At 34.5% G+C, this 116,399-nt stretch overlaps 3 protein-coding genes across 5 annotated transcripts; 2 read left to right on the top strand and 1 right to left on the bottom strand.

Annotated features, from left to right (window-relative positions):
* The first annotated feature begins 9,066 nt into the window (after positions 1–9,066).
* LOC102804986 (uncharacterized) lies at positions 9,067–63,657 on the top strand. Of its 3 annotated transcripts, XM_085508669.1 has the most exons (25): positions 9,067–9,185; positions 18,559–18,741; positions 19,112–19,273; positions 20,865–21,098; positions 22,853–22,885; positions 23,423–23,558; positions 23,686–23,786; positions 29,960–30,079; positions 30,634–30,735; positions 33,489–33,719; positions 34,338–34,430; positions 34,856–35,107; positions 36,778–36,847; positions 47,207–47,340; positions 48,386–48,538; positions 50,710–50,826; positions 51,250–51,333; positions 52,188–52,262; positions 52,422–52,579; positions 53,579–53,744; positions 56,536–56,708; positions 57,046–57,210; positions 57,876–58,056; positions 58,665–58,783; positions 59,452–63,657. In XM_085508669.1, exons 1-25 carry the CDS (start codon positions 9,120–9,122, stop codon positions 59,630–59,632), a joined length of 3,489 nt encoding a protein of 1,162 aa, XP_085364795.1. In that variant the 5' UTR covers positions 9,067–9,119; the 3' UTR covers positions 59,633–63,657. The 3 variants fall into 3 exon arrangements, with proteins under 3 accessions (XP_085364795.1, XP_085364796.1, XP_085364797.1); XM_085508670.1 differs by lacking the exon at positions 22,853–22,885; XM_085508671.1 differs by lacking the exon at positions 48,386–48,538.
* A 3,901-nt stretch (positions 63,658–67,558) lies between these two features.
* Positions 67,559–74,691, bottom strand: GABArap (GABA(A) receptor-associated protein). Its single transcript, NM_001171229.1, has 4 exons — positions 74,494–74,691; positions 70,515–70,593; positions 69,019–69,137; positions 67,559–68,615 (listed from the first exon to the last, which is right to left on the bottom strand). The coding sequence occupies exons 1-4, from the start codon at positions 74,581–74,583 to the stop codon at positions 68,550–68,552; spliced, it is 354 nt and encodes a 117-aa protein (NP_001164700.1). The 5' UTR covers positions 74,584–74,691; the 3' UTR covers positions 67,559–68,549.
* A 6,797-nt stretch (positions 74,692–81,488) lies between these two features.
* Positions 81,489–110,863, top strand: LOC100370046 (tRNA (cytidine(32)/guanosine(34)-2'-O)-methyltransferase-like). The gene is made up of 10 exons (XM_002731029.3): positions 81,489–81,651; positions 83,205–83,274; positions 87,208–87,307; positions 88,557–88,635; positions 88,863–88,915; positions 89,576–89,629; positions 89,878–89,980; positions 91,968–92,051; positions 109,388–109,491; positions 110,046–110,863. Exons 1-10 carry the CDS (start codon positions 81,531–81,533, stop codon positions 110,361–110,363), a joined length of 1,086 nt encoding a protein of 361 aa, XP_002731075.2. The 5' UTR covers positions 81,489–81,530; the 3' UTR covers positions 110,364–110,863.
* Positions 110,864–116,399: the final 5,536 nt, after the last annotated feature.

Here is a 116,399-nt window from a genome sequence, read left to right as displayed (position 1 = left end):
GCTATCGTGGAAGTCTTTAAGCGATGTCGCATTATAACTCGGTGCTGGATGAGACCACAATGATTCCATATATGCTTGTACAATTAATTGTGTATCACCGTAGCGTTTCTCTAATAGAGCGTAGGCTGACTTGTAGTTTGCTTCAGTAGTCTGATAACCATCGATTAGTCGTTTGGCTTCATCAGTGACGAGAGACCGTAGATAAGTGAATTTTTGTATTTCACTGATCTGTGGGTTAGAGTCAATTGTTGCCTTAAATCCGTCGTTAAACTCACTCCACTTGAGAGGATCGCCGTTGAACTCTTTCATTTCCAGGCGCGGAAGTTGTACCGTTTTTAGACGGGGTTGCGAAGTAGCGTCGGGTTGGCTAGTTTTCGTCCATGTCGCGACTGCCGAGTGTCGTTGTTTCATCTTGAAGTCTTCGATGAACCTCGCGATTCGTGCATATCTTTTGGCAATATCCGTTTGAAAATCTGTGATTTTGTTGAAAGCATCATCGGAAGGATCGATTACGTCGATGACGTTTTCATCGGCTGCTACGAGGAGGTCTAGGAGTCGTTTGATGTGAGCTTGAGAATCGGCGATTTCCCCGTAATCGAGTTGTGGATCTCGTTGTTGTCCATGTTCGTGAATCATCGCCTCCGTGGGTTCTATCGCCTTGAGTAGAATTATCTTTGCCTTGTTCCGTTTGTTCCGTAAACTTTGTAATTTAACCATAGTTGCTGAGTCGAAATGACGAGGTGGTGCAAACTGGTTGAAAACGCTGACTTGAGAAATTCTGGTCTATTTCGCGGAAACCGTTGAATTCAGGTTGAATCCTGGTCTCGGCACCAATTTTGTGGTTGAGAAAATATATAAGCTTGAGTGTGTCCCACAAAACACTTGATGGTTTCCCGAAATAGATAGGAAGCAGATCTATTATCAATGGATCTTTATTCAGCGGTTAAACGTACACGTCAAAATACACTGCTGCTAAGATGAGACAGAAAAAAGAGAGAGTGCCGCACGCGACCGGCACGCGACCAACTAGAAATTTTAAACAATGTAACAACGCTCAGGCGCCAACACGGACGCACGAAATATTAATGTACTCGTAAGCGAAGAGTCGCGTAACACGCAATAAATGTAACTAAAGCAATATTGAATGGAAATAAATGATCATTCGAACCCATCCCCGACACAAAACAACCTGAAAAGTACCGGTAGTTTATTCCTGTGGCAGAAACATTCCATCATCTCAAAAATTGTTTCAGTGATCTATGCTAAAAAATTATATGCATTTGTTTTGAGGGCTACTTATGACTGTCATAAAAAATTGGAGAATTTTAATTACCGGTATTAGTACAAGTTATCCATGGAGTGATGTATTTACATGATGGTTTTCTATGGAAATGTTCTAAAATTGGATTTTTTTTGCGCATGTTTTTTTTGAACACACATCCTTCTTTCTCCCTGAAAACTTTAACTGTGAACGACTGGCAAGTATACATGTACGAATCACCACACAACAATTATTGAATGATTTACGGTGATCAATGTGTTAGTGGTAGCAAACTACCTTAAATGCCAAAATTGTTCTCATCAAATTGTTGATGCAACTTTTTTTTTTTAAATTTATTGGTTAATTGTGATTAAAGGGATTCAATTATCCATTGTACAGATTTAAAGTAAGTAAAAAATTAAATTTGGCATTCTGAGGGTTTCATATACAAACTGTGTCAATGTGAAATAAAAACAAAATTTAGTTCTCAGTACACTGGCTTCAATATAATTACTGCTTCACTGTGAAAAAACACAATAATCATTGAGCAGCACTGAATGTATATTGTAAAACTTGAATGCCTGTATAACAGTGAGTAGAAAATATCCGTTGTTATAGTTGACCTTTGACCCAGTCTATTATTCCCCTTTTTAATGTGGACATGTCTAGTAAATGACCTGGGATTTCATGGTGGAGATCTAAATACAAAAGCCTGTAAAAATATATTACAAAAACCACAATAAGTGGGACATGAAATAAAACGAGTCATTCCAAAATACAAAGTAATTTAGATGTATGTGGGAGAGAGATGATTGGCTAGTACAACAATGCTCCATCACAGTTACATGTGTTGTATGCAACCTGGACTTGAATGTAGGGTGTTTTCAAAATCATACTTTTGAAAAGGGATTCTGTTGTGTGTGATTCATACTGGATCTGTGGTGTTTAATAGTTCGGTGGCATTAGATTCGTCATCCTATTGTTATCGTGTGAAGACCTGAGTTCTAGATGGGTATCTGTACTTGTAACTACTGATGACCGAAGGAAGCCATAAAATAGGTTTTTCAGAAGTATAATAGATGTTCACATGAACTATATATATTGAACATGAATGTGCAGTAAAAACCATTGATGTGATTCTGTCCAGTTTAGCTTCATTTATTTGTTCAGATGAAGCCTCATTTTCACCTTGAAAGCTGTGACTAAATCTGCAGAAACTAAAAAAAACTTATGAAAAAGCTGCTACGTGTGGTTCGGCCAATGCCGTTCTGTTTCTACGAACCAGGGAAAAGAAACACTATATATAGTCTGAACCCTGTGTTACTACAAAGGAAATTGTTATATTTATGTGTAAGTATAATTTATGACTCTTACTTCACAAACTTAATATAAACTTTCAACTACTGAATACTTAACATTTGTCATGATTGATATCGCCGTGGTTATTGATAACTTTTGTTTGCCTACTTCATAAACTTTAGGATTGACACTGATAACTACATTGTCGTAACACATTTGGAAATTAAAATATTTGTTGCACGAAAGTTCCATCTAACAAAATTGATTTTTCTGTAGCGTTTAACACTACTTTTAGATTTAAAATTAGGCAAAATACTTAGAATTTAAGATCAAAAACAAAAACTACCGAAAACAAGTTTGTTACCATGCAGACGACCGATTCTATCAAGTTAATGATAAAGTGAGGGGGTACCCAAAACAAACTTGTTACCATGCAGACGACTGATTCTATCAAGTTAATGATAAAGTGAGGGAGTACCCAAAACAAACTTGTTACCATGCAGACGACTGATTCTATCAAGTTAATGATAAAGTGAGGGAGTACCCAAAACAAACTTGTTACCATGCAGACGACTGATTCTATCAAGTTAATGATAAAGTGAGGGAGTACCCAAAACAAACTTGTTACCATGCAGACGACTGATTCTATCAAGTTAATGATAAAGTGAGGGGGTACCCAAAACAAACTTGTTACCATGCAGACGACTGATTCTATCAAGTTAATGATAAAGTGAGGGAGTACCCAAAACAAACTTGTTACCATGCAGACGACCGATTCTATCAATTAATGATAAAGTGAGGGGGTACCCAAAACAAACTTGTTACCATGCAGACGACCGATTCTATCAATTAATGATAAAGTGAGGGAGTACCCAAAACAAACTTGTTACCATGCAGACGACTGATTCTATCAATTAATGATAAAGTGAGGGAGTACCCAAAACAAGTTTGTTACCATGCAGACGACTGATTCTATCAAGTTAATGATAAAGTGAGGGAGTACCCAAAACAAACTTGTTACCATGCAGACGACCGATTCTATCAAGTTAATGATAAAGTGAGCGAGTACCCAAAACAAACTTGTTACCATGCAGACGACTGATTCTATCAAGTTAATGATAAAGTGAGGGGGTACCCAAAACAAACTTGTTACCATGCAGACGACTGATTCGATCAAGTTAATGATAAAGTGAGGGGGTACCCAAAACAAACTTGTTACCATGCAGACGACTGATTCTATCAATTAATGATAAAGTGAGGGAGTACCCAAAACAAACTTGTTACCATGCAGACGACCGATTCTATCAAGTTAATGATAACGTGAGGGGGTACCCAAAACAAACTTGTTACCATGCAGACGACTGATTCTATCAAGTTAATGATAAAGTGAGGGGGTACCCAAAACAAACTTGTTACCATGCAGACGACTGATTCTATCAAGTTAATGATAAAGTGAGGGGGTACCCAAAACAAACTTGTTACCATGCAGACGACTGATTCTATCAAGTTAATGATAAAGTGAGGGAGTACCCAAAACAAACTTGTTACCATGCAGACGACTGATTCTATCAAGTTAATGATAACGTGAGGGAGTACCCAAAACAAACTTGTTACCATGCAGACGACTGATTCTATCAAGTTAATGATAAAGTGAGGGGGTACCCAAAACAAACTTGTTACCATGCAGACGACTGATTCTATCAAGTTAATGATAAAGTGAGGGAGTACCCAAAACAAACTTGTTACCATGCAGACGACCGATTCTATCAAGTTAATGATAACGTGAGGGGGTACCCAAAACAAACTTGTTACCATGCAGACGACTGATTCTATCAAGTTAATGATAAAGTGAGGTGGTACCCAAAACAAACTTGTTACCATGCAGACGACTGATTCTATCAAGTTAATGATAAAGTGAAGGGGTACCCAAAACAAACTTGTTACCATGCAGACGACTGATTCTATCAAGTTAATGATGAAGTGAGGGAGTACCCAAAACAAACTTGTTACCATGCAGACGACTGATTCTATCAAGTTAATGATAACGTGAGGGAGTACCCAAAACAAACTTGTTACCATGCAGACGACTGATTCTATCAAGTTAATGATAAAGTGAGGGGGTACCCAAAACAAACTTGTTACCATGCAGACGACTGATTCTATCAAGTTAATGATAAAGTGAGGGAGTACCCAAAACAAACTTGTTACCATGCAGACGACCGATTCTATCAAGTTAATGATAAAGTGAGGGAGTACCCAAAACAAACTTGTTACCATGCAGATGACTGATTCTATCAATTATTGATAACGTGAGGGGGTACCCAAAACAAGTTTGTTACCATGCAGACGACTGATTCTATCAATTAATGATAACGTGAGGGGGTACCCAAAACAAACTTGTTACCATGCAGACGACTGATTCTATCAATTAATGATAACGTGAGGGGGTACCCAAAACAAACTTGTTACCATGCAGATGACTGATTCTATCAATTAATGATAAAGTGAGGGGGTACCCAAAACAAACTTGTTATCAATAATAATTGAAACAGATTTTTTTACCTCGGCGATAGCTACAAAATATTACTAAGCTAAATTGTTATCAGCAAAATTCCAGGGACGACAGAGACGACACCCAAAACACAATTTAAAGTACTGGTAAATAAACTTATAATAAATCATAGTTCAAAGTACAGGACTTAAATCATTGTTTACCCTTGAGGAGAACTCAAATTACTGTAAAATCTGTATTAGAAGCTACGGCTTCTATTAAAATGGTACAGTGCAACAGAGAGAATGTGGTTTCTATTAGAGCATCTACACATATGAGAAATGATGAATTTTTTATTCTCAATTATTCAAAAAGAATGGGTGTGACTTCTATTAGGGGTGTGGCTTCTAATACAGATTTTACGATACTCACTTTTGAGGGTGTCATAATAAGCGAGGGTCAAAAAGTGAAGACCTCTAACGTACTTTTGCATATTTGATTGCCCAACACCTTTAGGTCCATGTGCTGCAAGTTGAAGTGCACATAACTAAGTGGCCACTAAATGATTTACCCCAGGCATTTTCCATGTCTAAATTACAAAACACTTTTTGTTTTTACGCTATCTGGGAAGTCCGAATTACTATAAAACAAAGTACAGGACGACAAGGCTGAAAAATCAAATGAATATGAAAGAACAAACACATACCAAAATTATATCTCAAAAGTAAATATTTGTCATACTAGTATATTTTTAGTCTAACTGGTCTGGAAGTGAGAATTTGTTACTACTCTAATTATCCAAACATATTTTAGTATAAGGTAGTAAATACGGTATTCTTCCTGTTATGATGGGTTCTTTTACTGTGGAACTGTTCTTAAATCTAGGTACCACACATTGCCCCATGGCACTACACGTAATATTAAATCACAAACAGACTGGCATGCAAAGTAGTGCATTTAACAAGCAATAAATTAAACATGGTTCGTCCAATTTCCATGTTAGTTCCATACTCTTTCAACTGTGTTGCATTCATGGCATTCCGGCTGTTCTTATAAACTTTTTATCTTTCAGACTCAATTTTATTTCTCTAGCATTTGAATAATTTTAATGGCCTTTTTAAATATCGAGTAGTTCATCATAATGGTACATGCACTTGTTGCCATGCACAACAAATGTGAACACAAGTAAATACCGGTATATGTTATTGCTCAATCTGTGTTGAACACCCATAGCTTTGGACATCAGTTTATGTATAAAAGAATAAAGGTTATTTGTAGTATGTCAGTTAGGCTACAAATTATAACAGAAGAGTGTTTTATTATTGATAGTTCTATTGAATTTAACAATACAATAGTATATTAAACTTAATTGGTCATGTATGAGTAGGACCCTGGGCATATCCTCAAATAATTTCGGTATCTGCATAAGCATTGAATGAAGACTAAGAAAGAAATATTCATATTTTAATTATGTTTCTTGTCGTATTGTGTATGTCAGATAAAAAATGTGTGTGTCCATAGACCCTCCAGTAGAGGGATACAAAACTGCAGTATTTTCTGGAGGGTCTATGGTGTGTCTCAGCTTTTTTTTAGATTTCATGTTTGTTATTAAAAAACCCAAAATTTGGCAGAATTTTAATGGTAATTTTACAATATGATTTTGAAAAATAAGTCTAAATATGTTGTACTGCTATGGATTAAATACTGTAAAACCATTTATTTTCACTATTTTGATGTTTTGAGCTTATTCACTGTGTTTTTATTTCACCAATTTGTCAAAGAAACAATGAGTTTTATTGTTATTTTAAATGTTCATGTAGATTTAATTTAGCGATTTTTACTTATCAGCAAAAATAGCGAAATTAAAACCTAGTGAATCATTAATGCATTTACAGTACCTAATACATATACAGATGGTATTTACAACTTATCAAAAATATCACTGTGGGACAGTACATCTATCATTAACATATTACAAGCAAATGGTAATGATAATTAAAAATAATTTTTATTGAAATTGACGATTTTGAAATAAAGGACAACAAAAACATTTCAATCATGTCCATTTGTTGCCTTCACATTCACTTTGATTCTTATTACCAGAATACTTTGATTCAAACTAATAAATTTTCATTTAGTCAAAGCAACCAAATAAAAAAAAATTTAAAAAAAATATTGATTACATTACTGTGGACTCTTGCTGTTTGAAAAAAAAAGACTAAAGTTTATCTACAGTTTACTGAAAACCGACAGACAGTGAAAATCGTAAAATTTTGTAGCAGTGAAAATGTTTCCCTAATATATTTCATTTGGAATTTATTTACAATGAAGGGATGATTCAGTAAAATAAAATAAACAAATATATTCCTTTTTTTTTATATATTTCATTCAAAAATCAATAAAAATAAATTTCATACAAAACGCCCCAAAAGTCTCTAGCTAAAATAAAGTATTTTATAGTTAGGTCATTGATTGTGTCCAAATATTGAACGATGAAGTTTCTCTTATCAAAATGGCGGACATGCTATTAAAGATCTATCAATCATGCACATTTTATTGTGTTATCAGACGCACGTTTACGATCAAAGCAAGGTGAGTTTAACCGTGGTAAATTGATTTAATTTAACGTTATGGTTGAATCATTACAAGTCTAATACCTGCAGACAATTATTGTGGAACATGAATCAAACATTTAATTGTGGAAGGCAAACTCAAAATATACCACGTACTGTAAGCCATGATGACAGGTTGCAAAATCAATATACGAGAAAACGGGTCCAAACTTCAATAGCGGTAAACGAATCAAGTTATTTCTGTACTATTAATACAGCGTAATATTGATCGTTCAAAATTAGTTTATTTAGATTATTTAAATGTCAATAAAAAGTAAATTGGAACCTGAAATATAAGCATGCAAAAATAAAAGTTTCCTTTCTGAATTCAAAGGAACTATTGGTGTTCCTTTTCAGTTGTAATATTTTGTGTGGTCAGCCTGCATTTTTTTTACTGTTTAGCACCCTCTATAGTTGGTAATTTGAAATTCTTTCTTTTTACAGATCATTGTGCATACTTTGTCATTCCTCTTTATTTAAATGACAATAGGCATTGTTATCATGAGTACATGCATGTACTGTATGTTTTTTTTGCAGTCCCAAAAAGATAAGGACATACTTTTTGTGTGTGAGAAAATACCAAAGCTTTCAAAGGTTTATGAAAACAAAATATTATAGAATTTTTAAATTTATTTTATTAAAATCAGTATTTGGAGTATTGTGTGTAAAAATGTAATAGTGTAGGTAAAAGTGTGTTTCTACAAAAAAAATACAAATGAAAATAAAAAGAAATCTATAAAAGCTGTGCTGAAATCTGATGTTTTTCCTTTCAGTTTTGGTTTGCATGTTTTCTGTCCTTGTATGATACCAACCAGAATAGAAATGAGGTTTCCTTGGGCTGCCCAGACACGTGTATTGAATTACCTCATTGTTGTCACTCACCATGGCAATGACTTTTGACCTTCATCATTACCATAAGTAAACGGGATACCTTCAGCTGGGGGTTGAAGGTTGTTCTGGCAGGCAGCCAATACTGTGTGCAGTCTGAAATCTTGATACTATGCCAGAAAAGTGAGAACAGTACATAACAATAGAATTTGTATTGTTTTGATTGTAAGTGGTTATTCACAAGTCATTCCCCTACAACAGACACTATACTGGAAAGTCCCAACTGTCCAAGTACTGGTTATACCCAGCTCTGTACATTACTCCACCACTGTGGAATTTTGTAAAGTTCCACAGGTGTTTTTCTGTTCATTTTATTAACAATGAAGTCAACTTTAACACTTTAAGACCTACCCGTTTGAGTTAAATCTCTTCAGTTTTATGACCAAGCCTCGCATAAGAGCCTCCACCTATGATTACATCTTACACTTAAAACGTGTCAAGACAGGCCCTGTAATTGCATGAAACTACCTATTGACGGTTTAAATACTTCCCAAAGCTGGGGGGTGTTTGGTGGTTAAAATATTAACTGACTCATGTAGTCATTTTAAACACTCCCATAATAGTCAAGATGTCGTTGATGGTTTTATACCGAGACTTTGGCTCTCGTTACGAATCAGATGGCCCTGTCATATCGGTATGTATTTAATCGCCTGTGTTATCGTGTAATTCATGAGAGGGCTGGGGTTAATATTTAACTGTAATGGGGTTACTATAGTGGGACGATCTCACCATAATGGACTTCTTTCCAAGTGCTTACTCAGCTGAAGACTTTTGGGTAAGGGAAATGACTGAGACATTGCAATGTCAATGATTTTATCAGATTTACTATTTCAGAGTACTTTCACGGTTTTGTTGATATCTCTTCTATGCTCACTCCAACACACATGTTCTACCCAGAAGGCATATCAGCATACTCCATGCGACCATATGCTGTTGTATTATCAAAGCCGTAATAATTAAGTTCAGGCAAATTTAATATTTGTGCAATATAAATTCAGTTTGTAATTATTCTGATACTTATTAATAACCCAGATTTACTGTAAACCGCTTACTGTAAAATACTTTATTTTAGCTGAAATTAATTTTTGCTGAATAGAATATTTGGGTGTCTTGTATGGAATTTATTTTCACTGATATTTGACAAGTTGAAAGTAAAATATAGAAAAAAAGGTATATTCGCTGGATTTTATTTTTACTGAATCATTCCTTCAGCAAAAATAGTGAAAATTAATTCCAAGCGAAAAGTATTTTACAGTATGGCATTTCTCACATTTTCATTATTTTGTTGTTGCGACGTTCTGTCAGATTCAAAATGAAACTATCATTCTCTGACGGTGAATTGACAACAAATTTGTTAATCAGAAATTATTGTTCATGGTATTTTAGTGATTGTTTATTTTGTGATAACATAAAAAATAAGGCCAGACTTTTATTATTCCTTGTTTCGCGAACCCGCCGAATGAACAGGAGCCGAAAATGAAATAAAAATAAAAGTTTATTTCAGTGTAATTTCTCGTGCCCGCCAACTTGTAAGTGCAAAAAATTGCTAAAAAAATTATTTTTATCTTCATTTGTTTTCCCGCCCGCCGCCTAACAAATCCAAGTTGCATTTTCATGGGAGTATCATGATCAAAGTATACTTTATGTGCGTTGACTGACAGTGAATCTCTGGTATTGACCTCTCTGCGTGCTGCTTGAGATTACTACGCCATGAAACTCTGTCGTCAAAAAAATCCCTCATTAATGCTGAAAATTGTGCCACAATTGGTGACATTGCCAACTAGGTTATACATGGAATAAAATTTTATTCCATTTCTACTCTCCGATCAATGATCTCACTTACAATTCTTTGAGAATCACACAAATCTAATGGAAAAAAAGAATTAATTATATTTTTTTTCCACCATCCTCAAAAAAATTTACTTATAAAAACTCAAGAAACAAGGAATAAAAAAAGTCAGGCCTAAATAACATTAATCATTTTGATTTGTAGAGAACACTGATTAATGGTAAAATGGTATTTAAGCAGTCAAACCTGTGTTTGTGACCATTCTTATATAAAACCACCTGTTGATGGTTTTGATGCTGTTTATATGTAAAGTGACACCATCTTCAAATATATGTTGACAAATTACCATCATATTTAATTTTTATTGACAAATTAAACTGAATCGTCTATAACAAACAATTTCTGTAAATATTTTGGTGTATTGTCACTATACACAGGTATGACTGCTTATACATGTATTTGTATTTAAATATCATTAGTGAACACAATTTTTTTTCAAAGTGAATATTATTTATGACAAGTAAATTCAACCTGACCCATATTTTTATGTACCTGTGTTGCTGATGTATTGCTGTATGCATGACCTCAAAAGGTTACACATCCTGGTACTTCCTCACCCCCAAAAGTCACACATCCTGGCACTTTCTGGGGGTATTGTTTTGTTATAATAGCTGTAATATCAAATAATATGCATATAAATTATTATCAAGCTACCGGTAACTGTTTTTGAATTTCAATTCCAACTTCTTTGCATTTTCTTGGAAAAATAATTGAAAAGTGTTTATTGTTAATAAATTTGTACCTCAAAAAAACCAGGTTGTATTACGTTTGAAGGGGTCATGAATAAAGTCCATTAGTCAGATCACTCTTCTTGGCTCATATGATAAGAATTTCATTTGCAGTTTCTTTTTCCAAATCCCCATGAGAGTGTACAGACAGGAACAAATGACTACAAAGATCTTGTTGGGAGTAAGAAAGTCATCATGACTCGTGTGACTTTTTTTTTGCCACTATAATATTTTTTACTATCATCATCCACTGTCATGTTTACAAAAATGTAGATCAGGGGATGTGATCGACAGTAAGAAATAATAGAACATTATTAAAGGTCATGTGGTCAATGTCAATGGCAATGGCCATTTGTGTCAAAAGTCTATTAAAAGTGGCGACCCAATCTTGTCCAAATTTACATGTTTAATTTTTGCTATTAATGCTGATAAATCTTTTATTCTAAACTAAATCCATGTGAACGTGTAAAATCTGTGAATTGAAGTCCACTGAATTACTAGTACAGTGATAATTAATGTCTTTACAATTTATTGAGTCCGAAGTAAGATTTAGGGTTAGTGCTCTTTACAGATACACTGGTTTATCTTCTCATACTAGTATGTTTAAACAAATACAAAATAGTTTAAGCACCTTTGAATTACCACATTAAGTCACAGTGTTCTCCCAGACCTCATGCCAAGCATCGCGGGTAATTTGCATAATTTGTTTGCATAATAATTAGTTTCTCCAACAAACATTGTGATACAGTAACTACAATAAAGAAGAGATATTTTGATAGCTCATATATTTTATATCATTTTTATATCACTTCATTGTATTTTGTGTTTGCATCAAGTCAAATGACGTTTGAAATAGAACAGCAAAAAACATATTGAATATATTGTTATCCATGGAGGTAACTGGTTCATCATTATTTTGTGTACAAGTATAGTCAGTTTTAATGGCCATGTCACTGTCAGTTCATATGATGTGGGGAAAAACAGTTTTTGGTTAAATATTTAAAGTCTGCCAGATTGCGGGTTATCAAAATATGATATAGAAATTAATAAATCAATAATGACATTTTTTTACGATCACCATGGGTATTCTCTGCTGCTGTTGCGAACATCGGTCCCTGACTTTTTGATTTAAAAATACACAAATTTAGAATGTTTTGTTAATTAAAACGATTCATTGAGGATTATCTTAGCTATGACATCAAAATCGCCAACCAGATGTTGTTTTTAAACATCGCCATCTTTGTTACCTCGATCGGAATCCCCCTTGTAACCCAGCATGCATTGGTCGCGATGTTAAACCATGCGTTACGTCGCTTCAGTGGCGTTCCTCGGTAATGAGGCACTCTATGAATGAGGTATTTCTAGAGTCAGGGTTTGTTTTTTCTTCGGCCCTCTCGTCTGCAGTTGAATAATTTTTGCTTTGATTTATTTACGTTTTTTCCCAATCCGACTTAATTTCACTTGTTTTTTTTTAATTGTTGGTAATTAGTATCATCGGCGATGGAGTAGTAAAAACCGCAATTAACCACAGTGCAGCAAATCGGGATAGATATTCCCGACGCAATGGGCAAATTATTACTTTGCAGGCCCCTATCCCCTTAAAAGACTTTCATCACTGCTATTGTAAGGCTAACAAAGGCACGATTACCTTTCGATCAATACATGTTGTTGTTTTAAAGATGTGCAAGACGTGGCTGACACTTGTAAACAATACAACAACTTAAGCATCGCAGACAGGAATTCAAGAATCGCGGGTGAAACGAAAGTGACGCAGCTATTTGTCTAAGCGACCCAGGCCCGAGGTGTTTGAAAGGCCTGGGGAGGAGAACACAGAGTCAGTTAGTAAAAACTTTCATGCACTTTCTACTTTATTTTTCCCAGCTACATTCTGTCTGTCTGGGACAGGTGGTCAGGTCTCAATTTCGACCCCTAACTTATAAAATAATTTAATTTTTTATAGCCTACATGCAAACCAGTGAAAACAATTATTTCCGAGGATTATATTCATGCTGATGTACGTCTTTAGTGAAAATAGTTTGCAAGCGAAAATAAAGTATTCAACAGTACAGTGTATTTAATGTAGTTTATAAAAGCTATTTCAGCCGAAGAGCAAGCTAAATTTTAGATAACAGAAAAAAATTGCTAAATTCTGGCTGGAAGTTAGTTGAAAACTTGCTATGTTTTAGCTGAAAACCAGTCAAAATCTAGCTAACTTTTAAACGAAAGCAAGCTGAATTCTAGCTGAAACCCAGTAGAAAGCAAGCTGAATTCTAGCTGAAACCCAGTAGAAAGCAAGCTAAATTCTAGCTGAAACCCAGTAAAAAGCAAGCTAAATTCTAGCTGAAACCCAGTAGAAAGCAAGCTAAATTCTAGCTGAAAACCAGTAGAAAGCAAGCTAAACTCTAGCTGAAACCCAGTAGAAAGCAAGCTAAATTCTAGCTGAAACCCAGTAGAAAGCAAGCTAAATTCTAGCTGAAACCTAGTAGAAAGCAAGCTAAATTCTAGCTGAAAACCAGTAGAAAGCAAGCTAAATTCTAGCTTGAAACCCAGTAGAAAGCCAGCTAAATTCTAGCTGAAAACCAGTAGAAAGCAAGCTAAATTCTAGCTTGAAACCCAGTAGAAAGCAAGCTAAATTCTAGCTGAAACCTAGTAGAAAGCAAGCTAAATTCTAGCTGAAACCCAGTAAAAAGCAAGCTGAATTCTAGCTGAAACCCAGTAAAAAGCAAGCTAAATTCTAGCTGAAACCAAGTAGAAAGCAAGCTAAATTCTAGCTGAAACCCAGTAGAAAGCAAGCTAAATTCTAGCTGAACCCAGTAGAAAGCAAGCTAAATTCTAGCTGAACCCCAGTAGAAAGCAAGCTAAACTCTAGCTGAACCCCAGTAGAAAGCAAGCTAAACTCTAGCTGAAACCCAGTAGAAAGCAAACTAAATTCTAGCTGAAACCCAGTAGAAAGCAAGCTAAACTCTAGCTGAAACCCAGTAGAAAGCAAGCTAAATTCTAGCTGAAAACCAGTAGAAAGCAAGCTAAATTCTAGCTGAAACCCAGTAGAAAGCAAGCTAAATTCTAGCTGAAACCCAGTAAAAAGCAAGCTGAATTCTAGCTGAAACCCAGTAAAAAGCAAGCTAAATTCTAGCTGAAACCCAGTATAAAGCAAGCTAAATTCTAGCTGAAACCCAGTAGAAAGCAAGCTAAATTCTAGCTGAACCCCAGTAGAAAGCAAGCTAAATTCTAGCTGAAACCAAGTAGAAAGCAAGCTAAATTCTAGCTGAAACCCAGTAGAAAGCAAGCTAAATTCTAGCTGAAACCAAGTAGAAAGCCAGCTAAATTCTAGCTGAAAACCAGTAGAAAGCAAGCTAAATTCTAGCTGAAACCCAGTAGAAAGCAAGCTAAATTCTAGCTGAAACCCAGTAGAAAGCAAGCTAAATTCTAGCTGAAACCCAGTAGAAAGCAAGCTAAATTCTAGCTGAAACCCAGTAGAAAGCAAGCTAAATTCTAGCTGAAACCCAGTAGAAAGCAAGCTAAATTCTAGCTGAAACCCAGTAGAAAGCAAGCTAAATTCTAGCTGAAACCCAGTAGAAAGCAAGCTGAATTCTAGCTGAAACCCAGTAGAAAGCAAGCTAAATTCTAGCTGAAACCCAGTAGAAAGCAAGCTAAATTCTAGCTGAAACCCAGTAGAAAGCAAGCTAAATTCTAGCTGAAACCCAGTAGAAAGCAAGCTAAATTCTAGCTGAAACCCAGTAGAAAGCAAGCTAAATTCTAGCTGAAACCCAGTAAAAAGCAAGCTAAATTCTAGCTGAAACCCAGTAGAAAGCCAGCTAAACTCTAGCTGAAAACCAGTAGAAAGCAAGCTAAATTCTAGCTGAAACCCAGTAGAAAGCAAGCTAAATTCTAGCTGAAACCCAGTAGAAAGCAAGCTAAATTCTAGCTGAAACCCAGTAGAAAGCAAGCTAAATTCTAGCTGAAACCCAGTAAAAAGCAAGCTAAATTCTAGCTGAAACCCAGTAGAAAGCCAGCTAAACTCTAGCTGAAAACCAGTAGAAAGCAAGCTAAATTCTAGCTGAAACCCAGTAGAAAGCAAGCTGAATTCTAGCTGAAACCCAGTAGAAAGCAAGCTAAATTCTAGCTGAAACCCAGTAGAAAGCAAGCTAAACTCTAGCTGAAACCCAGTAGAAAGCAAGCTAAACTCTAGCTGAAATCCAGTAGAAAGCAAGCTAAATTCTAGCTGAAACCAAGTAGAAAGCCAGCTAAATTCTAGCTGAAACCCAGTAGAAAGCAAGCTGAATTCTAGCTGAACCCCAGTAGAAAGCAAGCTAAATTCTAGCTGAAACCCAGTAGAAAGCAAGCTAAATTCTAGCTAAAAGCTGCTTCTTGAAAACTAATGGGCCAATTACTTTAATCGTGGTACATACGTTTTAATGGGCTGCTCACACATTTCTCAGTGCAATTGAACTGCATTGAAAAAAAACACATAAAAACCTACCACATCACTTTTTCAAAAGAAAGAAACAGATCTATTTTTTGGGAGCCTAGAATAAAATGAGTTTAGTATATTAAACAGTCCATCTCTACTGTATGTGAGCTATTACTACTTCAATCAGTTGAATTATCAGCTGTCACCAAATATACCTAAAGACTGTTGATATAAACCAAAGTTCAACTATACATTACTCTGTAGTCTAGAATACTAGAATAATAATGCTATTTATTTTCGCTAAAATCAGCAATTTTATTTTATTTTATTTTTACATGAAATATTTTTTTCATTTGATTAAATACAAACATATGTATGATATACAACTATAAAATGCCTGTACAATATTTTGTTTTAATTCATGTCATTGAATTTACAATTTTGATAAAAAAAATGGTTTTGTATTATTATTATTATTATTAGTTGAATATTTTTAAAAAAAAATACAGAGTAGTTCTGTACCAGTAGTTATTTGTGGCTGTTAGTTAAGACAAAGAAACATGTTTTTCACCACAAATAAAAATTCTATGAAAATTATTTATATAATATTTTGTGTGTACTAATAAATCAAATTGATGTCAATGGCATATAATTCCAAATAAAATTTAAAAAAAAAATTGTCAGTACAAAAAACATAGAGTTATTGAACTTATTAATTATTATTTCACATTTAATTTGTTTTTTAGACAGAATTTTTCAAGGGCACATTCAATATAAAAATCAGTAACAAATATTGTTATGCCACTGTCTTTAATAACTAGTACATGTTACGGTTTCTTTACTTGTATTCAGTGTTACCATGATTGTTTATAGAATCTAGTGAGTGAAATTTAAATGGTGTGCAATGTGTTAACACTTTATTCCGGTTCACATACACCTGATACTAGAGAAGAACAGTAGTTTGGGAGAATAATGGCTCAAGACGGTTCACATACACCTGATACTAGAGAAGAACAGTAGTTTGGGAGAATAATGGCTCAAGAAAAAGATAAACAGAATACTTGTTTTTGCTACACACAAATAGCAATGTAATGCCTTACATGTATTGTACTTTAGAGGTACTGTAATCACTTGTCATGGTTGTGAACATTTTAAAAACAACATTCTTGAAATTCCAATATTAACTAACTACATGTACTTGCATTATACTGTCAGTTGTTGTTCCATCACTTCTAATTCCTTTATTTTCTATATAAAAAAAAAAACATGATATAGCAAAATTAACAGTGACAATAAGATGACAAGGCTTTCAATAATATACATTTTAAACTATGGCATAATTAGTATACTTGTGACTTTAAGGGAGATTGTGGAATCAACTCCCATGATTGGCAGCCCACACTGGAGGGGAGATGGTGGGATTGACTCCGATGGTTGGCATCCCACACTGGAGGAGAGATTGTGGGATCAACTCCCATGGTTGGCAGCCCACACTGGAGGGGAGATGGTGGGATTGACTCCCATGGTTGGCATCCCACACTGGAGGAGAGATGGTGGGATTGACTCCCATGGTTGGCATCCCACACTGGAGGGGAGATGGTGGGATTGACTCCCATGGTTGGCATCCCACACTGGAGGGGAGATGGTGGGATTGACTCCCATGGTTGGCAGCCCACACAGGAGGAGAGATGGTGGGATTGACTCCCATGGTTGGCATCCCACACTGGAGGGGAGATTGTGGGATTGACTCCCATGGTTAGCATCCCACACTGGAGGGGAGATGGTGGGATTGACTCCCATGGTTAGCATCCCACACTGGAGGGGAGATGGTGGGATTGACTCCCATGGTTGGCAGCCCACACTGGAGGAGAGATGGTGGGATTGACTCCCATGGTTGGCATCCCACACTGGAGGGGAGATTGTGGGATTGACTCCCATGGTTGGCAGCCACACTGGAGGAGAGATGGTGGGATTGACTCCCATGGTTGGCATCCCACACTGGAGGAGAGATGGTGGGATTGACTCCCATGGTTGGCATCCCACACTGGAGGGGAGATGGTGGGACTGACTCCCATGGTTGGCAGCCCACACTGGAGGAGAGATGGTGGGATTGACTCCCATGGTTGGCATCCCACACTGGAGGGGGAATGGTGGGATTGACTCCCATGGTTGGCAGCCCACACTGGAGGAGAGATGGTGGGATTGACTCCCATGGTTGGCATCCCACACTGGAGGAGAGATGGTGGGATTGACTCCCATGGTTGGCATCCCACACTGGAGGGGGGGTCACTCCCATGGGTTGGCAGCCCACACTGGAGGGGAGATGGTGGGATTCACTCTCATGCTTGGCAGCCCACACTGGAGGGGAGATTGTGGGTTTCACTCCCATTGTTGGCAGCCCACACTGGAGGGAAAATGGTGGGGTTGACTGCCCATTCAGCAGGAATGTTGTTGGAGCTACTCCCATGGTTTATTGTGGAGATTGTCTCCTACAGTCTGGAGACCGACTCCTACAGGTGGCTTCCCACTCAGCAAGATGAATATCGGATCAATCCCCCATGGTTGACAGCCCACACTGGAGGAGAGATGGTGGGATCATCTCCCATCGTTGGCTACCCACACTGCAGAGGTATTGTGGGATCAACTCCCATAGTTGGCTGATTGTGGAGATTGTGATACTGACTCCTACAGGTGGCTGCCCACTCAGCATGTTGACTACCGAATCGATCCCCCATGGTTGGCTACCCACACTGCAGAGGTATTGTCGAATCAACTCTCATGGTTGGATGATTGTGGAGACTGTGAGACTGACTCCTACAGGTGGCTGTACAATTCTTCCTGCTTGACAGGCACGCTGCAATCAGAGAATGGCATTCTGATGGATATGAATGTAAAGCTGTCAGTCACGTTTACAGTTTCTGCTCTCAGTACTCATACACAAGTCAGTGTCTTCATTGTGGTAATAAGTATCAGATTACCACATGATAACTGGAATCTAATGATTTCCATTTATTTTTAGGATATTAATGAGCTAGAAGAGATTAAACAGAAGCTTGCAGAAGATGGTTTAGATGGAAATGCTAGCAACGATGACAAATTGCGGCATATTTGGCGACTCTACACAAAAGCCGATAATGGTTTACAGACGTCACTCAAAGATGTGGAACAGTTGCGTATCCAACAAACGCAGGAAATGCAAGAAGTAAGTAAATGTAAATCATGCCAATTGTCTTCTGATGCTATTTCTTCCTGTATATCCAATTAGGCTTCCATATCAGGTGATGTGTTAACCTTTTCATCACCAGACTTAATTGCTCAAATTATTCTGCACGTTTTCTTTATATTCTTCAATGTTTTTAGAAATGGACCCTAATTTTTGAGCCAACAGAAGAAATTTGAGTCAAGTTTTGTGGCTATTTTTGTTTCAATCTTCTGAAAGAAAGTGCTGACTATATAAACAGGATTATTTGTGAATTTGTGATGAATCACTTGTACAAGTACAATTAGAAACTCACTCCCAAATTTTGGTTATAAGCTTTGTAAACACGTTTTCACATCAATTTTACTTACAGGTTGAGAACTATGTTGAACACATTAGAAGTTTATCTCATGAACGGGAACAGTTAACCGCAGAGTTTGAAGCTGAAAATGAGAAATTAAAATCTGAAAATGAACAACTTCGAAATGAATTAGTGGATGGTGCTAATAGTGAGATCACGCAGATGTTAATGCAGGTCAGTTATTGTTTGCTTGACACTAGATGGCGCTATGTTTTAAATAAAGTTGTGCGTTTATTGTACCATTTCAGTTTTGTTGACAATAATTTGACAGTTACATGTAATTGTTAAATTATACTGCAGTGCATTAATTATTCACTGGGTTTTAATATCGCTATTTTTGCTGATAAGTCAAATCTGCTATTAAAATTAAATCTACGCGAACATGTAAAATAACAATAAAACTCATTGTTTCCTTGACAAATTCATGAAAAAAACAGTGATTTTGCTCAAAACAAAAATAGTAAAAATAAATGGTTTTACAGTATTAATAGTTGACATAGCAGGGGTTTCATTAAGAGCTGGCCGCCGACCATATGGCCTGCTACAAGCCCACATTGGCCGCCTACTCTCCTGATTGCTTTGCACTGCCAAGAGTCTTTTTATTTATTTTTTGACCTGTTGTTACAGGATGATGGCCTGCTATTAAATACATTTGTGAAACCCCTGCATAGTTATAATAAAATTCATGGTCTTTGAAAAGTTGCTAAAATTAATATCTCACCTGACATGTTATTACATTTCTGAAACTCTCACTTGCCAAATGCAGCAGCTTATTTTACTCTTAACCTTTTTATTTTTATTTACTGGTAGTATTTTTTTTTCTTATTTTTGTTCGAAGTATTTCTTCATTACTTTTGTGCCTAAGATGAAGTTAACATTGTTATTTCATTATGGTGTTATAATATATTCAAATATTTTCAGATATTTTCAAATTACAACTATTTCTAGATATTTTCAAATCAAAATTATTTCCAGACATTTTCAAATCACACATATTTCCAGATATTTTTGAATCACAACTATTTCCAGATATTTTCAAATCAGAATTATTTCCAGTTATTTTCAAATCACAACTACTGGTAATTCCAGACATTTTAAAATCTCAACAACATGTATATCCAGATACATGTGTATGTTCATCACTACCTGTTCATCATCATGCACATCACTAGGAAACCCGGATTGCACACATTTGTTTGGTAATTTGACACACTTGTGAAGTACACCATTGTTTTACTAGAAAGTGTGGTAAAATTCAATACAGATAACGCTGTACATTACACAAACTCAACTGCAAAACCCAGGTAACAAGTTTGGAAACTCATTTATTGATTACATACCGCAGTAAATAAAAACACTGCCATATACTGTTTATTCAATAATAAAAATGAATAGTATTAGAGATTGATAATTATGATATTTATGTATTTAATAAATGTTACACATTGAACATGGATCTTGTTAGAAAATCTTACAAAAAACATTAAAGCAGGGGACTCGTCACATGCGAATGTATCAGATGGCCATAGTGTGTCATTGTTTATCCATGAGCCTTTGCATTTTTAGCATTCGTTGTTATCGTCAATTGGCGCTCAATTCTTGCATGTGCACCCTTCCGCTTTAACACATTGTCTGCTGGCTTTTCCCATTCATTTCAGCAGGTGATGAATTAAAACTATATAATTTTTTCACTTTTCCCCGGGACAAGCTACAAAATCTTCAATGATATATATATAACATAATTTATATGTCTGTCACACAACAGGAAGGACTTGAAGACGTAGCCAATGGAACAACGAGTGAACAAATAGCGTACTTATTAGTTGAACGGGCCAGATTGATGGACGAAGTTGATATAGAAAGAAAGCGTGTTGATGACATCGAAGCCAGTCAAGGTTTCCCAGATGATTATAGATTGCAAGAAACTATACGCAAAGAAAGAGAAGCATTTGAGGAGGAAAGACAAAATTTGAAAATGACAAAAGAAAGTTTACAAAGGGTAGGTTTAAAATACTACACAGGTGATCAGGTTTTAGAGGCAGCCATATTGGATTATTCCATTTCAAGTTGGGGTAGAAAGATGATTCTAATGCTTTATAGGGCTAAGAGCTGTGTTTTTGCCTTTCATTGAACAGTTTACTCAAAAATATGGAAGCAAGTGATAATCTTGTGGTCACAGCAAGCATTTGACTATTAGCAGCACCTGCATTATATTTTATCCCATTTATTTGTAAATTCTCACCAGTATTTTAACAGCAGTCTGAAATTGATTGCTACATGTACCGTAAATACTATAATTTAGACATCAGGAGAAAATGAAAGGCTTTATTTTGGTTCTAATATCATTTATGGAAATTGACAGTGAAAAAAAAAATGTATTTCCACATGATAACATGGTTTTAATTTTGCTGGTTACGAAAAGTATAGTCTAAAAGAAGTTTAAAATAAGAATAAACACAAATGCATTGCTTAATAATAAATAATCTAATCAGGTTGTGTTCAACTAATAAATAACTTATTACTCAGTAGTGATTATAATGTACAAAAACTCAATTCATTTGTTATATAATGCAAGTAAAATTTGACTTTGTTTTTATCGGTCACTCACAAATGCTTGATGAGGATTGATATCGGCCATGTTTTTTCCAGACAAAAGTTAACCAGAAACTGGGTTCTTTGATCTGATAGGTCAAGCTAATTTGTAACCAATCAGAATGCTGGATGGTGCCAACATGTGCCAACATGGCCATAGCTTATTTAAATATGTTAATGAAGTAACCTCACTGAATTGTGAACGCAACACGGGAAAGATTTACCAATGTAGTACTGAGAAATAAACTCTTTCCAGTGATAACCGCTCATTATCGTAACATTATCGAGTTTACTCATTCACGCTAGTAACAATAAACATCATACTCGTGAATAGACATCCATGACTAAAAAAAATACGTCAATTGAATTTAAATTCCAGGAAAAATTGAAATGTTCAAAAAAATTACACTTAAAAACTACACCTAAATTAGAATATTTATGGTACAAATTCTTGCTTGCTGGGACAACATCAAACGTTTAATGCAGAATGAAAAACTCACCCAAATAAATTATTACCATACGAAAAAGATTTTATTTTAGAGCATATAGATTGCCAATTTGCTAAATAATGACACTTTGTATAATTTGTGTCGTCATTTTATTTTGATGATACTGCACAAATTGAACATGCAAATTAAGTTTGAAGGGGGGGGGGTCCTTCATTTAAATGTTGATGTTGCTTCTTACTGCACGCTGTGTCTTATAGTGGTACTCTTCCTTTGTTGTATTCTTTGGGGGCTAGCTACTGACGTCGTACCACTGTATTGTGTATTTCTATGGGCTTTGCATTATCTGCTATGGGAACAGCTACAGTCAGTAAGCAGCACAAATTCAACTATAAAACAATCATGAACAACAAATTTGTAGAGATAATCTTGTTACCCTGTCCAAAGTAGATGTTTTGGTCTTGTTTTCACCGGATGTGATTGCTAGGACATAAAAAGTCTAGATGTTCTCACCCGAAAATAGAAGCTTATGTTGCATATATTGCTACAATGTTATGGTGAACAGTGATGAAATAGTTTTTTATTTTTGAAAGTATTGATGTCAACATTATTTTTTCTCAATTTTGCAATCGATTTCTCACCTATCATCTGTAGAGCTCTATTTCCTTGTATCATTTCGTCTCATTGACATTCTTTCTATTCTTCAACTACTAAGCTTCATGATGATGAACTCAACAGACTTAAAAAGGTAAGACTTCATCGTCACTTGATTGGAACACAATATAAAATATGTAACACTAGAGGGCGCTGCAACTATGACACATATCATGTTGCATACAAACACTTTGACTTTTATCACAAAATAATATTTGCAGCTGATAAGAAATTTTGTGAAGTACACAATTTTGGGTCATAACTGTAGCATAAAAATAAATGGTGCTCAAATGATTAATTAAAATATTCAAACATAAAATAGCATTTTGTTACAAATGATATCACTAAGCGTCATTACGTCGTGTGACAATTTCATATGCTGCATTTTCAAAATATATAAACATTGATCTAAATATCTGATTACCATATTTTTCTTGTTTCCTTGGTTCTTTATTCAGCTCCTACTCTTCTTTTGTTTCTTTACTTGTGTCACCAATTTTTCAGTTTCAGCCAGTATTTTTTTAGTGGACACTCTATCACACTAATATCTCAAATTGTTTACTGTATAACTGGTAAATTAATTGTTTCTCAATAAATAGCCAGTTTTATTTTGATTTTTGTTTGGCTGCAGGATCACCAAGACCAAGTACGCCAGAAAGACAAGCTGATAATGGAACTACAAAATGAAGTACAGAAAAACAATAATATGTTGGAGCGGGAAAGAAAAGCACGAAAAGTAGATGCAGAAGAAAAAATTGTGAAACAAGGTAACCAGGCATTTTTTTTTTATTGTTGGTGTGTGATTTATGGAGAAGGGTTGATCTGACTGTGCTTTCAAATTAATCCAAATTTTGTATTTGTATTATATACCTTTTTCTGTTTTTCTCTCTTTAGAAACGATTCTTACACAAACTGCTTCCAGGGACTATGAACTGCAGCATCTGAAAGACAAACAGATAATGATGGAAGAGGATAAAAATATTTTAAATGAAAAGGTAAGTAGAATTCACAGATCAAACATATTTTAATAACATCACATATGATAACTTATTATGATATATAATTCCTAAGAATCATAAAATATGGCAAACTTCTTTATAGATTTTCTTATAAGAAACATCACCATGAAAAAGTTTTTAAGATTTGCCAGATATCTTTCTTATAAATTTCTTATAAGAAAAAATTGGGAACTAAATAATAAAACAAAGTAAGAAATTCATGAGATTGTCTGAATAACTTTGAATAGACATTTCATGCACTACTTATAATGATAAAAACAAGTGAAAAATTACAGATATTTTGAATAATTTGTTTATAAGTTACTTAGATGAAAACTTTGTTATGATTAGAACCAAGTATAACATTAAAATATTTTTGGTATATCTGTGTAAACTTATAAGAATCTTGAACAAATATCTTATGGACTTATTATAAAGCTAAAACCAAGAATAAAACTAAATGCATAAAATATTATACTCTTACCCATGAAGCTTTGCAATTTAGTTTTTGCCTTGAATTGTTTTTTAGGAACAATTTTAATTAACTTGTTAAAAAATACATTGAAAGTCTTACAGCTAGTATTATTTAAAAAAACATAATTCAGTTTCCATGAAAGAAGTAATTATTTTTCCCAAATATCATCTCAAACAGAATATAATTAGGAAAACATTAGGAAAACTCTAACTACAGACGATTCCTTACCAGATCTTTGGAATACTTGTTCATTTGCATATTTTTTCTATAAAGGGAGGTTTAATTTGTTTTGCAATTTCTGACCATCTTGCAATTTGTGTGACTTTATATTGAGATCTTTGGTAATATTAGCTTTTAGGAACAAAATAATTAACTATGCGGGGAGGGTGATAATAAAAAAATAGACCATGGTGTGATGATTAGAGGCTATAATCTTTAGTTTAGTTATTTGCATAATGATATTGATATATTGTCATGGAACATCTTGTGAGTATTTAGACTCAGTTCAAGGCCTAGCAGTTGAGCAATAAACACCTTGGCTACAAGTGCTACTCTTCAGTGCATTATTCTTCTCCTGGATTTGGTGACCAATACCTGCTTGGTTCACTCTACTTTGAGAAGTCTGTTCTCAATTTGATATTGGGAGAATACTATAAAATGCTCTAATTTCATGAAAAACAAACTTTTGTGAATTAATGAAAATTACAAAATTTTGAAGCAGTCATCATGACTGCCATGAAGTCATAACAATTTCTTGCAATCAAAATTAAACAGTTTACAGTAACCTTATAAGAAGTCAATATCTGTGAATTATGTAAGTCATGGCAAAATTATGTTGAAAATTTTACACTGGTTTGGTGGTATTGATTTGAATTCGATCGAATCAAAAATGTTCCTGGTTGTAATATGTTTTGCAGTATACAAATTCTTAAAAGCCATGCTAGACAAAATTCAACAAAATTATATTTTGTGCAGTAGACCATCGTCCGCCTGCACGGTGTTGCTCCGTTCGGACATTCCTCCCTCTACAACACCGTGCGGTAATTCTATTCATAACCGTGTATGTCACGTGGTTGCGCGATAGAAAGTTTACCGACCAATAGAAAGCTTTGTTACAATGACTACCAGTAAGCCCTTGAAGCTTTGCGTACCCGATGTCTTTGGCTTCATTTCTGCCAATATATGTTGCAGTGACATCATTAGCTTTGAAATATAACACCTAGTCTTCTATAATACTCAGCAGTGACGACAACACTATTACCACACTCGATGGTCGAAAGACCGGTAAACCATAATAACATAAGGATTTACTATTTCCAGTGCGACAAAAAACGAACACATCAGACTCGGCACTAAGTATAGTTTGAATAGCTTTGGTCTGAATATCTGTAAGTTGCATGATGTATGGACGTCGTCGCTGTATTGCCTCGACATCCAAGCCAAAAAAGCTTCCACTGTGCGCAGCGACATTCATTCTCAGGTCAGGCATTTTCACCGCCTGGCAGAAAACGGTATTTTGGGACGGTTGTTGACACCCCCTGAGCAGTGTAACAAGATTATCCCTACATATGCAACATATTTAAATTTGGTTGTTTAGGATTTCTTCAAATTTATGTTTGTGCTGTTTCCTCGATTTTAGCTATTTTCACCGGCTCGCACAGAGCCCATAGAAATACACGGTAGAGTGGTGCGCGTCTCGTGACTTTGCTCCGCCTTGAAGATTTTGAGAGCTTTCCAAGCGCGTTGTAGAAAGGAGCAATATGATTGGCTGTTGGTAAACTGATTCTAAACTGTGAGGGCATTGTCACATACACATAGTTTTAATGAAATACTTCAAGGTGATAGTGGAGTGCTTCTCCGGAACATTCACCTTGAAAATTCAAGATGGCAGTAGACATTTGAAATTTTTTTATTGAGCCCTAATACAATTATTGAATGCTTTGGTATTTTTATTGATTTACTTTTTAACTCCGTCACAATAGACCTCGTAAAAATGTTTAAATAAGCATGAATAATTAATTAAGTATTCCTGGATTTCTTCACCACATGTCCGTAATTCTACTGTTGAAAGAAAATAATATTCATGATTACTTTTAAATTTCGATCCTATGAGGGTTTTCAGTTTTCTGGAGAGTTGTTTGGAATCACTAAATTACAATAAAGATTAGACTTTTAATTATATGCTGATGTGAAGGTAAAACCTGAAAGATTGTCAGTTATTGTAGTTTGTTGCTAAGTTACCCCCTCCAAGTGATAATGGAATCACCCACCTGCAGTAGATCTTTCACAACATTCTTTATGTGGCTTGAAGTACAGAGCCAGCACAGTGGCTGACATGAGTAATAATTATCAGAGGTGACATTTTATCCAATATTCAACCATGTCTGTCTTCAAGAGAAAGGTAACGAGTCAACATATCCTTTCATCCATACTCACTACATGTTCAAATGAGTTCATATGTCATGGTTCGAGTAATTTACTATATTTAGTTATTATAATGAATAATTTTTAAAGTCCTTTGGGTGTTGTTGATATAAATAATATTTCGTTGCAGAAATGTAATTAACATAATTGACATCGCACACATTTTGGTTTCTAATCATGTGGAGCATATTGAACCGGTTTTACGAAAACAAACTCGCTGAAATTTCTTGCATTTGCAGTGTTGAGTTGGTTTGATCTGAGGTAGAGTACATCACATAGGGTTGCATTTTTAATATCTGACGTCTGACATCTTTGGTACGGTTTCATTTTAATCTTGCAAGTCACTTAAAATTGGTTACGACTGAAAGTTGATATAGAAACTGGGTTATTACATTTCATGTTTTCATAATCATACAAAAACTATGGTATAATTTTCTCTTTGCATATTTAATATTTTATTTTCACCAAATCTTAAACTATTTGTGAACTCTCAATTGCAGAATAATGAGTGGAATTGATTGATTAGAAATAATATTACTTAATATGTTTATGGATTTATTATATATTTGTTATAGGACCAGGAGTTTTATTTGTTGGTTTAATTTTCTAATGTGTAAACGTTGGTACACAATTTGTGTTATCTAGCATATGCATTTATGCTAATATTGATAAGCACAGATCATAACTAACATGTTTGAATTTTTACCAACCTGTTATTCTATCAATGGATGCAAACAACCGGTTCTTTTGCCGACCAGTCATTGTGCATGCACTCAAAACATAATTCTGATGGCTCATAATTATAACAGTTGCCGAGAACTGTGCCATTTTATACCTTCAGTAAACCCTGACAGCGAGCAACGCTGTTATTTTATCTTTGGATGCAAATAACTTGATCTTTTGCCAACCAGTCACTGTGCATGTGTAAAAAACATGCATACAGGTTCCCAAAAAATGATTTCTTGTTAAGGACAAGCTGTCAAAGTGATATATCCTCTACATCCTGCTGTTTTTTACGTGTATATATGTTTGGTTACACAGAGAATAATGCATAACAAATTTCTGAAAAATAGTTTTAAAGTATTAATTTTTGTGGAAAATATTGAAATATGAAAGCTAGACATTTCTAAATACTATAATACAAATAACATGTTTTTTTATGCATTTTGTTTATCTGTTTATTAAATCTATATAGAGGTAATTAATGAGGTTGATATGAGAAAGATTCAGAATTTCACTCAAAATTAATGCTTTTGGAGTTATTATAATTATAATATAATGGCACATATTTTTAAATACAAAATTGTCGCTAGTTCACTATTATTGCCTAAATTAACGTGACCTACATACAATTCATAACAATAGCAAGTAAAACCAAAAATATAATCATATACGAAAAAAAAAAAATAAATAAATAAAAAGCTTACAAAAATAAAATTTAAAAAAAAAAGAAAATTGGGGCCCGTATATACCTTTTTCAAGACTTTAATCAAATTGTGTGTGAGAAATCATATTCATTGTCAGTCATTTTGTAAATTTAACTTTAATTTAATATTTCTATATGACTTGAATATATCTATAGTCTTTTAGTGCACATCACCTAATGCAGTCGTATTAAAATACTGAATTCACAGAAAGAGACAATGCAAAATTGTGATTTTCTATAAGCATTCAGACCCATCTTCTGTGAAATAGTCCAGCGACACCATTTTATTGAAAATATTAAAGAATAGATTTACTAATTAATTAATTACAGTTATTGGACTACATGTATATTAATATGTGGCCATGCCGAGATAAAGCACTGAATTGGGAATACAGATATTTCTAAAAGCTTTGAGATATAATATGGAAATAATTGAGCTAATTGTTGGTACATTAAACTGTTGTATTATTAAACTGTATGCTTAAATTTTGTCCAATTTCACAAAAGACAATTAAGTTAAAATCACTTCCGCTTTGTAGAAAAAAAATGTGTCTGAAAAAAAAAGGTCTAGCAATATAATCGTCTCAAGTTCTTTCAATATAAACCATTGATATATACATAAAGCTAAAATGAAGTGATCTAAGTTGCAATAGCTCTATAGAAATCCAGTTTTACAAACTAGACAATTTAAAAGCTTTTGAGAATCGATCAGTACAAATAAACATTCTCTGTCAATACTTTGTGAAGCTTGGAAATGTTTTATTGTTTTTACATGAGTTATGCTCATAAAAAATGATTGTTGAAAGTACCTTTTCATTGAATGATTTACAATCGATGAGTCATTTACTTTAAAAAATAAATGGCAGAATGGCAGAATTTTTATATTTTTTTCATTCATGCGTTTATTTATAGACTGCTCAGTGAGTCTGCAAATTATGCACTCAGATGGTATGGTATTTAAACAACCTTCACTACATATTTTGTGATACGATTTTCAATTCTTGTGAAATCATCAATTCTTGTGAGATCTTTATTTCTCGTGAAATCATCAATTCACGTGAGATTCTCATGAGATCTTCAATTCTTGTGAGATCTTTTTTTCTTGTGAAATCATCAATTCTTGTGAGATCTTTATTTCTCGTGAGATCATCAATTCTTGTAAGATCTTTATTTATTTTGAGATCATCTATTCTTGTGAAATCATCAATTTTTGTGAAATCATCAATTCTTGTGAGATCTTTATTTATTGTGAGATAATCAATTCTTGTGAGATCTTTATTTCTCGTGAGATCATCAATTCTCATGAAATCATCACTACGTATCACACCACTTGCATACCCGTGTATTGTAAATCCTTGTTAGAATTGTTTGCATCTTCACCAGCCAAGGATCATTTATACTTTGGCAGAAATCCAACTATAAAACTCAACTCAAATGAACTCAAATACAACGACACATGCTCTGATGGCTTCCATGTCAAAAATAACACAAAGTCGAGGGTTGTGATTGATTTCACGTGTTTCTGTCGGCACAATCTTATTGGTTAAAATTTGAAATTGATACAAGTTTTTGTTACAGGAACACTTATTGTTGGATCCAGCTCCTTAGCATGCCCAATCAAATCATTCAATTTAATTGAGGTCAGATACATCTTTTCCTAACACAATCATGCATGGGTTCGTGGGAACGATCATGGATGGCCGGATTGGCCAAAAACCATGCAAATCGAACGGTGCATATTTTGTGGATGGTTTATTGAGATTTTAGAATCATAATGGAAGATGGCATGTGTAGCCTTTCTTTTATCCACCCTTGTTTTAATTCTGTTTCAACTGTGGTTTTTAGATCAAAGAATTATCAGAAGAACTTCAAAAAGAAAAGACCTCACGAAGTAATCAAGAGGCAACATTGCATAAACTACGAGCTGTTATTGAGAGAAATAAGAAAGTCCTGGCAGAGTCTGAGGTATATTCTTATGTTCATAATTTTCACTTGGATTTTATTTTTGCTATCGTTGCCGAAGTTAAGAATCAGTGAAAATACAATCAAGTGAAAATACTTTTTTTTTCTTCTAAGTTTTACATTCAACTCATGAAAAATCAGGAAAAATAAATGTCATACAAAACCCAAAATGTTTTTTTGGCGAAAACTAATTCCAGCTAAAATAATGTGTATTAGTGTACCTTCAACATGCATTGAGGAAGGAAGAGAGAGAGGATACTTAGTTTTATTTTGTCTGAAATTAAAAAAAAGGAAGAAAATTCTATTTACATGGAAAACGCACTATTTTTATGACAATTATAATAATAAAAAAATGTGTGAATTCTCATTGATTTTATAAATTGACCAAAAACACTTTTTTCTAAGCCTCATAGTACACAATTGTGGTTAGGATGGTGAAATAATGGCTGGGTGTGATTGGAATAACATTACCTCATGTGTGTCAATTGAAACCATACTGACACACCAAAAATAAGATTGGAAACAAATTTGTAAACCAATTTTTATTTTTCCTAAAGGGGTCCAAGCAGATTCTAGCAGATGAGAAGAGGGCTCTAGAAATGAAACTAGCATTTCTACAAAAAGACATCGATGGAATGAAAGACAAAGAAAAAACAATGGTAAGAACATTTGTTTGTTTATAACTTTGAAATTCTGTATATGCAGCAAAAATAGAATTAGCGATTGTATGTTGAAATGACATTATATAAGTTGTCAATGGTATTTTAATTTCACTATTTTGATAGTTTTATGTTTACCAAATTTCTTGTGAAACTATGCATTTTATTGTAATTTTACATATTCATGTGGATTTAGTGAAATTATATTCCAGTGAATAATTAATGAATTTACAATAAATACCTTATCATCAAAAGGAATATTTGCCTGAATAAATCATTTTTTGCAGCAGACTATACAAAAAAATATTTGTTTTGAGTTTAATATAATCAAATTAGTTTGACTTAAATTAGAAATTGTTAATAAACAAAATGCTTATTATAGTTTTTGTCTCTAAACAAAGGTGATTCTACAATAATCTAAAAATGGTCACTAGGCAGTCTCTATATAGAGGTGGTCACTATAAACAGGTGGTCTTTATATAGAGCTGGTCACAATAGGCAGGTTGTTTTTATATAGAGCTGGTCATGATAGGCAGGTTGTCTTTATATAGAGCTGGTCATGATAGGCAGGTTGTCTTTATATAGACCTGGTCACTATAGGCAGGTGGTCTTTATATAGAGCTGGTCACGATAGGCAGGTTGTCTTTATATAGAGATAGCCATTCAATATAGACAAGTGGTCTTTATATAGAGGTGGTCACTATAAGCAGGTGGTCTTTATATAGACCTGGTCACTATAGGCAGGTGGTCTTTATATAGAGCTGGTCATGATAGGCAGGTTGTCTTTATATAGAGCTGGTCATGATAGGCAGGTGGTCTTTATATAGAGATAGCCATTCAATATAGACAAGTTGTCTTTATATAGAGGTGGTCACTATAAGCAGGTGGTTTTTATATAGACCTGGTCACTATAGACAGGTGGTCTTTATATAGAGCTGGTCACGATAGGCAGGTTGTCTTTATATAGAGATAGCCATTCAATATAGACAAGTGATCTTTATATAGAGGTGGTCACTATAAGCAGGTGGTCTTTATATAGACCTGGTCACTATAGGCAGGTGGTCTTTATATAGAGCTGGTCACGATAGGCAGGTGGTCTTTATATAGAGATAGCCATTCAATATAGACAAGTGGTCTTTATATAGAGGTGGTCACTATAAGCAGGTGGTTTTTATATAGACCTGGTCACTATAGACAGGTGGTCTTTATATAGAGCTGGTCACGATAGGCAGGTTGTCTTTATATAGAGATAGCCATTCAATATAGACAAGTGGTCTTTATATAGAGGTGGTCACTATAAGCAGGTGGTCTTTATATAGACCTGGTCACTATAGGCAGGTGGTCTTTATATAGAGCTGGTCACGATAGGCAGGTTGTCTTTATATTGAGATAGCCATTCAATATAGACAAGTGGTCTTTATATAGAGGTGGTCACTATAAGCAGATGGTCTTTATATAGACCTGGTCACTATAGACAGGTGGTCTTTATATAGAGCTGGTCATGATAGGCAGGTTGTCTTTATATAGAGATAGCCATTCAATATAGACAAGTGGTCTTTATATAGAGGTGGTCACTATAAGCAGGTGGTTTTTATATAGACCTGGTCACTATAGACAGGTGGTCTTTATATAGAGCTGGTCATGATAGGCAGGTTGTCTTTATATAGAGATAGCCATTCAATATAGACAAGTGGTCTTTATATAGAGGTGGTCACTATAAGCAGGTGGTCTTTATATAGACCTGGTCACTATAGGCAGGTGGTCTTTATATAGACCTGGTCACTATAGGCAGGTGGTCTTTATATAGACCTGGTCACTATAGGCAGTTAGTCAATACAAACAATAGGTCGTCTTTAACCCATTAAATTCTGAAGTCAATTTTTTTCACTGTTCACATTTACATTGTTTAATACAAATTATGTCTATTCCATTTCAAATTGACATAAAGTTTTTAAAAAATTACATGAAAATATAAATATTTTGGTGGAAAAAATATGACATTAAGTTGAATTTCTATCTGCTGAGAAAACAGGTGTCAGTTACGGTTGATTGGTTGCATGAAATATTAAATACCTTGATGTATTAAGGGGTTTCCAGTGTCCGTTTTAATTTCTTTTGATATCCGGATACCGTTCCTTAATATATATTGACCTACTTACAGTTTCCTTTGAATGAGAAAGTGATTACCTGTCAAAAACTACTTTTTAACAAATAAAAAATACATCAGAACCATTCTATATCTGCTAATGTGAATTGGGTTAATGTGATTTGGGCTGATTTAAGATTTACTTATATCAATATTTTTAAGATGAAGCATCACTGAACAGTTTCAGCTTGGCAAAGAAAGCAATTGCGTTGAAATACGAGTAGAATTACAAAAAAAAAAAAAACAAGTGTCAAGATTAACTGTAAATGCTATATTTATTCACTGGTTTTAATTTCTGTTTTTCCATTGATGAACAAGACACAACAGCATTCCATGGCTGACAGTAATGTACATGTGTGAGAATATTTGATAGCAAACATGGAATATATTGACATCTTCTGTGATGATTCACATGTTATTATTTGATAAGTATCACAAGATTCTGTACGATTAAAGCTTGTTTAGGTAAACAAGGCCAAATAAATTAAATAGGGGGTTTCTAGTAACATTAAAGAAAATACAATAGCGAAAGCGAAATATACAATATTTTTTTTATTCAGCCCAATTACTTTGCTCAAAATGCTTATATCTTGGTTCTCTTTGATAGGTTAATGTGCAGTCAAGTGAGAAAGATATCAATGACAGCCTGAAAAGAGAAATTGAAGACTTGAAAAGTAAAAATAGAAGTTTATCACTAGAATTAGAAAGTACCAATACAGCTCTTGATAGACAGAGGTCAAAGTGTAGAACTATGGAGGAAGAAACCGCAGAGGCAGAGAAAAAAATTGATGAGAAGAAAAAAGAATTTGAAAATAAAGAAAATGGTTTTTATCAAAAGGTGATGTTTTTATGATTAAACTTTTTACAACCAAACTTTCTTGTGCAAATTATTCTGCATTTTTTTTCTTATATTCTTCAATATTTCTGGAAATGAATTCTAATTTTGGAGTCAACAGACAAAATTTGGGTGAATTATCAGGTTTTTTTTATTTTTTGGCTATTTTTGTCCCAAACTTCCAAAGAAAAGTGCAGACTATAAACGTGACTGTTTTGTGATGAAAAGAGGGAACTGGTGGTTAAAAGGTTAAAGAACTACTTTTTTTGCTGTGTATGGATATGTTGCTACAAATGGTGAATCATTTGATTGGCAGATTGTAACATGTATAACAACTTTTCATCTGTTGGTTCTTCATGTGCTACGCCAGTTGAATAAACACATTTTTTTTCCCTGCTATTTGCATGATGTCAATAGCAGAAATATAGACTATGTGAGCTGAAGAAGTATTTTTCTGTCAAGAGTTTTCATTCACATTGCTCAAGTAATAATCTCATGCCACATGTTTTATTGCTCTTCAAATGGCATCATGTTACAAATTTAAAGTATGAAATGTGAGCCACTTGAGGGCGCTGTTTAAACACACCATGTGAAATGAATCTTCTTCCTGATCTATTGTAGTTGGAGAGTATGAGACTGCAGCTGGAAACTTCTAAAGATGAAGTAGCAGCAACTCAGAAAGAGATTGTCAGGATACAGAAACAACATAGAAAGGTGAGAATACTATTATTTTCAGCTTATGACTGTTAACCATCTTGTCATGCTTGCCAATTTTTCATTTTTAATATCTGTATGCGAGATCTGGTTTTTATGACAGTTTTCACAATTCAGTATTTTACATCTTCTGGGTTATTTCTGAGAGCAAACCAATCTGATATGCACTTGAATATGATTACAGATTAGGAACCTAAAAAAAAGGGTGAATTTGACAAAATGAAAACAATATTCACTTTTCATGAAAAGTCAACTTAAAGAAAAATTTTTATGACAATTGTAATATGGAAATAAAAAAATCATGCTTTATATCAATTTCAGAAAACAAATTATAATTATAATTATAATTATATATTTATTTATATGAATTACATACCATTCCAGAAGTGTGCTTTTTCTAATCCAATCCTATCACATATTATCAGGAACTCTCTGAAGCGAGGTCAGAGGCTGATAATATCCGAGATGAGCTGGCCAAGGAAATCCAATCCGGAAGGAGGTCTGTGGACAATACAGCCACTCTTTTAGAGATGGAGAATGCCTTGGATGAAGTGACACGTGACAGAGATACATTAGCAAGGGAACTACAAGCAATTATCAGCAAAGAGAATAAACATGAAGAATGGGCAAATAAGTGTAGACAACTAGAGGATGATAAGAAAGAGATAAGTTCACAGGTAAGGATGATGCTGATTGGTTAGATGTATCGACACCAGGCTTTTAACTAGCCACCTGTCTACTTGTCATTTAGACAGGAACCCCACATTTCACCCCACTTTTGCTTTTCTGAGAACATTCTTTGTTGTTGTTGGTAGCCATTGAGGGGGAAGTCACTTCTGACTCAGATGTGCTTTAATTGTCTGTTTTAACAGTGTATCTATATAAGGCCCAGAAAACAAACCTGTCCACTTTTGATCGCAAATTCCCCATAATTTACAAAATAACAATAAATGATCCCTCAAAATAGACCCACAGTATATGGCTACTGACTGTCCTTTATTTCGATATTGTTTCCAGACCAGCACTTTACTTTTCTGACAATATTCCTTGTTGTTGGTGGTGGTGGTAGCCATTGAGGGGGAAGTTACTTCTGACTCAGATGTGCTTTAATTTTCAGTTTTAACAGTGTATCTATATAATAAGACCCAGAAAAAAATAATGTGTCAGAGATTTTACAGCTAATGAAAAATAAAAGTGAAATTGTTAGGTAAAAATAAAATTGTATTATTTTGGAGTGCTAAACTCCTTCAAGGAATTCTATGAGCTCAAATTACGTAACTATATGCAAACACTTATTAGTTCATTTTTTTATTGAGAACATTAGGACATTGACTGGAAGACTTTCAGGGCATGCCCCATCATCAGTTTTTCACTGAACAATATTTCTTCATATGTCAGCCCCGTCCAATCAGATTATCATATCATCTACTGTTAATAAAACTTCACAAACTTCAACATTCTTCTGTTTTTCTAAACAAAAAATTCTGTCAGGAACAACATGGCAAGGTAATTAATAGTTGAACTGAACCAAAATGTGTGTGTTGGTAAACCCAGAAAATAACTTTTAATAAATTTTGCTTGTGTTTCATGTATGTATTTCAGTTTTTCTTGATTTAAATTTTGTGTGATCTGTAAAACACCATTGTTATCTGTTTTTTCATTGTCTGAGTGTTTCCCAGAGTGTATTTCATTTATTTTTTTTGTAAATAATAAATTTAAATGGATTTAAACATATTAGCATTCAAAAGAGTGTAGTTTTCTGGTTGAGAAAATTAACTCTTCGTCGACCATTTGTGATCTTTTCCTCCTGGCTACTCGCGGTTGATAAAATGTGTGGTAATTAAATAATACTTCAAATGGTGTTTTGATTTAAATACTATATACCGTAAAATTTTTACTGCTTGAAATTTTCACAATTTCCTAATTGCACAGAATTCATGAACACGACAATTTACAAAAGTCACTGATGCTACATGTCATAGGACCCCAGTGAAATTGTCATGAGTTTATAGCATTTGTGAAGACGAAAATTTACAAAAGTCACTGACAGTAATTGTTGTAGAACACCAGAAAAACTCTCACTGCTGCAAAGTTTTTGTGATTTTACTATTGAATATTTTATTTCAACAATCAAAGGAGAAACAGTCGCTAACATTCAAACATGCTGACAATTAATTATTAAAATTTGAAATTTTAGGTTGTATTTACTGCATTTTTGTGATTTATTAAATTTTTTTAAATGATTTCATTCTATTATTTTGGCATGGTGTCATATCTACATTGAATATCACAGAAGTTTTACTATGAAATGTGATTCTGACTTGGACGTATTATTGTTTGTTTACAGTTAGAAGAGACATCTAAAAAACAGGGTGAACTAGAACATGAAATCATGTTACAGAAGAGTCTGAATTCTGGTAAGATTTCACATTATATTTATTCTCACCACAGTCTTGTTAGTAAAGACTTGTATTAACATGTATAGTCCTACCCTGTTCACTAGTCTTGTGCTGACGTCATCAGCCATTATACAAAAATTCTTCTTTACATCTCTTCCAAAGGGGATTTTGATTATAACATGATCTAAATCTTACTTCAAGCTGATCTAATTTCTTTTGAGTTTAGTGCTGAGCTCCTTGTTAGGTACAAAGGCAAATATTCAAATATTTGAATATACAAATATTCACTCTGGTGTCCAGAGAAGAAGCAGCCAACACGCCCTCTTTCAGGAAAACATGTCACTCAATGAATTATTTATGTTATTACATGTAATAATAGATGCTGCTGAGTCCAGAAGTACACTAAATCAACCAAAAAACATAATTTTTGTCCTGATGACTTCAAATCTTATCTGGGGTCAATCAACAAAAAGGGGAAACCCTCAAACAGACTGAATGAAAGACTTCAATCAAACAAATGTGACTTTAGAGGGAAATTTTGTATATGTCCACTGGTGCATGTGATTGAATGGGCCTCAGATAATGCATTATATTGCTTGGCAAAAAAAAAAAAAAAAAAAATGAATTGGAAATATAAAAATTGAAGAAATGATCTTCTATATGTCACATTGTAGATCATTTACTGTTATTCACAAGATGGCCACTAGAGGGCGCTAACCTGCCACCTGTTAGAACATTGTAACTGATAGTACTAGTTCATGGTATAACTCAGCATTGTATTCAAATGATGTGTATTTGAATTGTTTATATATATTATTATATATAATTATTATTACAGTTCACTAATCACTGGTTTGTCAGGGTAATTTTTAAAATAAGTAATAATGACACTGATGGGTCATGTCATTCACTTTCATGTAAATCAATCTTGACAGCGCTGTTTAAGGCATGTAGTCAGTATGAATTTTGCCATTGTTAGTTTTTCCAACATTGACAGTAATATTATATTTTCTGTTACCTTATGAGGTTTAGCAGTGAATATAGTACTTTCTATTTTTGATTTAACCATGTGTGAATCAATCATTTTGTTTGTTTTTATTTTGTGTTCTTCAACTGGTAAATTCTACTTGATATCATGCAACTGCAATTTTTTTTTTTTAAATTCATCGTAAAACACTTCAAAAAGCAGGTCAGAAACAATTATAATGGCATTTGTTGCAATTAAAGTTCTTTGTGACGGTAAATAACATCAGACAGGTAATTGGATCGTCTTTTCTGCATTTTTTCCCTGTAATAGAATCCTGATACATTCAATCCCTACACTCTACATTTTAAGTCTTCTCATTGGCCACTGTGGTAATCAAGACCCTCTAAGTGCATTTAAATTGACCTATGTCATACATTTGTCATGGCCTGTGGTCATTTTAAAACTCCTTAAGCTATTGTTAATTAATGTTATTTTGTTAAAGTCAATAATACCCCTTAGGGCAGTTGTTAAACAAACTTTATTATGCTAGTTAAGCATACCTGTGGAATAGTGTATGGTAACCATGGAGGTGAGTCTATGACGGCAAGATAGTTCAAAAGGTCAGTTTGAATAACTTCTGTGCGTATGTCTCATTCATTAATCTAAAGTTTTATATAGAGTACTCTCCATTCACTGTACATGTATTTGTGACTAAAATTCCAATCTTGCTGGGTAGGTGACTTGTAAACCACATAGAGTTTGATATTAAGCATAGCTGGTGTCATTTTAAGATAATTATTCTCAAAAAAGGAAAGAAAGATGTTGTTTTTGTTATTTATTTATTGTGCAATGTTTGTGGAGCTGTTATTTCAAAACTTTTGATACTGTTTCAGAAAACTATGCACCCAGGACAATTGACAATAGTTATTGTTTGTTGGTTGCTTTGTCTGAATGGTGACAGGTATTATCTGTTCAATGTCAGATCACCATGTACTGGCTCTTTAATTGTCCATTTTAATTACAATTGTAATTACAACAATACCACTCATTCACAGTCAAGTTATGTCTAAGTGTTACTGAATTGAATTTCATTATAGGGGAATTTGGTTTGAAGCTTCACAGTAAATTAAATTTAACCAGTAACCTGAATTAATGTTATATATAGTTTATGTTATATCATGAAAATTGACTTTGTAATCTTTGTCTTGTAATCATTAATAGCTCACCATACCACAACATGTATCGGTAGTTTGGCATAATTCCAATTAATAATAATAATAATAATAATAATTAAGAGTTTGTAAAGCACCTAATATCCATCAAGATGATGCCCAATAACGCTGTCAGTTCACAGAAATGCTCTCTGAAACATGTAAGTTTTGAGTTTAGATTTGAAAATGTTTAAACTGGCTGCAGAACAAATGTCTGTTGGTATGACGGAAAAGCATGCGAGAATGAGCGATTGCCATATGTCTTGAGTCTTGAATTGACTGAGTGTACTTCATATAAAAGGCAGATGATAGGTTTGAAGTCTTACGCAGCAATGTATTATTATGAGAACATTAATTCTGTCAAATGCCCGGCATTTCTAATTGAAAAAAAGTTGTTCAGTCGAATATAGGCATTGAACTGTTTACTGTCAACTCATTTATTATTTTCTGGTTTTTAATGTTGCTATATTCACTGATATGTAAAACTTACTATTAAAATTAAATCCTTGTACAGTAATAATATAACTCATTGTTTTCCTGCTAAGTTCTTGAACTTAAAACCCAGTGATTTTCCTCAAAACATCAAAATAGTGAAATTAAATGCCAGTAATACATCACAGTTTCCTTGTTGTTAAATTGATATAGTAACCATATTTAAATATCATAAAAGACATAATAGGAATATCTTATGAACATTGAACAACAAAGTCATCTTTTGTCATGTTTAACCCTTTGAAACGCTAGAAATTTGCACATCTTTCTATAATTTTTGAAAAACAATTACATAATTTTTGAGTGATTACATTTCTTGATCAAAATTTCTGTAAAAGTTATTGATAATTTTGTACACATTTGTAGTTTTTTTTGTATAATGACAAAAGTTGACTTCGGCATTCTTCAAAGAGTTAACAAAATTAACTTTTGTCTGGATTTTTTTAAAACAAATTTTATTAGGACTGAAGGCAATTTCTGTCCATTTTATAATCTAAAATAAAAAATAAATTTACAAAATGTGCAAAATTAATCATGTAGTACCGGTAAATAAAATAATGAAAAAAATAAATTAATTAAAGCATTAATTTTTCACTTGGTTTCAATTTCGCTGAAAATTGAAATGGAATCTACGTGAGCATGTCAGATTACAATAGAAAGCATTGTTTCACTGTAAATCACTGAATTTATAAACCACTGATTATAAATGCTTAAATATTAAATACCAGTTAAAATTAATGCTTTCACAGTAATTACTCTAGCAATATTAATAAATATTAGTTACTGTATTAATTATTTTACAGTATGTACATGTAGAATTGAATACTATATGGCACAGTTTCAGTATGATATTGAGCTCTGCGTGTTCGGTTGTAATTTGATTCCAGAGACCTTAATAAGCTATATTTGGTTTTTCTGTCTGAATTGTTAGAATCACTGTGTTCTATGCACTTTGTATGTGTACATATCTACTGGATTTATGAATGACAGTCTTTACCCTCTGCGTTTGGTGAAGTTTCTTGAGTAGAGGGACAGTTGTCATGCAATATACAGCATAAGAAGCTTTCTAACAATAGTTATTGTTATGCTAATGAACTGATTCTTTGATTGCATTTACCATAGTACAGTTGTATAGGTTACGATGAACATCTCTATATTTTAAAAGGTATGCTTTGTTGTGAGTCGTTTACCTGGTGGATTGGACGTGCACTGCTAGGAACGGTCAGACAGGCAACACTGTCCATGAGGATTCAACTGGATGTCTGTTTTAATATGTGCTTTGTTCGCATGTTATGTATGGAGTATTTAACTCTGTGATTATTTCTGAAACTTGGTCATAAATACGTTGATCTAATTGTGAGATTATGGAAGAGGAAACTATATGTAAGGTGGTGCCACCCGGTTTTGAAGGTGAAATTAGCGAAACTACAGTAGTTGAGTTTAGAGCAGAGGAGCCCGAGGTAGACGGAGAAGTGGTTTCCTCTGAGGAGTTAAGCCAGGTTTCTGTGATCAAAGCAGATGAAATGCCATCTGTGAATAACAGTGTTGTCGATATGGCATCCCCAAAAGTGGATAAAGTTAATGAAAGTGCAGGTAAAATTGTTGAAGCAGATGCTGTGGCGGTTGACACAGGTAAAACATGTGAGAATGTACATGTACCTATGAATGGTGAACTGGATACAGGTAAAGAGAATATAGACTTTGATTTTATGTACAAAACATATATCTCCTGGGGATTGGTTTATGTGTGTCTGAATTATATAGTGTTCGTATTTTGCTGCTCTCTTGTTATCATGTTGTGTTTCAGCAAATTAGTATTACAATTCTGCACATCTGTCCATTGACCAATCACATGTGTTACTATTTTGCACATCTGGCTATTGACCAATCACATGTGTTACTATTTTGCACATCTGGCTATTAACCAATCACATGTGTTACTATTCTGCACATCTGTCTATTGACCAATCACATGTGTTACTATTCTGCACATCTGTCTATTGACCAATCACATGTGTTACTATTCTGCACATCTGGCTATTGACCAATCACATGTGTTACTATTCTGCACATCTGTCTATTGACCAATCACATGTGTTACTATTCTGCACATCTGTCTATTGACCAATCACATTTGTTACTGTTCTGCACATCTGGCTATTGACCAATCACATTTGTTACTGTTCTGCACAAGTGTCTATTGACCAATCACATGTGTTACTATTCTGCACATCTGGCTATTGACCAATCACATGTGTTACTATTCTGCACATCTGTCTATTGACCAATCACATGTGTTACTATTCTGCACATCTGTCTATTGACCAATCACATGTGTTACTATTCTGCACATCTGTCTATTGACCAATCACATGTGTTACTATTCTGCACATCTGGCTATTGACCAATCACATTTGTTACTGTTCTGCACAAGTGTCCATTGACCAATCATATTTGTATTAACTCCTGACAAATACTGTGTTTGCCTTATTTAAATACATCTCAAATAAATCACAAATTTACTATAATTTGCATATGTCGAACACTGAAAAATATGATTTATTTTTCCATGGGAACACTCATGTATGGTAATTTATTCAAGAAGCTGTGAATTTGTACTTTTAATATTTCATGTCAAATTGAAAAGCCAATTTCTATATTTTACTTTCAACTCATCAAATATTGTTGAAAATAAACTCCATACAAAATACCTAAAAAGACTTTTCATGAAAAATTAGTTCCAGCTAAAATAAAGTAATGTAGAGTATTCCAAATTGTGAGACCAACATTTGCAAGCAAAAGTTTATTGCCCATATGTTTTGGTTAAAATTTGTGGTTCCCACGATTCCAGTCTTTCACATGTATTAATATACAAAGCAAAGCATGGGGCATGCTGACAGTATTGTCATTTGTGAATGTTTGCCTGCCACTTGTTGTAATACATACAAGTACTTTTTTTGTACAATGTGGTACGCCGGCATGTATGTCATGTTACTTTCACCTACTAGGACAATGCAGATTAGAGTGTATGCTTAAAGTACATTTTTTTCAATTTCCACCACAAGAAAACTTATTAAATTAAAAAGAATACTATATTATCAACAAGGGGTGGACCCACTAATTCTCAGTAAGTGTGGTACAAACTTCATTGGAAGATCAATGCTACAGTCTGGAATTCATGTGTCTTCTGGAGACGCTTGGATACAAGTTGTTCAAATTGGTCTGATCAATTCCAAGATATAGCATATTATGAAAGACATGCCTTTGTAGACAAGAAGCATGATCTTGAGGTGGATAACAAAAAATGGATATTTATTTTAGTTGTATTTTATTCATGTATTGAAAATAAAATTCCTGATCCATGCATGGGTGCTTCAATCATCTTAATGAATAGAATATGGCTCCTTTGGCAAAATGAAATATATTATAATAAATATAAAAAAACACAGTACATTTGTAAAAATTTAATTTAACTAAAATAATAGAGAAAATAGAAACAAAAATTAGGGAAATGTGCAGCTAAATTACTCTCATTACTATGTATGTAAAGAGCATTAATATATATATTTATATATCATGGCTGGGAAAAATTTGGTCAAATTTGGACAAATATTTATGAATTTCATGATTCAGAGAAACTGTATCTTTTGTAGCAATGACAGTTTGTTTGTAGGGGCCTTAAAATAAGCATTTTTGATAGATGCACACATAATTGCATTCTTGGGTCATTATAATATAATTTATGGTCTTTTAGAATATATATCATGTATACACCATGATTTCAGTTGATTATAGTGCTGAAGTCACTGTACATTGTTTTGTAAGTCGTGAAAAACAACATAATTAACACAAGAATTCAGTAAAAAATGTTGTCCCAATGAGTGCCATTGAGTTATCAAAAATAACATATTTAAAATATTTTATTTTCTCTTTGAATTTATTTTCGCTGATAAGTAATGATTCGGTTAATATAAAATGCAGCAAATATACCTTTTTTCCTGTATTTTACATTCAACATGTCAAACTTAACGATAATTAAAATAAATTTCATACAAAACACCCAAAAAGTCTTTTCAGCGAAAATTATTTCCAGCAAAAAATAAAATATTTTACAGTAGTTCACAGTTGATGCCTTCAAAATAATTAAGTTCAAGGATTTTTGCAGCTACCATATTTACTCTATTAATAAAGCATTATGTAAATGATAGAGGTGTATCTATGGACAAAATGATTTAATGATTTAATACATTGGTTTAGCGTAATTTTGGTTTATGTGCACTTCTATAGAGTACTGTAGAATACTTTATTTTTGCTTGGAATTTATTTTCGCTGAAAAGATGCTTCAGTGAAAATAAAATCCAGCGAATATACTTTTTTTCCTATATTTCACATTCAACTTAACACCCAAAAAGCCTTTTCAGCGAAAATTAATTCCAGCAAAAATAATGTATTCTAAAGTATATGCACTTGTAATAGTACAAATATGGTTATCCTCAAAGTCAAAGATGTCTACAGTTATACTCAACCAGAGAGGAATCACAAAGGTGCTTTTTTATTATCTTTACATTTGACATTGTGTTTCTTTGATATTTTGCTTCACTGGTCATCCCCAGACAAGCCTATTAAATGTTAAGACTTGTACCATAATGGGCTAGCCTAGCCTACAGGTGTGTTTTTGTATTGTATTGGAATTGCATTTATGTTTCGGTACGGTTACTTTTATGCTTGTTGAATTGAGTTTAGTTCTGAACGCTATTGTGTGGAGTGCATCTTAAGACTGTTGCTTGGCTTCATATGCATTTGTCATAGCGATATCATTTGATTTCCGGCCACATTGTACTTTTTAAAAAACATTATTACTATGGAAACAGAATTATATTGTAAATTTTTTTTTCGTCCCTATCTCTTAAATATATTTTGTGCCAGGAGCAAGTTCTGAACACATATTGTCACTGTTGTCTTGTGACTTCTTTTTTTATTGCAAGTGCCATTACTCATATACATGTAGTACATTGCTACAGAAACCATGTCCTGACTCGGTCAAACACAAAATTGACACTGTCTTGAAAACTACACATATACATAAGGAGGACTCGCATAATTATTGATAGCAGCCAGTTTTTAAAAGATCTGCTAAAAGCCAGTTGTATATATACAGGCAACCTAGTGAACAGTTCTAAAATAGAAGCCACACCTAGATTTTTTTAATCAAACATTTCTCATTTCTCATATGTGTAAATGTTCTACTAGAAGCCACCTCTCTATTCTTGCATCATCCATTTTAAAAGAAGCCGTAGCACTAATACAGATTTTATAGCTGTAGTGAATTAATTATGGTCAGTGGATTTGGCACTCCCACTCAGGGTAAAGTGACTGTGGCTTTGATTCCTATTTAGCGTAGTCTTGTGGCATACTCACTCAGGTGAGGGGTTGACTACTGTAGAATACTTTATTTTCGCTTGGAATTTATTTTCGCTATTTTCACTGAAGGGATGATTCCGTGAAAATAAAATCCAGCGAATATACTTTTTTACCTATATTTCACATTAAACTTTTCAAAAATCAGTTAAAATAAATTCCATACAAAACGCACAAAAAGCCTTTTCAGCGAAAATTAATTCCAGCGAAAATAAAGTATTCCACAGTACTTTGAAAGATTTGAATCTGGGGTCCTGTCAATTAAGCACCATGTTGCTGGCAAGCACAGCAGTATTTACTTTATGTTTCCTTAGTTATATGTGGAACTGAAATATTTAATGCTGTATATATGTTTTAAATCTTTTAAAACCATTAAACTGGTATCACAACCAAGTTTCAGTGTTAGTACAAATAATAATGTGTGTTTCTGATGCAAACCACCCCACCCCCCCGTACTAGTATGTGCATTTTATTGCTCTTAAAATGTGTTTGTTTGTTTGTATACGACATACCTATCAAGCATTGTCATTGCAGCATCACGCTCGTCACACAGCGTGTGTTCAAATTTCATGTAAATAAACAATGTATTTTACTCATATTGTGTACATAGTATAGGACATATTTCAGAGTGACAAACCTTGCTTTGGAGATCATGTTGAAAGAAAAAAAACAATGTAATGCCAAGTGTATATAACTGTAATCCTTAAATTGACTTTGTCCAATATCAACATATTTTAAAACTGATCATGAATTGTTTGAATTCTTTAGTTTTGAAGGGCACTGCGTCAATGTCTGTATATGATATGTTTCAAGTGGTATACATATGTACATGTATGTAATAAACTATTTATTTACACAACTACAAATTATATTAAAATTGCTCCATATTCACCTGGTAATAATGAAAAATACATATGTTGTATATTTTGTTGTTATGTTTGTCTTTACACAAAACAAAGTGATTACAAAACAGTGAGGAACTCGTTATTTAAAGTTGACTCGTGTAATGTGTTTGATTTGTAATCTTGGATCATTGCCAAGTCAAAGTACAATACCCATTGTAGTGGAACAATTGAATGAACGCAAACAGTTTGCTCAGTGAATTCAGATTTTAATTCATGAGTCTTTAAATCAATGATTTTGTTGTGGTACATTTGTGTATGGTTGTGAAACCAGTATTTGTAAAGGAAATTGTTTTGTTTTTTTCTATATTTATTTATTTGTTCACTTAACGTGTTTTGGATAGATGATAATAAATACAATGAACAAAACACAGACAAGAAAAACAGTGGTACTTTAAAGGGGTTAATTATACACTAGGTTTTAATTTTGCTTTTTTTGTTGACTGGAAAATGCACTAAATTAAAACCCAGTGAGTAAGTAAAATTTAGCATAGAACACATTATCTAAATGATAAACCGTGAATTAAAAACCCACTGAATATGCCTGAAATGGTAAATCAGCGAAATTTAAACACAGTGAAAATTAGTCATTTTACAGCAGGTTAAAACTTAAAAAAAAACAAAAAAACAGTGGCATGTATACCAAATATGTTTCACTTACTGGTATATGCTTTCTCCCACAGAAAAATAAAGGTCTAACTGCATGAGATAACACTTAAATTTATATTGTGTTCTTTCTATCAAAATGATGTGTGACATAATCCTGACTACACCACAAATTGTTTTTGTTGCAAAACTGGTTGAAACAGTTTTGCTGATTTCTTACATTACAATTTGTTTGCCATCACTTCTTTATGGGATGGCTTCTGTATACATTTGTTAGAGCAGTGATGGATTGTAGAGTGCCCTCATTGTTGAATGGATGATTTGCTTTTGTTTTTGTGCAGACATGTTTTTGTTTCTAAATTGGTTTGATAAACCTTGTTGTACCTGCGTTGGATTTCTTGAAAGATTTTGTATTTTAACAGTATCTCTATTTATTAAAATAAAAAATGTTTTCTTGTGCTTTTGGTCAATTTTACACGATTATATACTGTACTTGAAACAACATAATAATCCGAACAAAGTTGTTACCATTGCTATTTCTATGAAAATTTGTGTACTACCGGTATAACCTAACATTAGTCTAATAAGTTCCATTATTCACAAAGCCAGCATCAAAATGTATTTTGGACATTAAATGTCTTGCAAGCCCACTATAGAAAATTACTAGTTATTTTATTTATTATGACCCCCTTGTTTAGTGATTAGTAATTTGGCAATCAGTAAAATATAGCTAAAACTAGATTGGAACTTTTTTTGTAATGTTTGTTTTTTCTATTTGTAGATTTGCAGACAAGACTTGAGTTAAGTATGAAAAAAGCAGAGACTGCCGAGGCAGAGTCTGACGCATTAAGGGATGAAGTGTCAAATCTCTCATCACAAATTATCACACAGTATGAGACATCAAAAGATGGACAAGTAAGACATGATCTATTTCTACTTTTCAGTAAATATGCTATTATATATTTAGATAATATTTTGTCTAGCCCTGCAGATGTTACTGTAAGCTGCTTTATTTTAGCCAAGAAATAAATAGTTGCAAACACACTTTTAAATGAAATTTACTTCTATTCATGAATTTGCAGAATAGTTAAAATTTCCAAAAATTAAACCTGACTTTTGCTGAAAAGTCTTTGCTCTAAATTCTGGATTTGAAGTTGTTTGTGTAATCTTTGGTGACAATGTCAAAATACTTCCCAAATTTAACAAAAAATGAAATACCCCCAGTACTGTCAGGTCAGATAAGTGCCATTAGAGGGTGTATACCTTTCATTGACATATGTGTTTTCACATCAGCTGACAATTATATTTTGAGGTTGAAAAACTGAAACATTTTGGCTATTGAATTAATTGAAAGTCACTTTAATTCTCTGTTTAGGATAGTGGTCATCAAGTCACATATGTGGCAGATACAGTTTTATATGAACATTTTTTTCAATCCAATGCATACACATCAACAGAAATAACTTCTAGTGGTGTGCAAACTATTCATAAAAACAGACAGTACCAAGGTTAATTTAGGTAGATTACAATCCACTGCCCAATCAAAACCTTCACACATACTTGTTGCCACATTAGTCGAGCACTGTGGGGTGTTGTAAAATCAATGTGTTTATCAGCACAAATCTCTCACTTGCATTGCGTGACAACCACCGTATTTTTAAGTGTAATTGTCACTAATTTTTTTTTTTTAACCATTGAAAAATAGAACCATATTTGCAAATTGTTGTTGAAATCTTGTTGAAAATGAGAGAGCCACTCAACTTGTTATTACCCCCAAATAGTGTTCCATACTTTACTCTCATCATGTCAACTGTTCCCTTTACCATATATTCAGGAATCACCCTGAATTGATATAAATAAAACTAGCTGAAAAAATCACACAATTTTAAATAAGCTTGTTTGTTTCTTATTTATCTCCAATTTCCCTCTCTCTCTTGAAATATTAATATTACATCTGCAGGGCAAATTAGATAAATTAGTGACACAGCTACACCAAGAACTGCAGGTGGAAAAAGAGGCTAACACCAAGCGTCAAGAGTCACTATCGCAGCAACTTGAGAGAGAACGCAAGCTGGTGAAAGAGCTGCAGAGACAAATCGCTGTTAGAAATGAAGTAGGCACCTTGCATGCTGTGTGGCTTAAGTTAAATAATCCTTACCTAGGGGGTCTCTTTTGTTCTTTACTTTCATATTGCATAAAAATTTTCTAGTTTCAAATTTCGGGGTTTATGATCAAAATACTGGTTGTTACCTTTAACAGTTGACAAAATAATGAATATTTTGGCAGAAAATTTGTTTCCGAGGAATTATTCAAATTACACTTAATTGGAAATGTGTGTATACAAAATGCCTCAACATCTTTGTGATTGGCTGAGAGTTGCAAAACTACTAGAACTATGTGATTGGAAGTAGAAGAACAGCGCCCTCTATCCCCAAAATTATTCACAGTTCTCCATCAATATCACTCTATTATTCTCTATGGTTAATTGGTTATTATTATTAACTGTTAAAATTGGTTGCACTTTATAATTTATGTATTCTTTTTGTTGCATGTGCTGTGTTTGACAGCTTTTTCGTTTTCTTCATTGTTCAGTGTGTCAACATTACGAGTTTTAATGATAATTTCAATCAATTGCACCCCTGGATTAAATCCATGGACATTCCCTGCTATTTTGTGTCCTATTACATAATATAACTGAGATAATATAATGTAATACATTGTGTACAATACATAATTACATTTACAGCTGAAAGGAAATAACATTTTAATAACAGATGATTTTTAATATAGTTTTAAAAGGATTAATTTCACTATTGTATTCGTCACATTAGAAGCGCTACACTTCATGTAAAAATCATGTTAAATCATCATTATTTTGTGATTTTTATTGTTAAAATATAAAAAAGGGTATTTTGGCTTTGCATGCATTTATTTTGGGTTGTGCTTCTAATATAGCAAATACAGTATGTAAGTTCTCATGTACTTCTAGTCAATGTACCATGGTACGAGTAATTTTGAATGTTTGCAATCAAAATTACATGATGACAAAATGACCAGTTAACACTACTGGTTTGAAGATGGTACAAAAACTTACATTCACTTAGTTTTACCTTTGTTTTCTTTTCTTTTCTCCAATCAAATGAGTGTTTTGTGTTTTTTTTGCATGATAAATACTTTTTTTTTCAGTCACTGTTCTTGCAAGATTTGTTTTCTTCTCTTTTGTTATTGTGTAGACTTATTTTTACTCTCAAACTGATTTCCTAAGCCATTACATAAACATTTATGGATGCACATACATGGTTTACCATCATAAGTAGCTTCTTTGTAAAAGGACATTCTAGCCGAGAATTCACAGAGTCAGCTATGCACTCAAACACCACCACAGACACTGCTACAATTAAATGGGAATAACACTTAGGATAGAATACCCATAAGGTGCATGTAAGAATTTGTCTTTGGCTCCTCTGTGTAATCAAAAACAGTGCAAATCAATTTGCTGTTCATCCACCTCATTTTGCCTAAAGTAGAATCCATGGCGGTAGCTGACACCTGAATGTAAATACCCCACCCCACCCCACCCCAGTAATATTTATTATTACCAACTGTTTCACAGCATCACTGGTATAGAAATTGGAGAGAAAATTTTATTAAATATGATTTTGAATGCACAGTAATTTTATTAAAATGTAATCCTTGGGGAAATAATAAAGGTTAAATTGAATGTGAGGGAAACTATATAAGCACTGTAATTGTTTGAGTTTGTATTTTGATGTGATTGGACTCTAAAATAGACTGAAGAAATTTATTGAAATGGTCTTTTAGTTCTTAAATTAACGCTATGCTAGAAGTGAAACCCTATGAATAATTCATCAAACATCAACTTCCAGTTTCTGAAGACAAAAATGTATGGTGACCTCAGTTGCACTTATTCACTTTTATGTTAAATGTGATATGAACCAACGTCAGTCTAGTTTTAGGGATCATAGTGGGACAATTTTCCCGATTTGTGATTATCTGATTTTTTAAACGTAGACTGTCGCAATTTGAAAAGTCTGTAACATTATCTATGCATGTTTTGTTAATTCATAGTGGTCTTTCTATATTTCCAATCATCTGACTCACAAACTGAGGCAATGACAATCAATACTTTCTTGTGAAAAAAACTAAGTTTCACTAAAATAACTCTCATAACAAGGCACAAAATAAATAAAATGTTTTCTAAATGTTTTTATCTAGTTTTAATGACTAATTTTTTTGTTTTTATTTATTTTATTTTTTTGTTAGGAAGCTGCAAATGAAAAGCTAGAGAATGGATTGAATTCAGCAGCACGTGAAGATGAATTGAAGAAGTTCAATGAATTAGAAGCACGGAATAAACATTTGGAGGAAGAGTTGACTAAGGTATGGAGAGTAAAACACTTCAAAACAAATGAACCCTGTCAAACCTCATCTAAATTTTACAAAATTATCCAGTAATAAATTATTATTATTATACATTTGAACCATGACTGTGTTAACTGGAAACCTGTCTAAATTGAACCCTGCTTATACTAGAATTTAGTCTAACCTGTACCTTGTGTAAACAAAGAAACCTGACAAATCGGATCATTAGTCTAATCTTCCATATTTGCATTCACATCTTTAATGAATGTTCACATAAATCATTGCAATACTGTCTTTATCATTTACTATGTGACAGAGTGAATGTCTGCCCTCTATTTGCAAAGACATCTATAAAACTGCACCATTGTAAATTGCCTCAGTGATGGATGTGTTCAGTCCAGACAGATTCACTGTTTAATGTTAATACTTGTTGATATCTAGGTGTGGAACCAATTGAAAGATGTTCTTGATAAACTTACTGCGTCAGAACAAAGAAAGCATGAACTAGAACTGGAAATAGAAAGGGTAAGTTTTATGATAATTAAATATTCAAATTAGATACTGTAAACAATAGTTGTGCAAGTAGACATTTGAATTTTGTGTAAACAGACAATGTATTTAACATACTTTGTACAATTTATGGGACTCATATTGAACAATAAATTTCACTGTGTAATCTTAGGAGGTGACTCAAAGTGCATATAGTTCGTAAAATAACAGTAAAATTACAATGCTAGTAAATTTGGTATTAATTCCCATCTTGGTGAATTCTGGGTAATTATTGCATCTGATGAAGTACTGTAATGGTATAAATTATTCCTCAGGTTTTAATTTTGCTATTTTCACTGATAAGTGAAATCCGCTAAATTTAACACACATTAACAAGAGAAACAACAATAGAACTCATGTTTCACTCACTGCCAAATTTGTGAACTTAAATTCATGTGAAAATGCTCGTACATCAAAAATAGTGAAATTAAATGCCAGTGAAAAAAAATAGTTATATAGTAAAGCGGTTCACAGTAATACCTCATATGATGTCACCAGTGTAGTATGATTGTATTTGATATAAAAGTAGATTATGTAGCACTATGAACATAATGTACTTCGATCTGTTCCAAGTTTAACTTCTTCACAACCAGTTACCTCTTTTCATCAAAAATAACCTATTTATAGTCTGCACTTTTCTTCAGAAGACTGGGACAGCAAAAGATTGAGTAAAAACTGATAATTGACTCAAATGTTGTCTGTTGGCTTCAAAATTAGGCTTCATTTCCAGAAATATTGAAAAATATAAGAAAAAAAGTGCATGAAGTGATGAACTTCCACTGAGATATTATTAAATAGAATTAATGGTTTGTCTTGTATTTATTTGACAGATATCCAGAAGACATATTGATGGTGAACTCTCTGATAGTGTGTACCAGCAAAAAATAGAACTTTTAGAAAGAAAGGTAAAAGTTAAGAGTCAATACAAAGCTATTTAAAAGATTGTGCCTGATTGGCTGCAAGCAATAAAAACACTGAAATTGTTTCCAAATACAATATATAAAGATAAAAAATCCATGATGAATTTCTAAACCAGAAATAAATTTATTGAATTTCTCTAACAGATTGTAAATCTAAAACGAGATTTAGATGACGCCACAATGAGACAACAAGCAGCTGAGTTGCATCTACGTGAATCTGCTACGTTGAAAATGGATTTACAGCAAGAAAGAGATGAAGTTATTAAAATTCGAAATCAACTACAACAAGAAAAATTAGAAAGGTATTGTTTCAATTACATATTTCATGAAAACGTGGCTCATTGTACTGCATGATATGATACACAAGATGTGTTGTTAACTCAAAAATTGATACTTGTTCTGCAAATTGTGACTATATTCAATTTTACTCATAGTGAACATTTTGGGCGCCATATTTTTTTTTTCTGGCAAAATTATTTTGTAGGTGTTCTTTTTTTTCTTATAAACGTTTTGTTGATAATTTTGAACCTAATTGACATAAATCCCTTTTTGCTACGGGTCTTGATCAAAATTTTGGAAAAAAATATGAAAAAATTTATGTTAATTTATATTTTGTGAAAGGTATGGACAATTTACTTTGGCACTGAAAAGCCTACATTTGTTTGGATTGCATGATAGATCCATGTGATACATATTACTTCATGTGGATTAAGGTCGCAACATGAGTAAAATTAAATATTTATCTGTGATTGAGACATTCTTACAAGTTACTAACCATGCTACTATAACAACCTAAGTATGTATCTTAGGAAAGCTTTGATATAGGCGCATACGGTGGTACATAGCAGTACCAATGTTTGTTTTAGGATTACCTGACGATCAGTATTGCTATATTGTGTTTTTTTTACTATTTTGGAAAATATAATTTTTAACACTTCCTGTTGTGCGAATGATCTGAGAACAATACATTAGCAATGCTGTAGGTTGGAGGATTGCGTCTACATTTGTTTTCTACCCACAACCAAATAACTACAGGCGTGTTGGCGAAAATCGATTGATGGTAATGTCTGTAGTTATAGGCAAAAAAACAACTGTAATTCATTTATTCACTGTCTGCTAATTATATTGATAATTATCAAAGTTTCTGATCAATATTAAATCAACACTATCTAATGTTGATCTGAAACTCGATAGAAAACCAAAGTACTATGCGACTTTCATACTGTCTATTTAGTAGACAACATTCCTAAAAATGACAATTGTACGGTTCATAGTATTGTCATTATCTGTTAATACCACAGAGCTATGCAAGAACAGACTGCAATTGATATGAAACTTCAGCTGAATTCAGTGAAAGACAAAGAAAGTAAATTACATGAAGACAATATGAACTTACATCATAAATTATTAGACACCGAATCAAAACTATATATAACAGAAGACAGAAGTAGATCAGCTTCTGACATGGTGAGTATGGATTGACCAACCAATTTTGAAATTGCTACATGCCAAATTAACAAATTTGGATTCATGACTTTGTTCCTAATGTACTTAATTATTTAAGGGAAAACATTTTTTGTTTCTGGTTATTTATTTGCGTTGATTCAAAATCTGCACTTCAAAGCTTTTTTTTAGATTTTTGTCAGAAGTACAAAAAATAAATAAATTTTTTATAAAAAATCAAAATTTGATGGCTTACTTGCATTGATTTTAGAAAACAAATATTTCAGACACTTTCAAATTTTTTGTTTGGTGGACATGATGAGGTCACTGTCCCATTGCAGGTCAACACTACATGTATCTAGTACATGGTAACCTAGCAACTAGGATTTCCGAAAATTCTCCAATTAGAAGAGGTGTCTCAACACATTCTTAACATACTATGATCACAATGTGTACTTGAATTTGAACTTGCTTATATTAATAGTGTATGATCAAGCCATTGAACAGATGTTTTTGATATTGAATTTATAATTTAATAACTCAAATATATTTTATTTGAACAACTTTACTCTTGGATTTGCGAGTATAAAACCTCAACCAAGGTTGATTTGTGAGTATAAAACCTCAACCAAGGTTGATTTGCGAGTATAAAACCTCAACCAAGGTTGATTTGTGAGTATAAAACCTCAACCAAGGTTGATTTGTGAGTATAAAACCTCAACCAAGGTTGATTTGTGAGTATAAAACCTCAACCAAGGTTGATTTGTGAGTATAAAACCTCAACCAAGGTTGATTTGTGAGTATAAAACCTCAACCAAGGTTGATTTGTGAGTATAAAATCTCAACCAAGGTTGATTTGTGAGTATAAAACCTCAACCAAGGTTGATTTGTGAGTATAAAACCTCAACCAAGGTTGATTTGTGAGTATAAAACCTCAACCAAGGTTGATTTGTGAGTATAAAACCTCAACCAAGGTTGATTTGTGAGTATAAAATCTCAACCAAGGTTGATTTGTGAGTATAAAACCTCAACCAAGGTTGATTTGTGAGTATAAAACCTCAACCAAGGTTGATTTGTGAGTATAAAACCTCAACCAAGGTTGATTTGCGAGTATAAAACCTCAACCAAGGTTGATTTGTGAGTATAAAACCTCAACCAAGATTGATTTGTGAGTATAAAATCTCAACCAAGGTTGATTTGTGAGTATAAAACCTCAACCAAGGTTGATTTGTGAGTATAAAATCTCAACCAAGGTTGATTTGTGAGTATAAAACCTCAACCAAGGTTGATTTGTGAGTATAAAACCTCAACCAAGGTTGATTTGTGAGTATAAAACCTCAACCAAGGTTGATTTGTGAGTATAAAACCTCAACCAAGGTTGATTTGTGAGTATAAAACCTCAACCAAGGTTGATTTGTGAGTATAAAACCTCAACCAAGGTTGATTTGTGAGTATAAAACCTCAACCAAGGTTGATTTGCGAGTATAAAACCTCAACCAAGGTTGATTTGTGAGTATAAAACCTCAACCAAGGTTGATTTGTGAGTATAAAACCTCAACCAAGGTTGATTTGTGAGTATAAAACCTCAACCAAGGTTGATTTGTGAGTATAAAACCTCAACCAAGGTTGATTTGTGAGTATAAAACCTCAACCAAGGTTGATTTGTGAGTATAAAACCTCAACCAAGGTTGATTTGTGAGTATAAAACCTCAACCAAGGTTGATTTGTGAGTATAAAACCTCAACCAAGGTTGATTTGTGAGTATAAAACCTCAACCAAGGTTGATTTGTGAGTATAAAACCTCAACCAAGGTTGATTTGTGAGTATAAAACCTCAACCAAGGTTGATTTGTGAGTATAAAACCTCAACCAAGGTTGATTTGTGAGTATAAAACCTCAACCAAGGTTGATTTGCGAGTATAAAACCTCAACCAAGGTTGATTTGCGAGTATAAAATCTCAACCAAGGTTGATTTGTGAGTATAAAACCTCAACCAAGGTTGATTTGCGAGTATATAACCTCAACCAAGGTTGATTTGTGAGTATAAAACCTCAACCAAGGTTGATTTGCGAGTATATAACCTCAACCAAGGTTGATTTGTGAGTATAAAACCTCAACCAAGGTTGATTTGCGAGTATAAAACCTCAACCAAGGTTGATTTGTGAGTATAAAACCTCAACCAAGGTTGATTTGCGAGTATAAAACCTCAACCAAGGTTGATTTGTGAGTATAAAACCTCAACCAAGGTTGATTTGTGAGTATAAAACCTCAACCAAGGTTGATTTGTGAGTATAAAACCTCAACCAAGGTTGATTTGTGAGTATAAAACCTCAACCAAGGTTGATTTGCGAGTATAAAACCTCAACCAAGGTTGATTTGTGAGTATAAACCTCAACCAAGGTTGATTTGTGAGTATAAAACCTCAACCAAGGTTGATTTGTGAGTATAAAACCTCAACCAAGGTTGATTTGTGAGTATAAAACCTCAACCAAGGTTGATTTGCGAGTATAAAACCTCAACCAAGGTTGATTTGTGAGTATAAAACCTCAACCAAGGTTGATTTGTGAGTATAAAACCTCAACCAAGGTTGATTTGTGAGTATAAAACCTCAACCAAGGTTGATTTGTGAGTATAAAACCTCAACCAAGGTTGATTTGTGAGTATAAAACCTCAACCAAGGTTGATTTGTGAGTATAAAACCTCAACCAAGGTTGATTTGTGAGTATAAAACCTCAACCAAGGTTGATTTGCGAGTATAAAACCTCAACCAAGGTTAATTTTCGTGATATCACGTGTGTATGATTTATTTGATTCAGGTGCAACTCGCTGAGATGGGTAAGAAAGCGTTGATGGAACAAGTCATCAAATTACAAAAGGAAGTAGAAGTACTACAAATAGATCAGCTCAAATATGGAGAGAAGCTAGACTTTCAACTCCGAAAATATGAAGAAAAAAAAGTATACTGCAAAAATAAACTACAACATGCAAGGTAAATATGCAGTTTATTAATCCTTGTATAATGACAACCTTATTGCTAGGAATTTGATGCAAACATTATGATGATTGTAATGTCTGCTATGAAAGTTATCATGCTTACACATAATGGTTTTGATGTAGAATCCACATTATTCTTGTGTCAGTCATTTCACCACAATTAAATCACATTTAGGTGTTTCTTTTTCGGTTTAAAACAGAATGTTTTTTTTGTGATTTTTGGGGGTTTGAAAACCTCACTTTATCATCATCACATTACTGGATCAGCACAGGACAGCATAATTTAGTTATCAACTGTACCATTCATTTCCAACTTTTTCTTTTCTTTTTAGGGATGTTTTTGGAAGGCAAAAGAAGATGCTGGCCGATCATCTAAAAAACATGGAAGATGACCTCTCATTGACCAAGACACAGTTACGTAAAGAACTAGAATGGAAAAATGAAATGGAGAATACTTTACAGAAAGTATTGAAGGAAAAACGTGAACTTCTCACAAAGTATGTAGAAATGTAATATAGTATAAACCAGTTTAATCTGCCTGTCAAACTGTCATCGGAACTGCATATGCATATACTGCAGTTTTAATGTTCTTCTGTTTACTGGCTGCTCTCCAATTATATTACAGTAACCTTTTCACCACCAGTTCTCTCTTTTCATCATAAATTCACAAAATAGTCTTGTTTATAGTCTGTACATTACTTCAAAAGATTGGGACAAAAGGCAAAATTTGTTGAGTAATTTTATTCTAAAAATTGACTTTGTATGCTCTAAAATTAGGGTGCATTTCCAGAATTGTTGATTGATATAAAAGAATAGGTGCAGAAAAATTTGAGTGAGAAAGTTTGGTGGTCAAAAGGTTGAATGTACTATGGGCTACAAAATATATTTAAAACATAAACATAACTAGCTTCAGGATTGTAACATTAGATTGCTCCCCAAAAAACTTTTAACTATGACCCAACATAACATATGATTTTGACAATTGTTCAAATTGTATGCAACTGGCGTTCAGTATATTTTGTTCTACTTGCTTGATTTTGTTTCATTTTCTGCTAAGATTAAAGAGACATACCAACATTTAGCTGACCAAAGAACTAAAATACTTGAGAAGATCAACTGTTTCATTAAAAAAAAAAATATTTTCTAAATACTATTTTGATAGATTAATTGAAATAGAAGAAACACATCGAGATACAACAAATACGCTGACAACTGTAGATTATCGTGCCAGATATTTGGACCAAGAGAATGCAACTTTACAGACGAAGCTGGAATCCATGATTAGACAGAAAAATATCATGGAGAAATTACTCAAGGAATACAAACTAGAGAGGCAGAAAGAAGTAAGAAAATTTATTTTTATGATACAGTACATGAATTTGTTGATATAAGTTGGATTGCTAATCTGTAGTGTGTTAGAAGTCAGTTTTTTTGGTTTCTATGGTGATGCACGTATTGATGGTTGTCCATCCTTGTTTAGATGTTATTCAATTATTCTTTTCACCACCAGTCCCCTCTTTTCATCACAAATTAGCAAAATAGTCCCGTTTATAGTCTGCACTTTCCTTCCGAAGATTGGAACAAAAATGAAAATTGACTTAAATTTTGTCTGTTATATAGCTCTAAAATTAGAGTTCATTACCAGAAATATTGAAGAATGTAAGAAAAAATGAAGAAAAATTTGGGCGAAAAAGTGGTGAAAAGGTTAACCAAAGTCAATTATTGTCCTCATTCATAAAATAAACCTGCATAATATTTTTATGCAAATTTTTACTAAAATTCGACCAAAATTTGGTTAAAAATTATAAAAATTTAATATTAGAATAAATAGCAAAATGTTTCACTTAAAATGGATAAAATAATGATGGTGCTCAAAGAGCTAGATACTGTGTGTGTTTTGAAATTCATGATTACTCAGATATTACTAAACATTTTGTTTTGTTTTTCATAGGATATAACAAGAGCAATAACAAATAATGGGTTACTGATGTCATCACGTCCTGAAACACCAGGTAGCATATCAGGTTTTAGGCCGCCAACTGCTAGTAGTGGTATTGGTACATCATTGGCGTAAGTATAGTATTTATAAATTGTCACCTTTGTTGTCACCTGTTATCATGTTGTCTTCAACAATAAAATTGATAACACATGGATAGCATTTGAAAAGTTAGAACGTTGATTCAAGTTCATGTTTTGGATTATTACATTACTAATTTAAATAATTACTATGAATAAATGAGAATTTTTAGTTCTACAGTTCTCAAGTACCACTAGTCAGATTTCAATGAAACTTGGTACATATATGTCCCAGGGTAATGCACAGATTAGTTTAGGGTTGAAAATAATGCATATTGTTTACCTATCTCGCACATCAAAATTGGACTTAAATCATAAACTTTTTGCACAGGTGGAATAAATTACACTGCAAACCAGAGATGTACAATCATATGTAATCTTTTTGTTTTTAAACTTCAATACTATGGATCCCACCATGCATCTCAAATAGCAGACTTATATTAGTTTTCAGCCCTTCTCAATTTTTAATTAATTTTAAATATTCCGTTTTCACTGCAAGTGTCTCCAATCCTCTCAGCACACAGGAATCTTTCTCAGGCTTTTTTGATTAGGGGATATTTTTGTCATTTTTAGTAAAAATTACGTCTTAGGTTTGTTTACATAGTTTGGCGTGAATCATCACAGACAGTAGTGATTTAACTCTTAGTATGTTTTTCTTGCAGACACAGTTTCAACTCTGGTGACATTCTTAATAATCCTGATGTTGGATTGAAATCACCACCAATGGTAGATTCGTCATATCTTAACGGACTTCCTGTTACAAGGCCCTTTACTTCGTCCGGTATGAGAAACTACAATAGCTCGTTAGGGGGCAGTATGGACACTCTAGACCAACTTTATTAGAAATGGTATGCTCAGTTGTGCTCAAGGGGCATGTGCTGCAATGTTTTTAAATAGACTTGGATACTACAGTATCATGATGACTTGCAAATCAAACAGTTGATTGTGTGCATGAATCAGTGTTGGTGCTTATGACTTCCATAAAAATCTTTTTAACGTCATTGTACTTAAATTAGAGAGATTCAGTCTTCTCCACAAAGGTTATTTTAACAGAATAACCCACCAATCAACTTATAGAACCACCAACAAAACTACCAATCTATAATGTACGGTAGTAACATAAAACTTAATATAAATGGTTATATTCTAATTGCATAATGAGGCCACCTAGCTTCATGGAATAATAGCCAGCTGTTATGTCAAGTTGTAAAATAGAAAAGAATTTTTGTATGCGCCCTCAGGTCACAAAACTTTAATGTGTAAATGTCACTGTATTTACTGTCATTTTATTTTCAGTTGCAAGTCTGATCAGTTTCTTTACTGTACAGGAATATGTTGGGAAAAAAGGGATCTAGATCTGAATAGTTCTATAAGAGAAATTAAACTACAGTGAAAATAATGTATATTTTTGTATTAATGAAATTTTTGGGTTCAGTCACAGGATGTATCTAGTGTGTATAGTAATGTATACAACTTACAAATTTGAAGGTTTTATATTTATTCAATTTTATTTTTGTTCTTTTGAATTTTTATAGATTTTAATCAAAATCATTCATTCTGTAAATAGATTCTGTTTCTACATAATATTTAACGTAAAAATACAATATAAACTTTGTATCGAATATGACAGTCTTAATTCATTGTACATTTAGTTTTAATCAGTCACTATATCCAAAAAAACAGTTTTCCATTATGCTGCTTTCATGACTAAATGTTCAGAGATTCTAAGCATTATGAGTAGGATCAATGAATACTCTTGGGGAATGTGAAATTATAAAACACCATACAACCATAGAAGTAGTGTATATGAAATATGTTGAAACTGCAAATTTGGGAATTAATTCTGATACAGGCACTTTAAAAAATGTTTGACCTTTCGGTGAATTTATATGTATATATAGTAATTACTTCTATTATCTTACAATGGTTTTCACAGGTTTACCACAGTTTTCGTGCTGCATTGTGCATTTAATTTGTTTATTTTCACAAAATTTTAATTCATATGCTGTAACAACTGTGGCATTTTAACGTTGAGATTAGTGTGATTAGTTGTTTATTTCAGTTTATTGCTGGCCGTCACATTTAACCCCACCCCCTCCCAAAATGAGCATTACCGGTAATGCTTGTAAGTTGCCATATTGTTCAAAATGTTTAAATTATGTAAATTATTTATATCAAGGCTAGTGTATTGCCAGTTTATGTATATCTTTTTTTTACGGGTAGACCAGTAACTCTCAGAGTGATGGCAGAATTTAAAAAAAAAAGACTGCAAATTCATCATAGAGAGAAAAAAAATAGCACAAATCTGTTGGGTGAACCCCCCCCCCCCCCCCAAGTTTCTAATTTCCCCACCCAATCACTATGGGTTACAGTTCTTGTATATATTGCTTTAATTTCAAAGTACAGTTGAGTACAAAAACAATTAAATGCAAAATATGATGTTATAGTATAAACAAAGTAGTTTATTAGTTGAATTGTGGTGCAAAAAAACATAACTTTTGTGTCTTTGTCATATATCATTGAAATATTGTAATTTCCCAGTGCAACTTTGTGCATGTTAACTAAAAACAAATTTGTATGAAATTTGTCAGGAGTGAAATTGGTGTTCTTTGTGTGAAGATGTTCTGTGCTTCCGTCCTTTTTTATTTATCAGTACTAATGTTTTATATATTTACATTCATCAAGGGTTTATAAGATTAGGCTATACAAGAGTGAAATATGCCATGAAGATAACAAATTGAAGAAGTCACACAATTTGCGATATATATAATCACAAAAACTTTTTGAGAAATTCTAATGCAAATTAGTGAGTCTGCAAAAAACTGGTCTGTGTTCATCTCAGACTGTTTTGTTGGTGTTCTTGCAGATCTAAAAAATGTGTAAGGGTTTGCATTTTTTAAAGTGACAAAAATCTCACTCATTTTTGATTACGCAATTGAATGTTTCCATGCAACCACTGTGTTCTGTGAAGCTATTGGTTAAAACTGTCAAACCTTTCCAAGCAACCAATGTGTTCTGTGATGCTATTGGTTAGAACTGTCAAACCTTTCTAAGCAACCAATGTGTTCTGTGAAGCTATTGGTTAAAACTGTCAAACCTTTCCAAGCAACCAATGTGTTCTGTGATGCTATTGGTTAGAACTGTCAAACCTTTCTAAGCAACCAATGTGTTCTGTGATGCTATTGGTTAGAACTGTCAAACCTTTCTAAGCAACCAATGTGTTCTGTGATGCTATTGGTTAGAACTGTCAAACCTTTCCAAGCAACCAATGTGTTCTGTGATGCTATTGGTTAGAACTGTCAAACCTTTCCAAGCAACCAATGTGTTCTGTGATGCTATTGGTTAGAACTGTCAAACCTTTCCAAGCAACCAATGTGTTCTGTGATGCTATTGGTTAAAACTACCTTTGATTGAAGTGCACAAAACAGGATCACATTCAAAATTATGCAAATCGTGAGAGTTCACTTCTCGTGAGATCTTTATCGCATAACATCGTATTTGATCATGGCAGTTGCAAACCATTATTTTATAAATCCTTGTATTTATACACATTAATCCAAACCACCATACTGCGCTATATGTTTCAAGTATCCCTTACAATATTGTAGAATAACAATTTGATTTTAACCCTTTGAATACCGAAACATCCCTTTCTAACATTTTGTAAATTATGTATTTAATTATAAAATACTTTGTTAATTTTGGACAAAATGAATAAATGATTACTATAAAATATATTTTCCCAGTAGAAATGCTTGCAAAACACTATTCCTATAAATAGCACTCTCTAGTGGTAGAGTGCTTCAAAATGAGGCAAAGTCATTTATATCGACAACTTTGTTTGTTTGTTTGGTCATTCATCATCCAGAATATAGTAAAATTTCTCCAAAACATCTAGATTGATGGACGACTACAGATCAAAACAATGTTTTGAATGGCACTGATTTGTGTCACCAATTTCATCCATAGAAGCATTTGCCCAGTTTGTCGGGAAAGTATTTGATGTGCTTTGGGAATAGTTTTCACGAAAGTCTTTTTCAGAACTGCAGTCAGTCTGTATATACTGCTACAACATTTTGTGATTTATCTTGATTTTCAAAATTCATGAAGATTTTCTTCAAAGAATGTGCTTGTAGTTATTTTTGAATGTGTTTAAATTGTCATAACTTGGTGCATTTGTTTGATACATTGTAAATATATATTTTCAGTCTTTATTTTACCATAAAAATAGAAGCCTAATTTATTTTCATATTTTAAGCTTACTGTCAATTGCAAATTTTTCCAAATGTTTTCACAGCAAACCACAATAAAACTGTGGTTCCTGTAATGCCTTAACCGTTTCATTAGCATTAGTCATTTTGGCACCTTTTACGAAATAAACCCAACAAATTTGTTTTTCCAAAACTTTGATCAGGATATGGAGCTAATTTGGAATTATCAAGGCAGCATATCAAATTGGTTCAAAATTTGTTAACAAAAATATCAAAAAAATACCATTAAAACATGTCAAATGCTGGACTAATATTTCAGTGAAAAAGGGTTCAACTACATTCAAACCAATTTTTTTTCAATGGATTTTTTTTCAGTTTTTTCACCCCTTGATAGAAAAAATAATTTCAAGTGAAAATAAAGCATTCAACAGTATTCAACTTTGACAGTACATAAAGAATATGCAAATTATTTGGAAGTTTATGTAAAAATATATTTTATAAAAGTGTCATGGTCGCAAAGCAAGTGTTTGTATGTTCATTTGGGAGAGGGAAATGATCATTTCAAAATAAGTATATAATATTGGAAAATATTTTTGTATATATGAAGCTTTTGTCTCATGTCTGTAAAACAATAAATATGTATATATTGAGAATTTGTATATTTGGTTACGTGGTATTATTTGCAAAGTATTGAGGTTATTCTCTGCTAATATTGACCCTGAGAAAAGGGATGAGTGTGAAAAGTAACAGTGGAAAGCACACATTTTCGGTTTTTACACTGATATCATATGTACTAATTATTCCATTTCAATGGAACTTGGTACATTGATGCTCTAAAAAATGCACAGACCTGTTCAGTTCTGGGTTAAATAATTCATGTTTTGGTTCTGTGACAGTACTTATCTTAATTCAATGAATCTTGGTACATATGTATATATCTAACAAAATGTGATGATCTAATTACTTTTAGGTTTATTTACATCTATAATAATAATTTACTTTTCAGCCTTCCACTAAGTTAGTTGGGATTACTCATCTCATTGTGATTAAATTTTGTACATGTGCGTTCTGAAACTATATCAGACTTAAATCTATGCATAATAATTTGTATAATAATTCATTTGGTTCATTGAGGTAATCCACAAATATTAGTTTAATGATAAACATGCATATTGATTATCCGTTATTAGCCCATCTCGGATATCTAAAAAAATCAGATTTAAATTGAAATCATCACAGAGCTGCCCTGGAATTAATTTGACTAAAAACCAAGGATCTATTTTTTGTATTATAAATTTTAATAATGTTGTGCATCATAAATAGCATATTGAATATTATATTGCCAAGCTTCTCGTATGAAAAGCAAATCTTAAATTTTAAATTAATTTTATTATTGTGTCCCTAATACTTCACAGCAAACAGGAGATCCAAGCTTTCTTTGATTATGTTCGATATGAAAAAGTTGTGGAATACTGTAGAATACTTTATTTTCGCTTGGAATTGAAAATAAAATCAAGCGAATATACTTTTTTTCCTATATTCCACATTAAACTCATCAGAAATCAGTGAAAATAAATTCCATACAAAATGCCCAAAAAGCCTTTTCAGCGAAAATTAATTCCAGCGAAAATAAAGTATTCCACAGTATATTATTGAGTTTTAATTATTTGTGAAACAGTAGATTTTCACCCTACATTTGCATCAAGGTGTAGTCAAAATGACCCTTAGATAATTTGTTTATATCTGAAATTTCCCGTTAATCTACGAGGAGGGGTAGTATAACGAAGTTACGGTATACTGCGAATTTGACGAGTTTTGCACGGCTTATTTTAAATCCTGTGGTCATGGCGGATGTTTACAGCGCTATTGTGTAAATCGCAATTCTAAACCAGGTGTAGTCAACCGCAATTATCAGCCGTGCTCATTGGCTATAACAGATGTGTTGAAAAGCTAGAGCCAATCGGCATTTACTCAGCAGAGTTTGTGTTGTTTAACAATAGAATCCACCAACAGTGGACTTTATTGTATTACCATAACCAACACTGATTGGACCACGTAGAATTGCATATAAAACATTCGATCACGTGAATTTGGTGCTTATTTGTGAGAACAGTATAGCACGTTGTTGGGTGAACTCCGGAGATCCGCCAGAATCATGTCCGCTCAAGAATTTGCTGCTCCGGAAATTGACTGGGATTTGGAAAACTGGTTGTCCCAAATTGATGTGGACGACGCCGAGGACTTTAAACTGAGCGATATTCAAAAAGAATTCCGTTTTTTGCCTCCAGTTGACAGCAAACAAGTCACCGAATACCAGCAGTCACGCAGACAACTCGCAGCGCTACAAAATGGGGCGTCAAAACATGGAATGAGTGGAAAGAGCAAAGCAGATGACTGATATCGCTGGGATAAAACGTTATCATACTGGGCATTCAGGAAAGTTACGTATTAGAATTTGCACTTTAGTAATGCAATGTTCGATTTCCCCGCTGACGAGAAATAGTCATAACTTTATGTCGAAAATAATCACTACTCGTTAACTCCATTTTTTCATGCAAACTGTTTGGTGGAATACCATTTAAATATTATATTCACTGGCACGATATGTCGGATTCATTTCACGCGATAAAGATTTAATGCAAACGGCTTTGGCGTGTTTTAAAAAAGCTGAACGATTGAACGTACTATAACAATATATTGATATTTTACATTGCTATGAGGTGGACTGTTACAAGCTATTGTACTTTCATATTGATACATTGTATTTTAATTAAACAGGTTACACAGGCAACCACGCTGTTCCGGCAAAATTTCGACGAGCAGCTAATAGCAGAAAGAACGGGTCACTCCAGTCTAGCAATTAGAAGCTACAAGTGTCCGTGAATTTTGTAAAAGGAAATATGAAACTTGAAATACGTTTTTAAAATGTATCGTATAATCGTCATTACGTATTTAAATAATTAAATGAAAATTCCACCTTGTTCTTTGTTTTCATTCAGTGGCCACCTGTTATGTTAATCAGCTTTTCACTCCTGTTGTGCTCATGAATATTTAAATTAACCCATTCATTATTAACAGTCCTGGCTTGTTAATCTATTGATAAAACAGTACCGTTAACAAGAATGCATAATTAATTAGGTTGAAACTGTCCGCTAAAGAAAGTAAGAAACATAGTTAGAACAATGGGGACGAGACAAAAAGTAGTATAACAGTAAATACTATAAGGTTTTAAACTTGACAATGTTCAATTGTGAACAAAAAAAAGCGTGATAACATCTCAATTAACACTTCAATACATAAAATACAACAAACAATAAGTTTTAACATTTTTATTAACTTTCTTTGACAATAACAACTATTTTTGTTGTTTACTAGACTATCCACTATCATAATACATATTTAAAGCAGAGATCGGACCAACTTTCACCAACATTTGTGGTCTGTTGAATAATGAATTCTAGATTGCTTCTGATGACTCTGGCTTCAACTAAACAATCAAGACAAGATCCAATCTCTACCTTAAAATAGATTAATACTGCATGATGCATGTTTGGTATATTTCCTATTTTGGATGAAACTTGGTTATAAAACCAAAATGTTAAGTAAAATACCACTATGCTGAAAGAAACCAACCAAACTTAAAACAAAATTGTAATTTAGGACATGTGCACACCCAAGAAAAAAAAATGCACAATATGTTAAATATTCGTGTCACTTACTGATTCCAATAAATTTGACCATGCGAAATAAAAGTGAGTTTGGAAAGTCACATTATCTCTATTAGCAGTGCGTAAAATTAAAGGACCATTTGATATGCACATATTAGAAGTAATGTATACACTGATTACAAATGCATACTATGATAGAATGTTGATTAGATTTGCTTGCTTTCTTTGAATAAAAACGAAGGTAAAATCTGAAATACATGTTGTGCAGTGTTCAGAAATGAGAGAATGCAAAAAAACAAATGACTTACATCACTTGCAAAGTTATATTTCATGGTCTGCAATTTGCAACTCATGTGACTAAACAAAGCAGATGACACTTTCTTTCCTGTCAAATGTCATCGTATATCATGCTAATATATTACCGGTAGTACAGTATCTGTCCTAATCTGGCTAGTCACGTAACGTCAACGTCACTTGAGCGCACATGCAAGGGATACAAGTTGCTTGTTTCGTTGTAATCATTCCATTTCATTTCTCACGTTTGCCGTTTTCAGGTATTCCTAATTATTTTTATCCTTGAAAAAACAGATTTTCAAGCCAAGTCAAGTTGATCACATACTATTTTTCCACTTTAAGTTTTTTGTTTAATACCCGGTAAATGAGTGAAAATATTTTACATGGTTGACATGTCATTTATGCTTGTTTGTCTTGACAGAACCCTCCTTAAACATTCTTGTCTATTGTGTTATTCATTTCACCACTATATGTAGACCTTGACATATTGCTAATAGAGCAAATACTAGTCAATTTTAAAAATATAATGTGGCAACACACATACACTAACATAGATACAACAAGTGTTGAACAAAAAATGCATGCTGAAAACAGTCTTTGATTACAATAAATTATTTTATCAAGGCAGATTTACTGATGAAAAGAAAAAATTAACACAGCAATACCTACAAAAACATGTTTACCAAAATACAAGGCATCTTACAAGCAGTGCTTGATTGTAGATTACCAAAAAATTCGCAACTAAAAGCAATCATTCAAAAGAAAAGGGTTATAAAATTAATATAAGACAATTTTGCTTCAAAGTGAATCATTTCTACAAAATAATTTAAAGATTAATTATTTTAAGCTTCTTAAAGTTAGTTTGAAAGCATTCATTGAGATTTATCAGGGTCTTGGGATTATTATGCGACATATTTAATAGTCTGAATTTGCATGAATTGGAAAATATACAACAACTGTTTGAATTACAATATTTTTCAACTAGTGAACAATTTGCCATCTCATTTCATTGTTACGTTCTAACTTTCTTTGCTAACATTTTTGAATAGTAACCCACGCAAATTCAGAGAGATACGATTCTGTTACAAATTACTACAATAATGAAAATCCTCCTGAATCTCATTTATTCCCCAGCAATGCATACAAATTAAGATTATTTAGAGTGTCACATAATAACCCCAAGACCCTGAATAAACCTTTATAAACGCACTCAGAACTTTAAAATATCAGTTATCACTCATCACATGCATCAAATTTACTGTTACATATATCATATAGGGCCGTATCAACCAATATACTGTGTAGCTAATTCCAAATTTTGTTTTTTAGTAAAATAAGCATATGGCTTTTAAAGATACGATAACGAGGAAAAAAAACTTGGACATTATAATTTAAAACAGTGTCACCATCTCTTGTTCACAAGAGAACACAGTTCAAGCAAAAGTATAGAAATTCCCACTTAATATGTTATTTTATTCTTGCCCATATAAAATTGTATCTTATATACAGCAACATAATATTATGACGTTACATAGATCGAGTTGAGTGGCAGATTATCTGTTGTAAATAGTAATTCCGGGATGACGTTTATGCACCATACACACTTTCATCGCTGTAAGCAATGTAAAGGAAAAAGTCTTCCTCGTGGTGTTCCTGTTGAAAGAAATTAAAAATTAAATTTAATTGAATGTCACAATTATACAAGTGTGTACAAATTATAATATAACCCAATATATTTAAATGTATAGGATAAAACCCCTACCACCCCCGATTATTAACATTTTTCTTTCTTTCATCTCTCCAAAAATTTAAATCATTTGTCAGTCTATTATACAACTATTTTCATGGTAAAGATATTTTGATAAGCCTGTTCAGCGTAAAGAGTAAAAAGCAAATCATACTACAACATCACACCTTACACTTAAATATTTACAAAATCCAAGAAATTAGGAGCAAACTTACAACTTATTGCAAACACCTGGTGATACGACCAGTAATAATTGACTTGGCAAAGTATTACTTTGGTCATAATAAATAAATTAGAAATGTAGTTCACCTGATAAAGCTGTCCCATCGTTGCACTAGTTGGAGGAATAACATTGTTTACAAAGAAAAACAACGCATCTTCTGGTCGCAGTTGAATTCGTTTTCTAATCAAGAAATAGAACTGTCCAACTGTAAGAAAAATTGTCAAAATTACAGATAGTTATAAAATTGATAGAACTACATTACTAGTATGTAAGACACCATATTTGCTTGATTAATGCACTTAATTAATGTAATTAACAGGGTGTGTTTAAACACAGTCTGTCTGCATATAAGCATAATCAAATATATACGATAAAATTAACCAAACTGATATTTATTATATAACGGGGGCAGTCATTCATCTTGAATATGAATTGAAACTATATAAAGAGACAAGTTGAGAAACAGGTTTTTCATATTCCTACAATTTAGACAAAAAAATAACAAATTTTCACAACTAAACGATCTCGTGGGATAACATTAAGCCAACCGCTAACAAAATTCAACCAAATTCGTTGTTTATGTGTGGAAAAATCCATTGCATATGAACGTCTCATCACACGAAGAACCTGCAACACTTTCCTGGAGCACTTGAAACCGGTATCATCATTCAATGCAAGTACTCAATCAGTGACAGTCTTGCAGTAGGTTTATAAAATTACCCCTGAAATACATTTTCAAAAATTACCAAAAATACAATTTTTGGAAGATCAACTATGAAATCTATGCAGGTCAACTATACCGATAGATTTGATATATATTTGAGTTATCGCGCCCACAATAGAAGTTTATAACACCAATGCCGCCTTAGTCGCAGACATTCCCTTAACTTCATCACAGACAAGCCAAACTGTATGATGTTCAAACCAATTTTAAACTAGTAAACACAGGGTACTATCAGGTGACTTGACCTATACTTTCATCCTAAAGCTTCACTGGGGTCTCACTACTATTTGATGATCTTAATGAAGACAATTTGTAAAAATTAATCAATGATTCGCCTTATACTGAAACACTACAGGCCGAACAAATAGGAAGCAAAAACAATCGTCAAATGGTCGCTAAAATATCGTTGAGGGAGAGAGTCACATGACTTGTTTTTGCCCTTCAAATAGTGTACCATTCTCTATCATCATCATATCTATCATTCCACTGACATCTGTAACCATGGCAATTGAGAAAGTAGATGTGATGGCGACTAAGAATGGGACATGATTTGGAAGGCAAAAACAAAGTTGCATGACTCTCTTACTCTCAACGATGTCTTGCTGGGCATTTGCAAAAAAAAGGTCTATACACCTATATGATTGATCTCAAAGTGCATCTTTAATATTTTGCAAACAGCTAGAAATGGACTTTTGCTTTTAGTCTTCTATGTGGTGCATGTATTATGCATGTACCGGTAATTCCCAATGTGTATTCATTTAATAACACAAAAATATTTTTAGCTCAGAATAAATGGATTAAAAAAAACAATGAAAATGGTGACAGGATATATTATTGCTAGGGGCTAGGTTCACATACCTGTAAGGTCTGATGGCACCAAGTACTTTTTTTTGTCAAGATCTCCAATACGAGCTTTTGCTGCTTTCTCAACAATTACCTGAAGGAGACAAGTTTAGATTAAATAACACGTTTTCATTCACAAATATTCTCTCCATACATTGATACGGCAGCATTAACATGCATTGTAATATTACAGAAACAGAAATTCTGAGACATTTAAGTGAACTAGCATATATGTATAGTGTGACTTCTGGTATGCACATCACATGTATTTGTCAGTAATTTTATAAAAAACTAAGATTTAATGTGATGCACATTTGTAATTGCACGCACATGATCAAAGTTTTGTTTACAGTTTAAATGTTGAGATATTCAAAAGCAAAACTCAATTTTATTATATGATTTAACATTACTATAACAGGTCTCATGAAAGCTGTCGAGTGTATTGTTTAGACACCACACCTCTTAGCCTTTGTGCCACAGTTTCAATAATTTTTAGATGTTGGCCTTGAATTTGAGTGCCAAAAATTTACAAATTATAAACAATTACTACCGTATATTGAATAATTACCAAGGACAACAATTATCTACAATCATTTTCTATATATTATATATATATATATATATATATATATATATATATCAGCCTTAGCAGCTGGCAAGTACGCATACCTAATTTTTACAAAATAGAATAATTAAAATTACATCCTTGTAATGACTGACAGATATGTGTTATAAAGACTCAGGTGTTGATAAGACATGTTTTGAATATTATTAGTCAAATCGTTTGCAGTGAATTTGAGACAGAATTCATTCTTTAAACCAGAGATCGTCTTCTGCTACAGGTAAAGTAACTGTAAAATGGTACTGATCAGGCAAGGGTTATTACTGGAGCTGGTCATGTGACTTATGAGTGATCTGGCATGGCAGCAGACAGAATAAATTAGATTGTCCAAAGACAATTAGATTGTCGCCATGCATACAGAAATTACACCAGAAAAAAAATACTTTTATATTAAAAAAATTTTAAAAAAAGTATTTATATTTTGACCACAACTATATTTTGGCTTTCAATTTTTATTTTTAGACTTGATCAATAATTCAATGCACCTACATTTTTCAATGTGAGAAATATACATATACCTCTTATGGTGGGAATATGCATATATAGTTTATTATAATACAAACATTTGCAGATCAGTATATATATATATAATGAATACAAAAACAACAGGACTTCAGTTTGTTGCTATCTTCATAAAACTCACATTTTTTTTTTCTATTTTTTTTTATGTAGAAAGAATTTTTATAGAATTTTTAGAATAAGTAGCAGTCTGACATAAAATGTGGGACCAGGTCTAAGGAAGACTATAAATCAACATACCTTGATGGCCCCCTGTAAATCTAAGTGCAGGGTTCTCCACGGTTTGAAAATTAAACAGGGCGCGCCAATGTGAAGTGGGCGTGGCACATTTGTAACATGCATCATTGGCAAGGATGTTGAAAAATAGAAACCAAAAAATCTATTAATCTACATATTATTACATATGCATAATATATATTTATTATTACAAAATGAATAGGAATTTTGAAGAGCTATTATTAAGTAAACGTCAGCACGTACAATCAGCTGATTTTAGCTGCACGATTCCTCAAGCGGCGACATCAGTTGTTTACAAGTAATGATCGCGTCCAGAAAAAACGTAACAAGTTTGTTAATTTATTTTCCCAAATAGATACATACATGCTTTATTTAATTATTAGCAAAAATTTATATTGATGATTTATATTTATTTGGACGAAGCAAAATAAAATATATGTCGCACAAACGTTCGTAATTGGTTCATTAAAAAACTTACATGAATGGCACCAAAAACCAAGGTGATCAAACGAAATAAAATATACACAATAGAAGATTTTCGATCTGCAGTTAACAGTTACTATCAAACATAATAGAATTAGGTATAAAAAAACAAAATACATATTTAAAAGAATAATTTTCATTCGAATCGAAAGTTTGTTGATGTCTGCTTCGTTGAAAACAGCTATGACCCGGAAACAGTTCATTTTACTGTGTGCACCCTGATACTATGTAACAATGCTTTTGATTGGCCAAAGCCACGCATTGACGCGAAAAACAACCAATCAGAATATTTGTTCCAAAAGAACACAAGTAAATTAATTTCTTCCACTTATGATGCGAGTTGAAAGCATGGCCGTTTTACCGGGGTTTTTAAATCGTGATTTAAAGAAAATTCAACTTTAAATAGTGACATTTACATGTTCAAGCAAGCATTCGTGTGGACTTCTTGGTGATCAGCAATGTCTGTGATGGTACGTCGGCTGCGCTGGTCGTTTACCGATCATGCAAGTGCATAGCTGCCCGGTTGCTGCCTTTGTTCCACTCGGCGGTGACGATGTTGCCGCTACCTAGTCACGGCGTGAACTTGGGTTTAACCATAGACCTTATGTTTAACGAATGGTTTTACCGATAACGATTTTATATATTTGACGTCACCCTGGCAGTAAAAATATGGATACGGTAATGCACTTTTCTGGGCCACATGTTCATTTTTAATCGTGTTGAAAAAACTTGTAACTTTTTGTTTGGTGGTGTTATCACCTCACGGTGACCTGCTACGATAACAAATCGGAATTTTCACAGTTGCACCTTAAAACAATGAACCAGTTACCCTGAGCACGATGAATCATCTTCGGAAGACAATGAGTGTTGGCAGGGCGCACAGGAAATATAACAGGGCGCTGACAATTTAAACAGGGCGCCAATTTCAGATAACAGGGCGCGGCGCCCTGTAAAAACCCCTCGTGGAGAACCCTGAAGTGTTTCAGAGGTTTTACTAAAACTCCCCTTTTGACATACTGAACAAAATAATAATTAGTGTGCAATTGTCTATGCCTAAGCAAGCTACTAGTTCAGACGGTGTGTAGACAAGCTGACTAACATACAATATGTGTTGCCAATGGCTGTTAAAGGCTCGTGTTTTTATGCAGAATAAATAAAGATCATATAGTATTATATTTTTAGGGATTAAAGTTCAATGGAAAACAAATTACAAACATTGATATACTGTAGATGTATATTACAGCATGACTTGGGCCTCAGGAGATGTTACAACAATTGACAGCAGGGAAAAAGTACTACTAATTCAGTTGATATTTGTACCTGATCACTTTAGAATAAGGAATCATTATACAATAATAAACAAAGCCAAAATAAACATTTTCAGACACAAACCTGACAAAACTACACAACATATGGGTAATTAAAAACACTAGGAAGCCATTTTGAATTAATAATACTGTGAAGGTTGCTGCAGATTTACATACTTGAATTTTATGCTAATGAGCTTAGATTTGTTATGTTTGTGAAAATAATTGTATTATCAATTAAATAACTAATTAAGTAATAATTATTTGATTATCCGAAAATGTAAATTTGTCTGTTTAGTTTACATGGGCGTTGTTGTCAACAACCTACATTTTCGAGGTCAATAGACGAAAGTAAACAAAGCCTAAAAGGTCACTGTGAAGAACTTGGATCAAAACATGGTGATCAAAAACAAAACAATAACGCATTATTAAGACAATTATTATGCTTTTGTCGTTAAAAAAATCAGAGTAAACAAGAATTCAAAACTGATATCGCATAATAAGATTTGACAAAACTCGTGAGTAAGGTTGGCAACGAAAAAATAGACCCGATGTAAAATTGTCATCATCGTCATGCCATTATTACAAGTGGTGCCAGCTGAGGTTCGCGAGAATAAATCTTGCGTCACACACAGAAACATTTTGCAAAAGAAAAGAACAAACAAAAATGTAGATGTATTTGAAGTAGAAAATGTAGATGCATGAGGGCAAAGACACAAGAAGGTATAGCATGTATGATCTCGTTAATCGAGTAATAAATGCACCAGCTTCCGTGTTGAAAACGGGGCTGTTCTGTAGTTCTATGGAACCAAAGGTCGCAACTTACAGGCACTCTGTCGGGGTACTTCTTCCTAATTTTCTCGCCCTCCTGTCTCCTTTTCTCGAATGGATGTTCTTCTTTGTATTCCCACTTCATGACTGAATGATAGTAAAATCAAAACAGGTACTTGCAGAGATTATTTAAAGGTAAAACGGCACAAATCAGCCAATGCAGTCTTCCAAATTGGTAAAATGTCAATAATGGCGAACGTCGATTGTTTATGTTTACATTCAAGATATCCTTCCGCTGGGTAACACTATTTGGTACAGTTCTAAGTAAGTCGGGCATCACAAATTTGTAAATGATATTTTAATGATATAGTGGTTATTTTCAACGATTTCTGTAGGATATGTTTGTTCATATGTCCATATAGTTCGTTTATTGTTGGAACTACGTTAAAGCCAAATTGTACCGCGTATTGATATTCAGTCATATGACTATTATTCCTGCGCAACGCAACGTCATTGGAAACTCCAGTCACGAGTCTATTAATAACAATTACGTCATGTATAAGGTCTACCAGAACACAGCAGAAATACTGTATCTGTATCTGTGTTTAATGCTTTTTTTATTTAAATCAATCAGAAAACAAAACAAAATCATAATATCTTGAACATAGGAAGGGGCCATAATAGAGATCATGGGATGATTTAAGACAGGTTGAATAAAAATGAATGTAGCCGCGTAATTCAACGAATATACTATTACGTGTTATATTATCAGTAACTTCTGTCCAAGTTGGCACTGAGTTTGAAGCAATTATTAGGTTGTATTCGCTCCAACCTTCACTAATCATATGAAGAATCTGTATTTGTACTTAAAGACCACTGGCCCATTTTAACAAAATAAATGGAAAAATAAATACACAACTATTCTTTCCTGGGGTCAAAGGTCACCTCATGTTAATACATTCTTGTCTCAGAATTTGTGCTTTATGTAAACATTGTTAGTTTTGGGATTATTTGGTCAGAGTTATAAAACGAAGTGGAGTTCATCCTCTTTTTCAAGAGATTCATATGTTTTCTCTGATATGCCTCTTGTCCCACAAATCTACCCTGCTCTATTTCTAGCCTATGACTAGAGCACCTGATACAAGCAAGAGCACTTTTTAATTTATCAACTTCTACACAATTAATATACTTCTGGGTTAAATGAAGTTTTGATGTTTTGATATGACCGCAGCTTTTCTTTTGAACAAACATCCACCCTCCCCATCACTCTTGCTTAAATACTAGTATATCAGATGCTCTGGTCATACATAGGTGTAAGAATGCATCAAAATCTCCTGGTCCCTGCCATAGCCATACCTCCCCAAACCCGTGCACAGATAATATATATTTTACTTTTGTTGTCCAAGATTCCCTATCATTATTATCAAGTGAAATAACCAAAACATATGCTTGTCTAGTGACTCTATTTGGGTCATTTTTTTAAGTATGCAAGAAAATTGGAAACCTGCTACATTCTCCCAAAACTACTTCATCGGGTGTTGATGATTTTACCCCCCCCCCGCAAAATATTTACTCCAACAATATTTTAGCTGTACTCTTTCCATCACCTGGTATTCACCATGTCCCCATATTTCAACCCGTAACTTAAATCCGGCGAAACCATCCAAATAGTAATAGTAATTTAAAATAATATTGGTAAAGCTCCAAGTTTTTCTTATCATACGAAAAATGGTGACATGCCTTTCGCGCTTGTTGTGTAAGCGTTGTTACTGCTTTCCCCCAAGTGTTTCTACTTGAAATAAGTAAACCCAAATATTTACCCAACGGTATTTACAGGATTGCCATTTAGAAACCATTTTGCACTCCTTTTTAAGTATCCCCCACGTCTAAAAACTATAATTTGTGTTTTAGTCATATTTACTGCCATTTCCCATGTTTAACAAAATGAGTCTAATATTGCCAAACGTCTCTGCAGCCCAATAGGGGAGTGTCACGAAATATCGCAACATTATCAGCATACAAGTCTTAGAGTGAAAATAAATTAACTTGAATCAACTCATGTGTAATTTGTATTCCTCGATACTCTGAATTTTCAAGCATACTATTTAGTTCATTTATAAAAAGTGAGAACAAAAAGAGACTAAGCATACACCCTTGTCTTACGAATTACATGGGAAATAATTTGTAATACCATACTGGCACTTCACACATGATTTGACTTCATTATGCATAAAATATTCAACATTTTCCCACCACCGCCCTCAATGCAAAGTCTATACATCAGTAAGTTGTGATTAACTGAATCAAACGCCTTGCTGAAGTCAACAAACATACAGTAGAACCGTCCTTTTGATTTACTTAAATATTTCTGTACCTATAACATGAAGAGTGAAAATATTGTCAACGGTACAATAACCCTTTCTAAAACCTGCTTGGTACTATGTGACACATCCAATAGTGTCTGCCAATTGTACCAGCCTGTTATTCAAAGTGTACGTACAAATTTTACTTAGGGGTTTAGTAACGTGATTCCTCTGTAATTTTTGGGGTCATTTATATTACCTTTTTATGTAAAAGAACGATAAATCCTTTAGCCCATTTGTCTGGAAAAATACCTGAGTCAAATATTGCATTAAAAGCAAATTTCAAAACTGGAATCCTTATTCAGAAGTGGTCGAAGAATGCCCTTATTCTTTGACCACCTGTAAAATTCATTTGAAATACCATCTGGTCCTGGTGATTTCCCAGGTTTCAATTCAATTAATGCTTTCATAATTTCATCTTCTGATATAATCTCATTTAGTTCACCTAATATTGGATCTTGATAAGTAAAATCCAATTTTTCCTGGTATTCTTTCACAGTATTGTCAAAATCAGAGTTGTCAAATATTGGATTGTGAAGCATTTGAAACTGGTTAACCCACTCAGAAGGTGTAATATTTGGTCTCTGTGTGTTGACTCCAGCAAAGCGTTTAACCTGTTTCCAAATATCATTATTATCTGCAAAATGTATAACATTTGTTACTTTTCTATTATAACTATTTTTGCTCTCCATACAAAGCCCCTTTAATAGAGATTTGGAATTTTTATACTGGGTTAAATTTTCTAAATATGGGATGATTTCTGAATTGAATTGATCATATCATACTGAATATAAGTACATACATACATTTCATAATACGAGAGATAAATTCCGACTCCCAGGGGCGTCGATCATGGGGGGACAGGGGGGGACACGTCCCCCCCCCACTTTCTGAAGGGCGGGGGACACAATATCAACTGTCCCCTCCACTTTCCTGACTTACCCAACTATCAATAATAGGCTTATATCAAAGTCTGCGTTTGTGTAAGGCCTTTGGTTCTATGTACATGTACTGTATTCAAGAATGATCAAGAATGAAAATCCCCAAGTATGCACAAAATGACTTCATTTTGGTTGCATTTTTCAAAAATTTCTACCTTCTGAGGGGGACACATCCCTCCTCGGGTTTACACACCTATATTCTGACACCCCTATGTTCCGACATCCCTATAGACACCCCTATGTTCCGACATTCCTATATTCCGACAACCCTATGTTGAGATGCTAATAAGTTCTGACACCTACGAAATTTTAGAAACGTTTTTGACATTTCACTGCGTTTTTATCTCTTTACTATAAAAAAATATATAATTATTATTCTTCAAATATTATTCTACGCTCACCTTTTTTAACACAATGTTACAAAAAACAACTATGCCGGATTATAATACTTGCCACTCTTCTGGCCATGGGCTTTCATGGATGTGTTTTTGTGATCATCGTCGGCAATATTCTCAGACGCGATGTATCATATCAAGCTTCAGACGCAAAATATTTTTTTTTTAATTATTGCCAAACGTTCAGATCAACAATAAACTATGTACCTGACAGTCTTCATGTGGGCCCCTGACAACTTGTACTCGGGAGACCTAAATTACATTGTTTAGTACTTTTATGTTCGACGATCATCCAATAAATTCTGAGCCGGCCAGAATGTGCCATATTTTCAATGGAAATATGTACGCCAGTGGTCGGAAGCCAAAATTGGATAAATACCCCTCCCATGGTAGAACAAAGCAACATGTTTGTTCTCTGTTCAGCGCGATCAGTCTAGTTACAGAATACTGACTGTACAATTAAAATTAAGGCTGTCAAATTTACATGCCATAAAATAGACAGAAACATGGGAATTTATTTGGTCAATTTTGGCTGTAGAATCTGAGCCGTTTTGCCCCCGAAAATAAGGGTAAATATGTTAGCTTTAAAAAAGTATACACAGCGTCAAATAAAAAGGGAATTTTATAGGATCAACCTTATACAATGATTTAATTACGTAATAGCCTGTCACATATGTTATATATCAAATTAAAACTATATTAATGTAGCGTACAAGTATTACGTTGGATATCACATCGTATAATCCATTACTTATTGATATTATGAATTCATTAACTTTATTATATTCAAAATCATCAAATGGCATTTCCTGGGCAAATCCTGTCTTAGACTATGATAAAATGAATTATTTGAAAATAAGTCTTTTTTATGTTTTCTCAATATTTTAGTTATTTATTTATTTAAGAGAACGCTATTACACTGCCAAGAAATTACATATAGATAAAAATGGAATTCAAATAGATGGCGAGACGTTGCCTGACCTAAGATTTACATAAGTAAATTAAACATATGTAGCAAAGAAGTTTGGGTAATTTACACAAACGTAAAATACAAAATCGACGATTGCACAATGGAGCGAATAGGCAGTTTCAAATACATCTGCAGAACACGAAGGATATTGAAGAAATAATGTAAAGTATAAATACGGGATATACATGTTTTGGCAGATATAAGGATAAGTATTTAAATTGTGTATTATACCAACTGTAATTTATGAGTGTAACATATGGGAATATTTTCAGAATAAAGAGGAATATCAGAACAATGCAATGGAACAACGAAGAATAGAATAGAATAGTGCTTTCTGACTTCCTTAAGGAAATCTGTCTAATATGGACCTTAATCTTGAACGATGAATTACGCATCAAATTTGCAGGTAGTATAAACTTGTGCAATATCCTCGCATTAGAGGAAGCCGGTCTATTGTACATTTGAATTATCGGATAAATATCTGATAATTCTCGATGTTTTAGATTGATATTAGACAGGGTCTACAGCTGGGTGGTGGTTTAATTTTTTTAAACATGGAATTCTCTGAGACCTATCAATGTCTTAGATTGATAGGAAAACGTATAACGTGTGGAGGTAAACAAGGAATGTTGGCCGAAAACACACAATATAAGAATGGAAAGAGATAGTGTGAAACCTTTGTATTTTTTGACAATCTCAAAAACTGATGCAAACACTACGGAATGCTAAATGCTGTGCCTATTCATCTCTCGCATAATAAATAAATAAATGATTTTAATTAATATGTAGATAAACTTGGAAAGGTGCTACCTGATGTAAACGGCAACCTTGCAATTCCGCGACTGATGAATATCGAAGTACAACTTTCATAAAAAAGGTGAAATAATTCTCCGATAATTATCGATCTAAAACTTCGATAGTTAGGCAATCGGAGGATTTAAGGTTGGAACCATATCTAACAGACACGGATATTGTCAAATAATTGTCGAAGTATTAGAATGATACAATGGGCAACATTGTTTGATAATTCTCTGATAATTATCCGATAACATTATACAAGATCCCGTCTTCATGGACTTTCGAGCATCATGGCCGGACTACACTACAGTTGGATTTCCAGTATTAACCCACAGGACATTCTGGTTATATCAAGGTAGTAAAAGGTCACGCACGGCTAGTCAGATTAAGTTTGACACAAGTATACTGTGTATCGGAACATAAGGGTGTCGGAACATAGTGGTGTCGGAACATAGAGATGTCAGAACATAGGGCAGTTTCCCCTTCTCAGACATTGGCCGCTTACGCGGACACAAAAGTGTCCCCCTCATATTTCAGAATGGATCGACGCCCCTGCCGACTCCTACATAGTATATAATGATAGGAAATATTATTTCCATGGAAAACGCATTAAATGGCGATGGTCGTCGAGCAGCGCGTGTTCGGTTTTGCATGTCAATCATGATGTATTTTAAAACTCATAGTTGCTGTATTTTACACGCGTTGCATATGTCGCTATGAGTCGCATATCGAACAGGACGAAATGAACTTTTTTGAAATGTGTGACCGTGCGAGGATTTATATCAATAACAATTTACAGTTTATGTTTCAACCCATGTTGGAATTGAGGAACTAGATTTCGATATTGTCTGGTTGCCCAAGTGGCCCTTCTATATTTATGTATTAGTATTTGGGGGGGGGGGGGGGTACTATCAAAGACATTAGACAAATGTCTTTGGTACTATGTACTAATTCCCGAGGCGTGACAATAAAATGGAAACATCGGTAAAAGTAAATGTTTTACGTTTTGGTGACGTGGCTGTGGTAAGTCTAGTGATTTATATTTTACTAGATAAGTAAATAAACAATCCCGGGTAACCCGGGGAATTGCAAAAAATACTGACAGGGGTGTGTGTAGCTAGTTGTTTGAAACTACTACCCCTTATCAGACAGAAATAAACTCAAATTTCCACCCCTTTTCAGACAAACTGTGGATATTTGACACCCCTTTTCAGACAGTGAGCATAAACGGTAGCAAGGGAAAAGCAGGTGGATTACCGGGGATGGACTTTGACGATTGAAATGAAGTTACAGAAAGAAAAAATCAGCTTCATTGTGCTGGTTGTTGGGTCACTCAAGCTCTAGGGAAATAAAGACTCTTTTTAGACAGAAATAATGAAAAACGATACCCCTTTTCAGACAGACAGGGTAAAATAACATACCCCTTTTAAGTTCTTTTAAAATCAATATATAACATTTTCTATAAATATTTGTTTGTGTATTAGAATGCATCTTTTGTCAAAATCCGAACGAGGATACAAGCCCAAAGACGTTTATTTTATTTTACTTCGCGAACCTAAGGGGTCTTTTTAAAATCCAAAATGGCCGACATCAACATGTGGGAACTGTTTCAGTGATCTTGAAAAATGGGTCGTTCTTCAAAAGATAAACGGGATATATACTATCGTCTTGCCAAGGAAGAAGGTTGGAGGGCAAGAAGTGCTTTTAAACTTCTTCAGATTAATGAAGAATTCAATATTTTTAAAGGTATGTATGGTCATGTACATGCGAGTCTGGTCAGACAGGGGGGAGGATCGGTTCGGGAGGATCTATTTACCACAGGGATCTGACAATATAGACGTCTATAGGGCGGAACGACTATAGGTTGGGAAGTTAGTTTGTTGGAAAATTGGGTTGCCAGCTTGGCATGGCCCTGTATAATTTGGGATGTTAGTTGGAAAGGTGGGTTGCCAACTTTAGCATGGCCCTGCATAAGTTGGGAAGTTAGTTACTTGGAAAATTAATTTCACAGTTTTAAGTTAAGTTTTTGTGTGGCTTACTTTTGTTATTATGTTCATTGTTTCTTATTGTTATTATTATTGGGTAAATAAATATTATTATTACTATTAAATAACTGCAATTGACTACCCTTAAGTTATTGTTTTTGCTAGAGAGTGTATTTAATACAGTCAGTACCTGGATGGCAGTGCTGCCCAAAATCATACCTCAAATTACAAAATATCTTTTCCAACTTACTAGTCAAGTGCTGATAAACACTATGCTATTGTAAAGTGTCTACCAATTATATATAAATCATACATTTTTTTCAATTTCAACGAAAAATGACCATTTAGAATCAGTCTATTACCAGGCTTCAGTTCCATCTATATGTGCATGCATTGAGCGCCCTCAAACGACAACCAAAAACAAGATTTGTATGGATAATTTACAAATTCCTTTGTCACAATAAAATTACAACTAAGCCCATAGTACGTACCTACATGTAGACAAAAATTAATTAATTAGTCCAAATCAAGTGATATGGGGGGGGGGGGTTTACAAAATGTAGTAAATCATTTTTGTAACATTTGATCACATTGTAAACTACCTGTACGAACCATGTTTGCACCTGCTGTAAACTGTTTTTGAATATTGTGGTCTGAAAGATAATTTTGATGAGAATATCAAAAATAAAGAAAGGTCGGTGGTTGTCGCGCCACAAATTCAACAATTGTGTTGGTAAACATTGATTTTGCCCACAATTTAATGCTCTTGTTTTTTGGGAAATCACAAGTACAAGTTTTGACCGAAGTGCAACAAGCACTGATTTCCACCGGTGATTCTTTTGATTTCTTCCAATCACTAAAGATCACACACTATGTAGTTAAAGCTTAATAACGTTTAAGTATGTTCTTGTTGGTCTGCACAGCAGTCAAAGTCGCCATCTTTGTTCATATGAAATATATCCCGCACATGCGTGGCGTGACGACTACCACCCTTTAATACCAATTATTACTGTAAAATCTGTATTAGACGCCGCGGTACATGTACAATGCAACAGAGGGGATGCGGCTTCTATTAGAGCATCTACACATATGAGAAATGGTGAATTTTTGGTTCTCAATTGTTCAAAAAGAATGTGTGCGGCCTTCAAGACCACACAGAAAACAATACATACAGTACAAATTTGAGAAAGTAGAAAGTACAGTAGTATTGTAAAACAGACTGCCTGTTATGAAGTTTGAATAATACATGTACTGAATTAGGACAAATATGTCGATAAAAGTCTTAACATTTAATTTATTATATTTATTGTACAGATGTTAGTAAAGTGGTTGATCTGTGTGCTGCTCCAGGAAGCTGGAGTCAAGTATTGAGCAGAAGATTGAGGTACCTGACATTTGCTTTTTCATTACTCTGATTCATCAAGTAGTTTGTGAAACATGTTTCTTTTTGATATGTTTATTGATTAATGCCTTTCTAGGCCACAGGCCCATATGACTGAAACGTATAATATAACGCTAATATCATAACTAATATCATGAATTCCATGCGATGACTTCCTACCTCATTTAGTTGGCCTTGTATATGTAATTATAAGCACTGTTATCGAGTTGAATGTCATTAAATCTCAAGGAGGCTTATAATTTTCTCTGTTCATCCGTCAGTCTGTCCGCCAATCTGGAGTCATATTTCAGAACTCTATGGACTCTATGTTCATTCTTTGCATGTGCCTAAGTACTTTATCTGGGACATACATGTGTATGCACATGCAGTGCTTTACTGATTCAATCCAAGATGGCTGACTTTTGAATATGTAGTATTTTATGCATGCTTAGTCAGTTTTCATTCAAATATCATACATGCATGACAATAGTTTCACAGTCGGATCAAAGATGTTTGACTGTCTGCAATCTTTCTTTTACTACTATACTACCATACTACTATATCTCTGTACATGAGCCTGGACTCTCAATTACTGACTATGTTTATTTTCCATATTACTTTATTTTTGCCATGAATAACATTTCCCGTAATTCCAATGGGGACTATGTCTTTAACAATGACTTGTTTAACTTGTCACGAGTAGGGATATGCCAAAATTATTTTGTAATCAATGTATGTCTTAGTGATTAATGAGCAAAATGCACATGTTTTCTCTGCACTCAATACATCTAAACAATGCCCTTCCTCATCTACAATGAATACCGGCAAGTGCAAGTATCTTTCTGGCTCTAACTTACTTTCAAAATTACGATACATGTGTAGTTTGTCACTTGCACACACTTCACTTTACCTGTTTGTAACAATCAGTTACCCGCTGTCTGAACTCCACAATGAATAACTTAAAATGAATAACTCTACGTGCATTTATTTGTGAAACTCTCATATGTCAGCACCACACAGGAGGATTGGCATGTTTAGCGTATCAAAGAGTTTAAAGTAAACCTCTAACTTAATTAGTATCCCCAACTTTATATTGAAATGTGAACAGAGAAAACATTGCCTTCTGTGCTGATGATGCTAAATTATAAACAGCTTTCAACCAGTTATTTCTACATGATATCGTCTAACCAATATATTTGTAAGAGTTTTCCACTTACATAAATTTCCCATTCATGGACCATTTTTCCTTACGTGCATTATACCCCATTTTGCAAAACACAATAATTTTAGCTTTCTCCAGGTTAACTCTTAGTTTCACTTTGATACAAAAACACTGTAGTCGCTGTAAACCAGCAATTGAATCTGTAGACATAACAATACAGTTGTGAAAATAAATCTAACATTTCTTGGGTTAACTGCACCTCCATTATAAATATAGAATACTGTAGAATACTGTAGAATACTTTATTTTCGCTGAATGAATGATTCAGTGAAAATAAAATCCAGCGAATATACCTTTTTAGTCCCCGTTCGAACGTAGTCCGAAAACAGGCACTTATGTTTTGCCCTGTGTGCGTCCATGCGTCCGTGATCACCTATATCTCGAACATGCATGGACCGATTAAGTTCACACATTATATGGGACATATGCACATGCATTTTTTTCATGATCCGATTAACGATAGCCGAATAGCGGCCATTTTAAGGCCGAAAATGCATCAAAATCGCACATTTTCACAATTCCGGACCCGGATCTCAGTTATGCATGGACGGATTTTGTTCAAATTTGGTACATACATTAAACATAATAGGACCTTGATGCACGTCATTTTTTTTTTCGAATCAAGTTCAAAATGGCCGACTGGCGGCCATTTTGTTTTAAAGAATTCAGTTCTGGATCCGTATCTGAGACATGCCTGGATTGATCGAGTTCAAACTTCACACACACAAGGTACATCATGTCACAAATATGTATGTGCATTTGTTTCATGATCTCATTAACGATAGCCAAATGGCGGCCGCTTTAAGGCCGAAAATGCATTGAAATCGCACATTTTCACCATTCTGGACCCGGATCTCAGTTATGCATGGACGGATTTTGTTCAAATTTGGTACATACATTAAACATAATAGGACCTTGATGCACGTCATTTTTTTTTCGGATCAAGTTCGAAATGGCCGACTGGCGGCCATTTTGTTTTAAAGAATTCAGTTCTGGATCCGTATCCGAGACATGTCTGGATTGATCAAGTTCAAACTTCACACACACATGGTACATCATGTCACAAATAGATATGTGCATTTGTTTCATGATCCGCTTAACAATAGCTGAATGATGGCCATTTTAAGGCCGAAAATGCATCAAAATCGCGTATTTTCACAATTCCGGAACCGGATCTCAGTCATGCATGGATGGATTTTTACCTTGCCCGTACCATCAAAGATGGAAGGGAAAGGTATATTAAGGGAAAAATTTTGTCCGGCGTTGTTGTTGTTGTTGTCGTCGTCGTTGTTGTCGTCGTCGTTAATAATTGTTATTGTGTGCATAATAACTTTACTAATTCTATTCCAAACTTTATCAAACTTGGTCACCTTATTCATCAGTATAAAGTCTTCCCTGAGTTTGAACAACAGATGTCCTGTATGAAAATATCATGCAAAAATTGAGAAAATCTGATAAAATATTTTGACTGTTTCTACTTGACTGATCACTGGTGATACACATCAAAGGTCACTGATCTCAGTGGAAATATGCATTGTTGTATGTGTTCAATGAAGCAAATGATTTATCTTGTATTAATATCCTTGGTAATGTATCTCAGAATCCCATACTGGTTTCAAAACCAACTCATGGAGAGATTGCACAGTCTGATACACATTTGCAAACCTACCAATACAATCTTTACAGAAAACGAGATGTCAGAAAATCAATATAAGCACTCCTATGAACTGGGTGCCTAACTTTGATCAAGATCTGAAGCTAATAAATAGAAAATCTGTTTAGTTCAAAGTTATCAAATCAAAAACAATACATAAAAAATACATTAAAAGCAAAACATTTCATCCACATTTTAAAAAGAAAATTACTCTAAAATATATGTATTCTGTATTTGACAAACAGTTCATTCGACAAATGAAAACTCACAGGAATATGTTTCAGCTATTAGAACAGAATGATAGAGTTTTTATAATACTAGTTTAAAAACGCACTTCAAAGATTGCAGTGTTTGAAGATGTAGATTCTCAGGAGGCAACAGTACTGTTGACTTCTCCCTCCACTGGACACCAACTAACTATTTAACTAATCATTGACCTTTATGTTGTATTGTATTCACTACCTGAGCCATGGTGTGATGGCTGCACCTATAGTTGTGTGTAATAAACCAATCCTGTGTAATCCTCTACCTGGTCTAACCATCCTTGATTCTACAATAACCTGCACTCAAAACCATTCTATATAATTTGTCAATAAATAAAATAAGAGAATAAGATTTAGAATACTACCCTGTCTCACACCAAAACTAAAGTTACTTTTAAACCGTTAATTTTGATACATGATTTCACATTACTTGACAATTTCTAGCTTTTTTTCTGTATTGTCCTATATGTGCAGTGTAAAGAAAAAATACCAGTAGTCCACTGAGTCAAAAGCTCTGGCAAAGTCAAAAAAAACACAATCAAACTTTTCTTTTTTTCTTCCTTTTGAAAAATACATGTAGCATAAAAAACGAATATATTGTCTACAGCAGAAAATTCTTTTTGGAAGCCTGCTCCTGTACCTGAAATTGCCTCAAAATATTATTATTATGAGCCATCCATCACCTGCACATGTGCATAAAAGTTTAATGTATTTGTTTGTATGAATTGCAAAATAAACAAATCTCATATTTGATGAATTACATTCATTGTGTTTTTTTATTATATTTGTTTATTCAGAGGTCAAGATAGAGAAGCAGATCCTAAAATTGTGGCTGTTGATTTACAAGCAATGGCACCATTGCCAGGTGTAATTCAAATACAGGGAGATATAACAAAGGTTTGTTAAAAACATCCAATATTTTAGTCTTAAATGGTCACACTCAACAAACACAGTAACACATTTGCAGAAAAATGTACTACTGATGAAGACTATTGCCCAAAACGTTGTGAACGAGGACTTGACATCTGTACATGTACATGCTTGCGTGTGTATGCTTGTGCTTACGTGCATGCATCTGGACCTATATTTTAGACATGCCTGGACTGATCACATTCAAACTTCACACATACATCATACACAAATGTACATAATATTATACATATGCATATCAATTTGTTTTACAATCTTATTCAATATGGCCAAATGGCGTCCATTTTTGTGCTAAAAAATCATCAAAATCAAGCATTTCTGGCTTTTCGGAACTGGATCTGTGCTGTTCACAGATGGATTGTGTTCCAACTTGGTACATAGATCGGACATTATGGCTTCCTGATGCACGTCGTATTGTTTTTCAGATCAAATTCAAAATAGCTGACTGGCAGCCATTCTATTTTAATGAATACAGTTCTAGAGCCATATCTCTGACAGTCTTTGACTGATTATGTTCAAATTTTATATATTATATATTTTATATATTATATATTATTATCTGTATGTCATAGATATACAGATGTACATGTATATGTCATAGATATACAGATGTATTTAAAACTGGCAGCCATTTTGTTTTTATTAATGCTTTGTCAGCAATATCTCTCAATATGGACAAGTACTCGTTTGAAGATCAAATACAAGATGACCATAATCAAAAAAAAAAAATCACCTTAATCATAGCATCAGCTTCTGGATCCATATCTCAAGACATGTTTATGTTCTAACTATATTACTATAAACAAAACTATATATCTTAAATTTGATAACTAACAGGGTCTGTGCCATGCAAATTGGAGGCTATTATTAATTAGAGTTTCGTTTATGTGTACGTCTGTGCATGTGTGCATAGAATCATTTCTCTGGCATGCTTTAACTGATCACATTCGAACTTAACACAGAAATCATGTATAATACACAATGATTTTTGTTGTATTTTGATCAAATATGGCTGACTGGCAACCCACGACCATTTTTTTTTCACTTGCAAGTGATTGAATGTACAACGTCAGTATATAGTGAATATGCTATGTGTGTTGAGTGTCCATAATTTAGCGATGGCCGTTACAAATTGGCAATAATGACACAGAAAATGTTTTATTAAAAATCAAAATTGCAGAAAAAAATTAATATTACTTGTTTCTTAAATTTGTAGGTATCTACTGCCATGGAAATCATTGGTCACTTTGAAGGGGAACAGGCTGATCTTGTTGTCTGTGATGGAGCACCGGACGGTCAGTCATTTTATCTATTATGGTCAATTGTCAGACGGCCACTCATTTCAACACTTGTATGGTCCATTGTCAGCTTTTCCACTTATCACACAAATAGCTAATATACAATTAAAATACCTTTTTCACAAAATTAAGATATTAACTACAATATTTCATTATTAGTGATCTAGTAAGATTTATGAATATTGCAAAAATAAATTTAAAATTTGATAAAATCTTATTTTCAGTGACCGGTTTGCATGATTTGGATGAATACATACAAGCACAATTGTTGTTAGCTGTAAGTATTTTCTGTTGATGTAATCACAGTTATTGTTTCTGTTAATATCAGTTCATGTCGCCATGGTCACCATTCTTTGCTACATTTAGGGTTGTTGTCATGGTCACCATGTGTAGGTATTTGTGAGGATGTCCATGGTTACCAGACCTGTAGTTGTATTCATGTTGTGCTATCTTGGTTACTGGAAATGTTTTTGTGATAATAATGATAGTTGTCGAGGGGAAAATAACCCCATCAGATTTTAAATTGTGACTGAATTTAAAAATCATATGATTATTGCAATTCTGAACACTGCTTGTTGAAAACATTGTTGTAAAACCTTAGCCTCTTTTTGGTAACACCTGATTACAACTACATTGAAATAAAAAAAATGGGAACCAATCAAGTAACACGTAGAATCATGCAGGCAATATTTTGGTTTTAAAACAACTTCTGATTGGTTCTTTGCTTTCATGACAATTACTCATCAAAATTCAACTCATAGTCTACTTTGCGTATTTTGTCAAAGAATGTTTGGAGTGTAGTGAACAAAAATGGGTAAAAAGTGAATTGAAAATAAGGATAGTTTTCCCATAATGCACTGCAAATTGATTTTGAAGTCTTTCATTTTATGCCACAAATGTTTCATATAAATGTCTTCTTTCTGTTTCACCACTACAGGCTTTGAACATAACAACGCATGTATTGAAACCTGGAGGTACATTTGTAGCAAAGGTGAATATTTTTCTGATTTTACTTATTCTATTGGTAAAGATGATAACAAGTCTTTGTCCAGTGTACTGTTACTGTTCTCTGCACACAAATCTTGGCATTCTCTTCACCCAGAATAGTGGATTTCAGGATGATGATTGTTTCTTTTTTCTCATATTCACTTTCATAATTCTTCATGAGTTTTGTAGATCTGGGTCCTTTGCATATATTTGAGTTATAAATAAACCAGTAAATTGCTTTTTTTTTCTCAGATATTTCGTGGCAAAGATGTGACTCTGCTTTATTCTCAACTCAAGATATTCTTTCCAAAAGTGACAATTGCTAAGCCAAGAAGTAGTAGAAATTCCAGCATAGGTGACCATATTCTTATCCTTTCTTCCTATTATTACTTTTTAGTGATATTCATGATAAAATCACTTGTTTTGTAAAAATAATTTGTTCATATACCGTCCTTCCCTGATCAGTTGAGTTGAGGGCATATAACCTCGGTTATGATTCCAGGGTGTTTTACCAGATGTCAACGACATTTATTAAAATATGCATGTGAAAAGTTTGTTTCATTTAATAATAATTGTGATTGGGATGGTAGTTTGGTTTGTGCTTTCATGAGAAAATTCGCATTAATTTCAGTGTGCATGGCGAACATATAGAACACTGTCCACATCCCTTCTATTATGTTATTTACTCAGGATAAATCTTGATGTTGCAACACTGATTGAAGGAATCATTATCTCTTTTGGTGGTGGCTTGTGATCGTCGAGTTGTGAAACCTGGTCATTGGACATCGTTTTCACTTTTCCAAATAATCAATGGGAAGTGAACGTGTAAACTATTCTTGGACATGATCTGTTGACGACCTTGAACTGTGTTTAAGAAATACTTCCTCCTCACTGTTTGAAAATTGCAAATCACCAGTTTTTAGTGGAAAATCATTCAAAATCAATGCTAACATCGTTTTTTAACATCGCAGTAATTCACTTCTGCGATGTGTTAAATACATTTCATCGTCAATAATTGGAAAATTTTGTAAATACAACTCAGCATTTTGATTAGTTAATGAAAGACATGACCTGTTAGGTCAAAGGACAGTGTTTCAGGTCAATCATGCTGAAATGGCGGAAATTTCTTTGCATCAAGAGTTTGTGAATAATCACAAACATCCCACAACAAAGATACTGATAAATATCTTGCTTTTAAATGTTTTCCAACAGACCCTACCCAATTTACACCGTAAATTCATACTTTCCCCAATATTACATGTTCAGGCCCCCGGGCTTATGACCTGGGAAGTATGGTAAATGCATTTTACATTGCCCGGGCTATCAGTCAGGTTTTTTATCAACATTTTGGCTGTAATCAGTGGAAGTTTTTTACCATCCTTGATTGTGACTGTAAATGGCTTAATTGTAGGTTGGGTTTTATTTTTACTTTCTCAATAGCTGAATGCTTTAAGTTAAAACCTAGTGAATACAGTGAATTTCATGAAGGCATGATTGTTTTTGATATAAAATATTCATAAATGTTGTATAAATTTTACATATCTGGTGAAATCAAATTGATCAATCACAGATGCATAGCAGTAAATTGGCCAATGATTGGGGGACACTCACAAAGACTTAATGGTAATGAACTTTACCAAATGACTTCTAACAAAAATGAATATGTATTCCTTAGATTTGAATAAGGTGCAAGGTCTTCCAAGGTTAATATTTTATAAATTTCAATAAAGTTAAAACATTCATGCTTCCATAAAATTCACTGTATACAAAATAAACAATAGAAGGTGAATTTTAGCCTTTTCACCACTACTTCCCTTTTTTCAGCGCAAATTCACATAGTCCTGTTTATAGTCGGTACTTTCTTTCAAAAGATTGGGGAAAATGGCAAAATTTTTTTCATTAAAAACTGAAAATTGACTCAAATTGTGTCTGTTGGCCCAAAAGCAGGATTCATTACTAAAAATATTGAAGAATAAAAGAAAAAAATGTACAGACAAATGTGGGCGAAAAAGTCTGGTGGTCAAAAGGTTAATACCTAGTGAATATCCCTAGTAAATCAAATCTAAAATTAAACCCAGTGGTATCTCCTTTCACAGAAATTAAATAAAGCAAACATATTCAAATTAGTGTATTTGCTGAGAGTAAAACACATTTCAACTCTCCCATAAAAACTGACTATTGTGGTTTATTTATTAGTATCATGTTTAAACAATGCATTTTGTATTGTTTCTGTTGTCTCAACCATGTACATTAACATTGAAATAATTATTTATCAACCGAGTGATTGAAAAATGTAAAAATATTAAAATAATTATATATGGACTGTCTTGTTATTATTTCAGAGGCGTTTGTTGTATGCGAAAATTATTCTCCACCGGTGGGGTATAAACCAAACATGTCAAATCCATTGTTGGATCACCATTATGGTAAGTATTAACAAATCCAGTATCCACTATCACAGTTCAGTCAGGTCTGCTAGAGTAGGCCATTATGGTAAGTATTAACAAATCCAGTATCCACTATCACAGTTCAGTCAGGTCTGCTAGAGTAGGCCATTATGGTAAGTCTTAACAAACCCAGTATCCACTATCACAGTCAGGCCTGCTAGAGTAGGCCATTATGGTAAGTAATAACAAATCCAGTATCCACTATCACAGTCAGGTCTGCTAGAGTAGGTCATTATGGTAAGTAATAACAAATCCAGTATCCACTATCACAGTCAGGCCTGCTTATGTAGGCCAATATGGTAAGTAATAACAAATCCAGTATCCACTATCACAGTCAGGCCTGCTAGAGTAGGCCATTATGGTAAGTAATAACAAATCCAGTATCCACTATCACAGTCAGGCCTGCTAGAGTAGGCCATTATGGTAAGTAGTAACAAATCCAGTATCCACTATCACAGTCAGGCCTGCTAGAGTAGGCCATTATGGTAAGTAATAACAAATCCAGTACTCACTATCACAGTCGGGTCTGCTAGAGTAGGTCATTATGGTAAGTAATAACAAATCCAGTATCCACTATCACAGTTCAGTTGGGCCTGCTAGAGTAGGCCATTATGGTAAGTAATAACAAATCCAGTACTCACTATCACAGTCGGGTCTGCTAGAGTAGGTCATTATGGTAAGTCTTAACAAACCCAGTATCCACTATCACAGTCAGGCCTGCTAGAGTAGGCCATTATGGTAAGTAATAACAAATCCAGTATCCACTATCACAGTCAGGTCTGCTAGAGTAGGTCATTATGGTAAGTAATACAAATCCAGTATCCACTATCACAGTTCAGTTGGGCCTGCTAGAGTAGGCCATTATGGTAAGTAATAACAAATCCAGTATCCACTATCACAGTCAGGCCTGCTTATGTAGGCCAATATGGTAAGTAATAACAAATCCAGTATCCACTATCACAGTCAGGCCTGCTAGAGTAGGCCATTATGGTAAGTAATAACAAATCCAATATCCACTATCACAGTCAGGCCTGCTAGAGTAGGCCATTATGGTAAGTAATAACAAATCCAGTACTCACTATCACAGTCAGGCCTGTCAGAGTAGGCCATTATGGTAAGTAATAACAAATCCAGTACTCACTATCACAGTCAGGCCTGCTAGAGTAGGCCATTATGGTAAGTAATAACAAATCCAGTACTCACTATCACAGTCAGGTCTGCTAGAGTAGGCCATTATGGTAAGTAATAACAAATCCAGTATCCTCTATCACAGTCAGGCCTGCTAGAGTAGGCCATTATGGTAAGTATTAACAAATCCAGTACTCACTATCACAGTCAGGCCTGCTAGAGTAGGCCATTATGGTAAGTAATAACAAATCCAGTACTCACTATCACAGTCAGGTCTGCTAGAGTAGGCCATTATGGTAAGTAATAACAAATCCAGTATCCACTATCACAGTTCAGTTGGGCCTGCTAGAGTAGGCCATTATGGTAAGTCTTAACAAACCCAGTATCCACTATCACAGTCAGGCCTGCTAGAGTAGGCCATTATGGTAAGTAATAACAAATCCAGTATCCACTATCACAGTTCAGTTGGGCCTGCTAGAGTAGGCCATTATGGTAAGTAATAACAAATCCAGTATCCACTATCACAGTCAGGCCTGCTTATGTAGGCCAATATGGTAAGTAACAACAAATCCAGTATCCACTATCACAGTCAGGCCTGCTAGAGTAGGCCATTATGGTAAGTAATAACAAATCCAGTATCCACTATCACAGTCAGGCCTGCTAGAGTAGGCCATTATGGTAAGTAGTAACAAATCCAGTATCCACTATCACAGTCAGGCCTGCTAGAGTAGGCCATTATGGTAAGTAATAACAAATCCAGTACTCACTATCACAGTCAGGCCTGTCAGAGTAGGCCATTATGGTAAGTAATAACAAATCCAGTACTCACTATCACAGTCAGGCCTGCTAGAGTAGGCCATTATGGTAAGTAATAACAAATCCAGTACTCACTATCACAGTCAGGTCTGCTAGAGTAGGCCATTATTGTAAGTAATAACAAATCCAGTATCCACTATCACAGTCAGGCCTGCTAGAGTAGGCCATTATGGTAAGTATTAACAAATCCAGTACTCACTATCACAGTCAGGTCTGCTAGAGTAGGCCATTATGGTAAGTAATAACAAATCCAGTATCCACTATCACAGTCAGGCCTGCTAGAGTAGGCCATTATGGTAAGTAATAACAAATCCAGTATCCACTATCACAGTCAGGTCTGCTAGAGTAGGCCATTATGGTAAGTAATAACAAATCCAGTATCAACTATCACAGTCAGGTCTGCTAGAGTAGGCCATTATGGTAAGTAATAACAAATCCAGTACTCACTATCACAGTTCAGTCAGGCCTGTTAGAGTAGGCCATTATGGTAAGTAATAACAAATCCAGTATCCACTATCACAGTCAGGCCTGCTAGAGTAGGCCATTATGGTAAGTAATAACAAATCCAGTATCCACTATCACAGTCAGGCCTGCTAGAGTAGGCCATTATGGTAAGTAATAACAAATCCAGTATCCACTATCACAGTTCAGTCAGGTCTGCTAGAGTAGGCAATTATGGTAAGTATTAACAAACCCAGTATCCACTATCACAGTCAGGCCTGCTAGAGTAGGCCATTATGGTAAGTAATAACAAATCCAGTACTCACTCTCACAGTCAGGTCTGCTAGAGTAGGCCATTATGGTAAGTAATAACAAATCTAGTATCCACTATCACAGTCAGGCCTGCTAGAGTAGGCCATTATGGTTAGTAATAACAAATCCAGTATCCACTATCACAGTCAGGCCTGCTAGTGTAGGCCATTATGGTAAGTAATAACAAATCCAGTACTCACTATCACAGTCAGGTCTGCTAGAGTAGGCCATTATGGTAAGTAATAACAAATCCAGTACTCACTATCACAGTCAGGTCTGCTAGAGTAGGCCATTATGGTAAGTAATAACAAATCCAGTATCCACTATCACAGTTCAGTCAGGCATGCTAGAGTAGGCCATTATGGTAAGTATTAACAAACCCAGTATCCACTATCACAGTCGGCCTGCTAGAGTAGGCCATTATGGTAAGTAATAACAAATCCAGTACTCACTATCACAGTCAGGCCTGCTAGAGTAGGCCATTATGGTAAGTAATAACAAATCCAGTACTCACTATCACAGTCAGGTCTGCTAGAGTAGGCCATTATGGTAAGTAATAACAAATCCAGTATCCACTATCACAGTCAGGTCTGCTTGAGTAGGCCATTATGGTAAGTAATAACAAATCCAGTATCCACTATCACAGTCAGGCCTGTCAGAGTAGGCCATTATGGTAAGTAATAACAAATCCAGTACTCACTATCACAGTCAGGCCTGCTTGAGTAGGCCATTATGGTAAGTAATAACAAATCCAGTATCCACTATCACGGTTCAGTCAGGCCTGCTAGAGTAGGCCATTATGGTAAGTAATAACAAATCCAGTATCCACTATCACAGTCAGGTCTGCTAGAGTAGGCCATTATGGTAAGTAATAACAAATCCAGTATCCACTATCACAGTCAGGTCTGCTAGAGTAGGTCATTATGGTAAGTAATAACAAATCCAGTATCCACTATCACAGTCAGGCCTGCTTATGTAGGCCAATATGGTAAGTAATAACAAATCCAGTATCCACTATCACAGTCAGGCCTGCTAGAGTAGGCCATTATGGTAAGTAATAACAAATCCAGTATCCACTATCACAGTCAGGCCAGCTAAAGTAGGCCATTATGGTAAGTAGTAACAAATCCAGTATCCACTATCACATCAGGCCTGCTAGAGTAGACCATTATGGTAAGTAATAACAAATCCAGTACTCACTATCACAGTCGGGTCTGCTAGAGTAGGCCATTATGGTAAGTAATAACAAATCCAGTATCCACTATCACAGTTCAGTTGGGCCTGCTAGAGTAGGCCATTATGGTAAGTCTTAACAAACCCAGTATGCACTATCACAGTCAGGCCTGCTAGAGTAGGCCATTATGGTAAGTAATAACAAATCCAGTATCCACTATCACAGTCAGGTCTGCTAGAGTAGGTCATTATGGTAAGTAATACAAATCCAGTATCCACTATCACCGTTCAGTTGGGCCTGCTAGAGTAGGCCATTATGGTAAGTAATAACAAATCCAGTATCCACTATCACAGTCAGGCCTGCTTATGTAGGCCAATATGGTAAGTAATAACAAATCCAGTATCCACTATCACAGTCAGGCCTGCTAGAGTAGGCCATTATGGTAAGTAATAACAAATCCAGTATCCACTATCACAGTCAGGCCTGCTAGAGTAGGCCATTATGGTAAGTAATAACAAATCCAGTATCCACTATCACAGTCAGGCCTGCTAGAGTAGGTCATTATGGTAAGTATTAATTAACAAATCCAGTACCGTTAAAGTCCTAATATAAACCGCATACGTAATAGTAACCGCACCCCCAATTCCGGCTTCGGGGTTAAAGAGTTCTTAACATAAATTGAAAACTTGAAAAGTACCTATTACTAACCGCACCCCCAATTCAACAAGACCGTGACTGACTTCATTGTTTCAACCAGCTGTTCCAAAACGGCATTGTTCCTAATCCTATTCATTTGTTTCGACAACATGCCTAAAAATATTCACACCTATTTATTGTTCAGCGGTGATAAGATGTCAGACAGGCAATGAAACTGCTTTTGTTCTGGCGGCGACCTCTGTCAATACTCTTTCTGAATACGTCTGTGTTTCGTAAGTTTTAGACAATGAGCTTTTATCACCGTAAAAGTGTTAAACTGAGCATTGAAGAATAATTTATCTATCGAAAACAAATAATTTCATGATTTAAAAAAAAAATCATGCCGTTTTCCCATGGAAATCAAAGGCAAAAGATCGCACTACATTATCGGTAAATCTCTTCCGTGTTGCGTTCACCATGAGGTCGCTGAACTGTTATTAACATATTTAAATGAGCTATGTAATTTAGACACGTGGGCACCATCCAGCATTTTGATTGGTTAATTAGCGACTTGACCTATCCGGTCAATAATACGTCACGTGAGCATTCAAAAGCATGGCGGATATCGTATCGGCTGTTTACATGTGACAGAAATCATTCGCTTACGGGGAAACTAAGTTGAATTTTACTTGCATTTTATAACAATTCAACGAATTTATTTTTCGTGCGTTATTGTAATCACTACTAAATAATAATCACCAATATCAACACTTCGAAAACAAGTAAGTTATTCACTTGTGACCAGCAGCATGGCCGGATCGAGCTACCGTTATGTGATCATTTGCTACTAAGCAGTGCATTCGTGTTTTTATTTGAAACTTCTGTTAGAATATACTTTTCGTTACCAAGAAAATTAAAAAAATAAATGCATATTACATTAAAAATACTGAGTATTTTTTGTATCATGTGGAATTTTTTTTTGATTGACTGTAATTTTTCAACATTTCGTAACGCCTATTTTAGAACCAAAATAAGGCCTTTCACTCTTCCCCGACGCCTATTCAAGAGATTGTACGGTGTATTGTTTGTTTTGTGCATGTGTTGTGGACAAAAAATGACCACGCCCATTTAGTGATTGCAATATGTACGTAATAGAAACCGCACCCCGAACTTGACCTTTTGATCCCAATTTTTAAATTGATACATTGTAATATAAACCGCGGTTTATAATAGGACTTTAACGGTACTCACTATCACAGTCAGGCCTGCTAGAGTAGGCCATTATGGTAAGTAATAACAAATCCAGTATCCACTATCACAGTCAGGCCTGCTAGAGTAGGCCATTATGGTAAGTAATAACAAATCCAGTACTCACTATCACAGTCAGGCCTGCTAGTGTAGGCCATTATGGTAAGTAATAACAAATCCAGTATCCACTATCACAATCAGGCCTGCTAGAGTAGGCCATTATGGTAAGTAATAAGAAATCCAGTATCCACTATCACAGTCAGGCCTGCTAGAGTAGGCCATTATGGTAAGTAATAAGAAATCCAGTATCCACTATCACAGTTCAGTCTGGCCTGCTAGAGTAGGTCATTATGGTAAGTATTAACAAATCCAGTATCCACTATCACGGTTCAGTCAGGCCTGCTAGAGTAGGTCATTATGGTAAGTATTAACAAATCCAGTATCCACTATCACAGTCAGGTCTGCTAGAGTAGACCATTATGGTAAGTAATAACAAATCACTATCCACTATCACAGTCAGGTCTGTTAGAGTAGGTCATTATGGTAAGTAATAACAAATCCAGTATCCACTATCACAGTCAGGCCTGCTTATGTAGGCCAATATGGTAAGTAATAACAAATCCAGTATCCACTATCACAGTCAGGCCTGCTAGAGTAGGCCATTATGGTAAGTAATAACAAATCCAGTATCCACTATCACAGTCAGGCCTGCTAGAGTAGGCCATTATGGTAAGTAGTAACAAATCCAGTATCCACTATCACAGTCAGGCCTGCTAGAGTAGGCCATTATGGTAAGTAATAACAAATCCAGTACTCACTATCACAGTCGGGTCTGCTAGAGTAGGCCATTATGGTAAGTAATAACAAATCCAGTATCCACTATCACAGTTCAGTTGGGCCTGCTAGAGTAGGCCATTATGGTAAGTCTTAACAAACCCAGTATCCACTATCACAGTCAGGCCTGCTAGAGTAGGCCATTATGGTAAGTAATAACAAATCCAGTATCCACTATCACAGTCAGGTCTGCTAGAGTAGGTCATTATGGTAAGTAATACAAATCCAGTATCCACTATCACAGTTCAGTTGGGCCTGCTAGAGTAGGCCATTATGGTAAGTAATAACAAATCCAGTATCTACTATCACAGTCAGGCCTGCTTATGTAGGCCAATATGGTAAGTAATAATAAATCCAGTATCCACTATCACAGTCAGGCCTGCTAGAGTAGGCCATTATGGTAAGTAATAACAAATCCAGTATCCACTATCACAGTCAGGCCTGCTAGAGTAGGCCATTATGGTAAGTAGTAACAAATCCAGTATCCACTATCACAGTCGGGCCTGCTAGAGTAGGCCATTATGGTAAGTAATAACAAATCCAGTACTCACTATCACAGTCAGGCCTGTCAGAGTAGGCCATTATGGTAAGTAATAACAAATCCAGTACTCACTATCACAGTCAGGCCTGCTAGAGTAGGCCATTATGGTAAGTAATAACAAATCCAGTACTCACTATCACAGTCAGGTCTGCTAGAGTAGGCCATTATGGTAAGTAATAACAAATCCAGTATCCACTATCACAGTCAGGCCTGCTAGAGTAGGCCATTATGGTAAATATTAACAAATCCAGTACTCACTATCACAGTCAGGTCTGCTAGAGTAGGGCATTATGGTAAGTAATACAAATCCAGTATCCACTATCACAGTTCAGTTGGGCCTGCTAGAGTAGGCCATTATGGTAAGTAATAACAAATCCAGTATCTACTATCACAGTCAGGCCTGCTTATGTAGGCCAATATGGTAAGTAATAATAAATCCAGTATCCACTATCACAGTCAGGCCTGCTAGAGTAGGCCATTATGGTAAGTAATAACAAATCCAGTATCTACTATCACAGTCAGGCCTGCTTATGTAGGCCAATATGGTAAGTAATAATAAATCCAGTATCCACTATCACAGTCAGGCCTGCTAGAGTAGGCCATTATGGTAAGTAATAACAAATCCAGTATCCACTATCACAGTCAGGCCTGCTAGAGTAGGCCATTATGGTAAGTAGTAACAAATCCAGTATCCACTATCACAGTCAGGCCTGCTAGAGTAGGCCATTATGGTAAGTAATAACAAATCCAGTACTCACTATCACAGTCAGGCCTGTCAGAGTAGGCCATTATGGTAAGTAATAACAAATCCAGTACTCACTATCACAGTCAGGCCTGCTAGAGTAGGCCATTATGGTAAGTAATAACAAATCCAGTATCCACTATCACAGTCAGGCCTGCTTGAGTAGGCCATTATGGTAAGTAATAACAAATCCAGTATCCACTATCACAGTCAAGCCTGCTAGAGTAGGCCATTATGGTAAGTAATAACAAATCCAGTATCCACTATCACAGTCAGGCCTGCTAGAGTAGGCCATGATGGTAAGTAATAACAAATCCAGTATCCACTATCACAGTCAGGCCTGCTAGAGTAGGCCATTATGGTAAGTAATAACAAATCCAGTATCCACTATCACAGTCAGGTCTGCTAGAGTAGGCCATTATGGTAAGTAATAACAAATCCAGTACTCACTATCACAGTCAGGCCTGCTAGAGTAGGCCAATATGGTAAGTAATAACAAATCCAGTATCCACTATCACAGTTCAGTCAGGTCTGCTAGAGTAGGCAATTATGGTAAGTATTAACAAACCCAGTATCCACTATCATAGTCAGGCCTGCTAGAGTAGGCCATTATGGTAAGTAATAACAAATCCAGTACTCACTATCACAGTCAGGTCTGCTAGAGTAGGCCATTATGGTAAGTAATAACAAATCCAGTATCCACTATCACAGTCAGGCCTGCTAGTGTAGGCCATTATGGCAAGTAATAACAAATCCAGTACTCACTATCACAGTCAGGTCTGCTAGAGTAGGCCATTATGGTAAGTAATAACAAATCCAGTACTCACTATCACAGTCAGGTCTGCTAGAGTAGGCCATTATGGTAAGTAATAACAAATCCAGTATCCACTATCACAGTTCAGTCAGGCATGCTAGAGTAGGCCATTATGGTAAGTATTAACAAACCCAGTATCCACTATCACAGTCAGGCCTGCTAGAGTAGGCCATTATGGTAAGTAATAACAAATCCAGTACTCACTATCACAGTCAGGCCTGCTGTAGTAGGCCATTATGGTAAGTAATAACAAATCCAGTACTCACTATCACAGGCAGGTCTGCTAGAGTAGGCCATTATGGTAAGTAATAACAAATCCAGTATCCACTATCACAGTCAGGTCTGCTTGAGTAGGCCATTATGGTAAGTAATAACAAATCCAGTACTCACTATCACAGTCAGGCCTGCTTGAGTAGGCCATTATGGTAAGTAATAACAAATCCAGTATCCACTATCACAGTCAGGTCTGCTAGAGTAGGCCATTATGGTAAGTAATAACAAATCCAGTATCCACTATCACAATCAGGCCTGCTAGAGTAGGCCTTTATTGTAAGTAATAACAAATCCAGTATCCACTATCACAGTCAGGCCTGCTAGAGTAGGCCTTTATTGTAAGTAATAACAAATCCAGTATCCACTATCACAGTCAGGCCTGCTAGAGTAGGCCATTATGGTAAGTAATAACAAATCCAGTATCCACTATCACAGTCAGGCCTGTCAGAGTAGGCCATTATGGTAAGTAATAACAAATCCAGTACTCACTATCACAGTCAGGTCTGCTAGAGTAGGCCATTATGGTAAGTAATAACAAATCCAGTACTCACTATCACAGTCAGGTATGCTAGAGTAGGCCATTATGGTAAGTAATAACAAATCCAGTATCCACTATCACAGTCAGGTATGCTAGAGTAGGCCATTATGGTAAGTAATAACAAATGCAGTACTCACTATCACAGTCAGGCCTGTCAGAGTAGGCCATTATGGTAAGTATTAACAAATCCAGTATCCATTATCACAGTCAGGCCTGCTTGAGTAGGCCATTATGGTAAGTAATAACAAATCCAGTATCCACTATCACAGTCAGGCCTGCTAGAGTAGGCCTTTATTGTAAGTAATAACAAATCCAGTATCCACTATCACAGTCAGGCCTGCTAGAGTAGGCCATTATGGTAAGTAATAAAAAATCCAGTACTCACTATCACAGTCAGGCCTGCTAGAGTAGGCCATTATGGTAAGTAATAACAAATCCAGTACTCACTATCACAGTCAGGTATGCTAGAGTAGGCCATTATGGTAAGTAATAACAAATCCAGTATCCACTATCACAGTCAGGTATGCTAGAGTAGGCCATTATGGTAAGTAATAACAAATGCAGTACCGTTAAAGTCCTATTATAAACCGCGGTTTATATTACAATGTATCAATTTAAAAATTGGGATCAAAAGCTCAAGTTCGGGGTGCGGTTTCTATTACGTACATATTGCAATCACTAAATGGGTGTGGTCATTTTTTGTCCACAACACATGCACAAAACAAACAATACACCGTACAATCTCTTGAATAGGCGTCGGGGAAGAGTGAAAGGCCTTATTTTGATTCTAAAATAGGCGTTACGAAATGTTGAAAAATTACGATCAAAAAAAAATTCTACATGATACAAAAAATACTCAGTATTTTTAATGTAATATGCATTTATTTTTTTTTAATTTTCTTGGTAACGAAAAGTATATTCTAACAGAAGTTTCAAATAAAAACACGAATGCACTGCTTAGTAGCAAATGATCACATAACGGTAGCTCGATCCGGCCATGCTGCTGGTCTCAAGTGAATAACTTACTTGTTTTCGAAGTGTTGATATTGGTGATTACAATAACGCACGAAAAATAAATTCGTTGAATTGTTATAAAATGCAAGTAAAATTCAACTTAGTTTCCCCCGTAAGCGAATGATTTCAGTCACATGTAAACAGCCGATACGATATCCGCCATGCTTTTGAATGCTCACGTGACGTATTATTGACCGGATAGGTCAAGTCGCTAATTAACCAATCAAAATGCTGGATGGTGCCCACGTGTCTAAATTACATAGCTCATTTAAATATGTTAATGACAGTTCAGCGACCTGATGGTGAACGCAACACGGAAGAGATTTACCGATAATGTAGTGCGATCTTTTGCCTTTGATTTCCATGGGAAAACGGCATGATTTTTTTTTTAAATCAAGAAATTATATGTTTTCGAAAGATAAATTATTCTTCAATGCTCAGTTTAACACTTTTACGGTGATAAAAGCTCATTGTCTAAAACTTACGAAACACAGACTTATTCAGAAAGAGTATTGACAGAGGTCGCCGCCAGAACAAAAGCAGTTTCATTGCCTGTCTGACATCTTATCACCGCTGAACAATAAATAGGTGTGAATATTTTTAGGCATGTTGTCGAAACAAAGAATAGGATTAGGAACAATGCCGTTTTGGAACAGCTGGTTTAAACAATGAAGACAGTCACGGTCTTGATGAATTGGGGGTGCGGTTAGTAATAGGTACTTTTCAAGTTTTCAATTTTTGTTAAGAACTCTTTAACCCCGAAGCCGGGAATTGGGGGTGCGGTTACTATTACGTATGCGGTTTATATTAGGACTTTAACGGTACTCACTATCACAGTCAGGCCTGTCAGAGTAGGCCATTATGGTAAGTATTAACAAATCCAGTATCCATTATCACAGTCAGGCCTGCTAGAGTAGGCCATTATGGTAAGTAATAACAAATCCAGTATCCACTATCACAGTCAGGCCTGCTAGAGTAGGCCTTTATTGTAAGTAATAACAAATCCAGTATCCACTATCACAGTCAGGTCTGCTAGAGTAGGCCATTATGGTAAGTAATAACAAATCCAGTATCCACTATCACAATCAGGCCTGCTAGAGTAGGCCTTTATTGTAAGTAATAACAAATCCAGTATCCACTATCACAGTCAGGCCTGCTAGAGTAGGCCTTTATGGTAAGTAATAACAAATCCAGTATCCACTATCACAGTCAGGCCTGTCAGAGTAGGCCATTATGGTAAGTAATAACAAATCCAGTATCCACTATCACAGTCAGGCCTGTCAGAGTAGGCCATTATGGTAAGTAATAACAAATCCAGTACTCACTATCACAGTCAGGTCTGCTAGAGTAGGCCATTATGGTAAGTAATAACAAATCCAGTACTCACTACCACAGTCAGGTCTGCTAGAGTAGGCCATTATGGTAAGTAATAGCAAATCCAGTATCCACTATCACAGTCAGGTCTGCTAGAGTAGGTCATTATGGTAAGTAATAACAAATCCAGTATCCACTATCACAGTCAGGTCTGCTAGAGTAGGTCATTATGGTAAGTAATAACAAATCCAGTATCCACTATCACAGTCAGGTCTGCTAGAGTAAGCAATTATGGTAAGTATTAACAAACCCAGTATCCACTATCACAGTCAGGCCTGCTAGAGTAGGCCATTATGGTAAGTAATAACAAATCCAGTACTCACTATCACAGTCAGGTCTGCTAGAGTAGGCCATTATGGTAAGTAATAACAAATCCAGTATCCACTATCATAGTCAGGCCTGCTAGAATAGGCTATTATGGTAAGTAATAACAAATCCAGTATCCACTATCACAGTCAGGCCTGCTAGAGTAGGTCATTATGGTAAGTATTAATTAACAAATCCAGTACTCACTATCACAGTCAGGCCTGCTAGAGTAGGTCATTATGAGGTATGTACGACCTAGAAATAGTGCCGTATGCGAGTACCAAGTTGCGAGTCGCAAGTAGCAAAATATGCCATATGCTAGTGGTAAAAACGGCATATGCGAGTGGTAAAATGTATCGTTCGCTAGTAGCAAAAAAGCCCTATGCGAGGGGTAATACAAAGGCTTGTAACGTTTGCTTATAATATAACAACGTACGTTCAATTGTGTTTTATCACAGTAAAATCAAATATTTAGCATGGTTATGAAATGATGTGTACATGGTTGGTTAAGATTGGCATGATGCTGTATCAAAAAAGTTCTTTCAGTCGTTTGCATAGAATCGATGTTTGCTCTTCACGAAATTGCACAGGAAACGTGAAAGCACAATAATTTAATAAACGGCCATGACCAGCCAGCACACTCCGCATAACATGTGAAATTTGTTTTTTCTTTCGGTAAAATTAGTATGAACCCGTGGTCAGCGATTAAAGAATCATAGAATTATAAGTGTAGTTAGTAACGGGTGCGTGTTCACCGAAGGGTCACAGAATTCTTGTGTGACGCGCCGCCGTTTAAATGAAGACAATGGCAGGTTTCAAAAGTAGTCACACCTCGGAGAGGTGTAAAATTTGCCACAACCCAAGTGTTAACTAGCACACAATTCCATAATACATAGTTTGTTTTCCCATCAAGGTTTGTTTTACCATGTGTAGGGACATCCAAATGTGTAAGGCTATTGGAAACCAAAAAAATAAAGGAATGGGATAGCTATAATTGGATAAATTTGGCATATGAAAACACCAAAATCAATGATTTTTTTCAGTGGCTGTGTGACCTTGTGTCTGACACATTCATATGCAAATGAGTAATCTGTGAAACAAACAGGTGCGGGGACAAACCACTCAAATGTTTGGAAACACTCATTGTGTGTCAGATAGCTACTGATAACACATCCTAACATTGCTTTGTCTTGAGTTTATCTTTGAAACTTATAGGCACACAGATTAAACCTGTGTTGTTGATTTTGGAAAACACTACTGAGGCTGCCTTGCTTCCCTTCAGAAAATCTACATTTTAACCAACATACATGACATTCTATTTTCTAGTTTATGGTGCATTTCATCAATTAATAAATATATGTGAAAATCGTAATTTTCAACACAAATAATAGTCTCGCTACCTTAACACTTGGGTTGTGGCAAATTTTACACCTCTCCGAGGTGTGACTACTTTTGAAACCTGCCATTGTCTTCATTTAAACGGCGGCGCGTCACACAAGAATTCTGTGACCCTTCGGTGAACATGCACCCGTTACTAACTACACTTATAATTCTATGATTCTTTAATCGCTGACCACGGGTTCATACTAATTTTACCGAAAGAAAAAACAAATTTCACATGTTATGCGGAGTGTGCTGGCTGGTCATGGCCGTTTATTAAATTATTGTGCTTTCACGTTTCCTGTGCAATTTCGTGAAGAGCAAACATCGATTCTATGCAAACGACTGAAAGAACTTTTTTGATACAGCATCATGCCAATCTTAACCAACCATGTACACATCATTTCATAACCATGCTAAATATTTGATTTTACTGTGATAAAACACAATTGAACGTACGTTGTTATATTATAAGCAAACGTTACAAGCCTTTGTATTACCCCTCGCATAGGGCTTTTTTGCTACTAGCGAACGATACATTTTACCACTCGCATATGCCGTTTTTACCACTAGCATATGGCATATTTTGCTACTTGCGACTCGCAACTTGGTACTCGCATACGGCACTATTTCTAGGTCGTACATACCTGTCATTATGGTAAGTAATAAGAAATCCAGTATCCACTATCACAGTCAGGCCTGCTAGAGTAGGCCATTATGGTAAGTAATAAGAAATCCAGTATCCACTATCACAGTTCAGTCAGGCCTGCTGGAGTAGGTCATTATGGTAAGTATTAACAAATCCAGTATCCACTATCACAGTCAGGCCTGCTAGAGTAGGTCATTATGGTAAGTATTAATTAACAAATCCAGTACTCACTATCACAGTCAGGCCTGCTAGAGTAGGCCATTATGGTAAGTAATAAGAAATCCAGTATCCACTATCACAGTCAGGCCTGCTAGAGTAGGCCATTATGGTAAGTAATAAGAAATCCAGTATCCACTATCACGGTTCAGTCAGGCCTGCTAGAGTAGGTCATTATGGTAAGTATTAACAAATCCAGTATCCACTATCACGGTTCAGTCAGGCCTGCTAGAGTAGGCCATTATGGTAAGTATTAACAAATCCAGTATCCACTATCACAGTCAGGTCTGCTAGAGTAGGTCATTATGGTAAGTAATAACAAATCCAGTATCCACTATCACAGTTCAGTCAGGTCTGCTAGAGTAGGCAATTATGGTAAGTAATAACAAATCTAGTATCCACTATCACAGTCAGGCCTGCTAGAGTAGGCCATTATGGTAAGTAATAACAAATCCAGTATCCACTATCACAGTCAGGCCTGCTAGAGTAGGTCATTATGGTAAGTAATAAGAAATCCAGTATCCACTATCACGGTTCAGTCAGGCCTGCTAGAGTAGGTCATTATGGTAAGTATTAACAAATCCAGTATCCACTATCACGGTTCAGTCAGGCCTGCTAGAGTAGGCCATTATGGTAAGTATTAACAAACCCAGTATCCACTATCACAGTCAGGCCTGCTAGAGTAGGCCATTATGGTAAGTAATAACAAATCCAGTACTCACTCTCACAGTCAGGTCTGCTAGAGTAGGCCATTATGGTAAGTAATAACAAATCTAGTATCCACTATCACAGTCAGGCCTGCTAGAGTAGGCCATTATGGTAAGTAATAACAAATCCAGTATCCACTATCACAGTCAGGCCTGCTAGAGTAGGTCATTATGGTAAGTAATAAGAAATCCAGTATCCACTATCACGGTTCAGTCAGGCCTGCTAGAGTAGGTCATTATGGTAAGTATTAACAAATCCAGTATCCACTATCACGGTTCAGTCAGGCCTGCTAGAGTAGGCCATTATGGTAAGTAATAACAAATCCAGTATCCACTATCACAGTCAGGTCTGCTAGAGTAGGTCATTATGGTAAGTAATAACAAATCCAGTATCCACTATCACAGTTCAGTCAGGTCTGCTAGAGTAGGCAATTATGGTAAGTATTAACAAACCCAGTATCCACTATCACAGTCAGGCCTGCTAGAGTAGGCCATTATGGTAAGTAATAACAAATCCAGTACTCACTCTCACAGTCAGGTCTGCTAGAGTAGGCCATTATGGTAAGTAATAACAAATCTAGTATCCACTATCACAGTCAGGCCTGCTAGAGTAGGCCATTATGGTAAGTAATAACAAATCCAGTATCCACTATCACAGTCAGGCCTGCTAGAGTAGGCCATTATGGTAAGTAATAACAAATCCAGTATCCACTATCACAGTCAGGTCTGCTTGAGTAGGCCATTATGGTAAGTAATAACAAATCCAGTACTCACTCTCACAGTCAGGTCTGCTAGAGTAGGCCATTATGGTAAGTAATAACAAATCTAGTATCCACTATCACAGTCAGGCCTGCTAGAGTAGGTCATTATGGTAAGTATTAATTAACAAATCCAGTACTCACTATCACAGTCAGGCCTGTTAGAGTAGGCCATTATGGTAAGTAATAACAAATCCAGTATCCACTATCACAGTCAGGCCTGCTAGAGTAGGCCATTATGGTAAGTAATAACAAATCCAGTACTCATTATCACAGTCAGGCCTGCTAGTGTAGGCCATTATGGTAAGTAATAACAAATCCAGTATCCACTATCACAGTTCAGTCAGGCCTGCTATAGTAGGTCATTATGGTAAGTATTAATTAACAAATCCAGTACTCACTATCACAGTCAGGCCAGCTAGAGTAGGCCATTATGGTAAGTAATAACAAATCCAGTATCCACTATGACAGTCAGGCCTGCTAGAGTAGGCCATTATGGTAAGTAATAACAAATCCAGTATCCACTATGACAGTCAGGCCTGCTAGAGTAGGCCATTATGGTAAGTAATAACAAATCCAGTATCCACTATCACAGTCAGGCCTGTCAGAGTAAGTAATAACAAATCCAGTATCCACTATCACAGTTCAGTCAGGCCTGCTATAGTAGGTCATTATGGTAAGTATTAATTAACAAATCCAGTACTCACTATCACAGTCAGGCCAGCTAGAGTAGGCCATTATGGTAAGTAATAACAAATCCAGTATCCACTATCACAGTCAGGCCTGCTAGAGTAGGCCATTATGGTAAGTAATAACAAATCCAGTATCCACTATCACAGTCAGGCCTGCTAGAGTAGGCCATTATGGTAAGTAATAAGAAATCCAGTATCCACTATCACGGTTCAGTCAGGCCTGCTAGAGTAGGTCATTATGGTAAGTATTAACAAATCCAGTATCCACTATCACGGTTCAGTCAGGCATGCTGCTGTTCTTAAGACAGGGAACCATGTACAGTGACTTTTATTACGGCTTTTGAGACTGGAAACACTGACTGTCATAAATGCATTTCAATCGTCAAAATACAGAATGTATGGTGTAAAATCCACTGAATAGAAATGATTTGTTTGTACTATTGACAAGGTACAGCTTCCAGGCCAGTCCATTACATCAACCTGTCTAGCAATGAAGTAATTCTGTCACATAAAAATAGTATAGACTGGTGACTGGTCAACAAAATCAACATCTGTGTTTGTTTGTCATTTATCTACATATCAAAACACTACCAAGCTGTGAATGGCTTCTCATACATTCATTTACATCATAGAAGTGTTTAGTCTTAAATGGCATGACTGTTAGACCTGTGTTTTATTTTCATAGTACAGAGTATTTTTAACCGAATATTTTCTGTTTCTAGATGTTGATTTCAACTCTTTGGAAGGACCAAATCGTATCATTGTACCATTCCTTGCATGTGGTGATCTCAGTGCATTTGATTCTGATAAGACTTATCCTCTCAAGGTATGTAAAATTATTGAAACAGTGCCCTCTATGGTGGTATAATGCCCTCATACTACCATTCCTTGTATATGGTGATCTCAGTGCATTTAAGAAGACTTACCTTCTCAAGGTATGTATTGATATCCATATCAGAGTAATGAATTTACAAATGAAATGAAAATGAAATATGGACTTGAACATATATTTATCAATATTGTGTGGTTTTAATACTCCATACAAAATGTACATACATGAAATTGTATTATGATTTTTCATAAACTAAAAATGTAGCATGTACAGGATACTTTTCTGTATTCGTTAGATGAATAGTCAAAACTACTAATTTGCATGTGCAGTGATTGTTATTGTTTGTACCAAAACAACCAGTGCATATGTGTATTAGAGAATTCCATTTTTTAATCGAACAAATTACATATAACCATAAATCATACAGTTTTAATTCATCTGTCAATATACATTACCACACAAAACTAAATTACATGTTTCTTTTCATTTTGCATCTTTAATGCAATCATATTGTGACATATAACCTGTTTTCCATTCTCCATTCACAGCTGGATTCAGACAAAGATTACGAGTATCATCCACCAACTCAGCCTCCAATCAAACCCCCCTACGAAACGGCTTGTTATCTGAAAAAAAATGACATGCTGGCAAAACTGAAAAAACCGCAACAAACCAATGAAGGAGATAAAGGGGCTCATTATGCTGTCAGTGAGAAAGCTGATGTTGTGGCAGCAAAAGACAGTGAAGCTAAGGAGTCTTTCAACACAGCAACTGATTTAAGTCACCTGGGTGCATCTGCTCCTGTGAGTCCACCAGAAACTGACTTGATTAAAGACATTAAACATATTGCTATCAATGACAGCTGAAAAAAATAGTAATTTGTCATTCTTTGCTACCACTTTTCTTTATGAATTTCCTCATTAACCTTTTGTCAGTATCAGGTGAACTAATGGAATCCGGGACACGTACCTGAATCTACACCGCACTAATGATGCAATCAATGCATGCACAATTGAGCTTAAAGGGCAGAGGTCACCACGATATGTCTTGCTTTGATGCAGAGGTTGTATACAATGCATGCTAAATAATTTATTTACCTGAAATTCAAACCTGCTACACAACAACCACTGCCTTTCAATTGTTACAATTTTGAATCTAAAACTTATATAAATTTTGGCTCAATTCTTTTCAATTATGTTTTGAATGTTGTGACGTATTTTCTGACAACTGTATAATATTGACATGTGTGTATATACGTAATAGTCAACCAGTATGTGTGTGAATTATCAGTTTTTATCTGAATTTAAATAAATAAATACTAGGACTACTGTTTTAATAATGAAATAAATAAATATTAGAAACTCTATCCAGTCTCAATCTTTGATCCATGCATGAATTCTGGGATGAGGCTTTTTGTATTTCTTTTTTGCTAGAAAAAAACAAATTATTTAAGTGGGACATAGTTATTGGTATTAGCTCTGTTAGGATTGCATCTGCAATAGCACATCTAAACCAAACATTGCATACTGAAACATTAAAATGAAATTATAACTGAACATTGCATTGACTGATTACAATCGGTTGTGTAGTTGCAACTGTTGTTTAACGTCTGTGTGATTTCTGCTGCTGTTGTGCATCACAGTAATACACAAATTCAGCATAACAAACTATGATTATTCCAAACCTTATCGTTTACATGTGGTGTTCTGATGTTCGACTTGCATGGCTCACGTTATCTGCAGAACTTACAAGATTACATCATACATATAAGGTTAAAGGTCACGACACTACAGTATTGAACTAAATGACTAGAAAATGCTGCATATATATGCAGGTTATCTCAACACCGAACTGAAAAATTCCGTCTACAAAGTTGTGCAAAGCGATTGCAAAGTTGGTTGATTCATTTGGAAATTTTACCTATAATAAGTTCGAAAATGTGAATAAACATTTCGTAAATAGCCGTTAAATTACCGTACTGTCTTCCATGCATATAGAGGTCAAAGGTCAATTCAAGAAGTTACTTGTGCAAACAATATCAATTTTAAATGATTGACAAACATGAAATAGCTACCATTACAGGCAAATTTCAAATTAGTCATGCAGTGTGGTTAGGTGATGTATCGATGTCTAAAGTTAAGCTCAATCGAGCGTGGTTAGTACTTTCATGGGAAACCCCTTGAATAAAACCAGATGATTTTTTTGAATTCATCAGACATGGAAAAGATATTGAGCAACTTTCATGCATTCTTTTTCACTTACTGTGATATCAATCATTTATAGCAGAAAGGCGTGAGAATTTTTGTATTTTTTTTAAATTAAAGAAATATTTCCAAATTCCCTTAATGATCAAATAAATTGTTGTTGCAATCGGCACATAGTGGCTTTAAGCCGATAATACACCGTTCAAAGTTGTTCAAAGCGATTGCATAGTTGATAGATGTATTTGTATGTTTGCCCTAAGTTGTTGGCATATGAAACCCCGCAGTTGTAAAGTCGAAAAAATGAATGCAGCCGATATTAGCAGATTGTCATATAAGGTGACTGTAAAATGTTGAAAAACTGCCTGCAAAGTTGTGAAAAGCGATTGAAACGTTGGCAGCGGTGCTTGTATATTTGACCTAAGTCATTGTCATGCCAACCCCGGCCCGCAGTTCAATTTCGAAAACATGAATTAAATGACTGGAAAATGCCGCATATATATGGAGATTATCCCAACATCAAACATCAAACTGGAAGACAAAGTGCTTACAAAGTTGTGCAAAGCGATTGCAAAGTTGGTAGATTCATTTGGGAATATGACCTATGATATTATATTGACGACACCCATAGTTAAAAGTTCGAAAATGTGAATAAATATTTCGTAAATAGCCGTTAAATTATCGTACTGTCTCCCAAGCATGTAGAGGTCAAAGGTCAATTGAAGAAGTTACTTGTGCAAACGATATCAATTTTAAAACAATGATAAACATCAAATAACCAACAATTGATGTAAATTTCAAACAACAATTTAGGTCATAGAAACACACAAATCTACCAACTTTGTAATCGCTTTGCACAACTTTGCACGCTGTTATAACAGCTTAGAGCAATTAGATGTAGACTGCAAAAGCTGTTTTTTTTTTAATTGAAAATACGAGCATAGTTTAAAACTTTCTATGAACTTAAACATTTCTAATAATTTCCATGACTCCCCACAATAATTGTTCGACATTAGAGTAAGAAATATTACACAAAAAGTGCTTTATTGTCTTTTCAATGTGTGTGGGAATCCCCCAAAATAAGCACCAGCTTATTTTCTCAGGTTGTCTCCAATGCAAGTACTAACCACGACCGATTCAGCTTAATTTTACATATCGATCGATGACCTGATCACTCAGCTATGAAAGTCATTTTAAATTTATTCTAATTGGCGACCATTTAATGTTTGGGAATGTTTCAAAATTCTACATCCTTCGGGAGCCACTACGATATTCAAACGGCCTTTTACGAAATATTTATTCACTTCTCCGATAATGTAACATCATAGATAACATTTCCATCTCACTATGACAACTTTGCACTAGCTTTTCACAACTTGGTAAGCACTTTGTTTATCATTCTACGCGTGGGTAGTGGTACACTCTGCTTTTTTAGACTTTTGCACAGTTCTATATCTAAATTCAACTGCGGGGTTCGATATGAAATGACTGAGTGGAATTATGCACGCAAATCAATCAACTTTTCAATCGCTTTTCACGTCTTTAGACGGTGTTTTACATTTCATGGCCAACTCATATGACAGTCTGCTAGCATAGGAAGTTTCAAATGTTTTTTATTCATTGTTCATACTTTATAACTACAGGGTTCGATATAACAACAGCTTAGGTCAAATAAACACGCAAATCTTTGCAGTCGCTTTGAACAACTGAGCACGATGTTGAGTTTCTAACGAAAGAGTTGTTGATGCTGTCGGCACGTAGTGGGTTTTACATGAAAAAGATATAGGGCAACGTTCCTGCATTTTTTCTTACTGTGATGTCAATCATTCATAGTGGAAAATCGTGGCGTTTTGGTAACTTTTTTAATTAATGGAAACTTTTCAAATTACTTCTAATTTTCACGAACAAGTTGTTCACATTGTCAGCACGCAGTGAGTTTTACGCTGTAAATGCATCGTGTAAAGATGTGCAAAGTTATTGCAAAGTTGTGGAAAGTTATTGCAAAGTTGGTTGATGTATTTGTATATATGACCTAAGTTGTTGGCATATAGAAAGGCGCAGTTGTTAAGTCGATAAATTTAATAAAATCCATTTGAAAGCAGCATATAGATGTTCACGTGAGCTGACTGTAAAACGTTAGAAAACAGTGTGCAAAGTTGAAAAAACGAAGGAAATATTGGCGGAGTTGCTTGAATATTTAACCTAAATCATTATCATGACAACCCCGAGTTAAATTGTGCAAACAATAAGTTAATGTTCCGAGAATGCCTCACATATATGCAGATTATCACACCAGTCAACCGAAAAACCGACAACAAACTGCTTACAAAGTTGTGAAAAAAGATTGCAAACTTGGTAGTTTCAAGCGGGATTGTTAACGGTGATATCATATTAACAAGTCCCGGAGTAGAAAATTCGAAATACGAATTAATATTTCGTAAATTGGTATTAAATCAACGGAGTGTTAAATCAAGTATGTAAAGGTCATAGGTCAATATAGAGGTACCTGTGCAAGCGATATCGAGTGAAAACATCCAAAACATAAAATAGCCGCCAATTCGGCTTAATTTCGAATAATCCATGCTGCTGTGTGGTTAGGTGCTCGACAAATGTTTAAAGTAAAGCACAATCGGGCGAGGTTAGTACTTGCATGGGAGGCTACCTGAGTAAAAAACCTGTAGAATTTATATTTTTGTGTTTCATCACACACATGGAAAATATATAAGGCAATGTTCCTGCATTTTTTCTTACTGTGATGTCAATCATTCATAGTGAAAAATCGTGGCGTTTTTGTAACTTTATTTAATTAATGGAAACTTTTCAAATTACTTCTAATTTTCACGAACAAGTTGTTCATGTTGTCTGCACGTAGTTTGTTTTACGCTGTTAACGCATCGTGTAAAGATGTGCAAAGTTTTTGCAAAGTTGTGGAAAGTTATTGCAAAGTTGGTAGATGTATTTGTATCTATAACCTAAGTTGTTGGCATATAGAAAAGCGCAGTTTTGAAGCCGACAAATTAATAAAAGGCAGTTAAAAGCAGCCTATATATGTTCACGTGAGCTGACTGTAAAACGTTATAAACCAGCGCGCAATGTTGGAAAAAACGAGGGAAATGTTGGCGGAGTTGCTTGTATATTTAACCTAAGCCATTATCATGACAACCCCGCAGTTCAATTTTGAAAACATAAAGTAAATGTTCCGAGAATGCCTCACATATATGCAGATTATTACACCAGTCAACTGAAAAATCGACAACAAACTGCTTACAAAGTTGTGAAAAGCGATTGCAAAGTTGGTAGTTTCATGCGGGATTGTTACCTTTGATAGCATATTAACAAATCCCGTAGTAGAAAATTCGAAATACGAATTAATATTTCGTAAATTTGTGTTAAATCACCGTAGAGTTATATCAAGTATGCAAAGGTCATAGGTCAATATAGAAGGTACCTGTGAAAGCGATATCGAGTGAAAATATCCAAAATATACAATAGCCGCCAATTCGGCTTAATTTCAAATAATCCAGGCTGCTGTGTGGTTAGGTACTCGACAAATGTTTAAAGTAAAGCTCAATCGAGCGTCGTTAGTACTTGCATGGGAGACTACCTGAGTAAAGGTCCTGTAGAATTAATATTTTTTTGTTTCATCACACTCATGGAAAAAATATAAGGCAACGTTCCTGCATTTTTTCTTACTGTGATGTCAATCATTCATAGTGCAAAATCGTGGCGTTTTTGTAACTTGTTCTAATTAATGGAAACTTTTCAATTTACTTCTAATTTTCACGAACACGTTGTTCATGTTGTCTGCACGTAGTTTGTTTTACGCTGTTAACGCATCGTGTAAAGATGTATAAAGTTATTCCAAAGTTCTGGAAAGTTATTGCAATGTTGGTAGATGTATTTTTATCTATGACCTAAGTTGTTGGCATATAGAAAAGCACAGTCTTTAAGCCGACAAATTTAATAAAAGGCAGTTAAAAGCAGCCTATATATGTTCACGTGAACTGACTGTAAAACGTTATAAACCAGCGCGCAAAGTTGGAAAAAACGAGGGAAATGTTGGCGGAGTTGCTTGTAAATTAACCTAAGTCATTATCATGACAACCCCGCAGTTCAATTTTGAAAATATAAAGTAAATGTTCCGAGAATGCCTCACATATATGCAGATTATCACACCAGTCAACCGAAAAATCGATAACAAACTGCCTACAAAGTTGTGAAAAGCGATTGCAAAGTTGGTAGTTTCATGCGGGATTGTTACCTTTGATATCATATTAGCAAGTCCCGTAGTAGAAAATGCGAAATACGAATTAATATTTCGTAAATTGGTGTTAAATCAACGTAGTGTTAAATCAAGTATGTATAGGTCATAAGTCAATATAGAGATACCTGTGCAAGCGATATCGAATGAAAACCTCCAAAACATAAGATAGCCGCCAATTCGGCTTAATTTCGAATAACCCATGCTGCTGTGCTCAACAAATGTTTAAAGTAAAGCACAATCGGGCTTGGTTAGTACTTGTATGAGAGACAACCTGGGTAAAAGTCCTGTAGAATTTATATTTTTGTTTCATCACACTCATGGGTAAAATATAAGGCAACGTTCCAGCATTTTTTATTACTGTGATGTCAATCATTCATAGTGAAAAATCGTGGCGATTTTGTAACTTTTTTAATTAATGGAAACTTTTCAAATTACTT

Source organism: Saccoglossus kowalevskii, chromosome 15, assembly GCF_978046115.1.
Source record: "Saccoglossus kowalevskii chromosome 15, keSacKowa6.1, whole genome shotgun sequence".
Taxonomy (NCBI): domain Eukaryota; kingdom Metazoa; phylum Hemichordata; class Enteropneusta; family Harrimaniidae; genus Saccoglossus; species Saccoglossus kowalevskii.
This window is presented reverse-complemented; position numbering and strand designations above follow the sequence as displayed.

What these genes read in the sequence shown, in the direction of transcription:
- GABArap (NM_001171229.1), bottom strand. Translation starts at nt 74,583, where the DNA reads ATGAAGTGGGAATACAAAGAAGAACATCCATTCGAGAAAAGGAGACAG. An exon ending in GGTGCCATCAGACCTTACAG is followed by an intron (nt 69,138 to 70,514) that starts GTATGTGAACCT and finishes TTTTTCTTACAG; the next exon opens with TTGGACAGTTCTATTTCTTG. An exon ending in CGATGGGACAGCTTTATCAG is followed by an intron (nt 68,616 to 69,018) that starts GTGAACTACATT and finishes TTCTTTCAACAG; the next exon opens with GAACACCACGAGGAAGACTT.
- LOC102804986 (XM_085508669.1), top strand. Translation starts at nt 9,120, where the DNA reads ATGTCGTTGATGGTTTTATACCGAGACTTTGGCTCTCGTTACGAATCA. An exon ending in TGGAGGAAGAGTTGACTAAG is followed by an intron (nt 50,827 to 51,249) that starts GTATGGAGAGTA and finishes GTTGATATCTAG; the next exon opens with GTGTGGAACCAATTGAAAGA. An exon ending in CAACAAGAAAAATTAGAAAG is followed by an intron (nt 52,580 to 53,578) that starts GTATTGTTTCAA and finishes TTAATACCACAG; the next exon opens with AGCTATGCAAGAACAGACTG.
- LOC100370046 (XM_002731029.3), top strand. Translation starts at nt 81,531, where the DNA reads ATGGGTCGTTCTTCAAAAGATAAACGGGATATATACTATCGTCTTGCC. An exon ending in CTGTGATGGAGCACCGGACG is followed by an intron (nt 88,636 to 88,862) that starts GTCAGTCATTTT and finishes TCTTATTTTCAG; the next exon opens with TGACCGGTTTGCATGATTTG. An exon ending in ATAAGACTTATCCTCTCAAG is followed by an intron (nt 109,492 to 110,045) that starts GTATGTAAAATT and finishes CTCCATTCACAG; the next exon opens with CTGGATTCAGACAAAGATTA.